General features: G+C 41.1%; 2 protein-coding genes across 11 annotated transcripts; one reads left to right on the plus strand and one right to left on the minus strand.

The window, feature by feature from the left end:
• The first annotated feature begins 14096 nt into the window (after window positions 1–14096).
• On the plus strand, window positions 14097–27779 carry GRSF1 (G-rich RNA sequence binding factor 1). 2 transcript variants are annotated; one of them, XM_045997979.1, is made up of 10 exons: window positions 14097–14593; window positions 17273–17429; window positions 18402–18557; window positions 18957–19100; window positions 19771–19906; window positions 21549–21733; window positions 22730–22851; window positions 24407–24542; window positions 24890–24965; window positions 26659–27779. In XM_045997979.1, exons 1-9 carry the CDS (start codon window positions 14240–14242, stop codon window positions 24937–24939), a joined length of 1440 nt encoding a protein of 479 aa, XP_045853935.1. In that variant the 5' UTR covers window positions 14097–14239; the 3' UTR covers window positions 24940–24965; window positions 26659–27779. The 2 variants fall into 2 exon arrangements, with proteins under 2 accessions (XP_045853935.1, XP_045853936.1); XM_045997980.1 differs by lacking the exon at window positions 14097–14593 and adding an exon at window positions 14836–14880.
• A 10864-nt stretch (window positions 27780–38643) lies between these two features.
• On the minus strand, window positions 38644–121485 carry RUFY3 (RUN and FYVE domain containing 3). 9 transcript variants are annotated; one of them, XM_045998305.1, is made up of 19 exons: window positions 105255–106113; window positions 88707–88760; window positions 69840–70013; window positions 68977–69094; window positions 68044–68145; window positions 66401–66524; window positions 64536–64597; window positions 63014–63079; window positions 61741–61810; window positions 58386–58478; window positions 57016–57099; window positions 54623–54790; window positions 53419–53516; window positions 48807–48926; window positions 47209–47308; window positions 45256–45320; window positions 42708–42735; window positions 41844–41912; window positions 38644–40092 (listed from the first exon to the last, which is right to left on the minus strand). In XM_045998305.1, exons 1-19 carry the CDS (start codon window positions 105430–105432, stop codon window positions 39949–39951), a joined length of 1917 nt encoding a protein of 638 aa, XP_045854261.1. In that variant the 5' UTR covers window positions 105433–106113; the 3' UTR covers window positions 38644–39948. The 9 variants fall into 9 exon arrangements, 8 of the variants coding, with proteins under 8 accessions (XP_045854261.1, XP_045854260.1, XP_045854262.1 ...); XM_045998304.1 differs by lacking the exons at window positions 88707–88760; window positions 105255–106113 and adding an exon at window positions 120853–121485; XM_045998306.1 differs by lacking the exon at window positions 88707–88760 and having other exon boundaries at window positions 105255–106111.
• Between the last annotated feature and the right edge of the window lie 411 nt (window positions 121486–121896).

Genomic DNA, 121896 nt, shown 5'->3' on the forward strand with positions numbered 1-121896 from the left:
TCCACTGAGCCACCCAGGCGCCCCTAATTTTATTTTCATTAACCTCCAACTTACATGCCTTTTAAGAATAAAATTATGTCATGTAATAGGACAGCATGTGCTAGGAAGAGAATAACATAATCTCCTGTGTTAGAATGTGCTGTGGTATAAAGAGAAAGAGCTTTGGAGTGAGAAAATCCGGGTAAGACCCTGCTCTACTCTACTAGCTGTGGGACTTGGACCATGTCACTTAATTTCACTGCATCTCCGTTTTCCAATTTAACAAATGGCATTAATATTTAATGTGTGGGTTGTTGTGAGGAAAAATTCATATAAATGTAACTATTATTATAAATAAGGAGATAAAAATGCTCATTTTTCCCTTTATGGCTGAGGTTGCCAAAGTAGTGCTTTAAAGAAAAATACTCTCTTGGGGCACCAGGGTGGCTCAGTGTGTTAGGCGTCTGACTCTTGGTTTCTGCTCAGGTCATGATCTCAGGGTTGTGAGAAGAGTCCTGTGTTGGGCTCCGTGCTCAGTGGGGAGTCTGCTTGAAGAATGCCTCCCTCTGCCCCTCCCCCACAACATACACACAAGCTTTGCCTGTCTCAAATAAATAAATGGACCTTTAAAAAAAATAAGGAAAAACTCTCCAATTTTCCTTCTAGTTTTAATAGAATTCTTTAAGTGTCCATATCTGAAAAGATGCCTATGTGAACATTAAGAAGAAAAAAATTTCATCTGTAATGCATTACCTTTGGGCCAGTAAACTAAGGGTTAGGGAGAGCCTGCAGAAGACCAATGGGTCTTGGAGAATGACAGTGGATTCTTGTAAAATCAGTTAGATCGTGATTCCAATCATGGCTCTCTTCCAGATGTGGTTTTGTTGCTAGAGCAAATCAAAACCGAGCCCCTTACACAGAACCATTCCCTCAGAGGGATCTGTTACCTAGCTGGGAGCAGGTTTACTATGCTGGACTACTTCCCTTATGGGAAGACTAGAACTTTGTTCTCACTGGCATAGACATTTACTCTCTATATAGATTTTCCTTCTCTGTACATAAAGTTTATGCCAAAACCACCATCCATGGATTTATGGATTGGCTTATATCCACTGTCAAGGTATTTCTTATAGCATCACCCTGTAAATCTTATCTTGTTCCCCCTCATTCTAAAGCCATTGACTTGATAGAAGGTGGAGTGGCTTTTTGAAGACTCTTTTATGGCACCAGCTAAATGACATATGGCATACCTTGTGCGGCTGGGGCAACATCCTCCAAGAGGCTCTAAATCAGACGTGATGATGCTCTAAATCAGATGAGAATATAGGTGGTGCTCTTTCTCCTACAGACAGAATCCGTGGGTCTGGGAATTGAAGGTGCTGGAAATGGGAGTGACTCCTTTCAATATTATCCCTGGTGATCCACTAGCAACTTTTTGTTTCTTGTCCTCGTTACTTTGGTTCAGTTAGTTATACAGGTCTCAGTTCCAAAAGGAGGAATGCCTCCCCCAGAGGACGAAATAATGGTTCCTTTAAGCTGGAAGTTCACACTGTTCCCTGGTCACATTGGGCTCCTCACGCTGATGAACCAACAGGCAAAGCAGGTGGTTACGGTTCTTGGTGTGGCGACCCACTCGACCAAGGGGAAACTGGGTTACTACGGCGCAGTGGGGATAAGGAAGAGCATGTTTGGATTGTGCGAGATCTCTCAAAGTGCTCTCACCACTCCCACATCCTGCAATTTTAAGGCCAGGGAGAAACTACAGCAACCCAGTTCAGACCGGACTAAGGGCCCACGCCCTTCAGAGTCCCGTCACCCTACCAGGCAGGGAACCAGATAAGGAGTTTGCTGAGGGCAAAGTAACTATGGAATTGATAGTAGTTATAAATACCAGCTACAACCATGGGACCAGGAGTTAAACTGAGGACTGTGATAGGCACCACTTTTTTTTTTTTTTTTAAGATTTTGTTCACATTTTGACAAAGAGAGAGACAGCGAGAGGGAACATAAGCAGGGAGAGTGGGAGAGGGAGAAGCAGGCTTCTTGCTAAGAAGGGAGCTCGATGTGGGGCTCGATCCCACTGGGACCATGACCTGAGCCAAAGGCAGACGCTTTACCACTGAGCCACCCAGGTGCCCCAAAAGTCACAACTATTAAACTGAAAAAATTACCCTAGCCACATCGGTGATTACACAAACTTCCTAATGTTTTATGGAATTTACCTATTTGAGTTTATTGTGAAATTTCCGTCTCTAAAAGGAAAAGAATTTCTTTAAAGTTTTTTTTTTTTCCCCCAATAATCTCTACACCTACTGTGGGGCTTGAACTCATGACTCTGAGATCGATGGTCCCATGCTGTTCTGACTAAGCCAACCTACCCCCGGGAAAAGAATTCAATTTTTTTAAGAAAAGAATTTCTTAAAAGTTTACTTTTCGGGTGCCTGGGTGGCTAAGTTGATTCAGCTACTGCCTTTGGCTCAGGTCATGATCCCAGTGTCCTGGAATTAAGTCCCACATCGGGCTCCTCTGCGGGGAGCCTGATTCTCTCTCCCTCTGCCTGCCACTCCCCCTGCTTGTGCTGTCTCTCTCTCTGTGTCAAATAAATAAAATCTTTAAAAAAAAAGTCTACTTTTTTCATTACCTACAAGCACCTTACATAATATTAAACAAATCAAATAGGTAGTGTTCACTAAAGGTTTTAGTATTTTACATATTCAAAACTAGTACGCCAAAGCGCAGCTGAGGCAGTGCTGATTTCCTGTTAGTTGTTACAGGCATATTCTAGTTATTTGTTCACTGATACAGTTCCCAGGTAGACTACAAACTCCACAATTGGGATATTTTTTTCTCCATTTTATATGCAGTATCCAGCTAATGTTCAGGCCCTAGAAATAATCTACCTGGGAGAAAAAATGTTTTCAGAATGTGTCGTATAAATGAGTGAACTGATATTACATGTGTATAAATGAGTAAGTCTAAAGTGACTAATAATTGATGGCTGTATGTAAACATCCTTATAATCATCTAACAAGGGGGTATTGCAAATAATTTTGGAATCAGAAAGATGGGAGTCTGAATGCTGTCTTTGCAATTTGTTAATAAGCATTGGGCACCTCACTTAGTCTCTCCCAAGTCTCAATTTCCTCTTTTGCAAAATAAAGTAAAATGTTGCAGCATTGCTATGAGGACTGGAGATAATTTATGCACCCGACACAGTGCTTAGCTCAGAGTAGGTGCTCAATAAAAGACAGTTCTATGTACTTACCTCTCTGTTTATTTCAGAAGGCATGTGCAGGCACGAGAGAAAGAGAGAGAGAGCACAAGAGTATATGCATGCAAGCATGGCGGGGGGGGGGGGGGGGGGGGGGGGCGTCAGGGTAGAGGGAGCAGCAGAATCCCTGCTCTATCCCAGGACCCTGGGATCATGACCTGAGCAGAAGGCAGGTGCTTAACCGACTGAACCACCCAGGTGTCAGGATAGTTCTATTATTATTTACTACAGGTGTCTAGGAGTAATTAAACAACTGTTTCTATACATTATTAACATTTCTGAATCAGTATTTTGAACTTACTAGATTTAGAAAACAAAAAACAATTTATGATGTTCTGCCTCATAGCTGGAACTGTTTTAAAAATAAGTAAGTTGTATTGTAATTGTAAGTTTAAGTAATCTAATTGTATATATAATCTAATTGTATATATAATTGTATATTATACATACAATACAATATATGTACAATATAATTGTAAGTTTATAATTATAAGTTTAAAAAAACTTACAATACTCTTATAAACCTCGGGCAATTCTCTCACACTTGGGGTTTTGAGAAATTTTATTCTATCTGAAAACCTACCAATATTACAGAATTATGAGAAGAATCAAATATGCAAATGAGTTTTGTAAACCATAAAGTGCTAAACAAATGCTAATTATTGTTTTATATCATTGACCTGAGTCCTTCAATCATAATTACGAGAACACTATTCTGTCACCGCGCCATTATAACAATGCATTTTTATCTCCTTATTCATTTCCTACAGAAAAATCAGAGCTGAAACCTGCCACTGGATTCACACAGATACCATGAGGCCCAATGACCTAGTGTTTGTTACAAATTCAGAAAACTCTCATCCTTAGAGACATATACTGCAACTGCCAAAAGAATTTATTTTATTTATTTATTTATTTATTTTTTTAGACTTTACTTATTCATTTGACAGACAGGGATCACAAGCAGGCAGAGAGAGAGAGGAAGCAGGGTAGAAGCAGGCTCCCCGCTGAGCAGAGAGCCCGCTGAGCAGAGAGCCCGATGCGGGACTCGATCCCAGGACCCTGGGATCATAACCTGAGCCAAAGGCAGAGGCTTAACCCACTGAGCCACCCAGGCACCCCTGTCAAAAGAATTTTTAAAGACAAAGTGCTATGTGTCATTTTGTACTCACCAACATACTCTGCTTGTTGAAAACCTACTGTTTAAGTAAACTTAGAAACTTTAAATAAGTCAATAGCACATTTTATGAGGTACCTAACGTGCCATTGACTCTCCCCATAACCTTTACCTTAAAGACTTGAGAACAAGAGCTTTGTATAAACAAACCAAGAGGGCCCCGGGCAGAATAGGGACATTGATTTTTATGTGTTTCTGTGAGGTGGGGGTCATGTGTTTTGTGTGTTTTGTTTTTGTTTTTTTATGTGGCTTCACAGCTGGCAGGTCCTAAATTTAGCTGCACATCAGACTTGCTCAGGAATTCACCCCAGCTCTGCTGAGACGAAATAATACAAGAAGGAGCCCTGGAAACAGCATATTGAACAAATTCCAGGTCCTCCACAGGCAGTAAACTGGACATCTCTGTCTCTGGACCACTGACAAACTGCTTATCTTGCCTCGGTGTTGCTTTTCTCTTCTCCATTTCTAGTACTTTTGCCTTTGCCAGTGGTCCTTTATTTTCCAGGGTCCCCAATGTCAGGATAAAATCCATCGGATAGGTCATTAACACCCTAGTGTGACCTAGTTGAATGTGCCATTTCTTTAGAAATGTTAATGGTGTGATGTGAGACTCTATGATAGCGTGGGCTGGGGATGGTTAGGGGTGGAGAAGCTTTGCTTCCTGGCCCCCAAAATGACATTACTTAGGGAATAGCTTCCTTTAAAGTCCACCTTCCCATAAATAAAAACTTTAAAAACAAACAAACAAACAAACAGGCTTCCCATAAAGGCAGTCCTGCATATAAATCACTATACAGGATGAATTTTAGGTAAACAGTGAAAATGAAGTCAATAGAAAATCGGAATAGCACCTGGAATTTTGACTCGCAAGCCCTTACAAAGCTTGCTATTTTCTTTCTTTCTTTTTTTTCTTTCCTTTCTTTAAATTAGGGCAAACGGGGGCACCTGGGTGGCTCAGTGGGTTAAGCCGCTGCCTTCGGCTCAGGTCATGATCTCAGGGTCCTGGGATCGAGTCCCGCATCGGGTTCTCTGCTCAGCAGGGAGCCTGCTTCCCTCTCTCTCTCTCTCTCTCTCTCTGCCTGCCTCTCTGTCTACTTGTGATCTCTCTCTGTCAAATAAATAAAAAAAAAAAAACAAAAAAAAAAAAAAAAAAAAAAAAAAAAAAAAAAAATTAGGGCAAACGTTTGCGACCTTTCTTAGGAAATGGTAGATTGCTCTCACTGGAATTATTCAACATGGGATGGATCCCCACTTGACAGAGAGGCTGTAAAGGGGATTCAAACATTGGATCAGAATCTTTCAATAACCTTAACATTTTCTTTCTGTCCCAAAGACTTTATGTTCTTTGATACAGCAAAAATTATTTTATTGGTTTGATATCTCTGTAGTCCGTAACAAGTAGGATTAAAGCCTTTACTTTTGATACATGTCTGTTAGCTGCTTTAGTTTGACCTTTACCTGGCAGCCTGTGTCCACAGCTGCTGTAAGGCTTATAGAGAACACTTTCAGGAAAGTAGGATTTCCCTCATTAGGCCAAACAGCTCTTGACGTTGTTCTTACGGTCTAGACACTTTTTAAAATCCTGTGAATTAGTACTGCATTAGCTCTTGTCCTCCTCCAAACTATGGTCAGAGTCCAGTTTCTTCAATGTAACGTGCTTATATCAGTTTCTTACTTCAGTCGGCACCCCATTATCTTCCATATGAAGTTCAAGTTCCTTACAATGTATGTACAAGGCTTGATGTCTAATGGTCTTTTCAAAATTCCCATTGTGTTAGTATTGCTACCACAAATCATCTGTAGTTCCTTGAATTCTCTAAGTCCTCTCATGCCTCTGGGGTTGTGTAAAAACTGCTCCCTCTGTCTAGGACAGTTCCCCTCTTCGTTTTGCTACTCTTCCCTGACTCCTTCACGTTCCAACTTTGGTGTCAACTAAACAGTCTTTGATTCAAAGAGCGTGAGAGGTCCTTCTTTTGAAAACCAAAGGTCTCCAGATACACCTCATTATAGTACTGATTGCAATATGTTGCTACTGATTTTCTTATCCATTTTTCTTAAAAAATGGAAGAGCCTTGAAAATAGGGATTATTTCCAGTATACATTTCTCAGTGTCTAGCACAAAGAATGCATTAGTAAATATTTCCGAAAATAATGACTCTCAGAATAGAGGACTAATTCCATGATCTTACCAAAGCATAAGGTCAGATTCATGGTCAACATTCAAGATAACTATTACCAACAGAAATTGTTATGAGAGGGGGAAAAAAAAACTCAAAAAACAAAACAAGACCAAAAAAACAACAACCCCAAACTGTAGGGTAATATCTCAAAGGGCCAAACCACACTAGGGGAGGAGATACTACTGAAACAAAGTCCATCATACAAATTCTGAACGGAGAAGAGACCTAGAGAGGTCCATAAAGTCACAAGAAAGAGCACAGAATGGGAACGGAGTTGGAGAGGATGTGGAAATGCAACTCTGTTTTTCTAGGGATAATTCTTGTGATAGCTTGCACTCCCTACTATACCATGTTCTTAACTGAAGGAAAAAAACCTAGAAAGCAGGCCTCATAGATTGCAGTTAACCTTTTTCTCTTGAAATCTTGAAGGCTAATTTGTGATTACAGTAGTAGGTGGAGTAATTAATTTTGGATAAATGAAGTATAACAAGTAATCATAATGGGATTATATACTGTACATACATCTCCCATGCCACTCTACAAATGATAATGGTATTATCTTTACTTAAGTGACCACAACGGGGCACCATATGTATACTTCCAGTAGCCGCTGGTAAATATTTGTAATAAGTAGAGTCTAGAAATAGTCAAATTAAAAATATATATGAAGATCATTAGAAAACATAGAGTTCCTTTACTTACTGGAAAAATATCCTATCCGATGTCCAATTTACCATTGGCTTTTCTTCCATTTTTGTTACTTTTTGTCCAAATAGAAGTGTTATTTATAAAACCAGCATTAGGGGCGCCTGGGTGGTTCAGTGGGTTAAAAGTCTCTGCCTTTGGCTCAGTCATGATCTCAGGGTCCTGGAATGGAGCCCCGTATCGAGCTCTTTGCCTGGCAGGGAGCCTGCTTCCTCCTCTCTGCCTGCCTCTCTGCCTACTTGTGATCTCTGTCTGTCAAATAAATAAATAAAATCTTTAAAAAAATAAAAAATAAAAACAAAACCAGCATTATATCCCTTAATCCATAAACAAATGTAAATACATATGTATGTGGATATAAATAATCTACTGATTTCAATTTGATAAACATTTATTGAACACTGATCATGAGCAAAAAACTCTATGTATGTTATATAAACACCTATATCTGTTTTACAGACTTACAAACATATATATCTATATATATACCATGTAGATATATACGTAGATATCTATAGTCATATAGATAGGTAGGTAGATACAAAGATTTTATTATGATACAGAGCCTTGTTTTAAATGTAGTGGGGAGGGCGCCTGGGTGGCTTAGTGGGTTAAAGCCTCTGCCTTCAGCTCAGGTCATGATCTCAGGGTCCTGGGATCCAGCCCCACATTGGGCTCTCTGCTCAGCAGGGAGCCTGTTTCCCCTCTCTCTCTGCCTACTTGTGATCTCTCTCTCTGTCTGTCTCTCTCTCTCTGTTAAATAAATATTAAAAAAAAATAAATGTAGTGGGGAAAACAAGACTAAATATGGTATATACTTCCAAGATCTTTTCACAGTGATAATTCTTATTCCCATGATGTCCTTCGGACCAGCAGGGTATACAACTTCCCTAGATTCTAAGGTGCTTGAACAGACCTCTTAGGGTTTAACCTTTGGCTTTGTGTTTTCTAATTCCATAGTCTGTTCCAAGGGAAATTTATTTTCCCAGGGAGGAAGCAGACAAACCCTTAGAATCAAGTGGTGCACCCACTGTGCAAAACAGTACGGAGGTACCTTAAAAAATTAAAAATAGAATACTATATGATCCAGTAATTCCACTACTAGGTATTTTGTCAAAGAAAATGAATACGCTAATTTGAAGAGATATAGGCACCAAGTGCCCCTATGTTTACTGCAGCTGCATATACAAAAGCTGATAGAAGCAGCCCAAGTGTCCAACAACAGAGCAATAGATAGATGTGGTGAATACAGAGAATGGGATTTTACTCAACCATAAAAAAGAATGAAATTTTGCCTCTGCAACAACATGGATGGAGCTAGAGGGTATTATGCTAAGTGAAATAAGTCAGTCAGAGAAAGACAAATACCATATGGTTTCACTCAGATGTGGAATTTAAGAAACAAAACAAATGAACAAATTTAAAAAGATGCAAACAAAAAACCAGACTCTTAATTGTAGACAACAAACTGATGGTTACCAGAGAGGAGGTGGGTTGGGGGAATGGGTCGAGTAAGTGAAGGGCATTAGGCTACGCTTATTGTGATAAGCACTGAGTAAAGCAGAGAACTGTTGAATCACTATATTGTACACCTGGAACTAATATAACATTGTATGTTAATTATACTGGAATTTAAAAAATAAATAAATTTTAAATCCTTATACATTATTAACAAATAAGTAGTCAAGTGGTTTTATGTCGATTACATTTCAATTAAAAACAAATGCTGGGGTAGAATTGGAGGGAAGTAACAATTAAAATACAACAATAACCATTTCCTTTAAACAGTACCTAAGGGGCGCCTGGGTGGCTCAGTTGGTTAAGAGTCTGCCTTCTGCTCAGGTCATGATCCCAAGGTGCTGGGATTGAGCCCACTGTCATAGTCCTTGGGTTCTGTACTCAGCAGGGAGCCTGCTTCCCCTGCTTGTGCTCTGTCAAATAAATAAATAAAGTTTTAAAAACAAAACCAAAACAACAACAAAAAACCCCAGTACCTAAGAAAATGAAAACATACCACTTATCAGGTTCTTCCTAGTGCTGGATACCTCACAGCTTCTGTGGCAGCTAAAATTATCTTTGTTTTTGTAACTTAGGAGAGCAAAGCTCAAAGATTGAGTAATGACCAGCTTGACAATGACCTAGCCAGAATTTTTTGAGTATGTGACTCTAAAGTTTTGTTTTTCCTAATTAAGGTATGTTGTTAAAGAGGGGAACATTATTCTTCCAAATATCATAGCTGATTTACATTTTCCTTTCATGCCTTTTTTCCCCAGTGTCCTTTGTTTCTTGTGACAAGGATCTCATTTGTCTCTTGCATTTCCTTTTCCTTTAGCTCTCAATTTAGGAAGACACGGGCTTCAGGACACCCTTTCTTAGCAGGTGGAAAACTTGTCAAAATCCCAAGTACAGCGGAATTACCAAATTTAGAAGTGAGGAAACTGCACTGATCATCTCCGAAAGGATAGACAAGAACAATACCTTTGAGGAGGACTGGGGAGCTAGAGGACAGTGGATAGAGGCAAACCCGACTCTGTGTGCGTGTGTGTACATGTGTGCATGTATAATCTCGCATGGCTTGATTTTTTTTTTAATATTATGTTCATGTATTACCTATTTTATTTTGTTTTTAAAGATTTACTTATTTCTTTGAGAGAGGGAGAGGAAGCCAGTGGGGAGGAGTAGAGAGGGAGAAACCATCTGAAGAAGACTCCACACTGACTGGCGAGCCTGTCCTGGGGCTCAGTCTCAGGACCGCAGGATCATGACCTGAGCCAAAATCAAGAGTCGGATGCTTAACCAACTGAGCCACCCAGGTGCCCCCATCTATTACCTATTTTAAAGAGATGATTATTCAGAATGATGCCTATTAACAAAGGCTTCTTATTCTGCACCTTGTGCGTCAGTTGATGTTCAGAGACTTGGGCTCTGGGTGCACCCTAGCTTCTGCCCTCCTAGGAAAAGCTAGTTGATGGGATTACTTTTCATTAGCTGACCAGTAAAATCCACCTTATTTATATAAATACGGCCAGAGGATGCTCTAGCCCATCATCACACTTTCTGAATCTCCTCAGTGTGAGCTTTACTTAGTAGTACCATCTCAGCATTCACAGAGAACTCAGTTTTGTGACTGCTACATCTATATGGATAAATTAGTTCCTTGTAGTACCTGTGTTTGATAAAGTGTTCTGGGAATTTCCTTGGGAATAGAGTTCCTCTGTCCAGTCTTGTCCACATTTGCCATGGGAAAAATGGACCATGATGAATATATTTTCATTTATATTTATATTACTATTTCTTGACAGCACATTTCATTTAAATAACTCATCAGCTACTCTCTCCTAGAGCCCGATCTTAACTTCAAAAAGCTAATTTTAAACAAGTGAAGAAGCTGCAGTATTTAGGAGTTTATTGGCCTGTCCTGCGTCGATCATAAATAGGTACATTTGATTCCTTCACAGAGTGATCTTCCAAAGGCAGTCTGTGGGAGAGGCATAAAGATCGGTTAGCAGGGACCCGACAGTAGTGAACACGGGTCAACTGACAAAGCTAACCGAGGAAACGCGTCACTGCGGCAAAAACCAAATCTTTGAGTTCGTGGCTCCAGTGGATCAATTTCTTTGTCAGACCAAAGAATGAAGCAGTGGTAGTGGTGGTAAAACGCACCTCTTTGTCCTTCCTCGGAGGAAACTTTCTTGAAGTTCTGTTGCATCTACTCAATGTCATAAATCTCTTCCTTTAATCTTGGATGATGAATGGCACCTTAATCACAGGTGACACAAATGGGCCCCGTTTCTTTATGGTACTTCACTTCCATTGCTTTTCCTTTTGCCACCCTAGGTTTATTGACATCCATGGTTCATGATTTTTTTGTTCCTTTCAAATGCAAAGGAGGCCGTGGGGTGGGACCTTTAAGATGAACTCAGCTTCATTGCATATCAGAAGAAAAGTGTTCACCTCCAGGAATTGAGGGGCACTAACAATAAAATGTGTTCCTTCATTCATTTCTTAGTAAGAACAATCATCCCCTTCCAGGTCCTCTCCCAGCTACCAATAATGTGCTCTCTAAGAACTAAGGGGACTTCTTTGGAAAATTCTTTCCTAGCAAGGGGAGGTGATTGTTTTTCTCGGTCCTTCTCCTTACTCTCCCAAATCTATACAGTGTTTCTTTCCACCAATTTAAATGGCTCTACCTCATAAATTCTCAGGAAAGAAGGAGGTCAACGTTCTGTTAGTGCTACTCTGTATATCGTACTGTAACTGCTAAATGACAGTACCAGAGGAACAATATGCTTTACGGTTAATTAGGGAAACTGCAGAGCTCTCTCCCATATAAAGGTAATCTCTGCACCTGAGCTTTGATGCCTATCCTCTCTCACCCTTCTAGGAACCCACACATCAATTATGCCTATTTTCTCCTGATTACTCAATTAAATCCATAGCAACTGAATCCTTTCCCAACACCATTTCAACATGCTCTAATCTAACCCAATTTAATTCAAACAAGAAAAACAAAACCCACTTTTGACCTAAAGTTCCTTTACTGCTTTCTCCTTTTCTCGCCTACAGAATCAAACTTATTTTGCCCTTCAATCTCCATTTCCTCACCCCTGCTCTATTCTGGCCTCTGCTATCACTACCCCTAAACATCTGTAGACAAGATGACTGAAGGCTTTCCATATCACTAACTCCGAGACACTGTTCTCATCTCACTTCACAAGTAAGTAATGATCTTAGTAAGGACTTGACAGTGTCAAGATACTCCCTGCTCACTTCCAGAGAAACACTCTGCTGGCTTTCCTTAATTTGCTCTTAATTCTCTTTCTTTTCCTTCTCGCTCTTCTTGCAAGTTCATTTTCCTCTACAGGGCATTCACTGTTGGAGTACGTCATTTGTTTCTAGGCCTTCTCGCTCTAACTTGGTCCTAGCAATCTCATCCAAACCAGAAGCTTCATCTATACTGACAATTCTCAAACGAATATTTCTACTACAGTCTCCTCTGGCTTAACAGAAATGGGGTTGATTTGCTTCCAGTATTTCTACATTGATTTCTAAACAGGACCAGGGATGAAAAGTTGTCCCCAACCATCTCTCCCAACTCCAAACAATTAACACAATTACAGAAAACACTATCCCCCTCTCTAATCGAACCGCAAATCCTGTTGATTTTACCTCCTAAAATTTCAGTCTTCCCTCTTCATCTTGTCACCACTCTCGTCAACAGTGTCTTAAATTTTTTGTCCAAAAGTCTTATTTCCATAATAAAAGTTTAACTAGTACTAAAGAGGGCTATATTTATTTGGGTTAAAATAATATTTAGTACAACTTTTAAAACTGGAATTCCGTAAGTCATTAGTTTCAATTTACAAAGCCTGTTATTCTTTCTATAACCTAGACATAGATAAAAACCTAAACATCACTTTGATATTTGGTCTGTAAACCTATTATTATACGCCGACTGCATAGGGCATAGCATCATGCCTGCAGCACAAAAAGCACTTAGTAAATGTTTTTTAGATAATTGAATCATTGTTCAAAATTAGTTTCTGTTCTCCCTTGTATTCTCCCAACGTCCTGTAAGTAAAAATTGAGACTTTTTAATACTTTGGTGTTACTCCTGATTATAATCTGCAAGATTTCATTCTATGTATTTAGTTGCTCATCCATTCAGATTTGTGTATTATGCACGACGGCTTCCGCTATTAAGAAAATGAAGAGTCAATATAGACGGAATCGCTAACATGTTCACAGATTATGATTTACGGTGATAATGTTATGAAGGGCTAACCCATTTTCCTGCTTGAATGGAAGATTAAAAAAAAAAAAAACACCTCTCAGATTTCTAAATCTTGCAGATGAGGAAACCCCTTCTTTGATACTTCAAATCCACAAAGCCAGGCCAATCAGATTTTTTTCCTGTTCTTTGCTTTTTTTTGGTGGGGAAAGGGTTTTCTGGGAAATACTGAACTTTCCCTTTCCTAAGAGTAGGCCAGAGTAAACAGCTCAAATTTTAAACACAATTTTCTTGAATACCTCAAAACAGCTAATTCAAGAGTCATCCTGTTTTTTCTTCTTTTTTGAAAGTCCTGATCACTTTAAGGCGTTGCTGAAAGGGGACACTGACATGATCTTTGGGGTTTGCTTTAAAACATTCCAGCAAAGGAAACAATGTTTGCGGTGTGGTGGTGGTGACAGATACAAGACTGAAAAAAGAAAAAAATAATTCCTGAAATTCTGGAGGTTCAGTATACTTTGAGATTTTCCTTAATAAAAAGCTTTAAATTTTTCAGATTTTTCTATTTTTTCTCAGTACTCCCTTTTGCCTATTAGTCTTAGACGAGTCTCAGGATGAGGAAAACTACAACCAGCCTTTTTGCAAACCTCTGCCTGCGCACTAATTAGAGGAGGCTTTATTTTTGCTCTATACACGATCGCCATATAAGTATTTATATATTTCATTTTAAAACAAAGAAAGCTGACCTTCCACACAGACCTCAAGTTTCGGGGGTACTACACTTTCGATATCATCCCAACCTCTTTGTAACAATTCTTTTCAGAAACGCCCCTCGAGTCACGCGCTTCGGGGAGACAGTGCGGGGCGTCGCTCAGCCGGCGATCCGCGTCTCCGCCCTCCCCACAGCAAGAGGGGACGCGCTCCGTCCTCCCCGGGCCTCAGCTCCTGGCCGGGGAACGAGCAGCGGGGCTGTAGTCCCGGGTCCCCGCGGCCCCCCCGGCCAGCCCGCAGCCCCGCCCCGAGGGCGGAGACAGGGCGGAGCCGCGCGCTCTCCTCCGCCTCCTCCCGACTCGCCGCTGCCCCGGGTGCCGGCGGCGCATGTGCCTGGCGCCCCCTCCCCGGCCCTGGATTCCACTCCCCCTCCGCTCGCGCTGCAGCCGCAGCCGCCTCCAGGCCCCGCGCCGCCTCCGGAGTCCATGGCCGGGACGCGCTGGGTGCTCGGGGCGCTGCTCCGGGGCTGCGGCTGCAACTGCAGCAGCTGCCGGCGCACCGGCGCCGCCTGCCTGCCTTTCTACTCAGCCGCCGGCTCCTTCCCCTCGGGCGTCTCGGGCCGTCGCCGCCTGCTGCTGCTGCTCGGGGCCGCCGCGGCCGCCGCCTCTCACACGCGGGGCCTCCAGACCGGGCCTCCGTCTGCCGGGAGGCTGGCGGGGCCTCCCCCCGCGGCCGCTTCCGCCGCCGCCGCGGCCGCGGCTTCTTACCCGGCCCTGCGTGCCCCTCTGCTGTCGCAGTCGCTGGCCGCGGCCGCGGGCCCGGCGCGGAGCTACAGCCAGGTACGTGGGCGCCGCCAGGGGCCGCGCGCAGGACCCTTCCCCGGCCGCGCGCGCGCGCTCCCGCGCCCCTCCGCCGGCGCCTCGCGTGCACGCCCGGGGATCCGCGGCACGCGCCGCGCAGCCGCCCCCCCACCCCCGCCCGCCCGGTCCTCCTATTGGGCCCCAGAACAAGGGACGCTCTCCCAGGCCTCGGGTTTTCTCCTTGTTTTGTTCGAGTCTCTGGTCGGTTGGGCAGTGTAAGTGTGGCTAGGGGTGAATGTTGAGGCCCTGTTTCCCGCCGGCCCATGGTAGGTTTTGTGAGGCTGTGGGCGCCCCACCCCGCATCCCCGTCGCTCTAGGCACGCTGCTTGCGAAGTTGGGAGGCCGGACCCGCGGAGGGTTGGGAGTTTGTGTGCAGCCAGAGCGAGAGGCCTAGGCGGCCCCGGCGCGCCTCGAAGCCTGCTGATGGGAAGGTCCACGCACGGAGCTCGGTGGGCCGGGTCCGAGGGGAAGGAGGCTCGTGGCCCGCGCCGCCCTCCGTCTCGTGCCGCCGGGGAGAGGCGGGCCGCCCCACTTTGCTGAAGGTCACCCCTGCACTTCCACCTCCTCCAGCAGAAGGACCTTTAGGGTCGGCAGGGCGGACAGCGTGGAGCCTGATTGGGGGGGGGGGGTGGCTAGAAGAGGGGACGCCTAGAGGTAGGGCCGGGACTCGGGGACCCGGGAGTGGATGTACAGTGTTTTCTGAAGTCCGTGTGCCCTTTAAGAACTCAGATTGCAAATGTTTTGTGCCGTGTAGGAAGCGGCCTTTCCCGCTCGTTAACGTGGTGTCTGGGAAGCATCAGCTCGCGTTTTGACTGCCCACCTCCGGATACCTCGGATCCCATTTCTCTTAATTCAATTTGGGCTTCTCCTTGAACTTAGGGAAACGGGGAGGCGAAGCAGCATGGCTTCTGTCTGCCAGTGGCTGAGCTAATTGATTTGAATCCTGGCCCAATACTTGGTGCTGCCCTTTTCGGTAAAAGCTGGTGATGCGTGTGGAATTCTGGGAAAATGGGGAACGTTACCTTTATTAAAAAACGCAGACTATCTCTAATAAGCCTTTGCGAGATAGCTACTCTCTTGTTTTTTGTTTCCTATGAAATTGACTGTAGTGATATCTGTTGAGCCTCTACTAGTGTTAGACACTGTCCTTAGATTTATCATTGACTTCTTAAAATTATATGGACGTCTTCATGAAAATGATGGGAACCTGCAAAAGAGTGAAGTATCTCCTTAGCATGATAGATTGAAGTCGCTTGACTGAGAGCCCGAGTTGTCTTTCCACATTGATTTGTAGTGCTTGTTGCGTTTTTATGAAGTACGGAAAAGACATCTGCTCGAGGTTTCCATTTATCATGGACTCCTTGTAGGTAGACGTAAGTCTTAGTGTAAACTGTGGGATGGTACAAAAGAATCTTTTTCTTCAGCTTCGTAGAGTACAAGTCTTAAAACTGCGGTTGTTATTCCTGGTTATGGTTATAGTGCTTGCTGATTGGAATCTTGTAAATTCCAGTTTTTGCTGAATCTTGTAAAATACAGTTCTTTTTTTTTTTTAAGATTTTATTTATTTGACAGACAGAGATCACAAGTAGGCAGAGAGTCAGGCAGAGAGAGAGGAGGAAGCAGGCTCTCTACAGAGCAGAGAGCCCGATGCGGGGCTCGATCCCAGGACCCCGGGATCATGACCTGAGCTGAAGGCAGGGGCTTTAACCCACTGAGCCACCCAGGCGCTCCTAAAATACAGTTCTTGAGGGATGTCTCAGGATCTTGTTATCTTACACTACTGCTCTTGCCTCTTAGGATTTTTCCTTGCTCAGTTGGTCTGATTTACCAGTTGACAGACTACTCTTTCCAAGCACCCTGCTCTCTTGTTATTTTACCCACTCCGAAATGTCTTTTATGAACTCTTTTTTGCCTACCGGGTGAAGGGGACACGGGTGAAGGGGACACGTTGAGCTTGACATTCAAGTCCCTCTGTTGTATGGTACCAAGTTCCTTTTGCCAGCTCATCTTCTTTGGCTCCTAATTGTACCTTGCAGTGGAGCCAAATGGGATTATTGCTGTTTTGCAAACAGGCTTTTGTTCATTCATATTGCTTCTTCCCCTCACCTCTCAAACTGGAATGCTTTATCTATTGCTGTCAAAATTCTGTGCTTCCTTTGAGGCACATCTTATGTCTTGATTCTTCTGTTAGTGTTCTCTTTTGGATTCCTAATAATCTTGTATCTTAATTGGAGCTCATAAAGCGTCCTGTTTTGTAATACTCTTCTTAGTCTAGATGGTAAGCTCTTTGGGATGAGAGTCTAATGCCGCCCGCGGTGAGTAGGAAGCATTCATATTTGTCCAACTGAAGGGACCCTTCTTGTCCTGCCTTAACTAAAACACTATTATTCGGTGTAATTTGGGACCGATAATTTAAAAAACAAGTCCTGGATGAAATTTATGTCCTGCGAAGTCATTGGGATATACCTGCTTGTTGCTTTAGAATGTATAATTTAAGCCAAAAAAGGATGCGTTAGATTTGTGAAGTTTATTTCTTGCCTCTGAAATAGTCACTGTCCCCTAAGAATAACATCCAGGGCATTGGTTTGCGGAAATAAACATGTTCCCAATAAGGTTGTTCAAAGAAGTATTTTTACTTTTCTTCATTTCTCTTGGAAGGAGTCGAAAACTACCTACCTGGAAGATCTTCCTCCTCTCCCTGAGTATGAGTTGGCTTCGTCCAAGTTAGGAGAAGAAGTGGATGATGTTTATCTCATTCGAGCTCAAGGATTACCCTGGTCGTGCACTATAGAAGATGTGGTTAACTTTTTCTCAGGTATATTTTATGTGTGTTTGAAATACGTAATTTTGTTTGAGTGCAAGGTAGTCTCACAACATGGTAGAAGCCTGTTTTCTCCAGAAGTTTTGGTATGTACTTACCAAAACGCAAAACCAGTTCAGCATAGCTCTTTATGCAACACATACATTTAGAATACAAGATTGCTTAGTGTCAAGTGATGTAATTTCCTTAATAACACTTTTGGAATGTTTACATATCTGTGATTAATTTTTAAGTTCTGTATCTCACTATGATTTTTAATTTTCCTCTTAAAAAGCTTTTAGGGGACGCCTGAGTCACTCAGTTGGCTAACGGTTCAGCTTGATTTCAGCTCAGGTTATGATCTCAGGGTCCTGGGATTGAGCCCCGAGTCTGGCTCCCTGCTCAGTGGGGAGCCTCCCTCTGTTTTCCCCAGCTTGCACTTTCTCTCTCTCACATAAGTAAATACAATAAATCTTTTCTTAAAAAGGGTTTTTATTTTTTATTTGTTTTTTTAAAAAGATTTTATTCATTTATCTGAGAGAGCGAGAGCGAGCTGGCACGAGCCAGGGGAGGGGCGGCAGGACAGGCAGACTCCTCTTCCTACAAAACACAGAGCTGCTGCCTTGGGCTCAGATCATGATCTCAGGGTCCTGGGATCGAGCTCCGCATCAGGCTCCTTGCTGAGTGGGGAGCCGGTTTCTCCCCTGTCTGCCATTCCCCCTGCTTGTGCTTGCTCTCTCCCTCTCTCTCTCTGTCAAATAAATAAATAAAAATCTTAAAACAACAAAAAAAAGTGGAACAGTGTATAGACTACCATCTCATTAGCGTTTGGATGCCTTCAGTGATGGGGGTTTCTGTACGGAATAGGATAGACATTTTGGTTCATGCTTTGTTTTGTTGTTGGAATCGGAGGATTGCATTCTAGTGACTTGTATAATTGAGCTAAAGGTTTGGTTTCTGGTTTTGATTTCACTGCCGTACTTCCAGACTGCAGAATCCGCAACGGTGAGAATGGGATACACTTCCTCTTAAACAGAGATGGCAAACGAAGGGGTGATGCCTTAATTGAAATGGAGTCAGAGCAGGATGTGCAAAAAGCCTTAGAAAAGCATCGCATGTACATGGGACAACGATATGTGGAAGGTACGTGAAGCCACGCTCTGGCTTTTGTGATCAGAACCTTAGCCTGTACTTTCGAAGGCAGTTTCATTTCATCCTTAGCAATAATGAAGGAGCTAGGCGTTACGAATACACCCTTTTACAGGGTATGAAAATGAAACACAGAGATAATCTCAGTTTCTTTCTATAAAATGAGGATGTTGACCAAGTTTACCTACCAAGTTGGGATGTTTAGATAAGTCTCAGCTGGCACACAGTAAATGTTCAGTAAATGTCATTTGTTATTTTCGTCAAAGAAGTACATAAAGATTAAAAATACGGGCTTCTCCATTCTTGGATAACCCAATAAGTATGATTTTTCTTTTTTAATGCCTTCTTCCTTTGCTATGGAAATTTGCATGCTTTTGTGCTTTTTCTTTGCAGTGTATGAGATAAACAATGAAGATGTGGATGCCTTAATGAAGAGCCTGCAGGTGAAGTCCTCTCCTGTGGTAAACGATGGTGTGGTTCGTTTGAGAGGACTTCCGTATAGTTGCAATGAGAAAGACATCGTAGACTTCTTTGCAGGTGTTTTTCAGTTATATCTTGTTTGGGGCCTCATTTTTTCCCCCCTTATTGTTTCCTTTATATCTTAAATGAACCTTTTCCTGGGTAACTGCATGCAAGTGTATTAGGTTCTCTAGGGGAGAACTCTTCACTTGGGTTACCAGTGTTTATAGATTACATAAGTGTTTTGACCTATTACGCTGACCTTTGGAGGATGTCACATTTCAGAATTCTTTCATGCAGGTTTACTTTACTGTTGAGGAAGATAACCTCTTGTAAGAGTGGCCATTTTTGTCTAAGAAAGTAACCATTTTTATCATTTAAAAGTGTTACTGTCTAGTTCTTAGTTGTGAAAAATGTAACATCAGTAGTGTTGTTAGTCTAAATTCCTGTTTCCCTACTACATAATTAATGGCCAGAAAAGAAAAAACCCCAGGGATTGTGTATTTTAGATGGATTGCATGAATCCTAAATATTCTGGAAATACAGATGTGTAGGTGTTATTAGCTTTGCTGCATAATAATTTTCTTTCCCTTAGGCATGTATCCAACTTAGAGACTAGCAAAACAGGCCCAAGGTTATACTAATTAAAAAAAAAATTACTAGTATGTGAATGAATATATCAATCCTAAGGATAAAAAAGGCTCCTGTTAGCAGCACTAAATCTGTAATAATTTTTTTGGTGTCCTAGGACTGAATATAGTAGACATCACTTTTGTCATGGACTACAGAGGGAGAAGAAAAACAGGGGAAGCCTATGTGCAGTTTGAAGAACCAGAAATGGCCAACCAAGCCCTGTTGAAACATAGGGAGGAAATTGGTAACCGGTGAGTGAAGCAGATTCTAATAATGCTCAAGTATCGTACTAACAAAATCGGCGGTAATTTATTGTCTAACGCCAGTCCATGGTCACACTTTCCCGATTATACCAAAACTATCTTTTCAGAGTTGTGGATTGTTTTTGTTTTGTGGGGGAAGCAGGCTCCCCACAAGTGAGGATCCCGAATAGGGGCTGAATCCCAGGATCCTGGGACCATAACCTGAGCCTAAGGCAGATGCTCAACTCACTGAGCCACCCAGCTGCCCCTCAGAGATGTTTGTGGTTTTTTTTTTTCTTTTGGTTCCAGAATCTAGATATGGTCCACGTGTGGCATTTGATTGTTGTGTCTATAGTTCTCTTAAACTAGAGCAAGTCTCCTTCATCTTTATATTTTTATTCCCTTTCCCTTTTTAAGTGCAGTTAACTTCTGAAGAAACTGAGTCTTCCTGTATAATGTCTCATGTTTTATGTTGATCTTGTTGCTTCTTTACAGTGTGACTTTGTTCCTTTGTATCTTCTATTACTTCCTGAAAATGGGAAGTTAAAGCTGAAGTCTTGAATTGATTTGGGTTAACATTTTGATACAGATAATACACTATAGGTATTGCTCTACATCACACTGGATGCATACAGTGTTGGATCGGTTCATTTGTGTCAAATTTGGAATACTCAGAAGTGTCAGAGTTTAGATTATTGTTTTGCTGCTTTCTGGCTGTTTATTTGGCTCCGCTGAAGTTTTAAAAAAATGAAAAGCTATTATAAAGCCATGTATTTCAGGATCTATGTATAGAGTTGATTCAGAGGTCTTTATTAAATTTTTTTAAAATAAAAATGTGTATGCAAACCATCCTCTTCTCCCATTTTCTTTAAGTACTCTTCACATTTGCTTATAACATGTCTTAGAACAAACAGATCAGTGTTACATTTTTATGTGGGAAGATTATGGCAGTGTGTAAATCTCTTCAATAAATTAAGAAGTGGTGGCTGCCTAATCTTTATAGATTTGTAAATACAAATGGTTTTTATAATTTATGCTTAATAACCCAATTTGGAAAAGTGGGATTGAGGAAAAAAACTGGTTTCAGAAGCTTGGATTTAATAGGCAATCCCACTGCCAAGCAGATAATAAGTCAAAATTGACATTTAGTTCATCGAATTCTTATTGGTGTCTTGTTGAAGTTCTGGGGAATTTTAGCTCCTCATGTGCTCTGACATTTAATATTTTACACGAATATCATTGATTTTCACAGAATTGTCTTGTAAGGCTTTAAGAAATAGTTAACCGACAGTAAAAAACAAATCCTTCCTTACCAGATATTTTCATGCACATAGTTTTTCTTGGCATAGTTGTTCTCATGAAGTAAAACAGAATAGAAAACACTCTTAAAATGTGTATGAAGAAAGCTGTTACCTTGGGCAGGAGTGTGGGGGAGATTAAATCAGAGATTAAATCAGTGGCACCTTCTGTTGAGAATTCTCTTCAGGGACTAATATCTTTATCTAGTCTTACTTTTTCTCTCATCTGTTATCTTTGGACACTTTGTTTCATAAGCTGTCAGAAATATTACATGTGCATGTTATATTTTAAATGACTTCAGTGTAAAGTTACTTTGCATTATTTGTGTCTGTTCACTTTTGTTTTGATACAGGTATATAGAGATATTTCCAAGCAGGAGGAATGAAGTCCGAACACATGTTGGTTCTCATAAGGGAAAGAAAATGGCATCTTCTCCTACTGCTAAGTATATAACTGAGCCAGAAATGGTCTTTGAAGAACATGAAGTAAGTGAGGATATTCGACCCATGACAGCTTTTGAAAGTGAGAAGGAAATAGGTAAGGACCTGCATCTTGCTGAGACTTCCTGGATCTGTCTTGTGTATTTTGATATTTAAAACATTTTTTATGACCACATTGTATGGAATTATTAGATTATGGGACCAGGGAATTGAGTTGGAAGATTTATCTGTCTTTGAGTGTAGTATGTACTTGGAATACATGCAGAAGGACTTAATTATTTCATAAAGTTTTTTATATAACTGTTTTTGTGGATTCCATATACAAAGCTGCGTGGCACGAATAAAAGAATGTAAAATGTCAACATTTAAACTAAGGTGAGAAAAGAGTACTTAGAGAGCTGGAATGTTGACTAAAGTAAAAGTTTTGTTTGCCTCTGTATTTGATTATTCCTCTGATTCCTAAGCCCAGAGCCACATGTGGGATCTTTGAAGTCTGATAAATCTTTTTTCAACTCATGCCATGGTGGGGTGCTTGGATGGCTCAGTTGGTTGAGCAGTGGCCTCTTGATTTCCGCTCAGGTCTTGAATGGGGGCCCTGGGATTGAGCCCTGTTTTGGGCTCCGAGCTCAGCAGGAAGTCTGCTTCAGGGTTCTCCCTCCCTCTGCCCCCGCCCCCACTCTCGTGGGTGCACGGTCGCTCTCAAATAAATAAAACTTTAAACACGTGCCATGGAATTATCCTGTTACCATGTTTATTCTTTTTTTTAAAGTGCCTATAACTCACAACGTTTGTTGCCCTTTTTTTCACTCATAATCATTTTTCCTTCTCTGTTTTTATAGAAATATCTGTTTTTATGTAATCTCGTAATGGTTTGAGGCACTAAATCTTTGCACTAAGTCCTCATGGGTGTTCGGGTGCTATTTGTTAGGTGGTAGAAATTTCAGAACGTTTTTGCCTTTAATATTAAAGCCCTTCTTCCTTACTGGTTCAGGAAGAATTGAGGATTTTGACATAAAGGGCATAACTAATTATAATCTGTTAATAACTCTTGACATTCTTCTGTTACTGATGGTGCTTTTTGTTCCCTTCTCAGAGTTGCCTAAGGAGATGTCGGAAAAGCTTCCAGAGGCTGCTGACTTTGGGACTGCATCTTCACTGCATTTTGTCCACATGCGAGGACTGCCTTTCCAAGCTAATGCCCAAGACATTATAAACGTGCGTGGCAGTAAGATATCCAATCTCAATAGGTTTGGAATAAAAATCCTAAAATTAAACTTATATTAACTTGGGAAAGATACAGAAGAAAAGATCTTATTTCTGAACCATTTTTGGACAGTAAAGTGGCAGGCGTCCCCTTTGTTGTGGAAGCTTGTCTTACTTTCTTCAGCTGAGAAGTGTGAGTTTTATTACATTTTAAGGTCAAATGTATAATGATAAAAGGATTTCGTAGGTACAAAATAATATGATGTAGCTTTAGTATGCAAAGGAAGGAAGTTTGGTTTTTCTTTAAATTGGTTCAACTTAGTCATTTTTGAGTTTAGGAAATTGAGACCCAGAGGGAATTTGTCACAGGGGAGGTATATACTAAGCAAGAATCCCAGTGCTCCTGAGTGCTTGGAAGCTTGTAGCCTTCTTCATCAGGATTCCCTAATTTTTGAGAAAGAAATTTAAAAAATATTTTTATTTTATAACATAATGTATGACAAGAGGGACGCCGGGGTGGCTTAGTTGTTAAGTGTCTGCCTTTGGCTCAGGCTGTGGTCTTAGGGTCCTGGGATCAAGCCCTGCATCAGGGTCCCTGCTTAGCGGGAAGCCTGCTTCTCCCTCTCCCACTCCCCCGCTTGTGTTCCCTCCCTACTATATTTCTCTGTCAAATAAATAAATAAAATCTCAAAAAAAAAAGTATGAAAAGGAAGGGAAACAACAATAGCCGTATTGACTTCATGAATTTGAGGACATATACTTAATTAAGGTAGAACCAAAGCTAGAATCTTCAGTTAGTAGTGGGTCCTCAGAATTGTCTTTTTCTTTTTCTTTCTTTTTTTTTTAAAGATTTTATTTATTTATTTGACAGACAGAGATCACAAGTAGGCAGAGCAGCAGGCAGAGAGAGACGGGGAAGCAGGCTTCCTGCTGAGCAGAGAGCCCGATAACGGGGCTCCATCCCAGGACCCTGGGATCACGACCCGAGCTGAAGGCAGAGGCTTTAACCCACTGAGCCATCCAGGCGCCCCTGTCTTCATTATTTCAGAAAGCCTGATAGCAATCATATCTTAAACCAGACAGAGGTCACACAGTCTCATTAAAGCATTACGTTCTGTTGCTTTGGTTTGAAATGGTAACCACTCAGTGTGGTACCTCTGTTCATGTAGTGCTGGTAAAAAAAACTGGTGAGCAGGTACATATCTGATATAAAAATGACTAAGAAATGGAAGATGAGCACTCTTCAGAAACAGGGAAGGATGTATGTGGGAGGAGTAGCAAAAGCGGTCCTTGCTGGCATAGAAAAGTTCGAGCACTCTTGGTGTGTTGTGCATTGTACAGTTTTTTTTCTGTGAACAGACAGTTGAAATGTGACCTTGAGTTCTCAGAGGATCGGAAAAGCTAGAAGACATGGTTGATGTGTAACTACTTTGTTGCTTAAAGAGTTTTTCTAAGAACAGTGTCTTGGGTGTATGAATCAGAGTCTGAAACAAAAATGCAGAGTCTTAGATTGCTAGAAATTGGACCTAGTACCATTATGTTCCTTTTGGCTTCTGTTGTTGTTTAGTTCTTTGCTCCGCTGAAGCCTGTTAGGATCACCATGGAGTATAGTTCTAACGGGAAGGCCACTGGAGAAGCGGACGTGCACTTCGATACCCATGAGGACGCTGTTGCCGCTATGCTCAAGGACCGGTCCCACGTTCGTAAGTGCTGCCCGTGGTGTTCATTGTCAGTGCTCATGTTTGTCCTCCCGTCTCTGCTTTCTCTGCCTAGGCTTTTTCTTTGGGGAACTGTGCCCTGTTAATACTCCTAAATTAAATGTAAAAAGGACAGAACACTATCTTGTAACGAAAAGCATTTGTTTGCTAATTGTCCTGCATATTTCTAGGTAGAGGTGGGATTTTTTTTGCTTGTTTTTTAATTTTTTTTTTTTGTTTTTCATTAAGAAATGGACAAAGGGTTTGACTTGCTGTATGAACTGTGAGAAAATTTATATTATTATTTCTCCGTTTTCACCTTCTTAAAATGAATCTTTTCTTGTCATTCTCAGATCATAGATATATTGAATTGTTCCTGAATTCATGTCCAAAGGGAAAATAAGACTTCCAGGGACTCTAGATAATAAGGTAAATTTAACAGGTATAATTGTGGGAATTATTTTCAATTGATAAATTACGCATTAACTCACTAATTTGTAATATGGTGAAAACCATTCTTTTTTTTTTTTAACATTTTATTTATTTGAGAGAGAGGGGAGGTGTGCATGTGTGCACAGGGCAAGGAGCAGAAGGAGAGGGAGAAAGAAGCAGACTCTGTGCTGAGCACAGGGCCCAATGCAGAGCTCCATCCCATGACCCTGAGATCATGACTGGAGCCCAGATCAAGAGTCGGACGCTCAGCTGACTGAGCTACCCAGGAGCCCCTTAATAATGATCAGACTGATCATGATAACGCAAGCATCAAAAGAAGGAATGAAAATCTCCTGGGAAATAGGATTCATTATGATTGAATAGTGGCTTTGGGTATTTTTCCCAAATAGAATCTTTTGGCATCATCCCCAGTGTTCTTCCTGCTGTGTGCCAAAAAATAATTTTTTACGTTTTTTTTTTTTTTTTTTTTACGTTTTTGTTTTTTTTTAATATTTTATTTATTTGACAGAGAGAAATCACAACTAGGCAGAGAGGCAGGCAGAGAGAGATGAGGAAGCAGGCTCCCTGCGGAGCAGAGAGCACGATGCAGGGCTCTATCCCAGGACCCCGGGATCATGACCTGAGCCGAAGGCAGAGGTTTTAACCCACTGAGCCACCCAGGCGCCCCATTTTTTACGTTTAATATCTATATATTACGCTGAAAATGTGCTTATATATGTATTCTTCTTATAAAATTTAAACACATTGCCTTAGTTCCAAGATATTAAAATGTTTAAAATGATAAATTTGATGTGTAAGCCCAATGATTCACAGACCTGTAGCCCTGGGGCAAATAATGCATTATATGTTAATAAAACAAAAAAAACAAAAAAGAATGATACATTTGAATTTATGGGATTTTTCATTATTGTCTACACTGAATGTACCACTGTCTCTTCCCTAACAAAGTGTTATGAAAATAGTTGTCTGTCCTAGGAAGTACACAATTTCAGAGAGTTAACTTAATGTGTGACAGATTTACTGAATGTTTGGATGTCCCCTCCCTTGACTAAATGTTATGTGGTATTTTTTATTTACCCATAAAATCTTTTAACGTATTAAAATCATTTTTCTATTTATAGTGGTGCGTTTGAGATAGTTAACTGTAATGATTTATTGGAAATACATGAGGCATTTCTTTACTATAGTTCAGTTTTAGTTGTCATAGGCTGTTTTTGGATATAAAATCCCATAATCTTGTGATGTTAAATATTAGCTAAAATCTGTGTAAAATACCTTTTGTGCTCAACTCTGAAAATTTGTCTTTATACCAGGATGTAAACAATAATGTCTAATTTTCTTCACTGTAATGTAATGGATTTCTCACTAAATGGATTTGCACTAAATCAGAAAAGTATTGGGGCACTTGCTTGGGTAGGTCATTTGGGTAAGTGTCCCCAACTCTTGATAACAGCTCTGGTCTCGATCTCACGGTTGTGAGTTCAAGCCCCTCGTTGGGCTCCACGCTGGGCATGAAGCCCACTTTAAAAAAATTATTATATTTGTAATTCTAAATGGTCTGGGAAAGAGTATGGTATGGTAACACTTTTTCTTTTATTTATTTATTTATTTATTTCGCACCACTTTTTCGTTTTGAGTCAGTGTGCAACATTTTTCTTTTTCTTTTCAGGACGAAGCAAGAAGCATTTCATTTGCACATCTTTCTTGGACGTGGAATATAAAGTTCCAGTTTTGTAGCAGCAACTGCTAGAGGAAGGATTTGGGGGTTTTGGGTTAATTGCTTATAAGACAAATTACATAGTGGACTATTAAGAAAAGGAAAGATTCAGTTTGGAATTATGAAATAAACCACAAATTTAAAATTTTTGTTTAATCTGTTCAAGATCTGATTTAAAACTCTGGTTTCTGTTATATATGATTAAACAGTTTGTTTTCATAGAAGATGTGTTACCCAATGAAAAGACTACATATTTTTATTCAGCACTGTCCTTGAAAGTCTTTCTCCTGTTTTACAAATGCTCTGTTGGAGGTTTTGTCTTTTTGCCTCTGAATTAAGGCTCTGATGTAAAACTTCTCTGGAATGAAATACTGATTTATTTTAACCAAATACTCACCAAAGCAAGGAAAGGTTTCAGACCTTTGAATCATTAAGGTTTGACAGAGTAGTTTTAATTTTAGGTGTATTAGATTACTTAGGTAGGAGTAGAAATTTAAAAAAAGAAAACCAGAACTAAGTACCACAGGTTAGTGAGTGTAAGTGACAATAATTTGGCAGTTTTATGTCTTTAGAAATGTTTGCCTTTCTAAGCCTTGTGCTAAAGGCATTTGACTTTGGTGCCTGTATCCGTAAGGAGAGAATTCTAGTCTTAAAAGTTCTTTGAACACTCAACCCCCCCCAATTTTTTTTCGATTGTGGGTAAACCTTAAGGGTGTTTGTTAGTCTCAAACTGTGAAGTGACCTGTCAAAACAGTCCTGACTGGTAAGGACGTTAATGGCTTCACTTGAATTTAAACCAGCTCCTGAGAGGAAAAAAAAAATCTGTCTCCTCATTTCGCTTTTTCAGTGGGATAGCACATCCCATATTTTAGAACAAGTAGGGGTGCCTTGCTTAAATAAAAATAGCATTTAATGTATAACTGTGTGAAGGGTTTATGGATAAAGCTGTACTTCTGTCACATTGTGACGGTACCTTCTGCGTTAATATTAAACAGCTTGTTATTTAAATATTGGATCAAAATGGCTGGCTTCAAAATGTAGTCCTTAATAAACTAACTTTACGTGCACCTGTGTAGGAGAATCAAAGTCCTGTATACTTTCTTTGCCTTGTTCCTGTTCTCAGGGTGACGACTGCCACATAGTTACCAGGAGATACAATTCTAGTTCTTAAAATTGAATTAGCCCCGATTTCTGAGAGGGGATATCTGGAAGAGAGATGACGCCTTCTCTCACTTTATACGTAACCATCTCTGATTACCAGCTAAGATGTGAAATCACTGTACTGTAAGTAGTCAATAAATGAAGGCTTCTTTCAGCTGCAGATTACCCAAGAGTATTTATTTTGGAGTGTGTCTGTCAACCAAATATATTTTTGTTACATCAAATCCTGGTATGGTATGAGAAGAAATTGTAATTTTCGTTTGTATTTCTATCATCCCCGATGAACGTGACTTCATGAAGCACCTAAACATCTTCAGTATTAACCAAAGTAGAAACGTGTTCTCATATGGGGCTGAGTATATCAAGCTAGCAGAAGGGGTGTCTGTAGCCGTGTGATCTATTAGAATATGGGCTTTTCTCTGTTGAGCAGTAAGTGTCTTATTTGCCATGGAAAAAATCGACAGGGACTGTTGGGATTGGGGTTGGTGAGAAAGTACATCATTTGTAATGATTTTAAAGCCAATGAATTTCAGCTGTACAGCTCTAGGAAAAGAGTGAGAGCAAAATCATCAAGATGTGACATGGGTAAGCATGAGGGTGGCACGGGGTGTCTTGCCACATTAGCGGCTGAGTGCTCAGTACAAAAGGTGGCCCTTCTCGGGAAGTCATCTGATGAATTCGTATACTTGACTCCTTTAGTAGGCGATAACTCATAATTTAGGCTCGTAAATGAATGATTGCTGAATGAATGATTGCTGAGAAGGCAAATGTAGCTACTGGGAGGAGAAGAAAAGTACATAATAGATTAAAAGTAATCTTTCCATCCAATCAAAAGACATACTTCTCTCTCCCAAAATATGACAAGACTGGGTTGTATAGTAGCTATTGAAAGAAGTAATGATGGTGACTATTTCTCTTCTGTGTGGGTCTTTGTGTCTCTGTCATCTCTTTGGTGATAAAGCTATGAAAAAATAGGTTTAGATACTCATCTTGCCTTGGCTAGCTACTTGAATTGCAGGGGTGGCGGGTGGCGGGGGGATGCCGGGCGGCGGGGGGATGCCTGCTGAGTAGCGTATAGATACCGTGGAGGACATTGCTGGAGATTGTGATCTGATGGATACACTCACTGACATGAGAGAAGGAAGCAGAACCAGAGTTGTCCCTCTGCCTGGGTGAGTGAGGCTTCTGCCAGGTGGGAAGAGAGACTGAATCCACTGTGGAGTGGGGGGCTCTGAATCCTTCCTACTGCGGTGCGGGGAGGAGGAAGCGGGAGAAGGCCACATAACAGCCACAGGCCGTTTTGAGGCAATGGCCCTGCTTATTATGAGTCAGCAGGTCCTATGGGCATCCTCTGCCACAAACAGTCCTTCAACACATTCTCACTTGGAGTGTTTCCTCTGGGTTATACCCGATTCCTTTGATAATTTAAAACGTTCCATTGTTTTAAGAGTGTCCCCTAAATCATGTGAAAGCGTTCACATTGAACTGGCCGGGCCTGTGTTACGGAGTAGAGCGGAGTATCTCAGATGTAAGGTAGAGGCAGCCCCAAGTTCCAGCGGCTGTACCAAAAAATGTGTAGTAGGAATAGGTTTTCCCTCAATCCAGAGTAGATGAGAGTCTCTGAGGTTTGCAGGAAGGGAACGAAGCTGCTATAAAACATTCATGTGTAGGTTTTTGTGTGTACATAAGATTTCAGCTCACTTGGGTAAATAGCAAGGAGGACGATTGCTGGATCATATGGTGAGACTATGTTTAGTTCTGTAAGAAACTGCCAGACTCTTCCAAGGTAACTGTGCCATTCTGCATTCCCACTAGCAGTGACTGAGCTTTCCTACGGAAGTTCCTTCTTGTCAGCACTGGGTGCTGTCGGTGTTTTGAATTTGAGCTGTTGTCATAGGCGTTCACTGGTTGTCTTGTTTTATTTTGCGGGGTGGTTTTCTTATTGAATTTTAGGACAGGGATATAGGAAGGTTTAGTTTCATTCTTAAACCTTGATGACATGAAAATGGTGGGGTGATTTATAAATTGTATTTTATTTTTTGAACAAAATAAAATTAAAAAGATATGAAGGGTATACGGTGAAGTCTCCTTCCCATCCTACACTTTAGCCACTTAGTTCCTGTACTCAGGCAACCGTGTCTCAGTTTCCAGGTAAACTTCCAGTGATGTTTACTGTATAGATGAGCAGATATTTAATAGACATTTTCATTTCTTTTTAAAATATAAATTATAGCATAACTATACATGCTATTCTGTGCCATTTTTTCCCTTTTACTGTATCCCAAAGATCATTTTATATCCATATATAGAATCCTCTCATTTTTTAAAATGTACAGTATGGATATACGTAATTTAACCTGTCCATTACTGGTGAACAGGTGAATTGTTTCTAATCTTTTGCTGTTGTAATGCTGAACTGAATTATCTTGTATAAATTTATGTCATTTTGTACATACACAAATCTCTCTAGGATAAATGGTCAGAGTATGTGCACTTGTAATTTATATCTAAAATTAAACTTGTATCAATAATTTATTTTTTCTTAGTTTACACCAGCAGCGCAAGTGCCCATTTTCCCATAGCCTCAGTAACACAGCATATTAGCAATTTATTTGCCAATCTGACTGGTTTAAAAAACCCACAGTGGTATTCTCTTAGGAGGTAGCATTTCATGTTTAAGACCTGTGAATTGTCTTCATATCCCAACCCCATTTGTCCCCCCCTTGTTATCCCTGTCTGCTTATCTCATATCAATCTTAAAGCAAATCCAAGACCTAGCATCATAACATACGGCCCTATTTCAGTATGCATCTCTTTCTTAAAAAGGACTTAAAAACCACCATTCCTAAAAATACTAATTTCTTGTCACAAATATCTTTCTGAAAAGTGATTTTTTTTAAAAAGTTTTATTTGAATCAGGATCTAAACAGCAGTCCTTACGTTGCAGTTGGTTATTATGACTCTGCTCCAACATTTTTAAATAAAAAATGTTGAGTATAGAGAATAAATTATAAATATATGTACACCTACACTTAGATTCTACAAGTAATATTTTGTCATACTTTCTTCATCATATCTGTGCATCTATCAGTCTCTTTTTTTCTTTATAGATATCAAAGTTGTAGACAGACTTAACTCTTAAGCTTTTTGAAATACATACTGTAGAGTTTTTCCTTGAGGTGAAATTTATAGTGAACAAGTGTTAAGTGTACCTACCACGTGATGAGTTTAATGTACAACCGTGTAACCTCTGGCAAGCTGTGGAACATTTCCATCATGTCACAAGATTTCTTTACCCAGTCAAGTCCTACACCTTTCCCATCCCCTCTTCCTGTTAGAATTTTGTTTTGCCATAGGTTAGTTGACCTATTCTAGAACTTTCATATAAATGGAATCATACAGTGTAAAGTTTTAACTCAGCATGTTTTGAGAGTCATCTGTTTCAGCTTTTTGTTCCATTTTCATTGCCAAGTAGTATTCCGTTATCAGAAACTGCCACAGTTTAACCTTTCACTTAGATGAACAACTGGTGGACAGTGGGCTGTTTCTAGTTTTGGCTCCTGTGAATAAAGTTGCTACAAACATTCTTGTGTAAGCCTTTTTGTGGATTTACATTTTAATTTCTTCTGGGTAGTAGTTAGTTGAATAACCCGAGTTGTAAGATAGATGTAGTTTTAAGTTTACTAGAAATGGACATACTTTTTTCTAAAGTGGTCATCCTGTTTTGTAGAACCAACAATATGAGAGTTCCAGTAGATTATTTTGGGGAAAATTATAGTCTTTATAATATTAAACCTTTCTATCCAGGAACACAAGATCTGTTTCCATTTTTATTTGGGTATTATTTAGTGTTCTAGAAAGTTTCATAATTTTCTGCATATCATAATTTTCTTGCATATTATTATTTAGTAAGCATAGCTAATGAGGTACATCTGTTTTTATCTACATAGTTTTGTGAGATGTCTTTTTTTAGTCCTTACAGCTTTAAAGCTAAATATTGAAATAAAATTATTTTAGAACCAGACATTTAAATTATATCCTAATTAATTAAAAAGAATTAATTACAAACTAATATTTTTATTAAGGGAATTTTTGCTTATCAACTAAAATAATTAGTATTTATGTTATTCATTTTAAGTTTCTACTATGGATTTCTTGCCTTATAAGGAATATGTGTCAGTCAAATTTCTGCTAAGGAAACAGAAAGGCCTTGAGGATGAAGGTTAAACAAAGCTGCTGATAGCTTTCTGGAAATCAGGATTTGTAGGAGTTGCAGGAAGTGGCTGACTGTGATTCAGCTACATATTCACCACTGAAATGAAATAATTCACAGGAGGAATACCAGAAGCTCCTGGAAGCATCTTAAATCTAATGTTTGCCAAAGCACATAACATGCTTGCCAGTGGCAAGGAAAAGTATTGTGGGTTCTGCTGCTCTCGCACAGTGCAAAGCTTGTGTGAGTCTCTCTCATAGGCAGAACGTAATGCAAAACCCTGCTGGCAGGGAATTCTGAGAATTCTAGTTCCTGCTCTTCTAGGCTTCATGAATAAGACTTTCTGGAAGGTGGATAGTAGGCCCACATCCTCACTGTTAGGTGCCAGCTTGTAATTTCAGCCATTCTGTGGGTAGTGGTTATTTAATTGTGGCTTTAATTTGCTGTTCATGACAATTGATAATGTTGAACATCTTTTCATAAGTTTGTTGGCCATACAAATATCTTTAGTGAAAATGAAGTGCCTATTATTTCTTTTAATCTGCATGTTTCCCTTTCCATTTCTTTTGCCCTTATTTGAAGAAATAAGATTAACCTGTAAAGGTTCCATGAACTGAATTTTGCCAGTTGCCTTTCTGTGATGTTTATTGACCACTTTTCTATTGTGTTCGATTTTTTTTCTTAATAGGAGCCCTTTGTTCTTGCAATGAGCTAACTAAATACCTTTCCCCTCAGCGCTTTGCTGTTTTGTTTGCTAGTCATGGCAGAAAATATTTTTATGTGGTGTAATTTTTAAGTCTAAAAAAATTTTATTTATTTATTTATTTATTTATCAGAGAGAGGGAGAGCAACAGGCAGAGGGAGAAGCAGGCTCCCCATTGAGCAGGGAGCCTGATGTGGGATTCTTATCTTAGGACCCTAGGATCATGACCCGAGCCGAAGGTGGATGCTCAGCTCACTGAGCCACCCAGGTGTGGAATAATTCTTATTTATTATTTTGGAGAGCATAGGAGTGGGGGAGGGGGAGCGGGAGAGGGAGAGAGAATCCCAAGCAGACTCCATGTTGAGCGTGGAGTGTGACACAGGTCTTGATCTCATGACCCTGAGATCATTACCTGAGCAAATTCAGGAGCCGGATGCTGAACCAACTGAGCCATCCACGCACCCCTATGTGGTGCATCTCTTAAATCTCCCCTTTTATGGCTGCTAGGTTTTGTGTCAGGATTAGGCCACTGTAGTGAAATGCTTTTGAAAGTACCTGGTGAAGCCATGGAAGCCAGTGTAGACTAGAATATGAATGGGCTCAGTGAAACTCTCAGGGATCACTACGGTACATTTAAGAAAAAGTCTTTAAAGTGATCCAGACTGAATTTGAAGTCTGCAGGTGAAATTTCCCAAGTATATTCAAAGACCTGTGATCCCAAAACATACGTTCTAACTAACCTTCTGTTACTTGACAATGACATTTGAGAATAAAGACCAAGAGTTAAGGACACACTGAGTTATTCACAGTCTCTGATAGGCTGGCTATAGTATTCATTCATCTCTCGGTCTTGTCAAGAAAGCAAATGGGGGAATACAAGTTATAATATTGGGCTAATTTTTAACCTGCTTTAAATTTTTAAGCTTTTTTTTTTTAAGATTTTATTTATTTATTTTACAGATAGAGATCACAAGTAGGCAGAGAGGCAGGCAGAGAGAGAGGAGAAAGCAGGCTCCCTGCTAAGCAGAGAGCCCAATGTCGGGCTCAATCCCAGGACCCAGGGATCATGACCTGAGCCAAAGGCAGAGGCTTAACCCACTGAGCTATCTAGGTGCCCCTAAATTTTAAAGCTTTTAACTTTAAAAACTTTAACCTGCTTTTAATAAACTTTAAATTTATTTAAAGAATAAATTATTTTTGATAGACCTTATAATTGAATATGAATGATGCTATTGTTTCAAAAAGCAGCGCCCCAAAATAGTAAGGCAATGTTGCTGCCTAGGGACTTCTATAGCTTTTCTTTCTTTCTTTTTTTTTTTTTTTAAGATTTTATTTATCTATTTGACAGATGAGATCACAAGTAGGCAGAGAGGCAGGCAGAGAGAGACAGGGAAGCAGGCTCCCTGCTGAGCAGAGAGCCCAATGTGGGGCTTGATCCCAGGACTCTGAGGCAAAGGCAGAGGCTTTAACCCACTGAACTACCCAGGCACCCCTTTTATAGCTTTTCTGTCCTATCTGCCTATTGGAGGCCTGAGTGCTCACTCTCTACCAAGCTTAATTATTAACTCTTAGGAATCCGACATCCTCAGCAATGCTTACAACTGGTCACTGGCTGTTTTTCAAATAACTTTTTGTTTCAATATGCTGTCTTTGGATAAAATTTGGCTTTTATTTGAGGTGTAGAAATTGTACATGCCAGATATTTAATTTCTGATTTGGTAGACTGACATGCATATAAAATTCTCTATACAAAAGTAATGTGTTAACAAAATTAATTGTCCTCAGGGATATTGAGAATAAAAGATTCGATAATGTCCAACAAATGTCTAAGAAGCCTTAAGATTTGACTTGAGGGACCATTAAGGGGATATATTAGGCTAAGTTATTTGAAAATGGTTTTATTATAAATCAAAATATGGTCACTTCTGAAATACAATTCTTTCAAAAGGGCCCACCTTTTCTGTTGAGCAAAGCTAAAATGAGGCTATAATAGTGACCCCAAGAACTACTTTAAAATCACTAGTCTATACCTGGGGTCCTTTATAGAACGGTTAAATTCTCTTTTAAGAGTTTCATCATACATTTTTTTTTTTATTTGACAGAGAGAAATCACAACTAGGCAGAGAGGCAGGCAGAGAGAGAGGAGGAAGCAGGCTTCCTGCTGAGCAGAGAGCCCGATGTGGGGCTCGATCCCAGGACCCTGGGATCATGACCTGAGCCGAAGGCAGAGGCTTTAACCCACTGAGCCACCCAGGCGCCCCTCATCATACATTTTTATTGACTTATGCTAAGCTATAAATCAGACTTAAAATCCTCATTCTGAAGAAACTCCTATTTGGAAATAAACAGCATTTAGGGAATTAAGTTCCATTAAGTTTAGATCTATAATTATGAGTATGAAAGTACTCTTTTTTTATTTAAGGAAATTTTTTTTTAGATTTTATTTTTCCTTAGTAATCTCTCCACCCAATGTAGGGTGCAAATTCATACCCCTGAAATCAAGGGATGCGTGCCCCGCCGACTGGACCAGCCAGGTGCCCCTCAGTAAATGTAATTTCAGAGTAGTTTTAGGTATACAAAAATACTGGAAAAATAGAATTCCTACATGTAGCTCATTTAGTTTCACTATTGTTCACCTCTTACACTGCTACAGTGTATTTGTCACAACTAATGTTAGTACATTACCATGAACTAAATTCCACACTTCATTTAGATTTTATTGGCTTTTGCCTCCTGCCTGTCTTGTTCCAGGATACCATATTACATTTAGTCATCATGTCTCTGTAACCTCTGACCTTGTTTCTGACGACCTCGACAATTTTAAGGAGTACTGACTGGTCAGGTATTTTGTAGAATGTCTTTCAGCTGGAATTTTCTGAGGTTTTTCTCGTGGTTACAGTGGGGTTATAGGATTTGGTGAGGAAGAACACCAGGGTCCCATTCTCACTACATCTTATTAAAGATTCGTGTTTTCAGCGTGACTCATCACTGACATCAATTTTGATCACCTGGCTAAGATAGGGTTTGCTGGGTGATTATAAATTTCTTTTTTCCTTTTTCTATATTGTACTTTAAAAAAAAAGTACTTTCTATATTGCGCAAGTTACTACGCACAGCCCACATTCAAGAGGTGGAAAGTTAAGCTTCATCTTGAAGAAATAGTTACAAAATCGTTTGGAAATTTTGTGTGTCGATGTGCCACTTCTCTCTCACTTATAATCTTTTGAATTAATAGGAGCTCAGATATTTTGTACTTCGGCTTATAATCCTATACTACATTATTTCGTTGCTCACACTTAACAGTTTTGGCCACTGGGAGCTTTTTATTGGCCACTGTATCCCTTCAATGTCCTTGACCCCTTGATTTTATGCTACTTTCTCACTTTCTGGCATTCCAAGTTGTCCCAGACCTAGCATCAGCCATTTCTTCAGAGAACCCTGGTTCCTTTTAATGGATAATGGTGTTAGAAACCAAGATTTAGGGGCGCCTGGGTGGCTCAGTCAGTTAAGCGCCTGCCTTCAGTTCAGGTCATGATCCCAGGGTCCTGGTTTTGAGCCCCGCATGGGCTCCTTGCTCAGTGGGGAGCCTGCTTCTCCATCTCCACCTGCCTGCCTCTCCCCTTGCTATGCTGTCAAGTAAAATCCTAAAAAAAAAAAAAACAAACCCAACACCCAAGCTTCAGTCTTTCTTTCTTTCTTTTTTCTTTTTCTAAGATCTTATTTATTAAAGGAGAGCGAGCAAGAGCATGACTAGGGGGAAGGGAAAGGGAGAAACAGGCTGCTGAGCAGGGAGCCCGATGCGGGACTCCATCCCAGGACCCCAGGATCATGACCTGAGCTGAAGGCAGATGTTTAACCGACTGAGCCACCCAGGCGCCCCAAGCTTTAGTTTCTAATGAAATATTGGATATCGGGTTGTGCCCACTGCTACCAAGTGTTGGCTTCTAGACCCCCTCAGTAGAAAGAACTGTGTGCAAACCCATACTCACCTTCCCCAACTGAATTCCCCCTTCCCTCAAAACCCTGGCAACAACCATTCTACTGTGTCTGAATTCAGCTGCTCTAGGGACCTCACAGAAGTGGAGTCCTATCTGTCCTATGATTGGCTTGTTTCACTTATGTCCTCCGGATTCATCTGTGTAGTAGTATGCGTCAGAATTTCCTTCCTTTTTAGGGCTGCACACCCCATTGTATGTATCTGCCGCATTGTTTCTTCTTGGTGGACACTTGGGTTGCTTCCCCTTTTGGCTGTTGTAAATGCTGCTATGAACATAGTTGTATAAATATGTTTGAGTCCCTGCTTTCACTTTTGAGTGTAGTATACCCAGAAGAGGAATTGCCGTATTACCTGGTGACTTTAATTTCTTCAGGAACCACCATACTGTTCGGCAGTGGCCCCATCGCTACCAAGGGCACACAGGAGTTCCAGTTTCTCCACGATTCTGATGAAAGTCCAACCCATGTTCTTTTCGTTATTGCTGTTGCCTGTGCTTTTGGTGTCTTATCCAATAAATTATTGCCAAATCAAATATGAATCTTTTCCTGTTTTTCCCCCTAATTCTAGTTCTAGCTCATTTGTTTAGATCTTTGAACAATTTGGATTTAATATTTGTATATGTTGTAGTAGAGGTCCCACTTTTTTTCCTTGTTGTGGACATCCAATTTTCTCACCAAATTTGTTGAAAACATTGTCCTTCAAGCCCCTTCTGGTCTTGACACCCTTCTCAAAAATCGTTAGACCATATATATAAAGGTTTATTTCTAAGCTCTCCTATTCCATTGTTCTAGGTCTTTAAGCCAGTACCATACCTTTTAAACCATCCCGTTTTGATCACTGTAGCTTTGTACTAAGTTTTGACGTAAGAAATGAGACCTCCAACTTTGTTCTTTTTCAAGATTGTTTTGGCTATCTGGGTGTCCCCTGGGATTCCATATGGGTGCTTGGTGCTTAGCATGGGTGCTTCTGCAAAAAATATTGGGGTTTTTGATAGGATTACATGGGATCTGTAGATGGTTTTGAGTAATATTGTCATCTTAACAATATCGTCTTCAATCCATAAACATGGAGTGTCCTCTTGTTTGTTGTGATCTTTAATTTCTTTAGGCAATGTTCTGTAGTCTGTAGTATACAAATCTTTTGCCTCTTTGTTTATTCCTAGGAATGGTATTCTTGGTGCTATACTGTGAAGAGTGGAAAGCACGATTTTTAAGGAAGACAGAACTAACATAAAGTCAAGGCATTCATGACTTGGTTCCCTTGCTTTTGTGGACAGCTGCACCAAGAGATCTTTGGAGATTTGTCGGGAAAAAAGAAACAAAAAGAAAAGAAAAAGCCTAAATAGCTTTGTGTGTAAGTCATAGTAAAATCTCAAGTGGCTAATTACTTATTCTTCCTCACATTCCAGGTACAGAGCTGCCTTTTCTTTTCTTTTCTTCTTCTTTTTTAAAAGAATTTATTTATTTATTTGACAGAGAGAGATCACAAGTAGGCAGAGAGGCAGGTAGAGAGAGAGGAGGAATCAGGCTCCCCGCGGAGCAGAGATCCTGATACGGGGCTCAATCCCAGAACCCTGAGACCATGACCTGAGCCACTTAACCCACTGAGCCACCCAGGTGCCCCTGCCTTCTCTTTTCAATTTGATTCAAAACTAATTATAAAATAGCTTTTGCTAATTTGGGATAACTCCTCACATTACCTGTAGCACCTAGAACGGCGCCGAGAACATGCAGATGGCCAAAAATAAGATGAGGAAACACACACACACACACACACACACACACACACACACACACACACACACACACACACACACACAATTATTCAAAGGGAAAAAACAGTCAACAACCTAGGCTAGAATTATTAGATTTTATTTTTCCCTAGTACTTTTAAAATCTCAGCTTCACCATGTAACAGGCCAGACTTTTGGAATAACAACTCTTTCCCAGGCTATAACCCTTTTGAGGAGAATTTATCAAGTATCATCGTTCCAGGATGTTTCCACCCCAGAATTCTAAACCAGTTACAGAATCCGCATCTTCTTAGGTCTTAATTATAATTAACAACCTAGACACATGTAACATAATCAAAATAGCACATACCACTGCTTTCCTTCCCTTGTGGAAGGCACTTCCCCCAATTTTCCCCAAAGGGTTTCTTATGAAGAGATGTCTTAAATATCACACTTTCCAAAAAAATCTGTCTACCAGTTCTAATTCTTGGCTCAGGGAAAGGTACCCCTTATTCAAGAAAATAAATATTCTGAGCTAACTGATCTCAGCCACGGACAAATTAAAATTGTTTTACTTTACACCTGACTAACCTTTGCTTTCAGTACCTCCTATCTGCAAAACTCAAGCCCTATCTTTAAAACACAGTTGTCATTATGACTTGGGAGAGCAGGGAAGGCTTAGGAAGCGAGCTGGCTTTTATTTTGCAGGAGGACATTCTGAAAAGGGCAGATATTTATTTCTGAAGTCATTAAGTGGAGAAATGGCAAATGTTCCTCTTATTCTGATACTGAAAACACTTGTAAGGCCAGGACCTTTCTGGTCCTGAAACTGTAATAAATTACATTGTTTTAAGTACATTCAAACTTTATATTACTCGTTAGTTTCTTTTCCCTGAGTTTGGGTTCACAGTTTGGTAGAGATACTTTAAAGAGGTAGTTAGTGGGGGTGAAGAGGAAACCGTTTATGTCTAGCAGCACCTGGGGATAATAGAAAACATCTAAATTTTGATCTGAGTTAACATTTATCTTTCCCCCTTGAATCTGCAAATGTAAAAGGTGGCGATGATCATTTTCATATTTTTTTTTCTTATCTGTATGGACCATCTCTCCTATTACGTCCATGCCAGTATTATCACTATTCATAAAAACAGCTCCTCCAAAGACATGCTATAAAATAAAGCCTTCCAAGGTGGGATTGTTTAAGATTTAGAATAGAGAGGCTCAGCTGAGTAACTTTTATTCATACAGTCATTAGGGTAACTGAGCAAACCTTCCAGCACCCCCAACCACTGCCTTTTCTCCCTGGACCCGGTTTATTTAAATCATTCCTATCAATGCTGGAGCTGACTCTAAGTTCTGGGCTCTAGGAGATCCTGACGTCTAACATGGGTGGAGACACTGGTCGGAGACACTGGTCCAGGTCTCGGCTTCCAGTCTTACGACGGGCTGGTGGAATACTGTTTCATCAGATGCTCGTGGCAGGGATTGCAAACTCGCTCAGGCTTGATACTTGAAGGAAGAGGCAGTTCGTTTGTCGAGCAGGCGTTACAGAAAGTTCCTCTGCAGTTCTTACACACATTCTGCGAGGAGAAGAGGGAGGTTAGGTGGGGAACAGAAGCGCAGGGCATACAGATACATGAGCTATAGAAGGTCAAATACAGAAAATGCTCAGCGCCTCAAGTGTTGACTGAATGTTTGCTAGGTGCCAGATGGTATCTGACCAAGCACAGTCCGTCTGCGAAGAAGCTTACCATCTCATTCTTAGATCGAAATGAGAAGGAGTGCCACAGAATTCCAAAGAACATATAATACACAAATAATGTATCTTTAGAATACTTTCATTCATTACTTTCCCTTTTAGGTGGGCTAATTCTAAAATCAGTTTGTAAGTATCTAAGAACACTCCAAATAAGGCAGTGAGTGGCCTAGTGACGGGCTGGGTAGCCAGCCTCGGGTTAGAAATGTTGCTGAGTAGGAACCCAAAGTGTACTTCATGATGCACATAATGCTTTCCGAGAACGCTCTATACGCACATCCTTCGGGCTATCAGTGCGGCAGGAGCACGGCCCCCTGCATCCTCCTTATAGGGAAATCAGTCTCTTTGCAAAGCGTTTTGACTCTTTCGTGGTCATGCAATGGGGCAGCACGTGGGCCATTCTGGCAGTGTCACTGGAAAGGCTGGGACAGGGTGGTGCCCACAGAGCCCCAAGGGTCCCTGTATAAAGTCTGTGAAGAGTAATCGGCCCCGTTAATAACGCCACTTTCTCCCAAACAATTCACCTTCCTGATGGTGCGGTAGAGGTAGGGGGCCACTTTCATCTGAAAGCCTAAGAGGAATTTTCCTCTGACATACTGCGGTTATCCTGCACAGCTCAGAAAAGCCCGAATTAGATTAGCAGTTTCTTTATTTTGGGAAATATGTCTAGAATTCCAATTCTAATTCTAGAGAGGCAGGTTCATCTTTATCGGATTCTCCTCTTTTAAGACTAGGTCGTATTATAATTTTGCTTGCTAAAATTCAGCAAGATCACAAATGGCAGCATGCAGGGTGCAATCCAGAATTTGGGCACATTTCCTTATCTCTTTCAAGCACTTGTTTCTTACAGTCATTTGTCCATGTCTGAGCATCTACAATGAAACGGGCACCGAATGACATGCTGGGGGACAGTGAGCTGCCGGCAGACCACTCACTGTGTACGAACACTTCCCTCACTCTGCCTAGCGGAAGTGCTCTGCCAGAGACCCCCGGGCCCAAGGGGAAAACGAGTGGTTTTGGTGGAGAGGGCTCAGTTCCCTGGCAGAGGCTGATTCTCTAAACAATTCAGAGAATCCCTCCCGCCCCCGAACTATCTGATTTGTTCTAAGCAGGATGAAGGGAGGAGTATAGATTTGGGGCGAAGTCAGGTTGCAGCTGGGCTTTGCCACTTACGACCCGAGGAACTTAGAGAAATGCACTTAAAATCTCTGAGCCCAGGGTGCTTCGTCCATGAACTGATGGCACAAAGGAGACAAGCTTGACAACAGGGACTTGGTCCATGCCTGTTCATTACTCTTTCTCGAGCACGTGAAATAGCACATTCCACACAACAGGCATGCAATAAACATTTAGTTATAAGTTTATTTTTAAAAAAATTACTTATATTTATTTAATGGGGATTTACTGACATGACTTACTATGGCTGGAAAAAAAAAAACCCTATTTTTTAAACAGGTATTTTATAAATGCTTGCTTCCTTTCGCTTTTCTCCCCATTCTGTACTCTGCACAGCAAAGTCCCTAGTACTGAAAGGGCCACCCCATGAAGAACCCGTCTGGGCCTCAGCACCGTTACCTTGCTTCGGCTGCCGTCTTCCCGGCACAGCTGACACGTCCGTGGCTTCTCAGAGAGCAGCAGCTGATTCTAAACCACACATTGAGCCAGTTAGTGTCTCTTAGCCCAGAAACAGTAATACATGCAGAATATTCATTTTTTTTAATCACAAAATTAATAGAACCGCACTACAAACTATCTGGAAACCAAAGAAACAAATTCCATCTGGTTCCAACTCCTTAATCCAGCTCTGGTAATCCCATCAGTATTCTTGGAGCGCTTTGCATTTTTATAAAAAAGTAAAGTGATTTTATTTCTAAAAAGAAAACTCAAGGATACAAGTGTAAAGTAGAAAGTTAAAAAAAAAAAAGCCCCATCTCTCTTGTCCTACTGTATCGTCAAGAATGGAAGGCAGTAGGCTTTTTTTGTATGTCATGGATGAGGGACGGGCTGGCTCAGTCACAGCCGCACTTACCCTCTTTCTCTGCAAGTAAAACAGAGCCTGTTTTACTTGCAAAGTATCTCACAACCATTTATATTGATTTCCAAGTGATCAATAAGTGTTTTTTATGAAAGGAAAAACTAAGGGGAAAAGAGGTACAGTGAGCTCTCTTAGGTCCCACAGTATGGCAAAGAGCATTTCAAGTAAGAAGCCAGATCTGCTGTTCACTTAGTAAATTGCTCAGAGCTCTGCGACTTCCGGGCAGGTGGTAGTTTCAGGCAAATGCACCTTTGTTAAAGGTATTGTTACAAGGGTGGGCCCCAGGGGCCTGTGTGCATTCACCGACTTGCCAGCTGCCTGTGTACAGCCAGGGACAGTACAGGCGACTACAGAATTTATTCGAGATGTCTGAGAACGGGGGCGGGGGGGGGGGGACGCATTACCTGTTCATCCACAGGGTGAGACGGCAGCCTACAATGGAAAATTAAAAACAGGAACAAACAGCAACTTAATTATGTTTCTATGTGAATCATTGCAAAAGCACAGGAAAAGCAGCACCATGGTTCTTCTACGTTGTTGGGACTGACATAATTGTTAATCTTGTCCTCCAAGGAGAGGAAATTCTGGTGGTTAGATCTATTAGCAGAATCTGATCCTTGACTTAAATTACAGTTCCTGCTTAAAAACAGACTTGGGGGGGGGCGCCTGGGGGGCTCAGTGGGCCAAGCCTTTGCCTTCGGGTCAGGTCATGGTCTCCAGGTCCTGGGATGGAGCCCCACATCAGGCTCTCTGTTCAGCGGGGAGCCTGCTTCCCCCTCTCTCTCTGCCGGTCTCTTTGCCTACTTGTGATCTCTCTCTCCATCAAATAAATAAATAAAATCTTAAAAAAAGAACCACAAAAAACAGACTTGGAGTTATATTGTATGCGTCATTTTTACTACCAAGAAAATAGTTTAGCGTTTGTATCCTAGCCTGTAAAACTCCAATGGCCAATGCTCTTCATTTTAATCTTTTGTTATGATATTATAGAAATCTACCCATTACATGTCCTGTATTAGTTCCCCTCTTCCAAATATCCTTAAAATGTCAACCTTAGCAAATTAATCAGGGTAAGGGGAATGAATGAGATTGTCATGGGAGTACCCATTCAGGCTGAACTATTTCTTCCTGAGACCTAGCTAAGCTCACCCTCATTTTTCCAATTTGAAATAGAATTTAAGAAGAGCAGCAGTTCTGGGGCTAATACACCACAGATCCACTTTTGTTCCACCGAGGGGCAGTGTGATCACCAATGAGACCAGGTGTCCAAGCTATTCCTCGGACTATAATCCCAAGAAACCTGGCCATGTTTTAGGATTGTTGCTCTGGACAGGACAGGCTCTGGAAGCAGCTATTATGTAGAGCAAAGGACTTCAACAAGGAGACATGAAAAGCAGAAGCCGCTTAGGTGGGCCATCTTCTCTGTGCTCCCCAGTTTTCTCTTCTGGAGAATTACATTCTTAAGGAGATAATGAATGTGAAACACACTATCTAAGCCGCAGGGCGCTATAGAGGTAGAAGATAGTGTCTTACATTCCTAGGGCTGAAATCAGACGCTGGCTTATAAGGTCTCCCAATTGTAAAGGACTTGGTTCTAGTTCGGAATGGGGCTGACTCTGAAAGGTTCTTTTAAGCCCTCGTTAATGTTACAGCCTTTCTAGTTCCCTTCTGTGGCCCTCGCTGATCTGCAGGGTCTTTTAAGGTTAGTCCTCAATCAGGCGGTGCGCTCTTAGGGAGTAAACTTAAAGGCTTTGGAATCATTCTGGCCTTGGAGGTCAAGTGCTTGCATAAGGAGTCTTTTTGTTGGAACTGTGTGGATTTACCTTCTCCAGCAGACTCTGCTCAAGTGACACACCTACCTCTTTCTTGAGGCATCGAAGCCTGGAGAGGGACAGCTGCCAAAATGTACGCAGTCCAGTTCTCTCCAAGCCCCTCTATGGGATCTTTCTCGTTACTAACCTTGGCTGCTGCTGCTGCTGTCCTTATAACAGACTGATTCTGGGAGCAGTTTTAGATTCATAGCAAAACTGAGCAGAAAGTACTGACTTTTCCCATATACCTCGCCTGCCCTTCCACCTTCCCCCAACGTCAACATTCCACACCAGGGGGGTAAACGATGTACCACGGATGAACCTGCATGTACACATCATAACTACTCAGTCTGTGGGCTGCACTAGGGCTCACTCTTGGGGTTGTACATTCTAGGGGTCTGGACAATTGGAGGACATGTATCTATCATCACAGTCCCGTGTAAGTATTTAAATGGTCCTAAAAAATCCATCGTACCCCCGAACCCCTGGCAAGCACTGTCTCCATGGTTTGGGCTCTTCCAGAATGTTATACAGTTGGATCTCCTTCGTTTTTTAATGCAGTGGCACTGTGTAAAATTTTGTTCTATTTCTACCTGCTAAAGTAATTGTTAAAAGGCAACTTCCTTGAATAATCCTATGGTTTTCATAGTGAGCAGATCAGATGAAGAGTTAAGAAAAAGGCATCAAGTGAAGCTATTTGAGACCCTTAAGAGAAAGGACACAAAGAAAATAAGAGGATTTATTGGAAAAAGAGCTGCCTTTCACGTAGCATGTGGGGGAAACAAGCCATACTCGAGTTCATTTAAGAACCTAAGAATTGCTATGATTTGTACTTCATTCTTCTGTGATACCAATCCAGTAAAGATGAGAAATGATCGCTGAAGTGATCATTTGAATTTGGGGACTAACCAGGGAAGAGTCAGAGGACAGCTTAATCACCTTTCTTCTGAAATGGACTAAGTGGGCGTGGTTTAGTATGTGTTCTCTGGTTGATTTATTCATTCCCCCCTCGAAATGTCTTTCTGGAGTGTTAATATTAGAAGTCGTTGTCTGGTCTGTGCCACTGTATATATCACACTCTCCCTCTTTGCGCCACCCCAAACTAGCTTTATATCTTTGTTAGTACTTTATTAACAAACACCTGTGGCTCTCGTCCAGGGCCTCTTTTGGTTTAACATTTTCCTCTTCGATTTTGTGCTTCCCATCCTGCCAAAAGAAAATAGCCCAATTTATTAGTTATTCAGAATGCTCAACAGGGATGGTATTGCAGACATCTTCTTCCGTACTGTCTTAGCTTAGGTATATAAAGCTAAGCAGCTTTTTTTGTTAGGGAAGGAATTGAACTTTCAAGGTATTTTCCCTCATTCTTTGCTCTAAGTAGTTTCGTAACAAATTATTCTGATAGCGCTTGCAACAAATGGGTTTCAGAGTAGATATTTTCCTTCTTAACTCTGGAGGTTCAGTGAAAATCCAGAATATACAGGATTTATTTACAAAGTGAGCTCAAGGTATCAGTTCCTTCTTAGGGTACGTTAGGTACTTCTGTCAATCTCTATCTGCCTCCACCCTCACTCCCAGCTGAGTTCTGGAAAATGGGGAAACTGAGCACCGCCATGTCTAGCAGACTGTAATCCTTTGGACACTCAGTCAAGCAGCTGCCACGATGTCATGACAACTTACACGGCCTATGCAGCTCAGTGATACTTCTACTCTGAAGGACCAATGTAAAGTTCCAAACTGCACTTCTACCAACGCTCGTAAGCCATGCCTGGGCAGTTCTTAGTGACGAATTCTTTCTGAGGCACACACTGCTGTCTGTCTTGAGCTGCTGTGCATCAGCCTCCAAAAACAGAATGTACGTTCTTAGACCACCCAAGTGTCAAGGAAAGGAGGTTAGTGCAATATTTACACTCCTGGAACCCCAACTGCAGGGCAATTTAAGATTGAGAAACTCGGGGCGCCTGGGTGGCTCAGTGGATTAAGCCGCTATCTTCGGCTCAGGTCATGATCTCAGGGTCCTGGGATCGAGTCCCGCATCGGGCTCTCTGCTCCGCGGGGAGCCTGCTTCCTCCTCTCTCTCTGCCTACCTGTGATCTCTGCCTGTCAAATAAATAAATAAAATCTTTAAAAAAAAAAAAAAAGATTGAGAAACTCAAGGGCTCACTGGAAAAGCAAGTTAAGATACGCCAAGCATTTAAGTAAATCTCTGCAAACCCGGCTAAGGAGATTTTCAGTTTGCTAAACTAAACTAATAAAGATGGCGTGCTGCAAAAAGAGTAGTATTTTGCACCCTGTAAAGGATTATTAATGAGCACTACATAATAAATTTCTATTTGCTATTATTTGCTACGCTCCAGCAAACTAGCATCTCTTTCTCTAAAAACGCTAAATAAGAAGCTTATACATTTGTCCTGCTTTCTTTCATATAATATGAACCAAGAAGCTACTTTTCTCCTGTGTTTGTATTTGACACAAAAGGTATTCCATACTTTTCTGATTTTATGGTTTGAAAAGATTGGCTCTAATTTCCTGGGTCCCAGAGATGGTCTCATTGAACGTTAGCTTCCTTACGACCATAGGAGCTGGGGGTCTCTCTCCTAAAGCTGTTGTGTAGAAACTTCTACTGCTGTTCTTTAAACACTCTGAATTACTTTCTTTTCCCCAAGCAACTCTAGTTCCCTCTTGTTCTAATTTTCCCAAGAGAAGTACCTTGAGCATACTAAAACTGAAATCCCCACGATCCCGAAAAAGGCATACAGAAGCAAATCCACATTTAAGACAATTCCGTTAAAGGGAAATTCAGAGTTGGGAAGGATTACTCTATCACAGTATTAAAGATATTAACTAGCAGAAGTCCAAGGAACATGAGTTTTTGTTAAGACATCCAAATAATCTTACTTAAAGTGAAATCAAGTTAGAGAGAGTGTCTAGAGGTAGACTGTGAACCGAAGCCTGTGTTCACTTCAGGTCTTGTCTGCCATCTACATACTCGAGACCATAGCATTAAGCTTGTGTTGCCAGAGAGAAAACCGTCCAGTTCAACGAGGTAGCCTCTAAAAATTAAGTAAATGACCAAGGGAATAACAAATATTACCATTTTGGGTTGTGGCTTCTGAGAACCCTTTCCTGGGATGCTCCTGTTGTTCTGTAACCTCCTTTCTCTTTCCAGTTTTAGTTCTAACTCAAGCTGGTGCCTGGGATGGGCGGGAGACGAAAAGGATCATAATTTGAATTTCTGCAATCATATTCTCTAAAGAATGCCAAACCCTTTCTTAAAAGCTCAGCAATTAAATTTTAATACTTGATTAATAAAAAGTTACCAGATATATATGGACAATCAGGTTTTAAGGTGTTAAAACACAATACAGTAAAACAAGTAATACTAAAATACAGACAGTATGTTTACTATTTCTTGGATAATTAAGAATGTACTTTGTACTTTGGGGTGCCTGAGTGGCTCAGTGGGTTAAAGCCTTTGTCTTCGGCTCACGTCATGATCCCAGGGTCCAGGGATCAAGCCCCGCATTGGGCTCTCTGTTCAGCAGGGAACCTGCTTCCTCCTCTCTCTCTACCTGCCTCTCTGCCTACCTGTGATCTTTGTCTGTCAAATAAATAAATAAAATCTTAAAAAAAAAAAAAAAAGAATGTACTTTAAGGGGTGGCTCAGTCGGTTAAGTGCCTGCCTTTGGCTCAGCTCATGATCTCAGGGTCCCGGGACTGTCCCAGGTGGGGCTCCGTGTCCAGCAGGGAGTCTGCTTCTCCCTCTGCCCCTCCCCCTGCTCGCGCGCACGCACGCGCTCTCTCTCTCTCTCAAATACATAAATGAAATCTTAAAAAAGGGATGTATTTTAAGATCTCCCAGTGCCTGAGGGTCACCACTCTGAATATCAGTATTTAAGATGAACTCTTAATAAAGAGTTGTAGTCAAATGAATAATGTTTAGTAGGGTTAACTACAATTAAAAGACACTATGTACAGAATTTCAGTAAGAAACCACCTGCAAGTCCCAACTCTGTTGTCCCATTTCATCTTACTTAGCTGGTCTCTCTTTAATGTTCAGTGTCCAGTTCTACTGTAAGTCACTAGTGTCCTTCGCAGCCAAGTGCTTTTATACCCAACAACAGAGTCCTCTTTGTTTGAAGTCAGTGGCTTCAGCAAAGAATTGAGTCTCACTGGACAGATAATAGGGAAGAGTGGTTAAGGACTTGGAGTCAGAGAGACAGACTTTTAAAGTGCTGCTACTTAATTGCCGAACTGTGTCAGTCTGGACAAACTGAACGCATCTAAGCTTTAATTAATTTCATCTGAAAGAGGGGGTAAGACAATTCCTACAGTCAGGTTGATGGGAAGATGTTAGGCTCGGATGCCGGAATAGTGCTTCATAAAGTTCGTGGCACACAGTAAAAATTTAGGGAACACTATTTCTATCAGTGTTATGTGGGCTGTTAATTCTCATAGTCCTTTCTATTTATCTGGGGCCTTGGGTTCTAGGTTCCTCTTTTTCTGATCGCAAAGCATGTTGACAAAGATACGTGAATGTCGATATATGCGAAGCTTCCTGAATGCTAATTCCAGAGAAAGGACACTGCGAAGACAGAGCGGAGAGGGCTGGCTCAGGGGACCTCCTTCTCTTGCTGCCGGCCTTAGAATTACCCACGACCGCCCTGGGAGCTCCTGGCGCCCTCTCTTCACCGCTGCCCGGTGAGCTGGTCCACTTGCAGCTGCAGACTGTGTATCTTGTCTCCGAAGTCCTGCTTGAAGAGCCGGTTGTCTGACTCCGCCGACTGGCGGCCCCGCTCAGCCTGGCGCAATCTGGATGTGAGCCACATGAACTTGTGATAAAAAACAAAAGCCACGGTGGGGAGGAAGACCAAGTTTACAACACAAAATAAAGCAACCCAAGGAAGAGGCGTGGAGAGATAGAGAGGGGAAAAAAAAATGCTTTGCAGGACACAGGGGAAGAAATCGTACGAGGGTGGGAAAAAGATGGAGAAGAAACAAACTCTAAATAAAGGCAAGATGAAGGTGAACCAGGCAGAGGAAAAGTTGATTTTCCATTTTTTTTTTTATTCTAGTACTACAGTTTACAGCCATTAGATGATAAACAATAAAACATCACTTTTTAGAAAATCCATATCCAAAGTCAACCTCAAGTACACAGTAATTAAAGTCAAACCCACTTCTTTGTTTGGGTTTATTTCCTAACAGGTTTGGTACCTTATATTTCTGCTTTACACACATAACTGGAACTTGCAAATGGGCAACTACCTTCTTACACGCGGAACAAGAACATTTTCCTGGTCCTTTCCCTACACCACAATTTGATTAAATCTCTGACATTGTACATGAACCCTTACCTAGGCTTTGAGTTCTTCTCTAAGGAAAAGCCTTTGTCAGAGTCTGGCCATCTCTTTCCTCTCCTATTCCTACCAGGTGGTGTGTGACTAAGTGGACAAAGAACTCAGCACCGGGCCTATATGACATTCCTGATCGCATTCTCTGGAAAATTCGAATGAACGCTTTCTTCTATAAATCCCATAAATTTGCACCTATAAAGAAGCATGTTCTAAGAGGCAAAACATCCGGGGCTCTATAGAATAGAACTGAAAAGCACACTATCTGTAGTTTTTAAAATGTTTCATTTTAGTGTTGGAACACTCTTCCCAAATGCTCATAGAAAAGGCAACTCATCACCACAAAAGGCTGATGAAGATAAGAAAAGGTGCAAAATTATAAGAACTAAAATAAGTTCAAGAGCACAGTTTATTACATGAGGTTGGTCATATGCTCTTTGACTTGACTTTGGTTCAAGTCTGTAAGGACCTATAGAAGCACACGTGAAATCTACCTTACTCTCTTAATTCTGGTTTTTCCAAGAAGGTAAAGAGTTTCAAAAGCTGGAAGCAAAGGGGGGTTATCTTTGTTCCCACCTAAGCAGCTGAAATGCTGCAAATCATACCAAAATGAGAAAAAATATTTTTTTTTTGTCAAGACTTCTTGAAGGAATGAAAGCTTATGTAAAGCCTGTTCCCCCAAATCAAAAGTCATTAAAAAAAATCCAAGTATTTATAGGATTATTTACAATGTAAAGCCTAGAAAGGGGAGTAGATCTGTGGTCACTTAGAAAAAGAAGCCCTGCTAATTACTATGTATGGATATCTATGGGAAATTTTTATTTTCAGACTAAATAATAATAAAGAGTTTATCATGTATCTATTTCCTATGCTGGAATGGTTTTCTAATAATTAGATTGTTAGTTTCCCAGAGACATTAGCAAATCCCCATCGGAACAGAAAGTAATAGAAACTCTTCAGTAAATGTTTCTAGCAAGAAAGGACAGGTGGGAAACCATCACTTATGTTTATACTTGTTGTCTTTACTCCAAAAGGAAAAGCAGGATAGATCTGAAAATTGTGTAGTGTTGTGTTGTGTTTTGTTTTTCTAGGAGACGAGTTTTTTCATTAAAATTATTCTCTCTGAGCTACCTAAATAGGAAGTGGAATTGCAGGAAAATGGCAGAGGTAGAAGATGGCAAATATTAGGAGGGTTTTCCAAGCTTCCACATGATTATGTTACCATAAGTTACCTAATCACTAACTTTATCTCTACGTACTTTAAAGAAATGTAAGGATGCTGGGGGGTTTGTTCCCCCACCCAAAGTCCCTAAGGCAAAAAAGTTGCAAGCAATCTTGGTTATGGAGAACAGAACTGTAGTGAAATGCTAAGTACTTATCTGTGGCTTGGGGAGTAAACCTACACAAGGAATGTGGGGAGGGGACGTGGCCTAGGAGACAGAGCTCCTTTAGAAGAGTCCAAGTCCTAGGGCTCTCAGCTCCAGTCCGGCACATCACAATGGCAGAGCAGGCTCTCTGGCACGGACAGCGCACCTAGAATCTGGTACCGTCTGAGACTGAGCTGTAAAGGCATCAATAAAAGATGCAGAGTGTCCATTCCCTAGGCTTTTTTTTTTTAATGGTGTGTTTATTTATTGGTCAACTTTTAAATGGTGTTTATTTATTGGTCAACTCAACCTTTTTTTTTTAATGGTGTGTTTATTGGTCAACTTTTAAATGGTGTTTATTTATTGGTCAACTCAACCTTTTTTTTTTTAATGGTGTGTTTATTTATTGGTCAATAAAGTAATTTCTTGAAGTTTTTTTGGCAATTAATGAAGAACTTATACTAAACGTTCTAACTCTAGGGAGAAAATAAAGAAGAAGAAAAAAAACCCATGGCCTAGATATCAAATTGTTGTTGTTGTTGTTTTAAGTCCAACAAATTCAGAGTCGATTTTTGGTGACATTTTATGTAGAATCAGAGCTTAAATGAAATAACTTTCAGATTTCTTTCTTTACAGTTAAGTTGTACATCAGACTTGCGAGGTGACGAAATGCAAAATGCCTAATGATGTTTTGGGATCAGTTTATTTGCTGCACTATTTAAGGTCTTTGCCTGTTTCACCAAATCCTTTTCACTAAATTAGTAAAATAAAAACAAAAATGGAGTGAAAGGGGAATGAGAGAATGAATAAAAGGGAAAGACAAAAATAGCAAGAGAATAAGTCAGCTTAATACTTGAAGCACTCATTATTTTAGTTCTGTCTACTTCAAATGCCAAGTCAAAAAACGATTAAAAAACAATTCTATGCAACAGTTCAAAAACCCAATTTATGAACACCAAAATTAATTTGTTAAATCATAAACATATAACTGCTACGAGCAAGCACTTAGAGAACTTTCTGGATAGACTGATACCTTTTTATTTAAAATCAGCCAAATCAGAAGCTTCAAACTTATTTACTGATTTGCAATTAACTTGTGAGTTACCATTAATATTCAGCGCCATTCAGGACCCTTCCTGGTCAAGATTTATCTGAATAAAAGAAGTCATCCACTCATCTGTTCATTCATGGATCTGCTAAATGAATTACTTGTGTGTTCACGGCACTAAGATAGATCCAATGAAGGAACTTAAAAAATTCATTAAGTAATCCGGAGGAATTCACACTCTCATCAGAAGATACATACATAAAGGGCTGGAACGTGAAGCAGAAGGTGACAGGGAAGCATTATGGACAGGTGTGGATGTGAGGCTCTGGGAATGCCAACAAGGACAAATGGGTAGATTAATCTGAGAAGCATCAGAGGAAGCTTGGGAGAGGTGGTAGCATCGGAGCCTGAAGGTAAAAAAAGGATCGAAGAACAAGGCAGCGAGAAGAGGAAGGGCCTTCCTAACCGGTGGGGCTGTTGGGCAAGGACCAGGGGGGAAGTGCAGGCGCGCGCAGGGGCCTGCAGCACCGCATTCTGGCTCAAGTAAGAGAAGGGTCATCAGTGGGGTTCAAAGTGGCAACCCAGACTGGCCGCGCAGAGTGACCACGGGTGCCGTGGCTCCTTCAGTCTTCAAATCTTGGCCATTTCTCTTGGCAACTGAGTCACCACGAAGAAAACAGGTGGTTTCAGCCAAAGAGAAACAAAAGTAGCACAGGGAAAGGGTGTGTTTGGGGCAGACTGAATTGTAGGTACCTGCCGGAAACAGCTGACCAGAGGATGAAAACCCAAGACTGGGTTTTCCGAGAAGGACAGAGCTGGAGACGGACAGAGCTGAGATTGCGGGCAGGGTGACAGTGGACACTACAGAACTGCTCAGGAGAAAGGAGAGAGAAAAGGGAGATGGGAGGGAGGAGAGAAAGGAATTCAAGTGTGACAAGGGCCCTCGGGATCCCGGCATCACGAGCACCAGTGCATTCCAACACTTTGGTGACGCAGAATAAAACAAAAACTGCGAGCGTATTTAAAAGTGCTTTCGGGACACCTGGATGGCTCAGTCAGTCAAAAGTCTGCCTTCAGCTCAGGTCATGATCTCAGGATCCTGGAATCGAGTCCCACATCGGGCTCCCTGCTCAGCAGGGAGCCTGCCTCTCCCTCCCCCCACCCCCCCCCCCACAACTGTGCGTGTCTGACGGCGCTCTTTCTCTCTCTCTCTCACAAAAATAAATAAAACCTTTAAAAAATTTTTTAAAAAGTGCTTTCATCCTGTGGGCCTCCCTCCTCCAACATGACACTGAAATGGGATTATGTAAGAGGATCACTGTTCTGCTGTTCAAAACAGTCATGACAGGCTGACGTTCCTTAAGAAGGTTTTCAGTGACATCTTAGAGAAACACAGAATTTAACTGGCTTTCTACTAGCATGTCTGGTGTTAAGTTGGGAGAATTTCATACACTTTTTCTGCCAAGTGCATAGCATTCTCTTCTCTTCCAGCACTGAAAGCCCAAGATGTTTCACTCAAGAAATAGCACGTTTACCTTTGTTCGAGTTGTTTGATGGTAGCAGCCATCTGATTAGTCTTCTCTTCCAAACGACTGTTTAGTTCACTTTTCTGTTTTACTCCTAAGTCTGAACTCTGTTATGGAAAAGAAATATGAGTGATGTACATAGAACATAAAATCCTGAAAATAAATCACACATGGCTTTCTGAACCGAATGGTAAGTGTGAAACGGAGAAACAGAACTGCTCATATATTTGTCTATCAGTTAATTTCCAAAGGGAGAAAAAAGAAAAAGCAATGTTTAAAATCAGTATTGCTTCGTGCAGCTTTGTCACAGAAATGAACATTACGAGGCTCATCAGTTTATCATTTCAGTTTAAGAACTGACGGCGTGAGGGGCGCCTGGGTGGCTCAGTGGGTTAAAGCCTCTGCCTTCGGCTCAGGTCATGATCTCAGGGTCCTGGGATCGAGCCCCACGTCGGGCTCTCTGCTCGGCAGGGAGCCTGCTTCCTCCTCTCTCTCTGCCTGCCTCTGTGCCTAGTTGTGATTTCTCTCTGTCAAATTAATAAAATATTAAAAAAAAAAAAAAAGAACTGACGGTTTGTTGCTTAGCAAAGTAAGGCAATTAGAAGAAGACAAGTACCACATGATTTCACTTCCATGTGGAATTTAAGGAAAAAAAAAAAAGGACGAACATAGGGGAAGGGAAGGAAAAATAAAATAAGACGAAACCAGAAAGGAAGACAGACCATAAAAGACACTTCACTCTAGGAAACAAACTGCGGTGGGGGATGAGGTAACTGGGTGATGGGCATTAAGGAGGCCACTCGATGGAACGAGCACTGGGTGTTACGTGCAACTGCCGAATCACTGAAGTCTATCCCTGAAACTAAGAGTACACCATATGTTAAAAATTGAATTTAAATAAAGAATGGAAAAAAAAAAAAAAAAACTAATGGAATTTAGCTCAGTTGACAGGGGAGGCTGGAGCGTAGAAATTATCTTACAGGATAAAAAAGACCTCTTTCCCCACCAGAATCTGAAAAGGAGCTATGGCATTCCAGAACAGCAACACAGGATCCTACGCCGTCTGATCCCTACAGTGGTTTACTGGCTGCCAGCCTCAAAATGCGACATGAGTCTTCCCTCTTGTACGTCAAGCGTGATTCCAGAGACCAGAGGGGTGGAGGGAACCCTAGGAGTTTACAGAGCCAGTGTGTGTCCCTCTCCTTGGCCCTACCTGCAGCTTGAAGGCAAGTTCATGCTTGAGAGCCCTGAGGTCATCCAGCTGCTGCCGCAGAGACACCAGGGCGTCCTGCTTCTCGCAGACATCCTTCTCCAGCATCTTCATAGCCAGCTCCATCTCCTGTCTCATGCTGATCTGGATCTCCAGTTCTTTCTCCACATCCTGCCCCGAAAGGTAAATAAACTGCTTATTTTCTCTTTCCTCAACGAAGTACAAACTATGAAATTCCACAGGAAAAGCTGTAAACTCCAGCACTCTCAGGTCTGAATATTCGGGCAAAATAGCTACAAGCTATCATTCGATGCAGAGATATTAACAAAGGAATAATAATTAGGATCATTGAGGGGCGCCTGGGTGGCTCAGTGGATTGAGCCGCTGCCTTCGGCTCAGGTCAGGATCCTGGGATCGAGCCCCGCGTCGGGCTCTCTGCTCCGCGGGGAGCCTGCTTCCTCCTTTCTCTCTCTGCCTGCCTCTCTGCCTACTTGTGGTCTCTCTCTCTGTCAAATAAATAAATAAAATCTTGAAAAAAAATGATTTTAAAAATAATTAGGATCATTGAAAAACATTTATTCAGTTATTTACAAATCCCCAAAACTTGGTAGGCCAGAGATAGTGCTATTTAATATGTCTGAAACACACACATACTTGAGGCACTTCATTATAGCGAGACAACTGGTGTCATGTTCTATCACAGAAATGGATATAAAGTGCTACCCTAGCCAGCGCCAAATGAAGCACTTGCAATGCTCTTCAATTTGGATGTTGTTGATGTCGTCAAGAGCCCAAGGAACCCAAAATACTCTGGGTCTCGAGGGTAAACATCTCAGTAAGTGAAAATGATCAAAATGATAACTGAATTTTTATAATCACGTAACACGAACCCCTTTTTTGGTCCAATCATTATTACTGCAACATGATTTGGAGGATCAAGATCACAAAGACCTGAATTTCCTTCTCCATCCATGCTGTTCTCTGGGGCGTATCTAGGAATTTGCTTGGCTTCTTTCCTTTCTGAATAAACCGGTATCTTTTTGTGACATAAGCATGTGGAAAATTTTGTGTCAGATTTTTAAGATACACTTGCCACTTAACTGAGGTGTCCCTCTGTGCATGGTTAGCTTGATTCAATCAGACTGCTTCTGAAAATGCTGACATGTGTTATTTCTAGGATATTCCTCATAGAAAGTGTTTTAAGATCTAATTCATAAACACACAGAAGGAAAGTGATAATCCAAGGATGTTAAAATTATATTGCTGTTTGCTCAGAACATCTGAGATTCTATTCTATACACTGTTACGTGGTCATAATTTTTAGAAACCAAATCATCTTTGTTTTCAGCTTCTTCCTACTTTCAGAGAGAGACACTGTTGGTGGGGGAGATCCTTCTGTCTGTCATATCATCACAACTGCAGGAGGAGTTCATTTACCAATACCAGGGATGTAATCAATGTACTAATCCTTGGCTAAAATCTATTACAGGAGCGTTATTCACTATTATACATTTATATACACACACATACATCCTCCAAGGAGACATAACAGAATCTTTGCAGGACGAGGACTGAGGTAGGAGTGGGGATCACCAAGTTTAAAACAGTAGGTTCCATATACATAATGCTCTCGTAACACAAACTATAAAACCAAAAAAAAAAAAAAAAAAAAAAGATTGGCAAAATCCTGTTGGCTATTGAGAATACTCATACTCAGAAAATGGGCTGGGAAAGTGTTATAGGGAATATGGGTTAAAAAGAGTGAGAAACATACACCTGAAACTAATGTAACACTGTGTGAACTATACTTAAAAAAATTTAATTAAAAAAAAAAAGTCACCAAAGCAACTAAAGTATCATTGTTCTCTGTACAAACAATATTCTCTTTAGCAAATATTATGATATGGAAAAATCCACCCTAAGACTTAGCTAAGAGGGCTTCTTCGATGCCATTTTAGTTGAATCAGATAATTAGAAATTTTCTACAGTTTTCCTATACGCAAAATCCACTGTATTCATCAATAAGCAGCGAGCCTTTCCTACAGAATTAGGTAATATCCTTTATTAAGAGTGTTGAGCACTACACCTGAAACTAATGATGTACTATAAGTTGGCTAATTGAATTAAACTTAAAGAAAAAAAAGTGTTTTATGCAAGTAATGTCCAGTGAAGGTAAAAATCAACCATATGAAAATTTGCCCTTATGTCGAATTATATTTATAATAAATATACTCAAAATTAAAAACAAAAAGGAGTGAGCAACAATTTTTTAGGATCTACAAAAGTTCATTGGACCACTACTAACGTTCCTGAGCCTGGTCTGTTATGATCAAACATCTAAGTGGGCCTTTATGTTTACTGCGTTACTGAGCTACTATAACATAAGTTAAGTTTACCAGTCGTAATTGAGTCTCCTCCTTTAAATGCTTTCTGGCTTCACTCAGTGCTTGCCCTTCTGCAGTTCTGTCCTGCTTAGGACCCTTGAAAAGATAAATAAAATAATACATATATTTAAGGATTTTTAAAAAATCTATATAGAGTTAGCTGACACAGCTGTTTAGTAACGGAAAGTGATTATATTTTATATTTAACTAAACCGGTATAACAATGAATAAAGACAACAAAGAAAATGAAGGAGCTTAGTAAATAAAAAATTCTCAGCAGAACTAGGATTTCTTGCCATTTGTTTAAAGTCCCAAGACAGGTTATCATATCAAGTGCAAGAAGTCTTAAAAGTCACCCTCTAAATACAAAGTGGCATTCACTGTAAAATGTGAATTGGGCCAAAGGTTCAAACGGTAATAATTCCTTCTTCAGAGATCTCACATCTGGAGTCTCCAGCCATCCAGAGAGATCATAGCTAACAACGAGCAGATCATCAGAAAATTCTGAGCAGTCACAGTTGTTTTTACAACGTTCACACATTAAAGTCAAACCCACTACTCACAGAGAACTACTCTAGTCCCCACTCTGAGCCTCGCTGCTTAACTCTAGCGGAACAATTTTAAGAACCATGGCTATCTGGATTCCTAAATCACAGCAGAACAGAAGCATGCAGATAGAAGGTAGTGGGAAGACATAATACCAACAGCAGTGAGAAGTGCGAGATGTCAGTGAGATCACAGAAGCAGAGAAAAAGCACCCCGAGCAATCTGGAATCATTTAAGTACAGGCCCCTAAAGAGGTGTCGTTATGACTTAGTTTGGAATTGCCGATGTAGGTGATCAGGACCTTCAGTCATCGTGAACAGCTAAATGTGTTACATCATGTCCTCTACCTAGGACTGCTTAGGAGTGTGCAGGACATAAAAGATTTGCAAAAAAATCTGTGTAGACATATATAAAAAGTTTGATGCTTTCAGGGATCAGTTATCTAGAAAATTCAGTTACATGGCAACTCCCAGTGGTACTAAATAAACACTTCTTACAAAGTAGTAACATGGCCTGAAAACAACGGTATATTCAATATAATAAACATAACACTTAAATACAGTACAAATCACGAGTCCATAACAAGACACTGAATTAGACTGGTTCTTAAAATTTCTCAACAGGTAGAGGCAGCGGTGAAGCCAAGGAGCGTCTGTAGGAAGAACCTCACGCTCACGTGAGCTCCATCACTACCCGGTTCTGCACGGAATCCCAGTAAAAACAGTGCAAGTGCTTGATGCTTCCAAACAGTCCTCTGGAGTAGAGCCTCTCCCCCGCCCCGCCCCGCCACGTTAACACACTCTCTAGGAATATTTTATAAATCCAGTAAGGTTAACCTTCCGATTGGATTCCAATATGTAGGAGCTTTCCTCTTTAACTCGTTCCATTTCTTCTTGTAAGGTAATAATCCTGTTGTTTGCAACTGCAAGCTGTTGAAAAAAATTTAAAAAAAAATTCAGGGTAAATAGGATAAGATAATCCATGATCTGCTCGGACATAACTTTCAGGCTTACGTATTTTTAGAGAAGGAAAGAAGGTTATCTGTAATCACATAAAAATGTTTATTGTATCGGAAATTAGGAAAAGTATTTTTAAACTAGGTTAGATAAAAATAAAAAGTATCTCCTATTGCTGCTTTTTATGTAAACTCTTTTTCAGTACCAAAATGTTAACTTAAGATTGTTTACCTCAAGGGTGTTCTCATGGGTAACTTATATTTAGCTATAATACCTATTTCTAAAACGTTTAATGAAGAGGTCACGTCATGCCTTGGGGACTCATAAACCCTATGTAAGACCTTTGATAGATGATTTTTTTTGTTTAAAGATTTTACTTATTTATTTGACAGACAGAGATCACAAGTAGGCAGAGAGAGAGAGAGAGAGAGAGAGAGAGAGAGAGGAGGAGGCAGGCTTCCTGCTGAGCAGAGAGCCGGATGCGGGGCTCGATCCCACGATGCTGGGATCACGACCTGAGCCGAAGGCAGAGGCTTTAACCCACTGAGCCACCCAGGCGCCCCGATAGATGATTTTTAAGAGTAAAGCAATGGAACTTCAAAGTTCTCACTAAAAGATGCCATTAAATATCGAAGAGATCTGTCATTCCAATGCCTGAACAGGTAAGGTAACGCTACGAGCGGTATACTGCTCAAGGAGACGTTTATATCTACAGGAGGGGAAAGGAAAGTATAAACACTTTTTCCTCTTCTGCACCTGCTAACCTGGATTCGCCCCAGAGACCATGGAAGAGCCTCAATGAGAGTAGGAAGAACACTCAGAGGCTCCTCTCAGCCAGGCTAGTCTCCCCTTACAGGATCTCCTCACGAGCAGGGAGCACAGGTTCCCCTTGGTTTCCGTTCTAGCGCCCAAGTACAGAGGAGCCGGGGCTCAGGCATGCTCTCCAGAGGCAGGTCTGGAAGCCCACGTAGCCCTCTCTGCTGCACAGGCCTACCAGTGAGTAAAAAAGTTAACTTTGGACAAGGGGCCTGCTTTCTAGATCCAGAGACATCTTCAAACAGGTTCTCCCAAGACCTTAACATCAGAGAAAGTATCAGGAAACCACTGCTGTACATCCAAGCGGGTCTTCTAATTCAGCTTTGCCAATAAAAAGTGTGTATTTACATATCTTTACCTGCTTAATTCTTCTCATTTCATCATACCGGTTCAGAATTCAGGAGAGGAATAAAGGGGTTTTGGTTTTTGTTTTTTACTGGCCCTCTTAAATCCAAAATAGATGGAAATGGGAAAAGGCAGATCTAATTTGTCTTACCGCTTCTTTATAAAGTCTACACACAGGGCTTACCTGGCTCAAAAATTCAAAGTTTCAAGAAATTAAACGTTACTGGCAAAATAAGTACACAGATGAATTAATTAATATTGGTAATAATAAAATAAATCTAGGTCAGGAGGACAAGTCTTGTGACTGAGGGAATAAAATTAATGACCACATTTATTGGCCGCTTATGGTGTATCAGGCACTGGCCTGGGTCCTTATGCATCATTATTTAATTCCCACAAAAACTTTATTATTATTTTTTCATTCCCATTTTACAGAGAAGATGACCAAGAAATAGAGGCTTAAGTTATTGGCCAGGATTAGAAAGTTAGCAAGTGCCAGAGCTGGGACACGAATGCAGCGAGCTCCCCAGCTCCGGAGACCATGGTTCCCTGGTGCCCTATTGCCTCAACAGAGGAGCAAGTGGCCCACAGGACAACATTTCTAATCAGAGTATTTCAAAAGCTTTGTAGGGTAAAATTCTAAGGATCATTTCCATTACTTTTTTTTTTTATTTTTTTATTTTTTAAGATTTTTTTTTTTTTTTATTTGACAGACAGAGATCACAAGTAGGCAGAGAGGCAGGCAGAGAGAGTGAGAGGGAAGCAGGCTCCCCGCTGAGCAGAGAGCCTGATGCGGGACTCGATCCCAGGACCCTGAGATCATGACCCGAGCCGAAGGCAGTAGCTTAAACCACTGAGCCACCCAGGCGCCCCATTACTTTTTTTTTTTAATTTAAAGATTTTGTTTATTTATTTGACAGAGAGAGAGCGAGAGAGTACAAGCAGGGCGAGCTGCAGAGGCACAGGGAAAAGCAGGCCGCCTGCTGAGCAGGGAGCCGGATACAGGATGCGATCCCAGGGGCTGGGATTATGACCTGAGCCAAAGGCAGACGATTAACCGACTGAGCTACCCAGGGGCCCTTCCATTAAGTTTTAATATAATTTAAGAATCTACATCCAAAAGTGAAGCCCACAGAGCTGAGTCATAAGGAAGGTGCTTTAAAGTTACGACAATGAAAATGTTCTGAAGAAACCTGTTTAAACAGCATCTTCCTGACCCCTGTCCAAACTTGGTTCTATTTACACCAAATGTATGCCATGGTATGTAAGAGGATAGTTATAATAAGAAGTAGATTAAAATATAGATATATTTGCCACCGGAAGTATTTTATTTAAGATTTATCATAGAAGGGCGCCTGGGTGGCTCAGTGGGTTGGGCCTCTGCCCCGGCTCGGGTCGTGGTCTTGGGTCCTGGGATCCAGCCTCCTGTCAGGCTCTCTGCTCAGCGGGGAGCCTGCTTTCCGCCTCTCTCTCTCTGCCTGCCTCTCTGCCTACTTGTGATCTCTGTCAAGTAAATAAATTAAAAAAATATATATTTTTCTTGGAAACATCTAATGTTATAAAAGGAAAAAAATGTAATTTAGACACTGACAAGTTAAAAAGTTTCTTTACTAATCAGAATCAAAACACAAGGTTAATTTTTAGTCTTAATTTGGGGACTTTTCTCAGGGTTTTCCGTATATATTGTGCGATCTTCAGAGCAACTATGAGGCTGAAAGGGAAAGTGTAAACACCTCATCTGCCTGGCGGGCAACCGGGCCTCTTGGGGGTCAAGTGACTGACGCGCACGTGACTCGTAAGCAGCATGACGCGCAGCGGGGATCGCTGGCCTTCTTCCCACCAGGGCTGTTCAAGTTATCGACCTTCCCCGCCCAAGGAGAAAATAAGGCCCATGAGGGTGGGAGCTTGCCCGTCTGGCACACGCCGATCAGTGCACACAGAAATCTGTGTCTAGCTCTTGCACAGAAGCAGTACCCAAATGTCTGCTCCATGGGCAAGGGATGAGCATCAAGCTACAAGCTTCCACTACTGCTCGTTAGTACTACGTTGATCAGAGAATTTCCAAAACACTCACCTCCTCTGTCAGTTTAGTGTTGGATTTTTCTAACGCATCCACTTTTGCCTGAAGATTGTTTACCGTAGCACTGTAAAGAGAAGAGAAGCATAACCATTTCTGCTGAAAAACAGAACATCCTGCCCTACGCATGTACACAGGCATCACGGGTATCACCTGTCGCCTAATATCCACAACTCACGGTGGACTTGCAGGCTCTAAGACAGTCCCAAGGGGCTATGGATCGCACCTGTTGTACCCTTGGCACTGAGCTCTGCACTTAAGCATTTGCTGGATGAAACAAAAGAGCTGATCCAGGGCACTCTCAACTTTTTTACGTACATATAATGACAAGCTACCTGAATCAAGGGCTTGCCATGTACCACATGTACCAAGCACTTTCCTAAATGTTTTTATTTGTATTATTTCATTTACTCCTTTTAACAACCCTATGCAACAGGTATCCCTAAATATAGATAAAGAAACTGAGGCATGAAAAGAGTAACTCACATTTTTATTTCACTATCAAATGTGTATTTTTGCTTGACTAACCACTCCGTAATTCACGGTAGTCATTATTAGTTCTTGGTTCCCGGAGAAAATATATTTAAATTGTTCTTGAATTTTCTAGTTGAAACCAAGAGTACTCAAAATTTATATTGATACTGGTATAATCATGTTATAGGTTTTACTAAAATTATCTTTATATATAGAATTATAAAAAATAGTTAGTGGGTATATTAATTTTTCTGAATTATCTGACCGTCTTTCGCATGACAAGAACACCAATATACTTGAAAATATCAACAGACTGTTTCATGTTCTGGACAGTTCTGAAAAATAGTGAGTATTTGGTAAATTAATGGTAGTGATGGTAAAGGGAGGGTTAAGTTCATACCATCAATTCAATGTATAAATGAAAAATGCAAGGGACCAACGTGATTCAACTAATCTAAAGGTACTAAGGGGTTTGCTCAAGCTCAGTCTGGAAATGTGGTTGGATCTACTGAACTAAGGACGTTTGTCACATGTTTAAGATTTCTTAACGGAACATACTTATTTAATCATTAGATTATAATTACATATAATCTTATACTGCCTTTCACGAAAGGTCACCAAAACGGTTAAACGATATTTAATTTAGTGCCTAGCTTAGTGCCCGGCAAGCAGGAAGTCTGTATTTTTGTTGAGTATCGCCTGAATTGATCCTCATGGCTTATCAGTTTACTGTTTACTCTTCCCTTCCTTCACAACAAAACCCCCAGAAAAGTAGAAGTATTAACTCATTCTTTACTTTAGATGTCTGTTGAGTTCTTCTACATAGTTCTTCTGATCCAGAATTGCAGTAATCTGGCCATCTCTGGGTGGGAGGGGAGAGTGTGGGGAGGGGAATTGAAATAAAATAAATAACATTAGAAGTACCAAGATCCCCCTCCCCCAGTCTTTTCATATAACACCGAAAGAAAGCCATAGTACAGATACATTGAACCAAAAGACAGACCTGATGTATAACGCCTCTAAAAACACTCAGATACTTAAAAATGAAAGAAAAAATTCCCCACATTAAAAAGCCTTTGTTGCAGCTTACATACCTTAATAACTTCGGTTATAGTATGACATCACATTCTATACGTTCTATCAGAGGCATTTAAAAAATAAAAATTTTCTTCTCATAATTGATAGCTTTTTTTCTGTCTTTTTTTTTTTTTTTAAAGTTTGTGTGTATAGTTTTTAAATAATTTAAAATTATTTGCTTCCCGCTTCCTGGTCTCAGACTCAGGTTTGGGACTCAGGGACCTAAACCTCAATACTGTCCGCACTCTCCCTGGCCGAGTTCTGCCTCACAGAAGCTGCCCCTTGGCTACCAGGAGTCTCTTGCAGGCCTCCTGGCGCTGTTTGGAGGCCTTGTCGCGGCTCCCTGCTGGCTGGGATTTAGCCAAATTTTTGCCAGTACTCCCTATAATAACAATTTTCCATTTGTCATAGGAATTAAATTAAGCTGATTTTGGCCTAATAATGTGATTCCCAAAGGCCATATCTTTGTCTTTCAATGTTCATTTTATTTCAAAGTGAATGGTATAAAAGGCTCTCACAAAGATCAAATGTTTAATGTTACATGAGAAAATAAAGAGTGGAAACAGGAGGTTCACTTCTGGAACCAACTAATTTGTAACAGCCAAGGTAAAAAGCCAGACTTTTCCATTAAAGTCAAATCAAGGCCACATACCTCTAGCACTGAAAGAAAAAACGATGTAGTCTTGGCTCAATGTCCAAAGTTAAGAATGTCAGATTAATGGAGTTTTCAACTGCTAAATTTATAAAGAGTATTAGGAAGTACGCTTCTGATGTCTAACTTCTAAGGACAATATGGATATTTCAAAAACTTTTTTGAAATAATTTTAGATTCACAAGAGTTGAAACAGTAGTTCAGGTTCCCACATGCTCCTCACTCTGCTACCCCGAACGTCAACGTTTCATGTAAGTCCACAATACAAGTTCCGTATTTCACATTTTAACAAAACCGAAAGGGCAATCCTCCTGATCGAGAAGACCATGTTTTCAAATACTACGTCAAGAGATGGAACACTGAGTTCCTTTTAAGCCCCTTTGTTTTGTTAGCCCCTGAACCACACAGTAGGAAAATCACTTCACTAAAACCTCTTTTAGGGTTTAGCAGGCACAAGAGTCAGCTCTTTTGACAAGACTAAACTGGATCATAGAAATTCTTTCAGCAAATCTGTTAAAGCACTACTGTTGTAAACTTTAAATGCTATCAAAGAACCTTAAAGAAAAAAGAAAATTTTCTTTGTACGTACCCTTCACTGCCTTTACTGCTGTTCCCATCCTTGAGATACATTGAAAAATCTATAACTCCAACCTACAGAGAGAATTTTCAAATTTTAATATAAAATTGATACTTTTTTAAAGATTTTATTTATTTATTTGACAGATAGAGATCACAAGTAGGGAGAGAGGCAGGCAGAGAGAGAGAGAGGAGGAAGCAGGCTCCCTGCCAAGCAGAGAGCCCGATGCGGGGCTCGATCCCAGGACCCTGAGATCATGACCTGAGTGAAAGGCAGAGGCTTTAACCCACTGAGCCACCCAGGCACCCCATAAAATTGATACTTTTTTAAAAGGCATAATACAATATCTCTTCCTGGGCATTTGAAACAGCAATAAAGTCATGGCCATTATTTGAAATTTTTGACGAAAATGGGGTGCCTGGGTGGCTCAGTCCATTAAGCATCTGCTTTCGGCTTGGGTCATGATCCCAGGGTCCTGCGATCGAGTCCCACATCAGGCTCCCTGCTCTGTCGGGGAGACGGCTTCACTCTCTGCCTCTCTCTCTGTCATGAACTAAATGCATTAAAAAAATTTTTTTTGATGAAAATGTAATGTTTTACTTTTATTATATCAAGAACTTGAAAATAGGTGAAAGTAAGTAAAGAATCGAGATTAAGGCAACAGGATACAAGTCAACACAAGGCTCTAAGAAAGTCAACAGAAAGCTTACTATAAATTTAAGGCTTAAAGTTTCTTTCTCTTTGGTTTCTCTCAAGTATTCTGCTACTGAATCCCTATTCACTTTTAGGAATAACATTTTAAAAATTCTAATTACAAACAGAATGCATATTTCCTTAAAAAAGTTTCAGAAAATGCAGGTAAGTAAAAGGAAGTAATACAAAATACCCATAGTCCCAACCACCCTGAGCGGACCACTATAACATTTTGGTATTTATTCTTCCAAACTTTCATTGATGCAATATGTCTAAATTTTTCAGGACTGCTATTTTATTATTCAGCTTATTTCTCTTTTAAAATCGAGGTCAAAATATCCCACTTCCTCTTCCATTTTCTCAGAGTATAAAGTAACAGAAATTTGCTGTAGTATTTCAGAGAAGGGGTGAGAAAGAGTCATAGTGAAAGTGATAGCTTTATTCATTGAGCAATTAATATGTGCCAGGCTCTGTACCAGGTGCATCACATGTAATAATTCTTTCATTCCTCACTATAACCCTATGAAATAGATATTCTTTTTTTCTCCCTGTATTACAGCTAAGAAGCATGAAGCATCAAGAAACTAACTACAAAATTTATTTAGCTAAAAAATAAAGCAGCAGAATCCGAACATAAACAGTTTAGTTTTATTTGTATTCATAACTGCCACACCTGTGTATGTGTTTTAGCCTCTGTGTGTCTCTCTGTGTGTATTTTAGTCTGTATGAAACATTTTATTTTATTATTTTAAAATATTTTAATTATTTATTTGACAGAGAGAGAGACAGCGAGGGAGGGAACACAGCAGGGGCAGAGAGAGAGGGAGAAGCAGGCTCCCCGCTGAGCAGCGAGCCTGATGCGGTGCTCGATCCCAGGACCCTGAGATCATGACCTGGGCCGAAGGGAGACGCTTAATGACAGAGCCACCCGGGAGCCCCAGTCTGTACAAAATACTTTAGGCAGGGATTACAACCAAGACAAGAATGTGAAAAACATTCATAATACATAAATGAGTCATGTTAGAAGGAAAAGTAAGTTGTTTATATTCATATCAAAAATGTAAAAATCCGATTTATGACTCACAGAATTTCCCTTAATTCGGTTGGTATAATCTGATCCATCCAAATTCTGAGATAACAGAACTGAGAGAGACACGCTTGGTGACTGAGCCTCCTTTGCATACCTGAGAGTCCAAGTCTTCTCCTTTCATACAGAAATTGGCATCAATGACATTCAGACCCACCAAGAGACCAGCAATTATGGCTCCTTCTTCTTCCATCATGAGGGCATTGGGCTCATAGAATTCACTGCAAGTGACATCCACAGAATACCAATAATAAAACCTCAAGAATCCGATGATGTAATCTTGAGACAAGCAGAAAATGCTGGCCTCATGGCTGAATATGGGTACCAAAATAATAGCGAAAAAGTAAAAAAAAAAAAAAAAAAGGATGGCTTGGACAGTTTATTTTAGACAATACATGCATGAATAGACTCTAGATATTAGTCCAGCTGAAAGAAAAGTGATGAGAATGATATTTTCACTGAAGTGACTGTTTATGCTTTTCCCGTGTAGTTATTTGTATTTGCGATGCAAGGGACAATTTTTCAATCTTAAAGTATCTTTAAAAAATTGGTTTTTCAAAATTTGCCTCAGAGATCTGGTTTATTTATAAGTGGAGGTGTAGTGTTACCACACTGTTATTCTAATTTGCATTTACATGATAGCTAGTGAACTTATGTATCTTCATATATATATGTGTATGTATATATGTACATGTACATATATATTTTAAGATTTATTTATTTGAGAGGGAGAGAGAAAGAGAATGTGCACTCATGAGTGAGGAGAGGGGCAGAGGGAGGGGGAGAGAAATCCTCAAGCAGGCTGCTTGCTGAGCGTGGAGCCTGAGGCAGGGCTCCATCCCACAACGCTGAGATCATGACCTCAGCCGAAACCGTCAGGCAACTTAACTGACTGAACCACCCATGCGCCCCTATATGTATTTATAAAGTAAGCTCTATACCCAATGTGGGACTGAACTCAGGACGGTGAGATCAAGAGTCGCATGCTCCACTGACTGAGGCAGCCACGACCCCTTCCCCTCTTTTTTCTGTTTACAAGCCATTTTGATTTTCTCTTGTGAAATGCTTATTCAAACCCTTTACTCATTTTAACATTTACTTGGCTCTCTTTCTCTTACTGGACTGAAGGAGTTCTTTGCATACCCCGAACATGCATCATTTGTTGAAGATATATAATACAAATAGCTCCTTTCACTCTACGGGTTGCCTTTTAACCTTGTGTCTTTTGATGAATGAAGTTCTTCATTTTAATGTAGAACAATGTATCTATTTTTTTTCCTTTAGGAGTAGAGCTTTTTATGTCTTACTTAAGAAAATGGTGTCTATCTTATATTTTCTTCTAAAAGTTTTACTCTTTTCCCTTTCCTGTTTGTATTTACAATCCATCTGGAAATTTTTTCGTGTATGCTGTTTCTAAATTTCATGTTACATGTCAGCTTCCTGGCTTACTGAGCCTGGGTACATGCTAAGATGTCAAAAACCTTTCTTGTTTTGGGGGGGTATCACATTTTGGACTGCCCTGTATATGTGCCACAGTGACAGACTGAACGTATGTACCAAATAAATATCTGTTCTAGAGTGTGGTGTGTGTGAAGTGTGGGAGAAGGTATTCGTCGAGCTACATGAAATTGCCACGAATCAACTGTTTTTGATCTGTGAAAATGGCAAATTTCTATGATTCGACCTCATACGATATAGAACGCAGCAAGAAAAGAACAAAGTTTAACAAGATGTTCATACCTGAGAAGTTCCTTCTTATTGATCAAAGCTTTCATATATTCTGAGAGTTTCTTTTGCATTAATGCCAGACGAAGCCAGGCTCTTCCTCTGCCTGCTGGTGTCCTACAGAAACACAGGAACCAGACAACTCAAAGTAGCAGAGCTGGGGCCACGGTGGGACAGATTCCCATCCTCTCGCTCGCAGTCCTCGGTAGAACAGGCACGCTGAGGTGCTCCCTACGACCTCCTCCACCTCATTTCTACGTGAGGAATTCTGCGTGGAATGAATGGTGCAATGAAGGGGCTGGTGGGTCTGGGGGTGTGTTTGGAACAAGTGCTCTCGTGAAGCATTAGTGACTGAGTGAGACTACGATCTGAAGACAGATGCTCTGGGAGGCCCAAGGGAAAACGTTCCATCGCATTAGCGTTCGTAATCCTCAGAGACTTAGCGTGGATCATGTAAGTACCCAAATACTAGTAATGCGGACACAGTCCACGTAGGCCGCTATCTAATTCAAGTTAAACCAGTCTAAGATGGTTACTACTCTTTTTCAAGTTCTGAGGCAGGTTCCCAGTGTCTGTAGCTGAGGTTCACTTCACAACTGTTTTAATCTTGGCTCTCAAACATTCTTTTTCTTAGTCATGTCTAGCACGCTCCCTCCTTAGATCTAATGTCTTGAGACTCGAACTGATTCCCACAAGTGTTTTAAGAGGATAAGAAAACGTTTGGTCTTTTAACACGAATACAACCTCTTTCAAGTTAATAATAATTATCCCTCACAGGCACACTTCTCTTCATATTTGATATGAGCAGTTCTCTCACAACAGTTCTGATGCATAGAGTTTTCTTTCTGGATTGTTATGAAATAAATTATTATGGTCATCATTATCTTTAGCCTTCAAGGAGATAGTTAATATGAGTGTTTTCCTAACAGAATTCAACCTTAAACTTACTTAAGTCCTGGAAGATCTTTAACACTTGCTGTTATCTCTGCAGCTTCTGGAACAAGCTTTTCTACCAATTCTAGAGGCCCCCAGAAGGATTTATTTTGTCCAAGAAAGGTTTTCTTAGCTAAGGTGATAAAAACAAAGCAGTATTTTAATATTCTTTGCAAGATAAACATGCTCTCAACACACAAACATGTGCACACACTTCTCTCTCATCCGTTCAATCCTTTTTCTGAGGGAACTAGTCCTAGATTATCGGACAGTTCTAAAACTACTCAAGCTTTCAGAACAGGTAACATTTTGTGACAATCAAAAACCTCCCACTTCCCAAGACTCAGTCCTTTCTCTTTCAAAAAGAACTTATAACTAGCCCGATATAATAAAATATTTTATAGTCCTTAAAGCTGCATGGTATTAGTGAGGAAAACAGTATAATGGAAAAGAATACGTAATCCAGAAACAGGCTGTTAGATACTGGGGAAGGAGCAGGAAAGAAAGCAAGGAGAACAAGACCAGGTCCTTTCCTCAAAACTTATGGTTAAGTGGAAGAGCGCAAAAGCAAGAGTCCACTGTGTGACCTTGGGCAAGTCAGCGCTCATTCTAGGCCCCTTTCCACCTGTCAAACAGAAGAGCCGCACTGGACTAGTAATGTCTGTTCCAGCTCTAGGATTGAGAGATCAGTGTTTCGTAAGCCCTGTGTGCTCTTTAATTCAACCACATCCCTGTGCCCATACAGGGGGCATCCCAGTAGGTTAGTATTACTAATTCTAGCCTCTTATTCTTGGGCTCCATAAAGACCGCTTTTCTTCCTCGGGATGTGCTGCCTGAATACAGCTGTGCGCACATCTGCACCCCGGGGCCACGCCTACCCTTCAGGCCGTGTTTCAGGCAGTGCTCCATCACCACGAAGAACTGCTGGAGCGGGGCGTAGTCGGAGTCCAGAGTTCTCCCCAGGTTCAGAGCCGATTCAATCAAGCCCTTGATACTCAGCTTGGCCATGTTCATCAGGTTCATGCGCTCGTTAGCCATGAGATAATTAGGATCTACAGCCAAAGGGAGAGAGGACGGACCATGGTTACTGGAAACCGCACATTTTAAAATTCAGCATGTCACTGTGTTGACATTAGCACCGAAGGTACAAAAGCAATGCTTGGTAGGGCTGTTGGTATCTTACTAAGAATGAAGACAGTGGCACCAAACTGTATTGTTCGGTTTATATTCTCTGCCAAGTTTTACTTGCTGCTAAAAAGAAAGACGCCATGCGGCGCCTGGGTGGCTCAGTGGGTTAAAGCTTCTGCCTTCGGCTCAGGTCATGATCCCAGCTGGGATCGAGCCCCACATCGGGCTCTCTGCTCGGCGGAAAGCCTGCTTCCTCCTCTCTCTCTGCCTGCCTCTCTGCCCGCTTGTGATCTCTGTCTGTCAAACAAATAAATAAAATCTTAAAAAGAAAAGAAAAGAAAGATGCCAGTTTCCCTCAGGAATATATATATATATTTTTTAAGATTTTATTTATTCATTTGACAGAGACACAGCGAGAGAGGGAACACAAGCAGAGGCAGAGAGAGAGGGCAAAGCAGGCTCCCCACTGAGCAGGGAGCCCGATGCAGGGCTCCATCCCAGGACCCTGAGATCATGACCTGAGCCGAAGGCAGAGACTCGGCCGACTGAGCCCCCCAGGCACCCCTTCCTTAGGAATATTCTTGATGCAACAGTGAAATTACTTATTTTATCCAACTTCAGGTCTTCAGCACAGTCTTAATACTCTCACCACCAGCCCTGCCACCCCCTAACTCGGGTGCCCCTCACAGCCCACTCCTGCACAGCCGTCCCGCCCGTCTCCACGATGCCACCCTGGCCCTGCCCCCTCTTTCTCCACAGTCTGTCAAGCACTCTAAAAACTACAGCCAATGTAGAAAAAACAAGTTCTTAAACTTTGTTCCAAATGCACTAATACATTATTAGTGTTATTACTCACGCTAATTACATTATTATTTAAACGAAGCATTACTCAATAAACAAAATAATTAACAGTGTTAGCTCCCCCAGTTTTGAGACTCAGCAGACAGTGTGATAAGCCATTTGAGGGAACAGACTAAGCACCACATTTTATCCGACAGAGCTCAGAACAATCCAGGTACTCCGGACTCCCACTTGCTGGTGCCTACGCTGTGCCAGGTACTGTGGGTTGCTCCCGGCGGTTATGATTTCAATCCCTCCTTACACCGGGCCGTGAGACAGTGACCGAGAGCGCCAACTTACACATGCAGCTTAAGAGTGTAAAGCCAGGCCCTGAGCCCAGCCACTAAGAGACAACAAAGCCAGAGTCTAGACCCAGGCTCTCTGCCCCCAACACCTATGCTCTGGGCCACTAGAATCCACTTACAAATGGACCAATGACTCCAAAGGATATTTGTCCTTCTCTGGGCTGGCCATTCTTTTACAGGACTATCTTACTTAATTCTTGTGACTTTATCATTAAATTTCGTCCCTTCTTTTAGAGAGGTAAAGCAGGCCCACACAGTTAACAGACTGAAGGCCAAATAGTTCATAAATGGCAGAATTTGGATCTAGATCTGACATGAAAGCTAATGGATCCTCTCAAAGGTCAAATGCATCATATTTTTAAAAACTAGAAAAGGCCCACACATCCATGAACTATTTTACCACTTCTTTGGTTGACAAAAAATACTAATAAAATCCATGCTCCCGTAACACAAAAAAGCTACATTAAACAGATTATTTTATTCAACTTGTCCCTAATTTTCTTCATGAAAAGTTTTCATTTGTATCTGCTTTCACAGTTGAATAAGCAGAATCAAATGCCACATTCTAAGCTACTTTTCATTAAGTTTATGGACTTGCAGATTTATAATTCCAACTATATAAATCTTGGTTTGTTGTGTTCTCTGAGATATTTTCAGCGAAACGCTTTATTATGAAGTCAGAAGTGGTATATGTTGTCATTGATTCTTTCTCGCACAACAAATGTTTTAAGGCCGTGCCTCAAATGTGGCTCTTCGCTCGGGGCAGGTCAACTTGTCAAGACCAGAACAAGTTTACAAGGTGACACTGAAATATACAATAATCTACCCCCCCCTAAAAAACAGCCATGAAAAACAGCTTTATCTAATATAAATTATCTAATATAATTTTAATGATATATTATATAAATTATATAATATTCTATTATTTAATTTATTAAAAATCAATAAATTATTAATCAACAATTTATTAATTATTTGATTTATATAATTATATAAAAATTATACAATATTTAATATAAAATTATCTAATATAAATTTATCTAATATAAATTAATTTATATTAATTTTCTACTTTGTTACTGGCATATCTGTGCACTCCAGTGTTTCTAAGACATACTTACTTTAAAGAGAGAGAAATCACAAGCGAGCAGGGGGAGGGGCAGAGGGAGAGACAGAATCTTAAGCAGGACCCTGCACTGAGGGCAGAGCTCCAGGAGGGCTTGATCTCATGACCCTGAGAGATCATGGCCTGAGCAGAAATCAGGAGCTGGACCCTTAACTGACGGAGCCACTTGGGCACCCTGCACTCCAGCGTTTCCAACCTCCCAAAATCACTGGATGGAAGGAATGGCACAGAGGTGTGTGAGTGTGCTTGAATGTCTGCGGAGAGCAACTCCGTTCTCTACTGCCTCCCAACAGATGACAAGGAAATGTCATCAGAGAGTTGGATTTGAGACTTCAGCCAGAAGTGGTGATGGACTTATACTTCTACATTGCTTCATCTCATTCTTCTTAGAATCATTAGCAGAATGTTCAAGACATCAGTTTGGGGCCTGGTAAACAAGCTATGGAGAAAGATGAGCTAATGCCTAGGGAAATTAAGTCCTAATACCCTGTACATTACCAGTATGGCGCTATAACCTGTTTGAACTCATCTACATCAAACACAACCCACTCATTCTTTAGAAAATATTGCTCTCAATCTCAGTACTACTGACATTTTGGGCCAGATAATTCTTTTTTTGGTGGGGGGCTGTTCTGTGAATTAAGTTTAGCAGCAGCCAAGCCTTTACCCACTAGGTGTCAGTAGCCCTCTCCAGTTACAACCAAAAAATGTCTCCAGATAATACCAAATGCCTGTTCGTGGGAGACAAAATCGGGCTTCTTCCCCATTAAGAACTACTACTCTAAACAAATAAAAGAAGGTCAAACAAAAATCAGGGTAATTTGAAAATTAGGCACAAAGCACAAAAGAATTAACTGCTCATTATTAATTATTTAATGCAAAAGCTTTTAAAAATGATTATTACTTGATGCTTATTATCATAATTTTTGTGTTGAATAGTATATGAGCGTATGGGCATTACAAATAATTTTAATTGCTTTTTCTATTTAGTACTAAAGCAAACTACTGAAAATAGTACTTTATACTATTTCTTTTTTACATTTTGTAATGTTGGCTAGTTATAATGATCACTAAATCACTAACCTGTCATTGGAATAAAAAAAACTCTATACAATTATTATCTTAAATCACACTTAAGTATAAAATGATTTTGCAGAATGAATAAATGCTGTTAAAAAGGGTTTCCGTGACACAGTTTGGAGTTCTGAGGGGCAGGTAAAGTTCTGGTTTTTAATATGGGGTTAGTTACGTGAAATAGTCGAGTGTGTGAAAATTCAATGTACTGAATACTTACAATGTGATCTTTCCTGTATATTTTATACTTTTAACTAAAAAAATTTTTTTAAAGATTTTATTTACTTGAGAAACCGTGAGAGAGAGAATGAGAGGGAGAGCACGAGCAAGGGGAGAAAGAGAGGAAGAAGCAGACTCCCCACTGAGCAGGGAGCCGGCGGTGGGGCTTGATTCCAGGACCCTAGGATCATGACCTGAGCCCAAGGTAGACAGACACCTAACCAACTGAGCCACCCAGGCACGTCTATTAAACATTTCTTTTTAAAGTTCTGTTTCGTTGTATAGGCCAGAAAATGATTTTTAAAAAATGCATGACTTTCACAGTGTCATTATATTTTTCTATGAGAAAAATATCTACAATTAAAATGTTTAACAATGCTAACATTTAACACTATTATTCCAAAACTGAACTTTTGTTCATTCATTCATTTTTTTTTTCAATAAACAGTAAACATCTACTGGGTATTAGATACTATGTTTAATGCTGGGATTCCAGAGATGAAAGACCTAGTTCCTGACACCAAAGTGCTTACTATTTATCAAAGTTAGGTACACAGATGTCTGGAGAACAAAACGGACAGCTTGCAGAGAAAATGTGAAATTTCACAATAAACATTATTATCTTCGACAAAGATCAATTTTATTCCAGGACAAATAAAATTAAAACGTTTTTATATTTGGTCAACTATGCCCTTTCTATGGACTCAAATGTAAGTTTTATGTACTTAAGGCTAAAATCCTAGATGTGATACTGATGCAAAGTATCAGGCAGGTTGTACGTAAGTCCTATTACAACGTCCTCGGCCGCTGGACGTGTTTGAGAAGCAGTGCAAATGTACTGCAGTAAGAACACTAACAAACGCATACACAGGACATGACAGGAACATTTACAGAAGACAGCTACCTGACCCGCCCCCTTTCCCTTCATCTTTGAAGGGCAAGTATGTGGATCGAAGTTTTCAGAGGATAAGGCTGTTTTGTTTTTAGCTTATAAAATGTTTATTCACTTTGCAGCATTTTTTAAAAAAGATTTTATTTATTTCTTTATTAGAGAGATGGAGAGAGACCACAAGTAGGCAGAGCAGCAGGCAGAGGGAAAGGGAGAAGCAGGCTCTCCGCTGAGCAGGGAGCCCGACGTGGGGCTCCATCCCAGGGCCCTGCGATCATGACCCGAGCGGAAGGCAGCCGTTCAACCGACTGAGCCACCCAGGCGCCCCCACTCTGCAGCACTGTGAGGAAATTAAGAAATATCCATTAGCATGGCTACTACTTGACACTGCACTGAGGGTGGTGGAGGAAGGCAAGTGAAGAAGATGAAGAAACTAGAAGCACAGAACCTGTGAAACCGCATCAAATATCACTGCTCTCCTACGATCTCATTTTACGTCCAGAAAAGCAAATGAACAGAATTTGTACAACAATACAGTAACTTATAGAAGTAGCAGAGTACAAAATGAATACACAGAAACCATTGGGGGGGGTGCCTGGGTAGCTCTGTGGGTTAAGTGGCCGACTTCTGATTTTGGCTCAGGTCATGACCTCAGAGTCCTGGGACCGAGCCTCTCATGGGGCACTGCGCTCAGCGGGGAGTCTGCTTGAGGATTCTCCCTCTCCCTCTGCCTCATCCTCCGCTCGCAGACTTTCTCTCTAAAATAAATAAATCAATCTTTTTAGAAAAAGTAAATCACCAGGGTGCCTGGGTAGCTCAGATGGTTAGGCCTCTGACTTCAGCTCAGGTCATGGTCTCAGGGTCCTGGGATCGAGCCCTGCATCGGGCTCTCTGCTCAGTGGGGAGCCTGCTTCCCCTCTCTCTCTGCCTGCCTCTCTGCCTACTTGTGATCTCTGTCAAATAAATAAATAAAAATATTAAAAAAAATAAATCATTAGGTGCCATGTATTTCAGTAACACAGGATGAGTCAGATAAGGAGGAGTAGGCGTAGAGCTGGGAAGGGAGCAGGATGAAAGGAACAGGTCGAGCAAAGGCACCTAAGTATGAAAGAACTTGGCCCAGTAAGAAAAATAAAATGGGAAACATGTCAGAAGTTTACGGTGCACATGAGTAAATGCTGTGAGAAGAGATGAGGGAAATAGGCAAAGGAGAGACTGCTAAGGGTCCTGGTTAAGGTCTTGATTTTACCTTAAAGTCAGCCAAGATTTTCATGAGAGGTGTAGCTCACAGATTTGAATTTCAGAGAAACCGCTCCCAGAGCCGCATAGATGGCGGCCTGGAGGGGTGCAGGAACGCAGAGCTGCAGAGCAAGTAAGGTTCTAACACAAAAGCTGGGGAGAAAACGAGGAAGGGGTGAACTAGAGTGGTCCGTCGCTGCTGTGTGGAGAGGAGGGATTTAGCTCTGGGGGACGTTCTCAGGCTAGAATGTATCAAGGAGGAAGTATGGAGAGTAGCGTCTATGTGTCTAGTTTTGGTGGGCAGACAGATGGTGACACAAAGCACCTGGGTCGGGAACACAGCAGGAGCAGAGCACTAAAGAAACTGTGCAAAAATGACTCCAGTTACGATAATAACCATATAAACAGATCTGCAAACCGAAGTTCTTTCCAGAACATCTAGATCTTCATTATAGCTCTTCAAGAATGCGGATTTCCGGGGCGCCTGGGTGGCACAGTGGGTTAAATCCTCTGCCTTCGGCTCAGGTCATGATCTCAGGGTCCTGGGATCGAGCCCCGCATCAGGCTCTCTGCTTGGCGGGGAGCCTGCTTCCTCCTCTCTCTCTCTGCCTCTCTCTCTGCCTGCCTCTCTGCCTGCTTGTGATCTCTCTCTCTCTCTCTGTCAAATAAATAAATAAAATCTTAAAAAAAAAAGAATGCAGATTTCCATACGAGGAAAATTTAATGAATTTTACAGAGTAATGAGGCTCATTTAGTCAACAGAGACGACAAAAGTGAACCCAAAACCATAGAGCTAAGAGTGACACTGGGTCACCCCGTTCTGCAAACCCATCATCTGACCAAGAGCCCATTTGTCTCTTCAGTGCAATGGCTAATATTCCTAGAGAGAAATCCTGAAATGCTTGATGAATAGTCGAAGAAAAGTTAAGTTATATTTAACATAGGTTTAATATTATTATACTGTGTCCAATTTTTGGCAAGGTGGGAATAATTTGTATGCACAAGCAGTTACTTTTTAGAACTTCCTGGTTATCTGACAGATCAAAAATTTATCCTATGTGAGAAACAAAAGTTGTCATATAGAATTTTTCCAAAGATACCTATGAACATTAGTATGAGATTAAAAATGACTAACAGAAGGGTACAGAGAGGAAAGCTTACTCTGTGTTCAGACTGTCTGAAGACCAATAATTCCTAAATAAATCTATTTTGAATTTTTTCTGTAATATTTCTTAAAGAGTATGAAATTGGGTGTAAAATGAGTTATCCTTGATAGTGAAAGAAATTACTGAAAGCACCGAAAGGATCCTGTAATAAGACATCATTTAGGGATGCCTGGGCAGCTCAGTTGGTTGAGCCTCTGCCTTCGGCTCGGGTCACGGTCCCAGAGTCCTAGGACTGAGTCCTGCATTGGGCTCCTTGCTCAGCGGGAAGCCTGCTTCTCCCTCAGCCTCCCACTCCCCCGGCTCGTACTCTAACAAATAAAATCTTTAAAAACAACAACAACAACAAAAACCCCCAAACCACCATTTAACTAGTCTGATGACACTTATTTGTATAAGAGGATCATGAACTTTTTTTTTAAATTAATTTATTTATTTTTTCAGCGAACAGTATTCATTGTTTTTGCACAACACCCAGTGGATCATGAACTTTTTATTGGATCCTCATTTGAAAATAATCAATAAATAGGGAGCCTGGCTCAGCTGGCGGTGCACGTGACCGCTGATCTCAGGGCTGTAAGCTCGAGTCCCACGTTGGATGTAGAGATCACTACAAAATGAATTACGTATTTATTTGATAGAGAGAGACATAGCAAGAAGGAACACGAGCAGAGGAAGTGGGAGAGGGAAAAGCAGACTATCTATTCTCCTTAATGCCATTCCAAATATCATATACACTTCTACTCGAGAGTACCAAAGAGGAAATTCACTTCAGTAAAATCTTCTCTGGCTCGGTATCTTAAAGAAGTCGAGAAAATTGTATTTATTTATTTACTTTATTTATTTTTAGAAGTCGAGAAAACTTAACAAATTTACTTCACTGCTACCTTTCCTTGGATAGCATAATCAAAGCTGTACTTTGCTAAAATCAAGCTTTATCATTGGAAGATTATATCCAGCCACTAATCTTAATGTGCGTGATATTAGTCACCTATCTGCACTAATTATATGGCACCAGGCAAGGAGTCTTACTTCTCTGGGGCCTCAATTTCCTCATCTGTCAAGTGAGAAGGTTAAGCTTATATAGTAATTCTTTTATCTGACGGAAACAACACACAATATATCAATCACAGTGACCCACTGAAGCACCAGTGTGGGGCGGGGGGAGGCACTATTATTATCCCCGGAATGGAGAGAAACAACACGGTTTAGAAAACCCGACAGGTGACTCTGATACCAGATGAACTAGACCTTTACCACCAAACATGCGGCCCTGGCCTCAGCACGGGCGTCACCCGGATGCTTTCGGAAATGGGAAACTTGGGCCCCGATGGTACCACTGAACCATTGTGCAGAACCTCAAGTTCCGCACTTTAACCAGACCCCAGGGTTTCTGTATGTGCACTCGAAGTTTGAGAAGCACCAACCTACATGACTCTTCTAGCTCCAGCATATCATAATTCGACAATTTCACAGACAGCTTCCTCAAGGGCAACCAATAAATATATATATTAGTGGAATGCCCCGGGAAGAAGTAGTAATAAAGATTAGAACAGAAATAAAGAGCACATTAAAGTACTGAGAAAAATCAGTTAAACTCAAAGTTGGTCCTTTCAAAAGATTAACAACATTGCCAAACATTTAGTTTGAGTGACCAATAGAGAAAGAGAAAAGACTTGGGCGCCTGGGTGGCTCGGTTGGTTGAGCGACTGCCTTAGGCTCAGGTCATGATCCCGGACTTTCAGGATCGAGTCCTGCATCCGGCTCCCGGCTCCTTGGGGAGTCTGCTTCTCCCTCTGACCTTCTCCTCTCTCATGCTCTCTCTCACTCATTCTCTCTCAGATAAATGAATAAAATCTTTAAAAAAATAAAAAGAAAGAAAAAAAAAAAGAAAGAAAGAAAGAAAAGGAGAGAAGACTCAAATAGCTAAAATCAGGAATGAAGAGAAGACATAATTATCGACTTTACAGAAACAGAGAGGATTATAAGGGAATATAATTATTTAATTGTGCCTAGACATGAGACAACCCAAATAAAATGAACAATTTCTAAGAAATATACAAATTACCAAAAGTAACTTGAGAAACAGAAAATCTATAACAAGTAAAGATTCTGAATTTGTGGGGCGCCTGGACGGCTCAGTAGGTTAAGCCTCTGCCTTTGGCTCAGGTCATGACCTCAAGGTCCTGGGAATGAGCCCTGCATCAGGCTCTCTGCTCAGCGGGGAGCCTGCTTCCCCCCCCCACCTCTCTCTGCCTGCCTCTCTGCCTACTTGTGATCTCTCTCTTTTTTTTTTTTAAGATTTTGTAATTAAAAAAAAAAAAAAAAAAACTCACAAAGAAAAAGCCAGGACCAGATGGGTTCACTACTGAAATGTACATTTAAAACATTAAAAAACACAATTAAAACAATCCTTCCCAAACAATTCCAAAAAATAGAAGAGGGAATATTTCCCAACTTTTTCTATGAGACCAATACTTCCTTGAGACCAAATCAGACAAAGATAGTAAAGAACTAAAAATACCTCTTATGAATATAGATGCAAACCCCTCAGTAAAGTACTTGCAAACCCAAGCTAACAACATATAAAAAGGATTATAGAATGTGACTAAATGGTTTTTTAGATGACACCACAAGTACAAGCAAAAGAAAAAAAATTAACCCGATTTAAAAAAATGAAAAAAAATTAAAACAAACTAAACTGGATTTTATCAAAATTAAAAAACACTTGTGCTTCAAAGGACATCATTAAGAAAATGAAAAGACAGCCCATGGAATGGGAGGAAAAAAAATCTACGTATCATACCCAGTATCTGGAACATACAAAGGATTCTTACAATTCAATAAAAGAAAAGTAACCCAGTAAAAAAGAATGGACAAAGGATTTGAATAAACATTTCTTTAGAAAAGATACACAAATGGCTAATAAGTACATGAAATAAATGTCCATTAGGGAAATGCAAATGAGATGCCTTTGCACATTCACAAATACGGATTTTTTAAAAAGGAAAATAATAAGTGTGGACAAGACTACGGAGAACCCATCTGCACTGTTGGCAGGAATGCAAAATGGTGCAACAGCTTTGGAAAACTCAAAAGGTTAAACCATGGTCACCAGCATGACCCAGCAATTCCACTCTTAGGTCTATACCCCCAAGAAGTGAGCACTCATGTCCACATAAAATTTGTACATGAATGTTCGTAACAACTTTACTCATAATAGCCTAAAAGTGGAAATGGCCCAAATGTCCATCAACTGATGGAACTGATAAATAAAATGTGATTTGTACAATGAAATATTGTTCAGCAATAGAAAGGAATGAAGTACTGATGCATGCCATATTATGAATGAACCTTGAAAACCTTATGCTGAGTGAAAGAAGCCAGGCACAAAAGGCCTCATATTTCATGACTGTTTAAACGAAATATCCAGAACAGGCAAATCTATAAAAACAGAAAGCAGATTAGTAGTTACCAGAACCTGGGGAGAAGAGGGAATAGGGAGTCAGTGCTAATGGGTGCAGGGTTTCTATAGAGAGTGATGGAAGTGTTCTGGGATTAGGTAGTGCTGATGCATGCACAGCTCTGGAAACATACTAACGACCACTGAACTGTACAGCTGAAAGTGGTGACTCTTGACAGTATGTGAACTGTATCTCAGGAAAGCTGTTCTTTACAAAAACTAGAGGGGAGGAGGGAGCGTGTGGGTTAAATAAATGGCGGGAGTCACACTGTGATGAGCACTGGGTGTTGTACGTGATGAATCACTGAATTCTTCACCTGAACCTACTATTACACTCTACATTAACTAACTGCAATTTAAGTAAAAAGTTAGAAATAAAATAAAATAAGGAGGATAACAGCAGTATAAAAAATTAATAAAAATTAAAAAATAAAAAAAACCCTAGAGACTTAAGAGACGTAATAATGTTTTTCTTGTGTGGATCCTGATTCATATAAACCAACTGAAAAGAGTCATATTTGAGACAAGCAGCCTTTGAAGATAGGCTAAGTAAATATTAGGTAATATTAGAAAATTATGGTTAATTTTGTTAGGTGTGGTACTGAAGTATTTGCAAGTGGAAAGGCATAGCATTTGGAGTTTCCTTTAAAATAACGGATCTTTGGGGCACCTGGGTGGCTCAGTTGGTTAAGTGACTGCCTTTGGCTCAGGTCATGCTCCCAGGGTCCTGGAATGGAGCCCTACATCTGGCTCCTTGCTCAGCGGGGAGCCTGCTTCTCCCTCGGCCTGCTACTCCACCTGCTTGTGCTTTCTCTAATAAATAAATCCTAAAAAAAAAAAAATAATAGCAGATCTTCTTCAAGATACAATGGGGTTACATCCCAATAAACCCACTGTTAAGGTGAAAAGATCATGTTAAGAATGCATTTAATACATCCAACCCACCAAACATTATGTCTGGCTTAGCCTACCTTAAAGGTGCTCAGAACATTCACATTAGCTTACAGTTGGGCAAAATCATCTAACAAAACCCTATTTTACAATGAAGTGTCGAATATCCCATGTGATTTATTAAATCGTGTACTGAAAGTAAAAAACAGAATGGTTGTATGGCACAGAATGTTTTTTTTTAAGTGTTTCAGCTGTTGACCCTTGTGACCGCCTGGCCTGACAGGGAGCTACATTTCTCTGCCGCTGTCCTGCATCACGGGAGACTATTATCCTACATCTCAGGAAAAGATGAAAATCCAAGATTGAAGAATGATGTCTACTGAATGTATATCACTTTCGCACCATCATCAAATCAAAAAATCACAAGCTGGGGATTCTAAGTACTCCAGAAACAAAAATGTGGAAATAGACGAAGTAAGATGAACAAATACTGACAATTACTGAAGCCGGGTGATGGAAACTCTAGGGTTCATTATTCTCCTTACATACTTGAAAAATTCCGTAATTAAAAATAAAAAAGAGGTTCCATTTTTTCTTGCTTCAGATCAAAGTTTAACTGCCACCTCCTTACTGTTCTCTCATCTCCGCATGTAACCAAAAAAATCCCTTTTGACTGGCATTAGCACTGAAAAGAATGAGCTTATTTGGCAATTTAATGTTTCCAAACCATTGTTATTATCACTATTATTATCACACTCCTTCTTAGGCATTGTTAAATAATAATATATATATCATCACATTATATAAATATATATTGGTTTCTATCCATGATTCCTAACAAAGAGCTCCTAAAACCCCTGAAATTTCCTAAGTGATAAGAGCCATGGAAGCATATTTTGTTATAATATTTGATTTTTGCCCTTGGCGCCTGAAATAGCTGCAGAGTTAAAGGTAAAATGAGTACCTTTTGGAAAACCCTTCCAGATGGGGGCTGGTTGGGGTGCCTGGGTGGCTCAGTGGGTTAAAGCCTCTGCCTTCAGCTGGGGTCATGATCCCAGGGTGTTGGGATCGAGCCCCGCATCGGGGCTCTCTGCTCAGCTGGGAGCCTGCTTCCCCCTCTCTCCCTACTTGCGATCTCTGTCAAATAAATAAATAAACTCTTAAAAAAAAAAAAAAAGGATGGGGGCTGGTTAACCAGGAGAACCAACCATGTGTTTAGACGGTTAGAATATTCAGCTATACCCCACCCTCCAACTCCAAGGAGGAGAGGAGGGGCTGAAAATTGAGTTCAATCATCACTGACCAATGATTTAATCAATCATGCCTATGTAATGTAACTTCCAAAAAAATCCTAACCGGAAGGGTTCAGAGAGCCTTTACGCTGGTGAACCACTGAGGTGCTAGGAGGGTGAAGCACCCAGAGAGGGTAGGGAAGCTCTGTGCTCCTTCCCACGTACTTTGCCCTATGCATCCCTTCCACCTGGCTGTTCCTGAATCGCATTCTTTTATAACACTCCATAATCGAGCCAGTAAACCCTTCCTGAGGCCTCTGAGTCATTCTGGCAAATTACCAAACCTTATGAGGGGGTCACCAGAATCTCCGATCTCTATCTGGTTGGTCAGGAGAGGTGACAAGCTAGCCCTGCAACTGGCATCTGAGATGAGGCGGTACCTTGTAGGAGTGAGCCCTTAATCTGCGCACAGAGTCCGCGTTAACTCCAGGTAGATAGCGTCAGAATTGAATACACATTGGAGAATTAGTTGGTGTGGGAAAACCCCCCACATAATTGGTGTCAGAAGTGTTGTGAGCAGTAGAGGAAAAGACTGTTTTTCTTTGGGCATCCATTTCTCTAATCATTAAGAGGTCCAGTTATAATCCTTTTCCCTATGAAAAGAGTTCCCTATGAAAATACACTGGTTTCTTCCTTATTGGGTTCCCATAACATAATATAATCAATTTGTTTGGAAAGTTCCCCAATTCAACACCACAGAAGAACACTGAGAATTCTGGGAACATTTAAAGGTAGGACAATAGTCAGTGGTCTTCGTTTTGACGCAGCGTAAGAAATTTAGGAGATAAATGCAAATCCATGAGTTCCTTGCTTTGCTCAACTTATTCCACAGAAAGAATTTAAATGTTGGGGGCACCACTGTGACTCAGAAGAGAGCTCTGATCTACAAGAGTGAGATCTGTTTCTCACATTCCCTGAGAGACACTGGAGAAGTTTCTCACATCTTTAGATTTTACTGCAAAATGTTAGGAAAGAAAATCCTCCTTGGGACGCCTGTGCTACTACACATCTTGACTGGGTTGTATCAAGACTGCAAGCCCCTGTCACTCTTTAACCTGGGTCATTCGTCAGGGCTGTTTAGGCAGCTGATAAGTCATGAGAGGTATGGCTTTCTCACGGCTTCCTATAAAAACAATGGATTCTCCAAATTCAGTATTCCTCAGATGCAACACGAACCCACTGGATGGGGAGCATCTTGCTGAGCCATACGGTGTCTCCCAGGTGGGGCTCTTACGCAAGACGCAAGTGTTCATAGACACAAGCTCGGGCTGCTTGTGGTGTCATGAGTAATAACGTCCTTTGTCTCTGACTAGGAGTTTTTTGTCTTTTGCCAGTATCCAAGAAACAATATCAGCGTCATTTTTTTAGCTTATAAGTAGGATAAACCCCAGACCTGAGCAAAAAATTGGAGTAATCTCAAACCTTAGCTTAACACTTGGAATACTGTACAGCGTGCTCCAGATGACACACTACCCTATACTGTAGGACGGGAGGAAGACCCTCACTGTGAAATCACAGAAACAAGGACGGATGGATTCTAAATGGTGGGAATGGGTGTGTGAAGTCAGGTGAAAGGAATAGGAACGGAAAGGGGAGGTCTTCCTGGGAAGAGGTGGAAAGCACAGGGAGGGTCTCTAAACTAGACTTGAACCCGGCAATGGGAACCACTGTAGGATTTCGCAGAGAAGTAGTATGATCAAAAATTGAAGATGATGAGTCTGAGAGGATTTGGGGGAAGAGAACCCAAACTGCCTGCCATGAAGAACTGTACCCAGTAAGAAAACAGAGGAGTCACGAATAATCCAAGATTTTTGCCCTGTGAAACTGGAAATGAAAATGAAAAAACTGAGTAACTGTTTTGGGGGAAGGGGTAAAATCAGCTTGGTTTCGAATACGGTAAAGGACACTTACACGGAAGCATTCTCAACATATTTTTCATCACACAGCTGTAAATGCAAATTAAAGTTTGAGGCTGTATAATCACTAGCAGAGGGATAATAGTGACAATTATTAGATGGTTTCACCAGAGGAGGTGGGTTTAAAGAGAAAGAGAATAATCACACATGCAGGGTTAGTGGCCCAATTTAGAGGACGCCAATAATTGTATGCTGGAAACGGAATCTGAAATAGAGTCATTTCAGGAAAAGCCCTTTTTCTTCTATCTGCATGGCTAGAATATTTTTCAAACTAAAGGTCGCACCCCTCAGTGAAGTATACAATCGATTTCCTATGGCCCTTATAAGTAAGGTCATATATTATTTTACAAAACGTATGTTCTGGATACATAAATAAATGATGTGTGTACAGAGTTTTGATAAAGCATATTTTACAGTGGGTCTTGAGTCAAGTAAGTTCGAACTTTGGTGTAGTGATGAAGGGCACAAGCTCAGGGGGCGGCCTGCGGGAGTTTCAACTCCACTTGCACTCTTCCCTGTGGGACTCTGGGAAAGTTTCTTATCTCTTTGCTTTTACCTTGCACTTTCATTTTGAGATAATTGTAGATTCACATGCAATTTTAAGAAATAACAGAAATTTCATGTACCCTTAACCTAGTTCCCCCAAAGGGTAACATCGTGCAGAACTAGACTACATCATCAAACCCAGGATATTGACACTGAATTACAGTCAAGACGCAATGTTGCCATCAGCCAAAACCACTTCCTCCAGCCCCCTTCCCGCTCTCAACCCCTGGCAACTACTATTTTCCATTTATATATATAGGTTTTATCACCTTAAGATTATATAAATGTAACCACACAGTATGTAACTTTTTAAAATTGGCTTTCCCCCTCCCACTCGGCATAACTGCTTAGAGATTCCTCCAGGTTGCTGGGTGTATCTATGGTTTATTGCTCTCTGTTTCCGAGCAGTAGTCCACTGGGAACCTTTCCTGACTCTGCAGGCCTCATGTTCCTCATCTATGAAATGTAATAGGGTTCTGAAGACTAAACAAATTTGTGTATGTCAAGGGTTTAGAAATTAAAATTATTATGGTTCTCCATAAATAAGTGTAACAATGTTATTTAAAAATAAGCCCTTACTGAATGACAGTGCTAGATGCTAAGAATATCTCTTAGATGTGTTCCTTCCATTTTTAAAGATGGTAGATGTTAAGTCTTAACCCAAAAGAAAATATGTGAAGGAACCAGTTAGCAATCTTGATCAAATAATACTTCATACAGGTGTATTATTTCCTTTATTCAAGTAACGTCCCAACCATTTCAATGCTTAGAGAGATGGGTAGTAATCTGGGTCACTGCAAGTTCAGAGTCCGTTTAAGAGGCTAGTAACAAGTATAGAAAGGAATTTAATATTTATTGAGGGAGTGCCCGGGTGGCTCAGTGAGTTAAAGCCTCTGCCTTCGGCTCAGGTCATGATCCCGGGGTCCTGGGATTGAGCCCCGCATCGGGCTCTCTGCTCGGCAGGGAGCCTGTTTCCTCCTCTCTCCTTGCCTGCCTCTCTGCCTACTTGTGATCTCTGTCTGTGAAATAAATAAATAAAATCTTTAAAAAATAAAAAATATATTTATTGAGAAACTAAAGATAGTAAACCATGTGATTTTATTATTTCATTTAATTTTCATAATATTCTAGTGAGTTCCAAATTTTAGACACAAATCAATGGTATATAATGAGATGAGATGCCAGATAATTGATCAGTGTTGAAAGCATGCTACCTTTCCTAAGACGACACTTCATATTCAAACAAGAGTTACAGACACATTGAATGTAACACCAACCACCACTATAAGAAATCAGTTCACCAGAAAAAACTTCAGTCTCAACAAAATTTAAACAAAACTAAACCCAAAAGCTAACAGTTCTAATTTATAACCTCCTAGAGTTTGTTATTTTAAAAAGCAAATTCTCAGGAGGCTGGAAACCAGTGTTAACACTTTATCTACAAAAAAGGCAACTGTTAGGACAAATCCATGGTAACAGATGAAAAATAGAATTGAAACGGCTCAGCAGTGAAGGTCTTCTGAAAAGATCTGTGCCCACATACATCGTCCACTTTCTCAGGGTCTGGAACCAGGATCCACCCCAGACTCTGAGCTGCTAAGTGCGTTATGCATGGGCAACACCCCTTAACTCATGTTTATTCTTGTTACAAGTCCGCATTTATAAAAACTCTTAAGTTAAACAGTACAGTAAAACTAGCATTTCACATAACTGAAATGAGGCAAGAAAAATAGAAAATGGTAAGAAAAAAAGGATGAAATGACTCAAAAAAGTTAATGATTAAAGCCATTTCCCTCCCCCATTCTAATTTTTTCTTAAAGCTACATTCTAGAAAGACTTTTTTTCTGAAAATACATCCTTGACCAACATTACCATATACTATGCGACTGGTAATCTACTGAGATCATCAAAATATTGAGACAGTTCACAACTTCTGGGTTTTTAATGTGTTACACTGTTACAATTCATCTTATTTCCCTTTCTGATTTTACTTACAATAATCACTCACAAAAATTCCCTTTAAACCAAAATGAAAAAGAGGAGGCGGCCTCTCGTAGTAGGCTTGAAGTGGTACTTTGTATTAAAGAAATGGAATTTTGCCAGGTTGAGTCCTAGGGAAGAAGTCTTCAAGAATGGCACAGATTAGTTGGCTTTTATGAAGCACTTTTCTTTAGGACCAAGCCTATTAAAGGCATCAAAAACCTTACCCTTGTGTGGTGCCTGGTAAATAATCAGAACAGCAGCTAACATAATAGCAAACTAGCGAATGAATCAACACCCTCCTCCTTGTTTTCCTTTGTCTATGAACTGTCAATCAACTACAGAAAACTCATTTTTTCACTGAATTATACGTAACTAGTTACAATAAAAGCAGAATCAAAGTTGGAATAAAGACACAGTTTGACTCTAGGAAATGAGATGACACTTAGACTAATTTACTCATTCGAAGTAAAATGATGAAGAAGATACTACTGGGCATGGGTAGTCTTGTCTGGTATGACCAAAGGGACTGAGCACAGTACCACCCCAGGTCTCACAGGGACACCGAGAAGTTTAAGACATATAAGGGTTTTACACTTGAACTAGGGACGATAAACACACAAGAACAAGTAAAAAGGCTCAAGCTCCAAGTCCTGCAGGCTTGGTGAATGGAGAAATGAATGTGGGCCACAGCTGCCAAGGAGCCCTTCCTTTGAGGTGCTCCCATCTGGACTGACAGGTGTGTTGGGCGGGGGGAGGATGCAGCGGGGAGAGGAGGGCATTAAATGCTCCAGGCAGAACAGTGCAGGAGCAAGGCAGGAGAGGAGGCTGATGCCCTCATGCACAGGCGATGAAAAGGCCACTCGGTCTGCACTCAGGCCAGGGGATGTTTGTGTGTGCTGAAGCTGGGGGACCTTCAGGGCCCAGGCAAAGCGGGAGAATATAAAATGATATGGTAAAGTGGAGCCAAACTTCAATTTTTCTATTTTTATTATAAATTATGTAAATTACCTCGAGCTCCCTAAAGTTAGGTGCCAATTACAGAAGAAACAACTCTTGGTTTGGGGAACCTTCTTATATTGGAACATAGGTGCTACTCTTGAAAGTAATTCCACCAGAAAGTAATGCTATTACAGGACCAAGTTGAAAGTGCTGAATGCTACGGAAATCTACAAATCTGAACAACATTCCAGTCTGGATACGTCAGATTCCTGGGATCTGTCTGTTTCTGAGTAATGTGGAATTCACAGGAATATATACTTTCATGAGTGATGAAAGGATTTACAACTTCCCAACAAATAAATGAAAAACAAAAGCCATAGAAAAATTTGATATAACTTGAAATAAAGTCCCCTTAAAACATGATATCAACAAACATCCTAAAGGGACAGCATAAACAAGTACTTATGACATTGTACTTGGAACCACAAGGAGAAAGATTTTAAATGTAAGACTCTGAAAACCCTGACCCTGTTCGAATGAGGCACCTGTTTGGAAAATCTGGCAAATATTTCTTACTACTCCAGTTATTGCCATGAGAAACAAAACCTAAAGCAGACAGTCTGGTTTATGGAAAACAATCAAAAGGTGGTTAGAAATTAAAAAAAGAAAAGAAAAGAAAAGAAAGAAAAAAGAGGAAAGAAAAAAGCTGAAAGATGTTGGTGTGGCACGCACCTTCTGTATCATCGCGCATTTGCTCCACCAAATCTGTCAAATCCTCCCAAGAGTCTTTGCAAACGGCAAAAAGAAAGGAAAAGAAAGATAAAATGTCATGCAAGCCAAGAAAGAAAAGTGCTATTAAAAACAAGGTTTCAAAAGGGATAACTGAAAGGGAGATTTCCTAGAATGCTTTCAGCTTAACCCAGAGATTAACAGTGAAAGGGACTGGGAACATAGGAGGAGTAGGACATTAAGCAGAGATATCAACTAAAATTATTAAATCTGTTTCAAAGCTAAAATAATTTCAAAATTTCTAGTAAGAGGAAACAAAGATCCATATCCCACAAAAAAGTAAAAAAGATTTTTCTTCACTGAAAATCAAGACTAGTCTATTGGTATTTTTTAAGTGCACACAAGGTTGATTTCATTCAACATTTGTTTTGACCACTTCAGTGAAGCTGGAAAATAAGTGAATGCTATTTAGACTCAGGCCAAATATCATGATATAAACCAGTGACTCTTCTTAAAATAATCAAAGAAAAAATCTAAATACCTTTCCCAAAGCCCTCCATCCCAATTCTTCCCCAAGTCAAAAATAAAGGAGATGATGCTACTTTGAAGAAAAAATAAATCACTTATAAAAGTACTCTCTCCTTTTACTATAAATTCAATGTTCTTGTACACAGAATATTCCATGTGAGGCAAAAGGATAGGAAAGAACACCAAGACTACAATATAATAGTACTCTGTGTCTTAAAGCTGTAAGATGACTGTTTGGAAATAAATTTTGAGAAACTATAGAAATTTTTTTAAAAGTATACCAGCTTCGGGGCGCCTGGGTGGCTCAGTGGATTAAGCCGCTGCCTTCGGCTCAGGTCATGATCTCAGGGTCCTGAGATCGAGCCCCGCATCGGGCTCTCTGCTCTGCAGGGAGCCTGCTTCCTCCTCTCTCTCTGCCTGCCTCTCTGCCTACTTGTGATCTCTCTCTGTCAAATAAATAAATAAAAAAAATCTTAAAAAAAAAAAAAAGTATACCAGCTTCTCCTTCAGTAATTCTGAAGCTATTATATTGTACACTATTGCAATATTCATAGCAAACACAAAATCATGTGAATTTGTATATATATGTATAAATATGCAGCAAATAAAAAGAAATTGTCAGAAGGTGAAGCATAATAAAAATGAGAAAATGGGCAAAGGATACTTTGTCCACAATAAACCTTCCTTCCTGAAAAGTTTACCACAGAAACCACCATAGGGTCTGAGACAATAACACGGAATCATGATCTTAGAAAATAATTTATCATTTCTCACCAGTTTATTAAGTTATCACTGTAATTTAATTGGTTAATTTTTAGTTAATAATAAATAACTAATAAAGAAAGAAAGAATAACATCTATAATAGCCTCAAATAAATTTAGGTCATGTTTTAGCACCAAATGAGTCTAGGCAAATGTACAAAAAATGCTTGGTTTTCAGAGCTTTTTTGGATTCTGCAATTGTGGATATCTATGTAATAAAGATAGTGTTTCATATAGAAGAAGCACAGTATCAGCATTAGTTACTATTATTTTAAAGTAAATTAATGTTAAAATATCATTTTCAAGTAGAATCTCCTGCTACAGATTTACACTACGTAGGATTACAGAGTTACAAGAATATACTCTTAACCATCACAGGAGTTTACTCTAAAGACTTGCTATGTTGGGGCGCCTGGGTGGCTCAGTAGGTTGAAGCCTCTGCCTTTGGCTCAGGTCGCTCAGGTCATGATCCCAGGGTTCTGGGATCGAGCCCGGCATGGGGCTCTCTGCTCAGCGGGGAGCCTGCTTCCTCCTCTCTCTCTGCCTGCTTCTCTGCCTACCTGTGATCTCTGTCTGTCAAATAAATAAATAAAATCTTAAAAAAAAAAAAAAAAGATTTGCTATGCTGACCTTGTGAAGGTCAGTAAGGTGAATGTTCCTATTTTATCCTATATTTTCTTTACCTATAAACTGTATTTGTCACCTAATAAAAGTCTACCTAGTTATCAAAGCAAAATACAGAAGTCCTCCAAGACCGGTGGACAGAAGAGCTCTGGAAAATGAATTTCTAGTTAGGGAGGGGTGCTGAGTACAAGGAGTCTCTCTGACTTTCCCCTTGCCATGTCCCAACTACAGCAGTCTCCCAGTCTGTTCCAATCAGATATATTTTTTGCTACGCTTTTAAAACAAATTTAAAAATCACGAGTGTCAGAGATGGAATCAATTTAAAAGAGCTCTCCTCCCCTGAAAGATGAAAAAAGGTGTTTTTTTTTCTCCTTCCAAAGTTGTTCTCTACTTACCGTGACGTGCTCAGGATTTCATGACAGTAAAGAATGGATACTGTGATGTTCTTTTATAATCTTCTCAAAGAAGGATTTATAAAATATTAAAAAAATTATGCCTCCTGGAATATGTTCAGGTTATTAAAACAATGAAAGTATCTAATACATGAGTTGAAGACGGCAGTACCATGGACAATTCTTATCTTTTCCCCAGAACATTTCATTTTTCGTAGGGATAATACTTGGTTGCTTTTGAGCATGTTTTGCCTGATCTAAAAATCTGTATTAACTTTGTGTCATACAATAACTATTCACAAATTTCAGAGAACAATAATCTATAGAAGAGAGGTCTGCATTACAATTTTTCTATCGATGGTGCATAATTCAGAGCTGTAGCAATCAGACCTATATCAAATACATACTGCAAATGTGAAATAGTAAAGGGAGCTTCTGAAGTTACTCTAGCTAACTGCCTCAGTTCCCACTCAAAGCACTGACTGACAAGGAAAGGAGTTGCAGAGCTTGGAAATGCCAAGTGGACTGTCTCCGTGTGTGGTGCCGCGAGTCTGGTGATGAAACATCGGGACCACCCCCTCCACTCTAGACGCGTGGATTAAATGGTTAGAAATGCTGTACCTAACAGACTCATGAGATGCACGTGAGCAAAGCCATTTTTCAAAGTCAAGAGATAAGAGACAAGACTGGAACTGTACGCGAGCCCCAAATTAGGAAGCATAGCTTATTTGAGGCTCAGTGAACTATCTTCTGGGCTATGGTTCTGTTCCAGGTCTAAGAACGACCAAGTGAGCAGACTGGTTAGGTAGTACTGTAAAATATTTGCTCGGTGGCAATGGCAGTGTGGTCTGGTAGAAGGGGCCCTGGTTCTGACATGGATAAAGATTTGGGGCCGCTGTTCTCACAAGGCCTTGGGCCCTGTATAATCCCATCTTTTTTTTCTGGATGAGGGAATTAGCTGAACCTCCTTCTCTCTTAAGAGATGCTTGAATGAGAGGCGCCTGGGTAGCTCAGCTGTTAAGCGCCTGCCTTCTGCTCAGGTCATGATCCATGGGTCCTGGGATTGAGCCCAGCATCAGGCTCCCTGCTCAGCGGGAAGCTTGCTTCTCCCTCTCCTTCTCCCCCTGCTTGTGTTCCCTCTCTCGCTGCATCTCCCTCTGTCAAATAATAAATAAAATCTTTTTAAAGAAAAGAAAGAAAAGAAATGCTTGAAAGAGCTCAAAGTGTTTCTCCATGATTTACATGTCCAGAGCTGTGAGAGCTTTCTTTTTTTCTTTTCTTTTTTTTTTTTTCTTTAAAGATTTCACTTACCCACTTGACAGACAGAGATCACAAGTAGGCAGAGAGGCAGGAAGAGAGAGAGGAGGAAGCAGGTCCCCGCTGAGCAGAGAGCTGGATGCGGGACTTGATCCCAGGACCCCGGGATCATGACCTGAGCCAAAGGCAGAGGTTTAACCCACTGAGCCACCCAGGCGCCCCCTCTCTTTTTGATACATGTTTTTTTCCAGGAATGTCGTTACCATAGACAACCAAATCACAGTCAAATTTAGAGACAAATGCAACCAAGTTGCACTGTCTCCTTGAGGTTAGGTAGCTCTGATTTAAAGAGTGTATTACAGTTTCTTGGGGGAAACTCTTCCTGAAGACCCAACTACTGATCATAAATAACTCTTTAAAGGACTTTTGTGAAAATAAAAGCTAGCTAAAGGGGGCGCCTGGGTGGCTCAGTGGGTTAAGCCTCTGCCTTGGCTCTCACATTGGGCTCTCTGCTCAGCAGGGAGCCTGCTTCTCTCTCTCTGCCTGCCTCTCTGTCTACTCGTGATCTCTGTCTATTAAATAAATAAATAAATAATCTTTAAAAAAAAAAAAAAAAGCTAGCTAAAGTACTTAGCCACTCCTTAGGTATTATGTTGACTTTCCCTTTACAAGAAACCAACATGTGCCCTGTATTCTCATTTGGCTAACAAGCTGGACTCTTCTAAGTATATCTGCCATAATTAAGAAAGCAAATAGAGTGGGATTTAAAAAATAGACCCTAAACTAAGTATTAAACGTGGTGTAAAAAACAAGTCAACATAAGCAGACCGAATGACAGGTTTAACAGAGGAGGTGCTGTTAAACTAACAATACACAATTAGCTTGGTAACACAAATGTTAGTACAGGAACTACCAAAGTCGTTTTTAAAAATGCTAAGAGGTTTTGTTCTAATAAACCAGTAATTTAGGCCAAGATCTATCTTTTCCCCACAGTAGAGTAAAAACAAAAACATCAGTGAAGAAACACAAATGGTCCTGGAAAAAGTAACATTAAGTGACCGTGATCTTGTGATTTAAATGAGAAATCTCTGTTTGGTCTTCCTCCCCAGCCCCTGACACAGGGCTCCTAACCCTTGTGAGTTCCTAAGTAATAAGAAAACTAGGAGCACTTTTGTTCTAATGAGGCGACTCTGGGTGGGCTCCTGGATGGGGGCTCGTGCCCAGAAAGACCAAGCCATGATTACAAGCTTGGACTGTTCCATCCCACTTCCCACTTCTTTAGAGAGGAGAAGGGCTGGTAACTGAGTCTACTGATCATGGCTATGTGGGGAAGCACCACAAAATCCCCGTAGTATGGGGTTTGCAAGCTTTCCAGATGGTGAAGACGTCTCCCTACCAGGAGGGTGACACACCCCAAATCCACCGGGAAGAAGCTCTAGCATTTGGGACCCTCCCAGACCTCTCCCTATGTATCTCTTCATCTGGCTGTTCATCTGTATCCTTTTATCGTACCCTTTACTAAATGGCAAACCTGCATGTTTCCCTGAGTTCTGTGAACTATTCTAGCAAATAACTGAATCTAAGGGAAAGAGGTCATGGGAGCCTCTGATTTGTTGCCCAGCTGGACAGAAGTTGAGGGTAACCAGGGATCTACTACTTGTGATTAGTATCTGGAGTGGGGGGCAGTTTTGCGGGATTGAGCCCTTAACCTGTGGGATCTGACACTGTCTCCAGGTGGACAGAGTCAGAACGGAGTTAAACTACAGGACGCCCAGCTGGTGTCACAGAACTGCTTGGTGTTAGAACCTTCCCCCAACCCCCAACACACACAAACACACGCACACACACACACACACATATTTGGTGACCAGAAGTGTTAGAAGTAAAGTATTCTGTGTGAAAGGAGAAAGACACAAGAGAAATACAGCCTTTCTTAGCAGTTATCAATGCTTGAGCCATTTAATACTTAGTATGTAGGCTGAGCAAAGGATTTTACCAAGGCAGTTTGTACAGGAGTCACAAACAGAAAATATCCCTAGACACACTGCCCTTGAGGAAAACTAAGTAACTGTGACATTAGATAAAAAGGGATTGGTACTGGAGAGATAAGAGAAGATAAAATAGATTCCTAAGTCGGGTGAGCAGCTATGGGACACTGGAAGGCTGGGGAGGACATGGGCTGATAGGGTCTGAGGCGATGAGGAAAAGAAGCCCCACATCAGTAGCCCCTTGCTGCCTGCCTGAATGGCAAGAAATAAACATGAGGAGTCTCATACCCTCAACTGGGAAGCTTACTGCCCACAGGACTAGACATTATGGAATTCTCAGATGAACCACAGTACACATCCTAGGTCACCTGGGTGGCTCAGTGGGTTAAGCCTCTGCCTTTGGCTCAGGTCATGGTCTCAGGGTCCTGGGATTGAGCCCCGCATTGGGCTCTCTGCTCGGCAGGGAGCCTGCTTCCCGCCCCCCACCCCGCCCCCCGCCTCTCTGTCTACTTGTGATCTGTCAAGTAAATAAATAAAATCTTTAAAAAAAAAAATGCAGAACACATCCCAAGTTTTACAGCTCTAGAAGAAAGAAAGGAGAAATCCCAGCAGCCTTTCACCCCAGAAAACAGACTCCAGCGATCACAGAAAATCGTGAAATTTCTCATTATACTTTTAACAGTAAAATTCATTCTTTTCTGCTTAGGATATTGTCATTAGCTTGAAGAAAGAAAAAAGGTAAAATACAATCATGCAGTTTATAGCTGCTGAATCAATTGTCCTTAAAAAAAAAAAAAACAACAACAAACAAAACCACACACACAACTGTTTCCTTTGGAAAGTTCAGATTTTAGTACTGTGAGAAACCACAACCAACTGCAGAAGGGAAAGACAAAAACGAGTTGCAAAGTAGCTAATATGAAAGTTCAAGATACCATGCTACTAAAGAAATTTTTTTAATGTTTATGGCAGCTTGGAAATGTGTCTAAAAAACAAAAATACCTTACTATTTCACTCAGATACGCCATATCTCAAAAGGAAAATTAGTAAAGTGCTCAAATTATAATCATAATGATATACCCAAACTGTCAGTGGTGGCCAAATTTAGAAACAACCTAAAAGTTGTAACAAGGAAGTCAAAGAAATTATGGCATGTCCAAAAAAATGGAAGACATTAAATGAGGTGATACAGATTTCTATTTACTGATGTGGACAGACACTACGGAGGAAAAAAGGCAGGTCACACAACACAGGAATGATACGATTTTACATGTAAAATCTGTGTGAGCTTATAAGTGAACTCTGTTTGTATATATTAATAAAAAAAGAGAATCTAATTACTAAATCTTATCTGTGGTTATCCATAGGTGCTAGAACTTAAGGTGAATTTTACTATTTTGTGTTTTATACTCTTCTGTATTCTGTAACTCTTACAGTGTGAATATATCATTTATATAACTAGAAAAATAGAGTTGTTTTCATAAATACATATGTACATAACATATACATTTTCTTAAAAACCCTCCATTATTTTCAGCACACTGACATATACATTTTATTTGGGGATATTTAATTATAATGAAAAATAAGTACTTAGGGGACAATTTGTCAACAAATCTATTTCTATGTCCTGTCCCTCTACCTAGTGCTTCTAAGCTCATCAACTCTTTCTGTTTGTTCTCCAGCAAAGTTCAAATGTGAAAAACGCTAAGGAACAGGTTTTCATATGACTCCTCTGTACTCAAAAGTATTTCAGGGGCACCTGGGTGGCTCAGTTGATTAATATCCGCCTTCGGCTCAGGTCATGATCTCAGGGTCCTGGGATGGAGCCCTGCATCCAGCTCCCAGCTGAGTCTGCATCTCCTTCTCTCCCTCTCCCTCTGCCCCTCCCCTGCCTTCCTGCTCTCGATCTTGCTTTCTGTTGGGAAAAAAAAGTACTTCATAGCAGTCATAGTGGACTGGTGGGGAGCTGGGGGAGCCATAATGGAAAACTGTACCTCATTATACTTTCTATTTTCCCCCCAAATGGAGGCACTGCCAAAAAACCAAAATACAGCACACCCGAAGAGCAGAGAACATTGTGGTACTCTCAGGTGACAGTCCTTGCCCTTTCCAGCCAAGCCTCGCAGGTCCCTGTGTCTGGGATCCGACCAGCCGAATTCCAATCCGAGCTCCCTCACTGAGCAGTTACCTATCTGGCACAGATTTACATCTGGAAATGATAAATAGGTCAACGGTTAGGGTATGAGGAAAGGACCCGGCATGGAAGCTGAGAGCCCAAAGAAGAGTTCATGTAAACTCCATTAAGAAAGGCACAAATCAAAGGTTAAAGAAAAAGCTCTATTCTGAGAAAGGTCCGGAAAGGCTCACCAACAGGGAGGAAAGACGGTGAGTGACTATGATCAAGGACAGCGCACGGAAGCAGAGCCCAGGGCAGGGCATGAAGGTGCCGGGAAGGAACTGGACCGGGAAGGAAAAGCTGATTTTATGGAGAGCACGGTGGTCGGTTCTGAGGCTTCGCACAGCTCTGCTGAGATTTCTCTCCCAGAGAGGACTTTATAAAAGTTGGGCAAAACTTACCGTGAAAGGATGACTAGCCAAGCTATTCCACAGCAGAGCAACAAGAAGGGATGAACTTTGTCCAAAGAACTTTGCCCAGTAAAGCTTCTGAGACGGTACTGAAAGCTACCACGTCCGCACTTGGAGAAGTTCACACAGACTGCCCGGTGCACGTGTGGTCACAGGCTGGGGACCCTGACCATGGAGATCTGAGGCCATCCGGGCTGCAGGCAGCAAACGTTCCCGTGATCTCACCGAGGACAGGTTACAAAAGGTGTGCCATATCAAAAGCAAACAGCAAGAACAGGATTCTGCGAAAACCAGAATCCTCTCCATCTGGTTTTTTCTTTTCTGAACCCTTCTGAAAAGAATCAATCAAATACTGCACTGAATGCACTTGAGTCTAGACCCTGTGGTCACCCTTGGGCACTGCATGCAGCTTTCAGAAACCGAGCTCTGAAGACAAAGTATGCCAGTAAATAAACACAGGCCTCTGACGTGGACAAACTCAAACTATCTATTAGACACATACAAAAATGACCTGACCATAGACTCCAAAGCAGCAGCCCTGCTTTCGGGCACCTGCTCCTTGTCATGGATATGTGAACCTGTTACGGAAAGTACTCCTAAGTATGGGGCAGATGGGTGACCGCACACCTACAGTTTTCAAAAGGCTTACTTCCGCTTGAAAAAAAAAGCATTTTTTTCCTGATTATAGTACTATATCCTCTTGTAGAATATTTGGAAGACATAAAGAAGTATAAAGGATATCCTAATAATCACCTGTCATTCCACTATCCAGAGGGAATAACTTTTAACATTTTTGGTACACTTTGTTTTACTTGTGGTGAATGTGACCCCTCCCTTTCACACAAACTGTGACCACAGTGTATGTAGTTTGGGAGACAGCTTTTAAAAATTACATTCTAAACAATACGCTATGCCCTTAAATATTGTTCCACAACACCATTTCTAGTGCCTGTTGTACGAACATTTTAGAATTTATTGGGCCATTTTCCTGTTCGGCTACACTTGTACTGCTTTTTAAGGTTTTGCTACTATAAATCATAAAACTGTGCCTTGAACCCGTATCTCTATTATCTCCTGAAGATCGATGTCTGGTCTAATCACTGGAACTTAATTTTTTGAGGCTCTTGATTCATAGTGATTAACTGAGTTCCAAAAAGTCTGCACCAACGTGTATGCCTACCAGCAGAGCCCACACCCCGGTCTTCCTATATTCCCATCAGCACTGAGTATTATTCATGGATATATTAAAAAACAACAATAACAAATTATTGTGTTACACTAAACTTCAATTTTCTAGGTAAGATACAGTGAGTCTGGAATAGAAGATAAATGACTAAAAAAATTAAATTAAAAAAACTAAAAAAAACCCATAAATGGTGTGTAATGGAGGGAAGGTATTTCAATAATCCTTTCTTTCACCACTGACGATCTGTTGGGGTTAGGAGGTATCACTGAGTTCACCCAAAGCGTGTCGTTGGACAGATGCCATAAACAGTACACGGTACTATGAGGCCTTCTGAAGGAGGCAAAAGAAAAGTTTTCCCCAAAGAACTTTCTACATAATTTAATAAAGGAGGAATCACACAGACTGAAATTCATCATTGGAGAATGATTCCGAGCGCATTCAATCAAGCGGCACAGACAGTACCCGACGATTCAGGAGATGAAGAGTGTTGCACATGCTAGAGAAGGTCTCGTGGATGAAGGAAGTCAAGGGGCCTTCCATTTCCAGATCTGATGCCAGCATGCAGAATCTCAAAGGGAACAGTGTAACATCAAGAATAATCAGGGTCCTGGTGAAATGAGAATCAACCCGCTGGCTGAAATCCTAGTTACCGAATGGGGGTTTGGAAACAAACAAACAAACACACCAAAACACACCAGGTAATAAGTAAAATTACCCAAAAAGGGGGATGGAAATACTTGGCCTTTAAAGACTAAGGAGTCAATGCAGTGACTATTTCAGACAATCCACAGTCATAAACATTTCTCTTACCACAAAGCACTTTTTCACATCACTTCGTACATCTACTTGAGAAATATTTTAAATTTAGCACATTGAAAAAAGGTGCTTCCTGCCTGCCAGCAGGACAGTTTCAGCAATGTGCCTGCCCTTTTTGCTGTTTGGTAGTATCTGTGCAATCATGTAAGTATTTTCATGCACTTCATAAAAATGAGTGGAAAGAAGAAAATGAAAGCAAGTGGATGAAAGCTATAATCTCCAATTTAATTGATGGCAGTCACCAAGCATACGCCAAATGACATGGTTTGACCTCATTCTGACGTTCACTGGACTTAAGCTGGCCAATGCTGTGAGCAGTGGTGTGCAAAACTGCAGGAAATGTCACCGGGGAAGATGTCCTTGGTTACATGCAGGTCTGTCATTGGACTTACACTGACTGAGTTCTGGCTCAATGGTGGCTCCACCACTTACTATATTCCCAAGTGTCAATTAGTAAAGACTTCTTGGCAATTTTATGAAGAATGATCAGTATAGGAAGAAAAATGGGTTTGGAGAAAAGCTGCAAGTAGGTGTAGGAATCTGGATGGGACATTATTGGTTCCTGGTAGTTTTAGAAATGAGATGAAAGACAAAACTAAAGACTTTGTAGCGGAACACAACACAGATATCCTTCTTTTACGCCCCAACAGGCGCTCTTTGCTTGTTTAACCATGACAGAAAACTTTAACAGCCAGATGCCTTGTGTGTATACACGTGTTGCATTAAATGCAAAAGAGCTAATTTATATAGTTCACATAAGTGATGCTTTTGATATGATTTACATGTTCACTTATAAAAATAACTGGAGCCTTGATTTTTCATCAAGTTCAGTTAGTTTCACAGAAGAAACATTGAGCATTGCATGCTTAAAATTTTCTCAGTAAATACATGCTTATCATCAAAAAGGTAAGAGAATGTTCACACATAAATAAGTGAAAATAGAGAGTCTGTTCACAAATTTGCACGTTACTGGGATTCAATATTAAGAGTAATAGTTGGTTTAAACTTTTTACCATTAAGAATTGCTTTTATAAATGGGTGACCCCACAGTTTCATTCAGGATTTTATAGCTTATTACTGTTTTTCCTACTTCCGATAAAGAATTTTGTTACAAGAAGTGTCCAACAGCTCCAATTTAAAAATGAAACCATCTACAAAATAAATCTGATACTTTTTTAATAAAACAAGAGTAATAGTTGTTTTGTTTTTCTAATAATTTAGAGAAATGACTATTATTATTAAGTCTTATGTAGGAGGGCTATTAAAATTCATACATTACACTATTAAATATATGCTCATTTTGTTACAGTATAGGAGTAAATGCACACACATAATACACTTATTCACTGTTAAAACATTTAAGATTTTATGGTTAAAAAATTAACATGCACAATCAGAGGAGAAAAAAAAAGTCTGCTATTTCATCCCTACCTCTAACATTTTGTTTCTAGTAGAACATGTGGCTTTATTAATATTTCTGGTTAGAGGTGAAAATTACCTGGAAAGGAAATTTGGAAAGGGGCTGAAAATATATACTGATGAATCTTTCAGTTCTGGCATTCGGGTCTCTGAGAGTACGTACTGTCTCCTCGCCATCTGCACCCCCCAATACCCGCTGCCTCCACTTTATGCCCAGATAACGCCTGTGCAGATTTTAGGTCTTACCTCAAACATTACTTCAATTGGAAACCTTCCCTTGAATAAGAGTTTTGACTCTGTACCAGTGTACTGCAATGACTATCATTTTACTTGCTCGAAGTACCCCACTCCACACCCCCCACTTGCCAGCAAGTCCAGAAAATACAGAGGACTGGACTTGTTCTCTGTGCTGTACCTTAGGACCTATGATAGTGTGGGGTATAAATTATAAGTAGGATTCTTAAATGTATGTTGAATAAAGGACCAAGGGTCTGTATGATAAAAAACTGAATTTTTAAAGTATTACTTTTTTCCTTTGGGGGGTTCTAATGGACACTAAGGATTTTTCTTCCAGAAATAAAATATAGATATAAAATTTTATGTATGATTTTTAAGATCAAGGATCCTAGGTTTAGAAGCCCTGCACTAGACTACAGTGAATTCATGCTATGAAGTTTCTTGGTAAATAGCCATTTGGCTTTCCCTGCCAAAATGCCCATTGGGACATGCACTTTTCACATGAAAACATATGTAGCTCCCCAAGCAGGATAGGGTTATACTAGGGTGCAGTGATATCAATGAGTAAAAGTACATTATTAGTAAATGTCAATGGGATTATCTCAGCACCAGACATTCCCATAGTCACTGAGTAACACCTTCCACTACATCTTTAGGGGATTTTTCCTCGCTTATTTTATCTTATCAGTGGAGTATTCCCTATTATGTCTTACTGGTAAAGTATGTCCTATTGAATGGAAAAACCTGATCACAAACCTGTACCCACAATGTGCACCCACACTGTCCTCCGGGAAACGTGAAGGGCTACCAATTTCTTAGTCCCTAGAACCAGACTTTGCATCGAGGCAATATTCTGACCAACAGACGGACCCAAACACAACCTTGCATACAGAGCAGCAGCACGACACTGGCAGATGTTTCAGATACGCCACCTCTTTAAATATTACAGTAGCGCCTGCTCTTGTGATGAACCCTAAAGTAACCTGCAAGCGCCAGGGACACTGCAGTTTCGCGGTGACAGCACGGATGAGGTCCGGCACCACACGCGGCTCTCTGACCTGGAAATCACCGCGTCTGCCCAACAGACCACTTCGTCCATAGTCTGTCTCTTATTATCTGTATTTGAAAAGGAAGCTTTCTTTTTTTTTTTAAATATTTTATTTATTTGACAGAGAGAAATCACAAGTAGGCAGAGAGGCAGGCAGAGAGAGAGGAGGAAGCAGGCTCCCTGACAAGCAGAGAGCCCGATGTGGGGCTTGATCCCAGGACTCTGGGATCATGACCTGAGCCGAAGGCAGAGGGTTTAACCCACTGAGCCACCCAGGTGCCTCTGAAAAGGAAGCTTTCTAAGTCAAAAAAGTAATTTCAAAGCCTACAGATGTCTTTGTAACCAGATGGTGATTTTATTGTATTAAATTGATCATCTGTGTGCACTGTCTCTCGACATCAGATTCCCACTCTGTAAAAGGTTAAAAGGAAAATAAGTATTGCTTGATAACTGACTTCTATTTTCTATCAATTTTTGTTTGTTTGTTTATGGAGGCCCAAGAAAGGACAATGCTAAAACATGAATTTAAGCTTACTCACTACTACTTTAGTCTATCTGGTAAACATCTAGTTTCGACTGCTCCAAAGAGTTAGCCATTAAAGACAGAAATATACATTAAATTGGTAGTGTGTTGAAGAATGTGTTGCAGCTCAAGCTATGGCTCTGTGAATAACTATTACACAGATAACTAACGTTTATAGGGTGTTTTTCATGAACTCTCTCACTTAATCCTCCTAACCTGCAATGAGATAGTTACCGCTGCTAACTACTCGCTACTCTCCAGCTCCCCCAGCTCACCAGGTACTGCTGGACATGACCCCCCTTCACCCTACATCTGCCTGATGATCGCCTTGTTATGCGCAGTGTGTAGCCCAGTTTCACTCATTGAACGGAGCGTTTCCTGAAACCTCTCGTCTCCTGCAGAATTAGTCCTAGGCTCCTATCTTTAGGGGAAATCTACTTAAAATCATAGATTCGTAGATTTCCTCCTGGTTTAAAAAAAAGTGTACGGAGGGGCACCTGGGTGTCAATCAGTTAAACATCTGCCTTTGGCTCAAGTCATGATCGCAGGGTTCTGGGATCGAGTCCTGCACTGGGCCCCCCCCGTGGGGAGCCTTCTCTCACTGTTCTTTTTCTCTCTGACAAATAAATAATAAATAAAATCTTGAAAAAAAAATTTAAAAAGTGTACCGAATGATCGTCTCCTTGACTACCAATACGCACTGAAATAATGAAATGAATGTTTCCATTCCCGGGCATTTAAGGGTTAAGCTAGGCAGAAACTCTAGGTCTAGGCCTGTACTTTGGGGTGCACAGTGAGAGGTGGGAGCTCTGTTTTCAGGAAACAAAAGCTGGAAACTGCAAAGCTTCGATTGCTGATGCCACACACAATATAGATTATCATCTTATGAGGGTTTACGATGCTTTTTGCCCATTTTCTCTCGTGACTCAATGAGGAGTCAGAACACCTCGTTGCAGGATTTGTGTGGTCAGACAGCTTTCCCTCAGTGAGTCAGCTGGGAACTACAGTGTGAACACTCCTGTGTGTCCAGGCACCAGGTGCTCCGTTTTGTCAACAAGGTGAGATTCACATTACCACTAGCCTGGTGATGGCTAAATTATACCTAATAATTACCACTGGCACTAATATTGAAGCAGGCACTTCCTGAGTCCAAATGACTGTTCAGACATCCTGAGTTAGCCAGCAGAGAAAGGAAATAAAAGCTCCGTAAAGCACCGCCTTGTTTCCTATATCGCTAAACTTAGATGCCTTCCTGTGCCTGGACTTTCTTTTATTATTTCCATTTCTAATCACTTGAAATTGTTTCTCTTGCCCAATTTAAGGCAAAACTCCAAAATTCAATGACAGCATTTCTCTGTTTTCCTCCACACCCTCTATAGTTGGTTCTAAGGTGTTGAGAACTCCCTATTGGTCTATTTTTCCTTCATCAAAGAATGTGCCACTTAGAGCTTAGGTTGGGCTCAGGTATATTTTCCAATGAATATATATATATTCACAGACTCCCCCTTGAAGGATTCTTACAGCACCACTACAATTGCTTACACGAACCAAACAGCTCAAGTTTGCTCACTCATAGGAATCTTGTTCAAGAAACAAATACATAGTCAAAGTACTAAAATTGATAAAAAGTATTTTTGAGACACTGATGAAAATTATTTTTGAGACACTGATATACTGGGTTTTATAATTAAGGGGGTATTTCATATTTCATATTGCTCAATATGGATGAGAATATTTTTGAAAACAAAATATGAAAATTGAGGCATTCACTATAGACTTCTTGGTAGCCTTCTAAAAATGTGTTTTTCTTCCCTTTAGATTCTTAAATCTTTGGAGGCCGTTTTAGACAATACCAGCATTCTGTGGAATTCCAGCTGATGTCTTCCAACCCTCGTTCATGTTCTGAGTCTGAGACTCAGAGCCAAAGGAAGCTGCCCAACTGAAAAACTAATCGTGAAAAGATGCAAAAGGCCTTAAAAACTACTTAAATACTGCCCTTAAAGACACACGAAAATGACTACTTTGTGTTCTGTGAAATTAATCCTCTCTAAAACCTTCTCAAGGCTAAGCCCAAATGGGAAAATAAAATCCTTTTCGGAATAAAGGGTGAGATCTGAGTCATGATAAGATCGCAATACAAGGTCAAGGGCAAGGAACCACTTTTCCCTAACCCAATCTGCTATGTGCAGTTCACCTCATGCCCTCTACTCTGCAGATATGCTTAAATACCAGGCAGATGTTGATAAAGAATTTCTCATTTCTAAACATTTCTGTCTCCATTATTTTAAACCTAGAGAATAAACATTAGCTAAGAAGCTACTACATAAGAAACAAAAATATTTGCATCTATGACTCAAATTAATTTTCTTCCTTACAGCATTGAGTTAGGAGAATTAAGGGGTACAAGCAGAAAACCTCTGATAATTTAGAAAAGGTTCTGGGAGAAAGTCACAAGTTAAGCGACCACAAAAGTCTCAAAGGTATTGACCGTGGAAATTTCAAATGGGTCATCACAGTTACCACAAATAACTTATAAAAAAAGCAATGGCCAATAGATCCCATGGGTAGGGATTACCTTATCAATCATGTTTAACCTTTCCAAGACGTTATCCTTTCTAAAGCATCCATATTCATTCAATAAGCACTGAAATGTAAAACTGCTTTCTCATCTATAATCTGTATTATTACAAAAAGATAATGTCTGACCAAATAATTTCTAGATATCATAGCCTGTTTAACATTATACCCTGATGCCCCTTGGTAAAACACCAAGTGTCTCAATTATGTCATGTACAATCTTATAGTCATGCTGTCTTAACTTCCTTTATTAAGAATTACTGCAATTTCCATAATATCTTAGTACATAATCAGTATTAATAGCGTCTTCATTATCAGTTAGGGCCAAATGTGATAAGTGACTTCAAATGTTCTCTTTAGAGGCTTAAAGACAAAGAGCTCTAAGTAGGCACCAGCATCTTTTGAAAGGATACCTCGCGGCAGGGAAAAAGTATTTTTTCCCCATAGAGTAGAGAAGGGGAACTGGGGTAGTAGGTAAGGATGAAAGGTTTCCGTGGTTGCTAACAGGTTAGAGTATGGGTTCTTTCTGCCTATCCCTGACCCTCCCAGCCTACTGTAACAATGAGGATGCTAGTGAGATACTAGTGGACAGGGTCTGACCATACCTTCATGGGTAGGCTCTGGGTCAGGTGTAAGTGAGATGTCATCCAGCTCTCGCAGGCAGAGCCATTCTCCGTCCATAGACACTCGGAATTTGCAAAGGTAGATGGTCTCCATGGCAGCCTGTGTGATCTTGTCAGTGGTGGGGGTTGGCATATCGGTTGGAGGCGTCAGAGCAGACATGATGACTCAGCTGGGACCACAACACACACACACACTCACACACGCACACACACACTCACACTCACCCCAACAAAAATAAATAAAACCTCCTCACCAAAAAACCCCAAATCCAAAGCTCTGGAACAAAGCTCTCAAGAAAAGGGGTGGGGGAGATTAAAACAAAACGCAAGGAAAAATGCCTTACAGTTTAAGAACCAATTGCTCGAGATAAACAATTCTGTACTATCTTTTCTCATAGGCTGTTCCTAGCACATAGCAAAAGAAGATGATGCCTGGTCTTCTCCTAGCTTCTCTCCGTGTATCTTCCCTTCCCCCTCCTTTTTCAGCTGAGCTATAGGCTTTAAATCCCGCACAGTCGATGCCACCTTAGCTGGCTTTCAAAAACTGGCCTCTGCAGGAATAAGTGAAAAATCCTCCTTTGTGCAGAAAAAAAAACCAAAACAAAAAAAATAACCAAAAAAAAAAAAATCCCCGAAAAATAAACCAATATTTTCAATTTGGCTTAAAAAAATCCTGAACTGCAGAAATCACTTCCAGGATCTGCTCAGATGAGCCGGGATGCTGAGTTCTAATAGGATTGGTTGTGCGCAGTAAGCAGGGTGTTGACCAAAATGGCTGACTAATGAACTGAACTGAAAATCCAGGCTCATGTGACCAGCTGCTCTGAACGTGGGGCGAGCAATTCCCAGGATGCTTTATAGATGCTGCTGATGCAGGGAGAGCAATTAGGCTGCTGTTCTCATCCTGTACAACCCACTTCCAGACTGTGCTAGTCAAACTGTGATCAGACATAACACAATGCACAGATCCTCATCCATTCCCTCACTCCGGGATAAAAGGGCTGGGTAACGGGAAGACAATTAACACTGGGTGGTACTCCGTAGCAAAGATGGGGAAAGAGGCAGATTAATTTAACAAGTCCATGATTCACCTCTAATCTCTTATTCTCATATACTAGCTATTAAAATTCTTTACTCTGCCAAAGGTGGTGTTTCAAGAAAAAGCTAAGGCAGATTTTCAAGTTAAATATCATACTCTAAGGCATTTATAATTTCTTTCCCCAAGGTACCAAAACCTGACTTTTCTACACTGGACAGAAGTGCAAGAAAGAAACTTGATGGTAGAAAAGCAAAATCCCTTCCAATTAATGGCACCCTCCCCCTTCTGATGCTGCTGTATTTACCAAGTGTCTGCATAAAGTATATCTTATGTTTCTTTTTTAAGATTTTATTTATTTGTTTGACAGAGAGAGATGCAGCGAGAGAGGGAACACAAGCAGGGGGAGTGGGAGAGGGAGAAGCAGGTTTCCCTCCGATCAGGGAGTCTGATGCAGAGCTCGATCTCAGGACCCTGGGATCTCGACCTGTGCAGAAGGCAGACACTTAATGACTGAGCCACCTGGGTGCCCCTGTATTATGTTTCTAGTCAGAAGATAAAGCTATGTTATATTTTTAAAAGCCTCTCATCCCGGAATATCCCAAAGGCATATTATCATATTCTCTTAAACCAGCCAACCAACTCACCCACCCACACCCCTATCTACTTACTATATTATCCAATGAGGCATTCATACCTTGGTAGCTCAAAGGTATTTGCTTTCTGAGCCACATAAACGACGAGATAAGGCATGATAAAGATTTTCTTTGAAAATGTTTTGGACAACTGAAAACAAATGTCTGTTCTATTTAAGGATCTGATTTTTTTTTAAAAGATTTTATTTATTTATTTGACAGAGTGAGAGAGATCACAAGTAGGCAGAGAGGCAGGCAGAGAGAGAGAGGGGGAAGCAGGCTCCCTGCTGAGCAGAGAGCCCGATGCGGGGCTCGATTCCAGGACCCTGAGACCATGACCTGAGCTGAAGGCAGAGGTTTTAAACCCACTGAGCCATCCAGGTGCCCCTAAGGATCTGATTTTAAGGAGAAACCTATAACTTTAAGAAATATATCCCAAGATGATTTATTATATACTAGGGATTTCTTATCAGAAGGATACCTTGATTTCTGAAAACTAAAAAAATTCTCCTTGAATATTATTATAATTGTATTTTATATACAATATATATGCACGATATATTACATTTACATATATATTAAAATTTCATAAATGATTCATCTTAATTTGAGGTTGATCTCAAAGAAATAATGCTAAAAACAAGACTGTAGATAAACAGGCATTTCTCATACTGGCAGAGGGAAAGCAAACCGGTAAATGTCAAAATGTATATATGTGTACGATCACTTACAACTAGGAAGAAAATTAGCAAGTAAGGAAAACGAAATATCCTAGGTTTGTTCATTTCTATTTAAATCTCCTCCACCATTATCCTACATCTCGACCCAGAGCTATTCATTCATTCATTCATTCCTTCAGTAAATACTCACTACGAGTATTCCACAAGCCAGGCAGCAGTCCAGGCACTGGGTGTGCAGCAGTAAGACCAGGTCACCTCTCCAAGGAGGCAGAGTTATGTATCCAAATACTGAACACAAGTCTTCACTTAACACATTCACATTTAATTACGGGTTGATTTCTTTCTAGTCAGACATTTCTATCTTACACATTAAAACTTTAAGGGGAATAGGTTATAGTTTCACTTTAAGCTATGCAATACTTCAAAATCTTGTAAGCAATCGTTAAAACCCTTAAATTAAACTTACACTGAATAGTTTCGGGAATCACAATGCCAAAGAGCCCGGCCTGTCTGTACACATGACATCAACACTGTAGGTCACTGATACATTCTTAAGATATAGAACAGTGAAAACAAAAAGAAGTTTGAACACTTGGTCATGTCCTGGGTCCATCAATACCTGAATTGAGCCTGTCACAAACCATGACAATCTTTTTACCAACCGACCAGGAAGCATTTACTCACTCCGAACACAGAGGGATTGATTACAACACACCAGCATAACAAGAACTTCTTGGCCAACGGCAGAGAAACCTGGTTAATATTCCTGCCCAAGGTCCTTCTTTCCAGGTAGAAGACCCCAGGAGGGAAGCTGAAGGGAGAGAAAAGCCTTCCTGCGTGAGCTAGCTTTTAGTTGCCCCAATCTATCAGCTGGAGGAGGTATTAGCAGGCATTTCAGAAATAAGAACTGTGGAAAAGAAGGAAATCCTGTATTTCCACTCTCTAAAGCGTATCCGCTCGCAGGTAAACACCCCAGGAGCTTCAGCAGGAACAGTTTCTCACTGTTCACAAGCCAAGAATTCACTATGAAAACAGGCACTATTTGTAAACTAATAAAAAGAATTCTGAACATTGTTTAGTACTAGCTTAGAATGTAAAGGTACCATTAAGTCATCAGTGAGACAAACCTTGGAATTTTCTCTTTTGCTCTTACCCGTGAATAAAGGCACATATTTGTAAGGTAGTTGTGAGGAGGACTGAGGTGTAGCCTGTGGCCCTAAAATAGAACTAACAGGCTTAAGTGAAATTCAAATCCAAGGTGATGATCTGAATAATACTATGTTCTGGCTGCTTACACAGCTCAAATTTTCCACATTGTAATTGATTCAAAGCAAATGAGATTCACATGTCAAAGTCAGAAGTCACATTCCTTTTAAAGAATATTTACTCAGCTACTATTATAAGAGGAAGCCTGATTTGTCATGCTCAATGTCCCTGTTATACAATGTGGAAAAATTATTACTGAAGGTAGCTATCATGTACTGAACCTCTGTTTTCCTGTAGGTCCTTTACAAATACCGTATCAGAGCCTCACAAGAACCCTGCAAAGCAGATACTGGTATCACGTCTTTACATACAAAAAAACCCAAAGCTGAGCCAAAATCACTCGTCCAAGATCACACAACTGGCAAGGGGCATACTGAGGTTTCAAGATCTGCCTTTCGGAGGGGAGGAGGCAGAGAGAGGGGGAACGAGAGAGTCCCAAGCAGGCTGTAGGCTCCTTATGTTGGGCTTAATCACAACCCTGAGATCATGACTTGAACCGAAATCAAGAGTTGGATGCTTACCCAACTGTGCCCCTCAGGCGCTCCCCAAACCAAAGTCCATGTTTTCTTTCATACCTTGACACGTCAGCACTCCAACCCAAGGATTAAATTTTAATTAGGGAAAATAAAAACTAAACAAAAAGCAAAACCAATTTAATACAAGGCACCATCCCCATAAAATTTCCCAAATATGAATTTCAACAAATTTAAGATTCGAGGAAGAGGAAATTTTTATTAGCTTTCACACTTTACAAACCATATATTTCACTGACGTTCTGGTCAGGTTTATAATAAGTATTTTCTGAGACACTGAGAACCCAGCACAGATCTCTCCTCCTGTGTGCTGAAACCAAATTCTTCCTGATCACCAGGAAGGATACACTACTGACCGTACCTCCACCTGAGGAAAAGAGCTAAAATAACCACGTTCCCTCCTCATCTGCTAACTTAGGGCCTATTAAGAACACTTGATAGAATCAGTAGTGTGAAAAGATAAATGAAGGGGGGAATTATTTTCTAAAATGACTTATTCCAGAACTTCTTTAAATAGCCAACTTCAATGTATGATTTTATTTTATTATTTTATTTTTTTAAAGATTTTATTTATTTATTTGAGAGAGAAAGAGTGAGAGAGAACATGAGAGAGGAGAAGGTCAGAGGGAGAAGCAGATTCCCCAAGGAGCCGGGAGCCCGATGCAGGACTCCATCCTGGAAGTCCGGGATTGTGACCTGAACCAAAGGCAGCCACTCAACCAACTGAGGCACCCAGGTGCCCAATGTATGATTTTAATCCTTAAAAACATAACCAGTATCCACAGAACCATCGCCCAACTGATGAAATGAACCAACAACCTGAATTTGTGCTCCTTCTCTCTTAATTCCTGCCTCCACTTTTGAGGCAATTACTTCTGAAGTTTGTGTAAATCATTATCTTACTTTAAAAACACTTATGAAAAAAAATTAAAATACTATTATGCATATATGGATACCTAAACAATATATTTAGTTTCATCTTCTTTTAACTTTATAGAAAGGGTTTCAGTCAACATTGCATTTTTATTATTATTATTTTTTAAGATTTTATTTATTTATTCAACAGAGAGAGATCACTAGTAGGCAGAGAGGCAGGCGGAGAGAGAGGAGGAAGCAGGCTCCCTGCCAAGGAGAGAGCTCGATGCGGGGCTCGATCCCAGGACCCTGGGATCATGACCTGAGCCGAAGGCAGAGACTTTAACCCACTGAGCCACCAGGCGCTCCAATGTTGCATTTTTAAAGACTCATCCACACCGTAGTGTGCAGCTACAGTGCACACCATCCTTTTATCTGCTGCATTATGAGGCAATATTCTTTTGGCTGCTGTATTATGAGGTAATATTCCATTGTATATGTGTTAAGAATTTCTGATCCATTTTCATGCTGATGAGTATATATGGGTTATTTCTAATCTTTTTTGGTTTCAAATGATGTTATTTAGATACTTTTCAGAAATAGATCCTTGTAGGCATGTAAATTCTTTTTTTTTTTTTTTAAGATTTTATTTATTTGAGAGACAGACATAATACAAGCGAGCGGAGAGGCAGAAGAAGAAACAGGTCCCCATTGGGGACAGCCCGCAGATTCCCGCACTGGGGGGGAGGGTAGGGCTTGAACCCAGGACCCTTGAGATAATGACCTGAGCTGAGCCCCTGCTTAACCAACTGATTCATGCAGGTGCCCCATGTATGTCAATTCGTGAACGATCTGAAGGTAAGAGACCATTTCACTCGCTTCTTTTACAGGGAGTTGTCTCCTCCTATTAGCGAGTTTCCATACTGCACATAATGGTGTTTTTAAAATGTATCAACTTGTGCAGCTCAATCGTTTGTAAAGCTCACAAATTCTACTTCCCAAGGATTCCTGGATCACAGTTTTACAACTTAGAAGAAAAATCCTACCCCCACGCCCCGCACATTTCACTAGTTGCTATTAGCACAGAAGGGTTTCTTGGATAAACTACCATCATGATGACGCTGGTGGAAGGTACAGATGTTTCTGTTAAATTATAAGATTTTTTTTTTTTTCTGAGAGACAAAAAGTGCACAAGGGGCGCGGGGCAGAGGGAAAGAAAAAGAGTCTTAAGCAGGCTCCATGTCCAGTGTGAGCCTGACGACACTGGGCTCCATCTCATGACTCTGAGATCATGACCTGAGCTGAGATCAAGAGTCCAAGCCTCTTGATCTGTGTGACTGAGCCACACAGACGCCCCTAAATTATAAGATTATTCAGCTGAATGATCATGATTTTTTCACATGTTCTCGTCCTCCCTCCCACGTCCCTCCCTCTCATTTCCTTCCGTCTCTCAAACAAAAATCTGTTATGTCCACCTCTAATGCTGAGATTTCTACAATGTTAGGTTTCTAACATTTGAATGACTCAGTACTACCTTGAAGTATTAACCGAGAATGGTAATAAGACTATAAAATGATTATAACTGAGAAGCTGAGTTATCATTATTTTGTTAGAAACAAACACCACCAGGAGTATTATAACGTATAATTTTTTCACTTGCTAAAATTAACCAGCATAAGACCAACTAACTCCTACCTTAATAACAAAAGCCAATTTCACGGCTAAGTGCCACAGGCAATGATCTACAGATGTAAGGCTGCCAGCAACTTAGTAGGGATTCCCGGCAAAAATATCCTGCTCTTGTCCCAATTTATGCAGCTATAAAATAAAACTAAATAACTAGCTTCACAAAGATCATGGGCTCCTTGAGAACCTTGCCTGCTTTGCACACCTCTTTATACATCTGCTTAAAACTAGTACCTACTAAATATCAGAGTCTCAATAGATACTTGGTATAAATATAGAACTCCAAAGCACTCTGTATTCTTGCAATGGTATGTTTTCACCCTCCTATTTCACCTTCACCATGAAAACCCCCAAGTTCTGCAAAATCAAGCTGTATTTATGCTGCAATAAACATGTCATTCTAACACAGGCTTTATTCATTTGTACATAATAGATTCATTCATTTATTATGCACAAGGCGCCTACTATGTGTTAATCACTGTAAACATGAAGAACAAGGTAATAGACAAGAAACAGGCAATTACAGGTTTTTAAGAAATTCCTAAGCCCTTGACACACAAATGACTAATCAGTGTTTTGTTTACATATATAACTATTTTCTCTAGCAAACTGGTGACTTGTGGATTTCACATGCATTTATTCAGTTAGCAAGCAGGGCTTTGCTGAGTAGAATGAGAAACTAGAGGGTTGCTGCTGTCTGAAATGGAGCCTTCAATTTAGGATGGGATTTCAGTAGTGGAGCTGATGAAGGAAGCTGAGAGCATGTGGACTGTAGAGCTAGAAGGCCCACAGCGAACCCTAGATTCACCACTTGGAAGCTGAGTAATCTTGGCAAATTATTTGCTTCTGTGCCTGCTTCTCCTTTTTTTTTTTTTTTAAATATCTTATTTATTTATTTGACAGAGAGAGGGAGAGCACAAGTAGTAGGCAGAGAGGCAGGCAGAGAGAGAGGGGGAAGCAGGCTCCCTGCTGAGCAGAGAGCCCAATGTGGGGCTTGATCCCAGGACCCTGAGATCATGACCTGAGCCGAAGGCAGAGGCTTAACCCACTGAGCCACCCAGGCGCCACCTGTGCCTAGTTCTTCAATGGCAAATGAAGATGTAATATCAATTACTTCCGAGTTAAAGGAAGTCATGTAAATAAAATGCTCAGCATGGCACTTTGTACAAAGCAAGCAGTCAGGAAATACCAGCCATTAGCATCACTGTAAGTGCTTGGGAACTCGGGGTTGCAGGGGTGAGAAGCTCACAGGACTGAGGTGAGGAAAACAAAAAGGAAATGTGAGCAAAGGGTATGCTGGGGCATCTCTCAGGCCTTGAGGAAGGAAGAAGAGATGGGTCGGAATTTTACCATTCATATCAGATGACCAGATTTCTTAAGATCACAAAAAAGGCAGGGGAAACAGATGCGCATGTCTTTGGAGAGTCCCTAAACAGATTTAAAGTTAGAGGAACCACATTCTAAAAGGCAGCTTGCTCAAACAACTTCTGCTTTCAACATGCCTCTTGCTGAGTGTGTGACAGTTTCTCTTCTCCTCTGTTGTATAGCGTTTCAAACTTTCCCACCTCTGCCCCACCTCCAGGCCTCTCCCTCTGACACCTGTTGCCTGTCAAGCCTACTTGGTATGGAGCAACTGCAGAACCAGTTAGTCATGAAGAGGGGCCCCGCAAACAGGGATACCAACTTGGCCAGAAACCCTTGACTGATGTTTTAGGAAGACCATGAACATTTCGTAATTATTCAGATGTAGCTATAGTAGAGGAGGGGACCATACTGGTACTCTCTCAAATATGACTGCTTTTAAAACTCTAAAAGCATTTCATTTCAGGGCGCCTGGGTGGCTCAGTGGTTTAAAGCCTTTGCCTTCAGCTCGGGTCATGATCCCAGGGTCCTGGGATTGAGCCCCGCATCGAGCTCTCTCCTTGGCAGGGAGCCTGCTTCCTCCTCTCTCTCTCTGCCTGCCTCTCTGCCTACTTGTGATCTCTGTCTGTCAAATAAATAAATAAAATCTTAAAAAATAAATAAAAGCATTTCATTCCTCCTAATTTCAAGCCATGCTTATGATACTCGACTGACTTCCCAAAATAAATGTTAAAGCGAATAGTTAAGCCACTTCACACTATAGGAAGAAGTTTCCATGTTAATAAGGTTTAGGTGTGACATCCTGCAAAATTCATTACAATGGGACTCCTTGGGGCACCTGGTTGGCTCAGAACATGTGATTCTTGATCTTGGGGTTGTGAGTTCAAGCCCCCATTGGGTGTAGGGCTTACTTATAAATAAGTAAGTAAATAAATAAATAAAATGGGATTCCTTTATTTATGATGGCTACATGTTACCTTTTGTACAATGATAAAGAGGCAGTATATCTCTTAGGCAATGCTCTTAATTATTTAAGGATTTTCCAAAAATATTAGATAACAAGTAAATAGCACATAGTCAATTCTGCTACACTCTCACCATCATCCTCCCAGACTTTTTACTATCTATCACCTACACTAGAAAAATGTTCCCTTAGCCTCTCTGTAAGATTCTACCTCGTTAACATAGATTTCTGTTAAAAGTCAAAAAAGGAAAAAGATATAAGACAGAATAAGTCAGGAGGATATATTTTGAGGACAATACTAGTCTTTTAGTCCGAAAAGTTGCTTTCTTTGCCCCCTTTCCTCTGCTCTCTCTCAGCAAATTTACTGCCTTCTACCTAAACTGATTAGAGGGAGCATATGATGATCAAGAACATGAACTATAGTATCATACTATGCAGGAATATGAATTCATTCTCTGTACCTCACTTAAAAAACTGCAGTATAAACAAATATTGAATCATTATGTGGTATATGCAAAACTAATATAATGTCATATATCAATTATACCTCACAAAAAAATAAACAAAAGGCCAGAAATCTGTGCTAATAAGACATCCAGGTGATTCCGACAAGTGCTAAAATTTGAGATAAGAACTATCCTAAAACCACAGGATCTGTGTCTCCGGAATGTCAACTTCTAAATCCAAGGTAGCTCTAGCAGAATTTCTGTATTTTATAATAATTTAGAAAAGTTATTTAGAGATACTAAATCAAATATTCTGGTGAAAAACATGTTGTATCCATCTATGTATATGAATTCTATATGGACTACTCCTCCTTCCCATTTTTTTCTTTTCAGTTTTCATTGTTAAGGAGAGTAGTTTTATGTATTGGCACTTCTACCTATTGGAAATACTATGCAATTAAAAAATCGGTAAGTATTGGGGCGACTGGGTGGCTCAGTGGGTTGAGCCTCTACCTTCGGCTCAGATCATGATCTCAGGGTCCTGGGATCGAGCCCATATCAGGCTCTCTGCTCATCGGGGAGCCTGTTTCCTCCCCTCTCTCTCTCTGCCTGCCTCTCTGCCCACTTGTGATCTCTGCCAGCCAAATAAATAAATAAAATCTTTAAAAAAAATCGGTATGTATTGATACATGTGAACTTTCTAGCTCTCTGCACGGCACACAAAAATATTCCATAAATGGCAGCTACTGCTAAGTACTACTATTATCTTACTACTCACATTCTTTATCTATAGTTGTTTGGGTTATAGAACTATAGTTAAACTTTATCTAATGGAGTCTTTTTGGATCCTCCGGTATCCAGAATGAAGCTAAGATCAGAAATAAGAAAAAAGAAAACTCTGTCTGTAAGAATCAACCGATGACGATCAGGAGGGGAACCGTCAAAACAAAGTCTCAGAGATAACCTCTAATATTCTGAAATCATAGCTTTGTCAATCTCAGAGCGTGCTCTGACTTTTTGATAATGCCAGACCAGAGGAGCCAACAAAAGGAGGCAGGAGGAAGGGGAGAAGTGAAAGTTTAGGCAGCAGTGGTGATAAAAGCCAATTTGCAAAGGGGAAGCAGCAGACAGGTTACCGCAGCCACAGGACACAGGAAATGGGGGCATGACCCAGCTCAGGTCACCGCAGCTGTGGGTGGAAGGGACCCACCTGCATTTAGCTATTCCTGAGTCCTGGGGAGCCTGGGTGGCTCAGTGGGTTAAGCCTCTGCCTTCAGCCCAGGTCATGATCTCAGGGTCCTGGGATTGAGCTCTGCATCGGGCTCTCCGCTCAGCGGGGAGCCTGCTTCCCCCTCTCTCTCTGCCTGCCTCTCTGCCTACTTGTGATCTCTCTCTCGCTGTCAAACAAATAAACAAAATCTTTAAGAATAAATAAATTAATTAATAAATCCTCCGGAGTCCTAAACTCCAGTTCTGGTAGTCACTAACCTACAATTAAATACTGTCTGAAGATGCTACATTTCTGAAGGATGGAGTTGGTTGTTGTTTTTTTTTTTTTTTAATGGGTGTTTATAGAGGCCTATAGATAGTGATCCTTAACACAGGTGTAAGCATTTTTTTTTTTCAGGGAAAGCATTAATATAGTTGGCAAAGAGCTGAAGACTTGTGAATCACAGCACTGTAAGCTGAGACACTGCTCTGCTCTACGTTCATTATACTGAAAAGCTGTCTTTAAAAGAGTCACAACTCAATCTGCCATTCTCAAATCCACCAGTATAAAGATGGGTGCTCAAAGTGCTGGGGTTCTGATGGTTCAGTCCTACCCCCAGGACTTCTGAGTTTGAGCAGGTGCCTCTCTACTTACGAAATAGGATAAAGTAGTTTTGTCTTTTCAAAATTAAAAAAAAAACACAAAAAACATGTAGGAGATGAACCGATTAATGTGTATTCAACTGCTGACCACGTGTAATGCTTTATGGAATACTATTAATTGATGAAAAAAGAAGAAAGAGACAAAAAACCAGAAATGTCCATGGAGGATAAATTAAGATCAATGAATAAATATATACATATACACACACAATAACATATGCGCATGTACATTTATATATATTTTCATATTGTGTGTATGTGTACAAACTAGACATAACACTTTTTTCTTCCCTTACTCATTCCTGCCTTTATACATAAATGAGAAGTTCCTTCCCCAACTCATGGATTCTTAAAGTGCATCTGTGGATGTTTCCAGAAGCCTCATTCTCGGAACTTTCCTGGGCCCAACCAAGGTATTCACTGTTAGGTACAGTGAACTCCCAAGTGGGTGATCAGAGTAATGCTGTCGGGCCTTCACACTTTTTCTTCTTTCCATTCTATTCCTAGTCCCTTCCATCATCTCAAAACAGCACATACAAATACAGAAAGAAAGCTGCTTCTTTGTTGCGTTGGACTTTTTTCTTTCTTTCTTTTTTTGGTACACTGCTGTAATGAGATAAGACAAGGGCAAGATGCAGGCCATTTGCATGTCACTGTCATAAACATCAATGCTGGCTACAGCTCTGGGAGTTGGAAGAAGGAACGAGTAAGCGTCAACAGAAGCTGATAACCATGTACACGCGGGAGTGCCTCTTCGGCAACACCAAGAAGCCGTCTCTTATTCATGCTGCCATCCATGAGAAGACTTCAAAAGTTGGGATGGAAAAGGAAGGCATTAAAAGTACTGCACCATGGCACAAAGGTAGCTCCTTCCTATACAGTTTATGAGAAACTGGTATGGAAGGTCCTACACAAGGGTGAAAAGGCCTCATGCAAGAGGAATACATACATGTCTATGAATTCACGTGAAAGTTCTCGAAGAAAACTCACCAAAACTCAAAAGTGATAGCCTCTGGAAAGAAATGGGGGTGGTGTGCCCCACCCCCAGAGGAAACTGTACTTTGTACTCAATGAGCCCAGGAAAGTTCCGAGAATGAGGTTTCTGGAAACATGTTTAAATGTAAACATTTAAACAATGAGAAGATTTATGTGTTACTTGTAATTTTTATAAATCAAGTATTTTTTTTTAAAGCATCGAGATTTCAAAGCTAGAAGCATCAAAATTTTACCAGATCAGCACTCCAAGACTCAGAAAGGGACATGATCCAACAAGGCACATCAGAAGCCTTCTTTCATATGGCTTCGAGCATGCTGAATATTTTATGGACATTACATCTAGCAGGATTTTACACTGAAACCCTATACATCACGAACTCTGAAAAGTTTAGGCTACTTCGCCCCCCTCCCTCCCCACACACATTTTTTTTTTTTTTAAATATTTTATCTATTTATGTGACAGAGAGAGAGGTCACAAGTAGGCAGAGAGGCAGGCAGAGAGAGAGGGAGAAACAGGCTCCCCACTGAGCAGAGAGCCCGATGCGGGGCTCGATCCCAGGACCCTGAGATCATGACCCGAGCCGAAGGCAGAGACTTAAACCACTGAGCCACCCAGGCGCCCCCCCCCACACACATTTTTGCTCTTCTTCATCAGTGTCATTCAAAACAAAGCTGCTGAACTCAAATGTAAAGGTTAATTTTTCAAATCTCTGAATACAGGTAAGATTTCTAAAATAAAAAGATGACATTGACTTAATATACAATACCTCGAAGTTATTATATATTATGCACTTTTGGCAAATAGAATAGCAAGAGTTAAAAACTAGGTGTTGAGGAGGCCAACATTCACCGGGTGTTGACGTTGAATCCAAGTACTGCCCTGGTGACTGAAATGAGAAATCTTAAAACTGTTCTAAGGTTACTCAAGTCAACAGCCAGGAGACCCAGAGTTCTGATACTCAAGTACATCATAGAAAGTAATACTGCACTGAGCACCCAGAAATGTTGTAATTAATATACAGAGTACCCCTTTTTCCAAGTATGACTGTGTTCTGAAGTAGATATAAAATAACAAGATAAAAATAAAAAGTCAAGAACTACTTTAATACACTACTACTACTACTGTAAGGTAGAGACTAAGAGATCACAGGTATGAAACTTCAGTTTGAAGTCTTCCATTCCTGATCTTGATCATGTTTAGGCCCTAATTTTCTAACAATAAAGAAAAATAAAGCCAACCCTTAATAGGGGGAAGAATCAAATTAACCTAAATTCAGATAATCCCCACGAATGACACTGGCTAACAGCTGAAAATTTCTTCTGTTAAACTTTGTACCAGAACTGTTGAGAGAAAAAATTGATAGGACTGTCTTCACTCTATAGTGATAGTTAATAGGCAAATTACACAGAAATAAAAATTTAAGGATAAAAAAGGGGCTGTGCTTTAATAAACAAACTAGAAAGCAGATTCCTTAGAAAACTGAAAGCACCATGGTCAATATTCTTACCTCCACCTCCTCTGCTTATTAAAGGACTAATTTCTTTTTTTTTTTTTTTAAGATTTTATTTATTTATTTGACAGACAGAGATCACAAGTAGGCAGAGAGGCAGGCAGAGAGAGAGTGGGGGAAGCAGGCTCCCCGCTGAGCAGAGAGCCCGACATGGGGCTCGATCCCAGGACCCCAGGACCACGACCCGGGCTGAAGGCAGAGGCTTTAACCCACTGAGCCACCCAGGCGCCCCTAAAGGACTAATTTCTACTGGAGATCAGCACAGACCACTCCAACACACAAACTATGGTTTCACTAAGACTGTTAGTCAGGGGGCGCCTGGGTGGCTCAGTGGGTTAAAGCCTCTGCCTTCAGCTCAGGTCATGATCCCAGAGTCCTCGGATCGAGCCCCACATCAGGCTCTCTGCTCAGCGAGCAGCCTGCTTTCCTCTCTCTCTGCCTGCCTCTCTGCCTACTTGTGATCTCTCTCTGTCGAATAAACATTAAGGAAAAAAAAAAAAAGGCTGTTAGTCAGTGGTCAGTGTTGGCCCTCTTTCTAGGTAATGCAGAAAAGGTCACACAGGACTACTACCTCCCCGGAATCCAATGACCCCTAACCTAGAGAACGATGCCATCAGTTTCCAAAGTCTGGGGTTTGCTTAAAGAGCAGGAGCTTGGTAGTCAGGGAATCTGGGTCAACTTCATTCCTTCTCCAAGGCTGTGACTTGGGACAGGTCACTCAATACTGACCCTTAGCTTTATCTGAAAACGCGGCATCGTATCTGTCTCACAGAGATGTGAGGATTAACTCTGATGATCACAGCACACGCACACAGAAAATATTCGACTAATGTTAATCTTCTCATAGGGGATGGATGGGGGGTTAGAAAAGGCAAAGTCGGGATTTCTTGGTTGCGCGGAGCAGTTAAAAGGTTTGCTGTGGCGATCAAAGAAACCTTTAGCTCTGTCTCTGGGAAAGAGAGATCCCCTCATCCCTTTGAGCAAGTTTCTCCCCCTTTTCAGAACTCACACAGCAAAGTATTTGACATTGACGGCACGCCTTGTGTCTTCAGCCGCATTTTCATACTGTAAGACCCTGTCTTGTCAAACCTCCCAGTCTTTTTCTACACGTTGCCTGCTCTAGGGTCCCGCTCACGGCAAGCAGCAACAAACATCTGTGGCCCGACAAAGCACAAAGTGGGGTCCGCTGCAATCGAGGGCTCCCGCGTCCGGGCTGCCAAAAGGTGGAGGCCGCTTCCTGCCGAACGCTCCAACCTCGGGAGCGGCCCCTGCAAAGCCACACATCCCCTTCTCGACATCTCGGGTACTGGTCCCGATTTCTCTTCCCGATGCGGGGGGACGAATCTGTGGGATCTACCGCCGTGGCGTGAACGCTCGTAAAAATGTTACTGGTACAGCTGAGGCCGCCCGGCCGGCGGCGGCGGCGCAGCCACACCTACTCCGCAGCCGCGGCGCCGGGAGCCCTCCCAAGGCGGACCGCCGCGGCCGCCGGGTCTCCGGGCGCCGCCCCCTCCTCGGCATCTCCCGGGAAGGCTCCCAGCCTGGGACCCGGGGCCGGGATCCGGCGAGCACGTGGGAGGCCGGCGAGGACCAGCGCCCGGGAGGGGAGGCCGGGCGGGAGCCCGCGGCCTGGGGAGACGCGGAGGTAAACAGTTCGGCGGCCGGACCGCGGCAGTTCCCCGCCCCCCGCACCCTTCCCGGCCGAGTCCCCCCCCCCCCCCTTCCCGCCGCCACTCACGGTGCTTGCCGCCGCCGCCGCCGCCGCCGCTCGGGTAGCTCAGCAGCAGGAAGGGCAGCGGGGAGCCCGGCGACGGCGGGGTCCTCCAGGCGCGCTGCTGCTGCGGCGGCGGGCGCGCTGCGAAGCCGGCGCCTCCATCGCCCGGGTAGAGCAGGAAGAAGGGGGCGGCCACCGGCGAGCCGGGCTCCGACTGCCCCGCGGGGGAGGCCGGCGGCGGCCCCGCCTCGCCCTCGCGGTCCGCTCCCCCGGCTGGAGCGCGGCGCGGCTCCTCCGGCAGCTGCTCCCCGCCCCTCGCCGGCTCCTCGCTGCAACTTTCCGCGCCGGAGGCGGGTGGCGGCGAGGTCTCAGCCATGCTCGCTCCTTCCTTCGCCGCCGCCTGCGACTCGCTCCCGGGCGTGGGCAGGGGAGCGGAGGGTCACGGCGGCGAGCCGCCTCCTCGTCCCGTCCGCGCCGCCGCCGCCACCTTTCTCCTCGGCCGCGGGCCGGCGTCTGGGCTCCGCGGCGCCGTCTACAGGCCGCCCTGCCGGGGTCCGAGCCAGCTGGAGCGGCGGCCCCGCCCGACGGCGCGGTCCCCCTACGGCCTCCTCCTCGCGCGGCTCCTCCCGCCCCGGCCCCAGCCAGCGGCGCGGCTCCCCTAGGGGGCGGCGTCCTCCTCTTCCCACATCCCACCTTCCGCTTCCCTCCGCCGGCGGGGGCCTCCCTCCCGACCCGAGGGGAGGAGACGGCGCCCGGGGCAGCGTCCTTACCCGCCCCGGGCCCGGCCCCCTGGGGCCGTCAGGGGTGTCCGTCCCCCGGGGCTTGAAAGGTGGGCGACCGGGCGAAGTGGCCGGCGGCGTTTTCCCGGGCCGCCGCCTAACTTCAGCGGGAGCGCGGGGGCGCCGCGATCGGGGTGGGAGAAGGGGCGAAGCTAATTTTGAAAAGGAGCCTCCCTCCCCGCGGGCATTAAACTGTACCATTTGCCTTTCGCACACGCGAACTTGAACCGTTGATTCACGGTTCTCATTTCTGAGCTCCTTCTGGGAGAAGCTCGAGGGGGGTGTCTGC

The sequence above is a fragment of the Meles meles genome, chromosome 2, assembly GCF_922984935.1.
Source record: "Meles meles chromosome 2, mMelMel3.1 paternal haplotype, whole genome shotgun sequence".
NCBI classification, from domain to species: Eukaryota; Metazoa; Chordata; class Mammalia; order Carnivora; family Mustelidae; genus Meles; species Meles meles.

Bases quoted from the DNA above. Each gene is read 5' to 3' on its own strand.
- GRSF1 (XM_045997979.1), top strand. From the start codon at position 14,240: ATGGCCGGGACGCGCTGGGTGCTCGGGGCGCTGCTCCGGGGCTGCGGC. The intron at 18,558-18,956 runs GTACGTGAAGCC...TTTTCTTTGCAG, and splicing joins GGGACAACGATATGTGGAAG to TGTATGAGATAAACAATGAA. The intron at 24,543-24,889 runs GTAAGTGCTGCC...TGTCATTCTCAG, and splicing joins CAAGGACCGGTCCCACGTTC to ATCATAGATATATTGAATTG.
- RUFY3 (XM_045998304.1), bottom strand. From the start codon at position 121,204: ATGGCTGAGACCTCGCCGCCACCCGCCTCCGGCGCGGAAAGTTGCAGC. The intron at 66,525-68,043 runs GTATGAACATCT...TGTCACTTGCAG, and splicing joins AATAAGAAGGAACTTCTCAG to TGAATTCTATGAGCCCAATG. The intron at 47,309-48,806 runs GTGAAGAGAGGG...CGCCCATCCCAG, and splicing joins GACCAGCTCACCGGGCAGCG to GCACCAGCTTGAGTTAGAAC.